The sequence below is a fragment of the Schistocerca americana genome, chromosome 5 (assembly GCF_021461395.2).
Source record: "Schistocerca americana isolate TAMUIC-IGC-003095 chromosome 5, iqSchAmer2.1, whole genome shotgun sequence".
Classification (NCBI taxonomy): Eukaryota; Metazoa; Arthropoda; class Insecta; order Orthoptera; family Acrididae; genus Schistocerca; species Schistocerca americana.
The window spans coordinates 494,001,473-494,145,651 of record NC_060123.1 but is presented as its reverse complement, the minus strand read 5'-3'; positions in this window follow the sequence as shown (position 1 = coordinate 494,145,651).

Sequence of the window (144,179 nt, the reverse complement as noted above, 5' to 3'; positions counted from 1 at the left end):
CGTTGGGGAAATAATTTCACTATCACACGGTACGTTTGCACCCCTACACACGCCAATGAATGAGGCTGCCGCTCGTTACCTTGAATTCTGTAGGCAGCGAGATGAAATCCAAACTGGCGTGACCACTCCGTCCATGTTTCCACTTCTGCTTGAAAATTACGGACTGGTGGTACAACTGCATGTTGTGGCTGCGGTAGCGGTGAAGCGGCGGCTGCCGCATCGTTTTGCAGTGAACGTTGACCCTGGACGAGCTGTCCAAGGGCATCCAATAACGCCTGCGTCTGCTGATTCTGCAAGCGATAGAATTCGGACAGTACATCTGGCGAAGCCATGACACAAGTAAATGTAAGCAATTAGAAAGAACAAGACCCTTTCCGTTGACTCGTCGCCAACTGTTGTGGCGTAGCAAGACAGCCTCGCCACGGAAGTAGCCGAAAGGCACGCGCTAAGCTAAAGCAGGATGGCGTGAGGTCTGAAACAGGATACGTAATGAATGCTATAAAGAAAAGTACGTAGCTTCTGGAATACTTAACTTTAATCCATCCTTTTGGTACATCTGGAGATTGTGGCGATACAAGTGAGACTCTTTAGATACATGCAATGTTACTAATGACTCCTTGCTAGGTCGTAGCCATTGACTTAGCTGATGGCTATTCTAACTATCTGCTCGGCCCAGGAGCGAGGCTTCGTCCGTGTAGTCGCTAGCTAAGTCGTCCGTACAACTGGGGTGAGTGCTAGTCCGTATCTCGAGACCTGCCTTGTGGTGGCGCTCGGTCTGCGATCACACAGTGGCGACACGCGGGTCCGACATGTACCAATGGACCGCGGCCGATTTAAAGCTACCACCTAGCAAGTGTGGTGTCCGGCGGTGACACCACACATATACAGCTGAAAGTGGTTATATTTGAGAAATACAGCCACTTTTGTTGAGTATGAGCGCCGGAGACGTCGACGAGATGGTGTACAGAGCCGTATTTGTACTTGAATACCTAAATGGGAATTTCTTCCAGTGGGATTCAGTTTCGCATTAACGCTTTACCATATCCACCAATTTTCGCTTCCGTACGATACTTACAGCCAACACAGGGCCTTCGTGAGAAGCTGCACTTCAATTGTAACCACTCGGTATTTCACAGTTGCCACTACAACAAAAGTGATTATCTCTAGCTACAAAGTGCTTCTTATGAAATGGTAGCAGTTCTAGAGTCAGCAGTATAAATAACTTCATTTCAAGTTCTCATTGGGTTTCTATACATATCTGAACATAAGGTCCAAAGATAACTCAATAATGTCATATAGAAAATATAAATTAGGGTACCGTAACAACCTGCAGATGCAAAAACTTATCAGTAAATTACAACAGCTAAATATACATTTTCAAGTACTCATTACCCTTTTCAGCTCTTGTGGTACTATTATCATAGCTATTCTAATGCCACTGCAGTGCACAGTTTTTGTAAGCCTCACTTAGGCAGCCATTTATGTAGTGATGATTTTCCTTAGACCTATTCTCAAATTTAATTTACGTGGTTCTGGATTCATTCAGTTAATGTCTTGGCAAACTAATTTGTCTTAACTAAATTTAATAATTATTATAGTTACACTTCATTACAGCAGTTGTATCAATATCAAATAAAAGTATAAAGAACTGAAAGTCCGCAGCTCGTGGTCGTGCGGTAGCGTTCTCGCTTTCCGCGCCCCGGTTCCCGGCGGGGTCAGGGATTTTCTCTGCCTCATGATAACTGAGTGTTGTGTGATGTCCTTATGTTAGTTAGGTTTAAGTAGTTCTAAGTTATAGGGGACTGATGACCATAGAGGTTCAGTCCCATAGTGCACAGAGCCATTTAAAGAAATGAAGTATTACAATTAAATTACACTTTAATTCCTTCTATTACCTCCAAATTTTTCTTTCTAAAGACCACAGGTAAACTGATCAGTGTTACAGAACTTAAGCTGAAATGGTTAGCACCATTTCACCATACGCTAAGATAAAGGAAAATATTAATATCCAAATTATGTTAAAGAAAGTCTCAATTTCCAGTACGTAGATGTTAGTTTATACTTTTAGAGAAGCTGACGGTTGGGTGAAGCTTTAATTAGGTGCGCTCCTTATCGTGAGACGCACAGGATTTGGGTACAGTAGGGTGCGGTCTGGTGCCTACCAGACCGTGGGCTTAATCTGAAATAATCTTTCTTGAAAACAATACATTATAACATAAAAGAGTAGATGACTTCAATCAAACTCCTTGGCGGTTAACGTCAAAGAAACAGTATTTTCCAAAGCAGAAATTCTTGAAAACTGGCAGAGCACATATTAACAATACTCATATCTTACTCAGGCAACGGCCTTGCCGCAGTGATAACACATGTTCCCGTCAGATCACCGAAGTAAGGCGCTGTCGGGCCGGGCTAGTACTCGGATGGGTGACCATCGGTCTGCCGAGCGCTGTTGGCAAGCGGGATGCACTCGGCCCTTGTGAGGCAAATTGAGGAGTTGTTTGATTGAGAAGTAGCGACGCCGGCCTTGTAAACTGACATACGGTCGGGGCAGCGGTGTGGTGACCACATGCCCCTCCATATCCGCATCCAGTGGTGCCATTGGGCTGAGGATGACACGCCGGCCGGTCGGCACCGTTGGGCCTTCCAAGGCCTGTTCGGAAGGAGTAATATCTTACTCAGAGCAGATACAATGTGCGTAACCAATGACTTTATTCAGCCCTGGTTTCAGACAAGGAAGGGGAGGGGGGGGGGGGGGGGGACAACCCAGAAAGGTATCACAGCACCAGATCGACAACCTCTTATAAGCAAGCATACACAATAACATATACATTAAAAATGGACAGTTACAACAACAAGAGATACACTTTACTAACATCAACATCCACGATGTACACAATTAGTACTGCAGACAATGCAACTATGAAGTGCTGCTTCATACACCGAAAAAAGAAAGTAACACAACACAGAAATCTTGTGGCTTTATGCAAAGATTGGATAATGCCTTCTGAGCAAATTCAAAAGATCATAGTGCAGTAATAATACGTGCTTTTCTACCACTGCCTATGCCAAGCGGTGCATACGTCATAACTTGTAACAGCCACACATCACAACACGCACCAGCTGAGTACACTACTTTGGTATCTGCCACACACTAACCTCACTCTGACAAAACCTGTCAGCTGTGCACCAATAAATGTGGGTCATTGAAGCACAAGACTTGGTGCTCTGTACACTTCTGTAATAACTAAATTCTTAATGATCCTCGTCTCTTGCTGCGGGCTACTATCTCCTTCTGGAAACCAGGAAAAGACACTGACCGCTTTCCAAGTAGGCGACGTCAATGTGGCCACACCACGTGTTGACTGTTGTGATCCTCTACACGCTGCCCAGCTCCACAGCACACCACGTTCCACTCCCTTTCTGTTCCTGTCTCCCTAGCTGCCTCGAAACATACTTGCTTTCTTCTGAAATGCCGCCCGCGATGACTAGTTGGGCCAGCAACATTGAATCTGCAACAAGTGTGGCCAGCGCTCCAACACAGCCTAGTGCCACACCACAAATTATCAGCTGCTGGTCGCCACATCCTCTGATAGTGGCCCAAGTTGTTGCACGTGTTCCTCACCTAGGGCCAACCCACCAACTGAAACCCTGGCAGGCGCACCAAAGCCCGCCCTCTCCCCCCTCCAGAGCGACCATGGCGCAGACCTTCTGATGATGTGAATGGTACTTACCGATGCAACCAACTGCCAGCTACTGAATGGTGCTGCCAGAGCAACTGCCAACGTAGCCCTCTCGCAAGACATTCAAGCTCCGCACCTGAGCACGATTGACAGCTAGGCAGGCGCGAAGAAAAATTAAATTTTGCAGGAGAACTTCGCCTCTATAAATCTGGTAGCCACCGCCACATCGCAAGAACGAGTGACCACACTAGTACAGTTCAATACAAAACACAGCTTACAAACTTGTGAAGAATCGAAACCACAGTGCCTGCCAGGAAAACTGTGGTGTCACCGCCAGACACCACACTTGCTAGGTGGTAGCTTTAAATCGGCCGCGGTCCATTAGTACATGTCGGACCCGCGTGTCGCCACTGTGGGATCGCAGACCGAGCGCCACCACAAGGCAGGTCTCGAGATACGGACTAGCACTCGCCCCAGTTGAACGGACAACGTAGCTAGCAACTACACTGACGAAGCCTCGCTCCTTTGCCGAGCAGATAGTTAGAATAGCCTTCAGCTAAGTCCATGGCTATGACCTAGCAAGGCTCCATTAGCCTTACACAGCAATTGATAATTATCGTCTAAAGCATGTCTCAACAAGAACGATGTATCCAACAAGGATGGATTAAAGTTAAGTATTCCAAAAGCAACGTACTTTTCTTTATAGCATTCATTGAGCGTCCTGTTTCAGACTTCACGAGATTCTGCGTGAGCTTATAGCGTGCATATCGGCCCCCTCAAAATAACACTGTGTCGGCACTTCTGTTGATACATCAAAAACCAAACGGAAAACAACTGCAACCAGCTCCCCAACACAGCAGGCGTCCAAAAAGACTTACCTGTCAGTTGATGTTGGCAGTACTCTTCCTGCTTCTCCGTACAGCCAACTGATCACTGGTGACTCACGCTACCACATCAAAGCTCGGAGTGGCACTGCTGCCAACCGCAGCCTCTCGCGACACTCCTCAACACCAGCCTACACACTTGTGACAGCTGAACGCGGAGAAATGAAAGAGTGCCGCACATGTCAGGGTTGCCATCGAGAGACATTTGGAAGTGTGTTTACAGCTTGTCGCAGTGTCCACACAGCGGATGGAAACAATGGGGCAAGATGGTCTAGGAATTAGTAACACTGATTGTCATTGACAGAACCAAAGTCTTGAGCTATCTTTCAACAGAAGAACGACTTCACATTTGGCCTTGAGGAAAATTTTCATACATGGAAGGTAAAATCTCTCAAGTTCTTCGGTCACATCATATTGCAATCAAAACATAAGAACTTCTTCTTAAAGAACGCTTTGAACATCATGTACGCCACACACCAGTAGAAGCAAGTGAAGTTGCTAGCGGAACATCAGAAAGAATGTGACCATGATATATATTTCACATAGAATGGGGAGCAACATAATAATAGGTGGGAATGGGGGGAGGAAAATTGACTGACTGATGACATGTTATAAGAAGAAACGACAGTCATCGTGGAAAACATAGAGGATCTAGTATTAAAGTCAGAGCTCAACTGAGCTTTGGAAGACTTGGGATCATATAGAGTGGAATACATAGATAACATCCCTTAGGAATCTCTAAAATCGTTGGGGGGGGGGGGGGGAGGAGGGGGGAGGAGGAGGGGGGAGGAGTGAAAACGAAACGACTACTGAAGTTAGTTTGAGACTTCAGGAAGGTAGTTTTCACACAATCACGAAGCTGAGAAGAGCAGATAACTGCGAGAACCGTCGCACAATAAGCTTAACACCTCTTGCATACAGGATGCTGGCAAGAGGAATTCTCAAAAGAGTGATCCAGAAGATAAGGACATACCAGGTGACATTTGACTGCAAGAATGAGTTCTGTTTCAGTAACACTAAAGGCACCAGAGAGGCCGTTCTGATGTTGTGATTGGCAGTAGAGAAATGACTTAAGAAAAGTCAAGACATGTTCATAGGGTTTGTCGACCCAGAAACAGTGTTGAACAGTACCAAATTGTTAGAGATAATGGAAGATATTAAGAACCAAAGTGTAGGCGATATGGAAAGATGGGTAACAGGCAGTATACACAAAAACAAAGAGGAAAAAGGAATGGACGGTCAAGAACGAAGATTTCATATTAGAAAGAGTATTAATCTGTCACCCCAATTGTTAAGACTCAAGGTAGGGGGAAATGTAGTACAGCAAGGTTTCTCGAATGTCTGGGAAGCTACGGGAATTTTATGAACTGGTACTAAAAGATGCTAAATCGAGAAGTCGACAGACATGGAAGGCACGGTTGGTTGCGTGTCAGCCTATGATTGAAAGGGAATGGAAAATTTTGGGATGAGAGGAGGTCTATGCAACTTTAAAGTTCAAAAATAAAAATATTAAAATATGATGAAGGAAGATTTGTTTAATTTAAATCGGTAGTTCTGATGTAGCAGTGAGTTACTGTGATGGTGATGCAGTTGGTATGATGTCGAGGGAGTTGATGTACGAACTATTGAGACTCTTCTAGAGTTTCTCTCTGTGGGGTAGAATGACCAGCTCTGGGTAATTGGTTGGATGGAATGAAATCGAGGGAAGGAATGTAGAAGAGAGATGTAAGTGGCGAGATGATTAGGATTTTTATTAGGGGATGACAGTTGTAAAAAATGTCACAGCATGACGTTTGCAGTGGAAAACAAGAGTGCCACAAATAACGAGTTGGATGAATAATTTAAGTGAATTCTGACAAGGCATGAACAAATTATTTGGAACTGGAAATATTTTCAGCTCCTAAGAGCTGGAAATTTGAGATTATGTTAAAATTCAGCTCAAAAAATTGTGGTGTGATCTCTGAATTAACTGTCTTGATGGCAGAAATGAGTGTAGATGGGCAGCAATGGCATTGGGAATGTTTGTAAATAGCGCAAAATTCTTCTGTTTCATAGAGCGCCATGCTGTGAAATGATGTACCAAACGTTGATATTGTAGCAAGTGGTCTTATTTCAGTCGGAGAAGCCTGAAAATTTACATTCATCTAAATGTGTGGGAATAGGAAGCAATGAGGATTCAGATACCAAAGATTACAGCAATGAGGAAGTGGAGGTGAGGATTTGAGAATTTCATTGAGATAGAGTCTTTATGAGAGATTAGATACTCATCTGGGCGTGGAGTGGTTTCATTGTGGTTTTATTCCAAGTCACACCGCCGCGCGGGATTAGCCGAGCGGTCTGTGGCGCTGCAGTCATGGACTGTGCGGTTGATCCCGGCGGAGGTTCGAGTCCTCCCTCGGGTATGGGTCTGTGCGTTTGTCTTTAGGATGATTTAGGTTAAATAGTGTGTAAGCTTAGGGACTGATGACCTTAGCAGGTAAGTCCCATAAGATTTCACACACATCTGAACATTTTCCAAGTCACACCATGTTAGGACAAAGGAAGGAGAGGGTTGTAAGTAAATTGTTTTTATACGACGTGTCTCAGTTTGCAGTATTTTGGCTTCTGGACAGCGTGGAGTGTATGTCCTAGCGTATGGAAAGTTATTTTGGGTTCTGGTCTTTTTCAGGATGTAGGTTGCTTTGGGGATTCGACTTGTTACATTATATACTGCCCCTGATGCTCAGTCAATTGACACGGTGAATCTGTTGTTACTAGAACGAAGGTTAGTGTGGATGGTGGTGGGGCAGCAGTGATTGTTCCATATTGTTATGATGTGGCTGTGTCTGCCGCATTTCGTGATGACAGTGGTGGAGTTGCAAAAAATGGTTCAAATGGCTCTGAGCACTATGGGACTTAACATCTATGAGCATCAGTCCCCTAGAACTTAGAACTACTGAAACTTAACTAACCTAAGGACAGCATATAACACCAAGTCATCACGAGGCAGAGAAAATCCCTGACCCCGCCGGGAATCGAACCCGGGAACCCGAACGTGGGAAGCGAGAACGCTTCCGCACGATCAAGAGCTGCGGACAGGAGTTGCAACAGACACAGGTATCTCAATAGCTACTAAACAGAAACCTACTGAAGTTTATAAAAAAGTTAGGAGAAATACTGGAGGGACTGACTTGTTCATGGGGTAGGTATGAAATGTGGGAATTACAGCTGAAGGTAATATATAAGGGTAAAACGTATTTCGTTGTGAATAAAGTAATTGTATAAAGAACTTCTGATATGTTGGTATCAGATTATGATGAGAGGTTTCGTAGGTTCAGATGTGGTAAAGTAATTTCGCACTCTGTATTCTGAAGATGTTCTACGAACGAAACCGATCATGATACAATAATTGTATAATAATACAGCCGAGGCGATTTCCATTAATCACTAGCATGATCAATATAATTGATTTATACAGCATTGAAAGAAGAGATTGTTCTATGTATAATAAATAAAGGATTGATAGTGGTACTCATATTTGGGGCACGCCTACAGACGGGTGAAAAGTACAGCAATTGGTTTTTGTAAAAATAGTTATGGTGCACTCTAGGCGCATGCAATTTATTGACAGGGAATTCAGGAGCTCGTAGATACGAGTCAGTGTGTGTTGGTTTACTAAACCTCTTTTTTACGAACCATGACGTCTGGGGTCTTCCGTGATGAAACGGATGCTTGGTCAAAAGAAGTTGAAATATTGTAAAAAGGAAGCAACCGTCGTGCCCCGGGTGGCCATACCAGAAACAAGTCGTCCACATTTTCTAACAATGTAACCCGTAGCCTTTTCGTGGACTGCCCTTTCCAATACTAGAAAACAAAGAGAAAGAGTGAGATTAAATTAATTTAGAAAATCCGAATACACATCCATAATGATGACGAGATGAAGAGTATAAGGGAAGAAAGTTCGGGTTATTAACGCCATAATTAAAAAACCAACTAATTCAATCAGTTTGAGTATAAAAACTAATTTTCTCCGCCGAGAAAGCATAACCGATGCCAAAGCTGTGTAGCACAGAAACTTTCCTCGAGACTTATGAAGCACATGTCGAACCCTCGGATAGCGTTCAAGCCCACTCCCCATTCAAAGAGATGGGAAAAAATAAAATTAAAACTGCTGGTGCAGTCACGGATTCGGGTTGCTTATACAATCACGAGTTCAGTGGTAGTATGCACGAGGCTCCACAACCATTTATTAAAAAGACGTTGAATTTAATTCGCTCTGTTATGCATTAAAAGTAATTATCTCACACCATCTGTAACCACAGATAATTTGCCTGAGTAAAAGACTATTAAATGGTAGGGACGGAGAATTTCTGAGTTCGCCAGTAACTTAATTCATATCCTCGTCAAAATGACAGAAGATCCAATGGTGATTAGAAAAAATACACGGCAAACCCACGGTTGCGCGGAAGGATTCCGGCTTCTCCGATATCTAGACGCCTCACCCCATCCCAGTAACGCCAGCCTGCGCGTGGGCGGGCGAACTGCTCCTCCATCGGAATTCCTACCTTCGTTCATATTGGCAGCGGGGATCTTTTGCTGTCAGAAGAGGCGTACAGTACGCTAGGACCCGAGATTACCACTCAGAGTCGCCCTCTCGCCCTCAATTCGTGGCAATGCTTGGTGGGATCAATTCGTGACAGAACATGGTTCGGTTTATTTCGTGACCAGTAGTCGTGCTGCAGTGTAAGACATTCTGCACTGCATTTGTTTGTTTCCATCGCTATAGGAGCAATTAGGCCCAAATACACTAAGTTTTGATCGAGTCATTCACGGTGAAATGCTCATAGCAAATCCGACGGTATTTAAAACGTAAATACTCGGTTTGAATCGCTAGAGATCAGCCTCCCGGTTTGATCAATGTTAATTCGGTAATCTTTGTCGTGCTGAGCCTGTCCGTGTGCTCCCAACATATTTCCACTCATGGATCTTGCTAGAACTTGTGACTAGAACCTGGACTTCACCTTTGTTAAGGTGCATCAGAACCGTCTCTACCGACTGGAACAGTTCTCGCTATCTTAGTTCATATTTTGTGTCTTTCCATGTAACTGTGGCTTGGCCCACAGAAAACTAGAATATTTCTCGTTATCTTTGTTCCTATTTTGTGTCTTTTCATGTAATTGTAGTTTGGCTCACAATAAGCTCGCGGATAGCCTATGTAGACTAAAATTGCACACTGACTATTTACTACCAACTTGAAATGACACTGCCTCTCATTTCTATGTGTTTACGTGAATGTATCTGCTTTTCTTTTAGCTGCCTGTTACTGGTCTTGTAGTCTCCCCCTGACCTCTTCATTAAACAATTAATTTTATATAGAAATCGATATCTCTGCAGTACACGGTCCAGTGAGCGCCAGATTATCAGGTAACGTTTTTCTAATCTGATAACGGGAAGGACGGTGACAGGTAGATCTAATTTACTTCTTTCATTTCGATGCCTCTCAAGCCAAAAGAAACGAGCAAACTACACATGCATGAGCAAATATCATCGGGAGGGGACTACACATTTTTCCTGTTCACCATTTAATTAACACTAAAATCCCCTGGATGGCATTTTTCTTAAAATCCGTGTCGTCTGTGGTGACTTGAGTTTTTATCACTAGGCCATAATTGAGTATTGTACTAATTGATGCTGTTGTCACGTCAATAGCGACCGGGACCGAAGAATATGAAAGAAAGCCTAATATCTTTTTACTATCATATGGATAGAGAGTCACTCAACTATTGACGTTTTGCCCCTCGACCGCGTAGGCATCAATCTCCGTCCCTACTTGCACCTACGATTTGATGAACTGCTTTCCTGCTAAAGTGTTCTGTGAGGTGGCGCCCGAAATAACAAAAGCAAAGAGAACCCATCTTCGGGGCTTAGCTGTATGCACTCGCCTCATCTCCCAGGTTTACCAGAACTTCTCCATCTATGTGATTGCTGCTGACCTCAGCATCCACAACCATGACCCTGCTACTGTTCGGTAGTGGCAACAGTTCCTTGCCACTCTCCAAGGTGACCTTGTTCCCCTCCAGCACACCGGTCCTGAAACTGACTCCTCCTTGGTCTAGCGGCCGCGGACGTCCTAGACTGTAGCGACCGCCTCCCTGTCCTTCTCAACACCTCCTCAGCCTATCGCCCACCTCCTGCCCCCTGCCCTGCTGCCCCTCCCAAGACCATTCATGACAACCACTGATCTGACTCGCATGCCTACCGGGAATCCATTGCCATCGAGGTCGAAAGCCACCCACTTATTTTTCAGCATCCTGCAGACATCGCCCTTGCCTCATCCTTTCTTCAGAATACCATCTCTGATGCCGTGGGGGCTATCCACCCTCACCACCCTACTCTTCCTCCACAGCCCATCCTTCTTCTCCGCAAATCCACAGACTCTACTGCTCCTTCCTCTGCACCTGTGACAATAATACACTTCTCCGCCACTGGCAATTACTACAACACATGTGTAGCCTCTTGACAGCAAAGAAACGACGGGACTGGTGCCAAACACGTGGACGATTCAATGCCACCCTCCTGTCAACTTCTCCTAGAACAGGTCTGCCTTCCACTGCCTTACTGGTAGCCATCTTGCCCCACTTAACCCACTTCTCCACGTCAATGGCCCCTTCCCTGACAACCGCAGTAAGGCTAACCATTTCGCTTCCCATCGCTCTCAGGTCTTCTCTATTCCCAACGGTCCCCACTTCGATTACTCCCTCTTCCCCACCATTCTGTCCCACCACTCGGATCCCAGTTTCCAGTACTTGAACCAGTTACCCCCTCAAATTTAAACAGTCCCATTGCAGCACACAACACCAAACTCATACTCCACTCCAAATGCAACACTGCTCCTGGTCACAACTGTGTCACCTACTGCCATCTCAAGAAATCCTCCCTCTCCTTCCTGGTCATCCTTGATATCTTGTATAATGCCCTCCTCTCCACTGGCTTTTACCCCGACCTGTGGAAGACTTGTGGCACCCTGTTGTTTCTTAAACCCAACAAACCCCCTTCCGATATCTTTTCCTATCGTCCGACCTGACTCACCTCCATGATAGGTCTTCAAGTCCATCCTTTTCCAACGTAGTCATCACTACCTCAACCAGCACTGCCTCCTTCCCCTTACCTAGTGTGGCTTGTGGCCCTCCTTCTCTGCCAATGAGATTACCAATCCTCTTGCCTATCGTTCAGCTGTCTTCGTTTACCTCGACGCTTATGACTGTATATGGCATCCCAGGCTCTTCTTTAAACGCCAGATCTACCCCCTTCCTCTCAATTTCGTCCATCTTGTTGCTTCCTTCCTTTCCTACCGTATTTCTTTTGTTTGCAATATCAACTCCCACACGTTCTAACCCACAGCTGGCGTGTCCCAAAGCTCTGTCCTTTCCCCTCTCCTCTATTTCCTGTACCCAGCAGATATGCCCAAACCTCCCCTAACTGTTTACCTCCTCCAATACGCTGATGACACCACCTTCCTGGGACTCTATCCTACCCTTCAAAGGTCCCAACATACCCTACAAACCCACCTTGACCAGTTCACCACTTGGCACAATCAATTGCTCCTTTGCATCAACCCTTCCAAGACCCAGGCAACCATTTAGGACATACCTCCACTCCTTCTGTCTCTATGATTTTTACCTTACCATTTATGGTCGTCCTATACAATTCACTCCTACCCTGAAATACCTTGTCCTGACCCTCAACTGTCAGCTTACTTAGTCTCGCCATCACCTTACAATCCATTCTGAAACTCCTGTCCAGTCAGACATGGGGACTGCATCTTTCCACCATCCTAAACACATGCAAATTCCTTGCTATGCCAGTGTCACTTCTCATCGCGCCTTTACCGTTGTGTCCCACCCTGCCTCCATATCCACACCTTCCACCTCTTTTAACAACACAACTTGCAATGCCTACCCCTCTCGGATGATGAGCTTCACCCTGATATCTACTGCTCCTACCATCTATAACCCAACCTTTAGCCCCCGCCCCTACCCTAGGGCTCTACCTTCCTTTCTTTCCCTTCTCCTTTCCTACAAACCCTTTTTGAGTCTCTGCACTCCCCCCCTGTCTTGCTTTCCCTCTCCTGCCGCACCTGTCTCTGGCCCCTTGGTGTGCCATCCGACCTCACTTTTTATCCCACTCTCTCTATCCCCCCATCCACCGCTGCCCCTTCCTCTCCCTTCTCTTCCCTTCTCTCAGGCCTCCCCTCCCTTGGCTTGTCCCAGCTGGTAGTTTTATTCTTTGTCGTGTGTGCTACGTCTAGTGCAGTGTTTTTGATGTGCCATCGTTCTGGTGTGGAATTTTAATACTGTAGCCGACTTTTACCTTGTGCATGTGACTCCGATGTATTTTACGTGCTATGCAAATAGTCTTGGACTTTAACTGAATGAACGTCTCCAAGTCAAAATATTTTTGATCCCCATAGTCTCCCCCCTTATTATGTTCTTTTATGCCGGTTTTTTCGCCTTGTTATATGTTTCATCTCATCTTTTTTAATTCCTGTATATCTCGCAGCTGAAGGGATGCGGATTGTGCCGCTGCCAATCCCTGCGGATATGGGGCAGGGGAAATTAAAACAGCCTTGTCAGTCAGCAGTTCCACTCCTGACGACGACGGTGAAAATAGCCATCGAAAACTCAAAAAATGTATTCGAATTTACGCACCTTGAATACCGAGAAAATTTTATTCACGTAATGGTAAAAGTTAAACATCAAGCAAGGCATGGTCTTATTGCTCATGGGACGCGTTTCAGAAACTATACATCATCAGATATCCACGAGCTATTACTGCAATTAGACATAGTGTTTCAAATAGTGTATGAAACGCCATATCTACGTGCAGTAATCGCTCCTGGATATATGATAATGGATAAATCTCGAAAATCGTCACATGAGCAATAAAATCATTCCTTACTTGATATTTGACTTTTACCATTGCGATACAGTCAGCCTGAGTGGAGAACTACTGATTACAATAATGGTCGCCTGCCTCCCGCATGTTGTCAAATTCTTGGAATCTCTGGGGTAGATTTCTTGCCAGTATCACTGTCGATAACAGGTAAAAATGGTCTAGATCCTCGATTCCCCGCATGGAGGAACTGTCTACATACATAACTGAGTTTGTACGGAACCCTCAGGGCACGATCCTATTCGCACCTGGCGAACTTCTTTATGAATTATATTATCGACTAGACAACAGGAACCTGCAATTAGATGACGAGAGCTTCATTGAATGCAACACACTGTTACGATCCAGCGATAGAAACACCAGTTGGTACAGGCGGCTTCAACTTTCTTGCAGGTATAACACTGCAGGGTTTGCTAACCGAAGAACATAACATTCATACTCAAATTTATGGACTTAATTAACGATATTTTTAACTATACAGTTAATAGGTCCGATCTCGGTAGCAGTAAACAAACTCATCATCTCGTCAGCATTATAAATCTGCTGCCGGAATTCCTGTACTATTTCGCTCTGTCTCTCTTTCTTCCGTGATACTAGACTGTGTCTGTTCACGAAACGTCTATTGCTTTCAAATCTCCATAAACACTAAATTTTCAATCTGATGACTGAAGTGATTGGTCCTCGAAGTCTTTCATAAAAATGTCAGCTATTATAGGTGACAGAAGGCAATCCATAGCAACACATCTAAATCTACATGCATATCCCGCAAGCACCGGATGGTTCGTGGCAGAGGGTACCATGTACCACTACTAGTCATTTCCTTTCCTGTTCCACTCGCAAATAGGGTGAGGGAAAAACGGCTATCTAATCACCTCCCTACGAATCCTAATTTATCTTATCTTTTCTTCATGGGCGCTGAGCGAAATGTACGTTGGCGGCACAAGTTATGTTCTCCAGTCAGCTTCAAATACTGGTTCTCTAAATTTTCTCAAAAGCGTTCCTCGAAAAGAACGTCCCCTTCCAACGAGGGATCCCCAATTGAGTTCCCGAAGCACCTCCGTTACACTTATGTTGTTCGAATCTTTTGGTAACAAATCTAGGGGCCCATCTCTGAATTGCTTTGATGTCTTCCTTTAATCAGATCTGGTGAGGATTCCAAACTATCGAGCAGTACTCAAAAGTGATTATCCTTTACAGATGGACCACAATTTCTTAAAATTCTCCCAACTGACCGAATTAGACCATTCGTCTTCCCAACCACAATTTTAACACACTCGTCCTGCTTCAAATCGCTTTGCAACGTTACGCATGGACATTTAATCAACGGGGGTGTGTCAAACAGCACAGTACTAATACTGTATTTGAACACTACCAAATCCGACAATCATTTAGCTTCATCAATAACTTTAACAACAATTGATATTAAAAAACAGATTCAAGTCATGTAATGATATTTATTTGGGCACGGAAAAACATTCACGGTAAAAACGATCAAAATAAACAGTGTCATGGGTACAGAGAGATAAGCAACATACTCTAAACACTTCCTCTTTCCATGTAGAAAAGTGAAAACAATACACATTTGTTCAGAAGTAAACTCGCAGGCAGAATTAATTTGACAGTTTATATTTTTATTTGTTTGTTATTAATGTCGTTCCGTTAAAGTTTAATAGTTTGAATTGAGTGTGCTCAGTGATAGCCTACAAAGTAGGGTAACGTCGCATAGTAACTTGCAGTATAGCGTTTGACATGGTGTTATGTGATCTTATTGGCTTAATTCAACGATTCAATTATGTTGAATCTCAATGACGATCCTATCTTTATGCAGTTATAGAAACTGTCTAATGTTATGTGTAACCACTGAAACGCGTATGTATTTAGTACAGCGATGGCGAGCCATGACAGAATCTCTGACCAGAGAGTTATTTTTGCTAGTCTGCGCTTGACCGCGCGAGTGTTCAGTTGGAGAGTAGTAGCGCGTGCAAGATGATTCAGTAGCGAGAAAGTTGTTGTACGTAGCGGGTCGTGAGAGCACGTAGTTCGTCAGTGCTAGTTGCGCGCGAGAGATAGTCGTGTGTGAGGAGTCGGCGGGCGTCGACATGGGACTCTGGTCAAGATTCAGACCGAGGTATATTTTTAAATAAGGTAATGAAGCAGCATTGCGCTCATCTGATAATGTAATGCATTTTAAGTGTAATTAATTTGTTCAAGAATCGCCCCAATAATAATTTTGTTTTCAAACCAAGCATTTTAACAAAACAAACATTTTCATTGAAAGAAAGTTTCCCATGCATTTCCTTAAAGAAAAATTTCACTTAAATTCAAAGAATATTTGCGATGCATTTCCTCCAAGCTATGGCGAAAAATAAGAGCAGATGCGGTTTTGCTGAGATAAGAATTACAGTTTAATTAGTGAACAGGGCCTAAGATCGACATTTCGGTCTATTTGCGTTTTCATTGACACTGAGATTTCATTTTTTATTGAATTGACTTTCATTTTTGTGGGGAGCTTACACTTGGCTCAGATTGCTATTTATCATTTAATTGTCTTTGTCCATAAATTATTTTATTTGCTGGGAGGTTACACTAGGTTATATTCTCGTTAACATTTAAATACTGTATTTCAAATTTCTCTGGGCAGGTTACACTTGGCGGCATCCAGTCCAGGATCGTATTTCTTTGGGAATCTTTTAAGAAACAGTCAGATATCTGCTCTTATTTGCTTAAATATAATTAGCATTTGGCGCAACGCTTTTACTAATATTGTGACATTCTTTCCTCAGATCATCGGCAATTCGTTGCTCTGTTGTATTTGTGTGTTGCTTTTGCATTGTGCTTATTTGTTTTGTGAATAATTGTGACTATTGTAAAAATGCCGCGAAAGACTGTGAATAGTGTATCGCGAGGTATTTTGAACGAAATAACCGACTTAAACAACTTCACCGATAGTACTTGTGACACGCAGTGTAATGATGACAATCCTGCGTTCACCGACAATCAGTGTGTTCCAACCTCTAATGATGATTATTATCTTACTGATGAACAAACGAACTCAATTGTCTCCTCTGTTAATTTGACGACAATTGATGACCCAGGGCGCTCTGTTGGAATGAGCGCTGCACAGCTTAACACACCCGGTTTGGAAAATTCACGTGACGAACACACAAATTTGTCTAATGAATATGGACAGTGTACGGAAAGTACGACGGATTTATTTAATTCCGAAATAGTGACTGACAGTGTACATTCGACTGGCAAACCTTTCTGTAAATCACAGAATAACCAAATGGTTACAGAAAGCGTGACAATTCCAGGTCCACCATTAAACAGCACTGAGAATAGAAATGCTAATTTTGGCTTGGATCAAACGACGGCATTATTGCTACAAATTCTTGAATCAAACAAACAAAATAGTGAAGAAAACAAACAATTTAAAGAAGATCTCAAACAACAATTTAGTGAAGATTTCAAACAACTTAGAGAACAGAACAAACAAGATAACGAAAATCTCAAACAACACTTAAATGAAAAATTAGACAACAATTCCAGGCAGCTTAATGAAAAATTAGACAACAATTCCAGACAGTTAAATGAAAAATTAGACAACAATTCCAGGCAGCTTAGTGAACAAATTAGAGCCGTTGCCGCGCAGTGTCATGACACTAAGGAACAGTTACGCGAGGAAATTGAGGCTTGTTCTAGAAAAAGTAGCGAAGAAATTAGATCTGTTGCGCAAGAATTAAGGGAAATGCAAACAGCTACGACAGAAACACTTAGAAACGAAATTAGCGGATTCACTAAACAATGCTCTGAAAAGGCTACACAATTACGCGACGAGTTTAAAGCAATGACAACAGAACTTTCGCGCACAATGGATGAAAAGATTGACGCGAAATTCGACCAAGAGAACACTCAAATTGACGAACGTTTTAGTCTTCACACACAAAACAGTGATACGCGTTTCCGCAAATTCATACAGGATCAAAATAAAGTAAAACGACATGTAATGAAAACAATCACAGCACAGAGACAGGAAGACAAACGTAAATTGTTTGCGAAGGCCAAAACATACGTAGACAACAATATTGCTACAGTGTCCGACAAAATTAATACCATCGAACAGTTGAACGCGGAATTACGTGATGAGATTTCTGACCTTAAATCAAAAACAGATACACACTCAGTAGATTTTCAAACAGTGACCGACAGACTCGAACAATTAGAAATAACACAGGATTCCGATGTCGTCAAAGCTGACGTTAAAAAATTGAAGGAAACCACACGTAAATTACAAAAACAGATTAATGCTACTGACACTAAAAACGATGATCACGTTAAAATACTGACTGAAAAATATGATGAATTGGCCAGTCGTATTGATGTTATCGAAAGTACTAATGACAATAAATCAGACAATACTACACCGATTTCGTTTAACCAAACACCTGAATTCCAAAATTTACAGCAGACAATTAATGAGATCGATTCGTCTAATAACACGTTGTGCAGAAAGTTGTCAAGTTTACAGCAAGAGGTAACTGAGATGAAAAATATTTCAGTTAATAACGCATCACAGCAGACGCCACTTTTCGAACATTTGTCAGACTCACGCAGCGCGTATAATTTAGGTAATCAACAGAGAGTACACGACTTAGATTCCGAAAAGCCACAGTTCAATAGATTCTCTTACAACCATGAACCTGTTCCATCACACAGAGACAATAATTTCGATTACGAACATTTTCTATCAGTGAGAAAATTTAAAGTGTTTAAAAATGACAGAACACAGATTCACCCATTGGATTGGATTCAACAATTTAGCTTTCCTTTTCCACTAACTTGGCCCGTTACGCATAAACTTGAATTTATTTGCAGTTTTTTTGGAAGGGAAACCGGCAACTCGTATGAGACCGATCGTGAGGCAATGCTATTCAGTAGAAGAGTTTCAGAATGCTTTTCTATCAGCGTATTGGTCGAAGACGACACAGCGCGGAATTAAAGATCAGTTAATTAGTTTACCGAATTATGAGAACACAAATTTTCCCAGTGTCACGCAATTCTTTGAGCACATGGTCCAAGAAAACCAGTACCTAAGTGAACCGTACAGTGAATCTCCACTCATACAACTATGCATTTCTAAATTACCACAGTAATTAAGAGTGTCACTTCTGACGGGTCAGCAAAAGGAAAACATTTAGGCATTCAGGGATCTGCTGCAGCTTTTAGAAGTGGAGCAATCAGATTATTCCTTCATAAACAGAAATATTTTCATATAACAACCAAGGCCAACAGACTTACAGTAATTACGGTCAATCACGTAATTTCAATAGCAAAGGTAACAGACGCTTTACGAACAACAACCAACAGAACTTTGGTAGCAGACAAAATTTTGATTATCAGTATTGAGAAAATTATCAGCAAGAAGAACCACGTTTTAGTAACGATAGACGTTTTTCTCCGCAACAGCATCAAAGGCAGTCGGTTAGCATACCTAACCAACAATGTAATGCACAAGGTCAACCTAACTTTAATGTTTCACCGCGTGGACGTATAGTCCCTGGTACAACAAATAGTAATGCACGGCAGCAAAGAAACAACTACGTACAGAAAACACAGTATTTCAATTCCTATCGCAATGCACCGTATAGGAATGACTATTACGACAGACGTAAAATTAATGAGGACAATTTTCAGCGTACATCTAACAACAGTCGGTCGTACCAACAGCAAAATCATCCGCAAGAACATATTCTCATGAATGAATCCGACAGTAGGTATCATCCAGAGCGTAATACGTCTGGAAGAAATAATAGGACAGTTCAAACAGTCGAAATGCCACAGCATCCTCCTGACAATAATAACACGTCAGATAGAATTTGACTAGATACTGTACAGGTCGCATCTTCCAGTAACACAAGCACTACTTTAGACACACAGAATGTTGTTCATGAAAATGTAATTACTTTTGACTACATCAGAGACACTCTCTTGCAGGAAAGACCAGTTGTTCAGAAAACTATTTCACATCCTGTCATCGAAATTAAAATTGGTTCATCGAAATTTTCAGCAGTAATCGGTTCTGGGTCACCTATGTCAGTAATAAATGAAGAAACTTTCAACGAGTGTAACAAAGAGAATACCTATCCCACATTACCATAAGGAAAAACGAAAGTGAAAGGAGCAGTATCGAGTAAAGGAGTAGATGTTAAATTACAGACGCGTTTATCATCTTGTATTGCAGGTCACACATTTCACTCAAATTTTTGGATTGTTCCTTTATTGACAACAGACGTTATATTAGGTACGAATTTTCTGGTACAACACGATGCAGTTATCGATTTTCAAAATTCCTACTTAATGCTAAAGGATGAATATGTACAATTGGCTTTAGAATTTCAGCACTCTTTATCTGCGGAAGAACAAACAATTAATCGCACAGAGGTCATTTCCGTATTACGTAACATAGACTGTAATCCCACATTGTTCACGGATACGTATGTACATAATTATAATACTCCAGACGAAGCTGACTACGACGTAATGCAAATGATTTCTGATGAAGTGCAAATATAGACGACGAACGAACGCAATTACACAAAATTCTTTTACAGCAAGCTCCAGTTTTTGACAACATTCCTGGTACTATGTCCGGTTTTATGTATGAATTTCAAGTCAAACAGCACGATACATTTAAAGCTAAACATTATCCCATTCTGTATATTCATAGAGAACAGGTTAAGAAAGAATTGCAGGATATTCTTGACCAAGGAATTATAGAACCAGCAGTTAGTCCGTACATAAACCCGCTACATATTGCTAAGAAAAAAGATGGCTCACTTCGACTTGTACTTGATTCGCGTCACATTAATGACATTATTACTAAAGAAACAGATCGACCACAGACACTAGAAGAATTACTACAGAAATTTCACGGTACTGCTATTTATTCTACATTAGATTTGAAATCAGGATTTTGGCAAATTCAACTTCATCCGAATTGCAGAAAGTATACAGCTTTTCTCTGTTTTGGCGACTGTTATCAATTTTGCAAATTACTGTTCGGTTTAACTATTTCTTCTGCAGCTTTTATTCGCGGTTTGAACACAATACTTCCGACAGAACTTAAAGACAGAATTACGACGTACGTAGATGACATTCTTATCGCAGAAGCTAACTGGTCTGAACACAATGTGATTTTAGAACGACTGTTGCAAACTTTTCATGCACAAGGACTCATAGTTAACCTCAGTAAATCGCACTTTGGCAAAACTTCTATAAAATTTCTTGGACATGTAATTTCAGCAGAAGGCATTGCGCCTGATCCGGAAAAACTTCAAGCTCTACGTGACATTACTGTTCCTACGACGAAGAAGCAACTACGTAGTTTTTTTGGGCTTAATTAACTTTTTTCGTAAATTTATTCATCATTCTGCTTTAGACACACCTAGATTATGCCAATTAACAGATAAAAACAGTATTTGGTCCTTGGATAAGCAAACACACTCTGAATTTGTGAACCTGAAAGAAGCTTTGTTGAATGCACCACTTTTATCACGCCCAGATCTTACCAGAAATTTTTCCATTGCCACCGACAGTTCCAACACCGCTTTAGGCGTACACAATTTTCAGGAAATTGAAGAAGATGGCTCTATAGTAATTAAAAAAATCGCATTTGCAAGTCGCATTCTGTCGCCCTCTGAACGAAATTACTCCGTTACGGAATTGGAAACATTATGTGTTGTATGGGCTTTTACGAGATTTCGGCACTTTCTTTATGGCAGACATACCACCGTCTACACAGACCACAGAGCGATACAATTCTTACTTTCGGCTAAATTCACTCACGACAGATTAAACAGATGGAAACTTTATTTACAGGAATTTAATTTTACAATAGTTCACATTCCCGGCACACAAAATGTTATAGCAGACGCACTATCTCGTTCTCTCAGCAACAATCACCAAGACGTCGCAACCAACTTCTGCAAAGCAAATTTCAGGGTTATGTACATTCAGCAAGTTGCATTTGAAAATTTTATTTCATCGTCATTACAGGACATAGCAAAAGAGCAAAGTTAAGACAATGCGTGGAAAGAAATTAAACACCTTTGGCAAGATAAGAATAATGTTACGATTAGAAACCATTACAATGTACGCAATGACATTCTGTTTCGCCGCTCTCATCCTGACAGCAACAATTGGTTATTATGCATTCCTGACGAACTGGTTAACAAATAAATCTGGTACACTCATTTAAGTTATGCACATTACGGAGCCAGAAAATGTTTTCTTATACTGAGACAGAACTGTTATTTTGCCAACATGGAGAAACGTATGCGACGAGTTTTAGCGTCATGTAAAATTTGCCAGAAAGCTAAGTCAGACACAACTTCACATATTCCTCCATTATATCCCATTGTATTTGTTAAATTAAGACATATGGCCGCAGTAGATATTTTTGGTCCAATTCCGAGAACTAACAGAGGTTTTTGCTACATTTTTGTCGCTGTTGAACTCACTTCAAAATTTGTTACTTTCACTCCGTTACGCAAAGCTACTGCGAAAACCGTTTCGAGAGCATTTGTAAAACATTTTCTATTTCATGTCGGGCATGTGTTGAAAGTAATTTCTGATAATCGATCACAATTTCGTTCTGCTATATGGACACGCATGTTACGAGCTAGAAACATTTCTCCGATCTATATATCCAAGTACCATGCTTCTTCGAACCCCTGTGAACGATTAATGAAAGAAATTGGTAAACTGTGTAGAATATACTGCCACAAAAGACATATTGACTGGGATACACACATATTCTCATTCCAAGATGTAATTAATTCCATACCAAATGAATCGACTATGCTATCTCCGTCTGTTATACTGAAGAATACTGAACCACCTAACAAAATTAAAGAATTAGTAACATTTCCTACATCTCGTCGATTACGGCACCACGAAATAATTGACATTGCGCTGAACAACATCAAACGTGCCGCAGAGCGGCGGAGAAGACAGCAAAAACAGGTTTGTACACGCCGAGACTTTCACATTGGACAGAAGATATTAGTACATACACACTATTTATCCAGCAGAATAAAAGGTATGTGCAGTAAATTTGAATTTCTATACGCAGGTCCATATCGGATTCGCAGCATTCCTCACCCCAATGTTGTACACGTCGAAACTTTGAGAACCAGAAAAAGTAAGGGGAACCACCATGTATACAATGTTAAACCCTTTATTGAATGAAACCACTTTATGATGTAACATGCTATGATGCCATTTCCTAATCTTTATGACCACTTATGCAATTATATTCACATGACTAATTACTGATGATTATCGTATTTTTCTTGGCAAGTGCCCGGCAAGGTAAGGTTAGCAGGTCGCTTTTCTTGTCGTTACATATCAGACTGTGCACATTTTTTCCAGAGACACTTACGTATTTTATGAATAATTACGCAATGTTATCTAATGACATGTTAATTTTGTTAAATTTTTTCTCCATTAAAGTCTTTAATTCTAGCCTCTATTAACTACATACAAGCTGAATAAAACGAACGTCACATTTTTTTGTCTTTCTTATGCATATACGATTGTTTCATGTTTTGTTGTATGCACTGTGAAATAGTTAAGATATAACACACACCAGTTGACTTTGACATTCTTTGCCCTATGACATCTCAAGATCGTGACTGTTTTACATTTTTTGCTGCTTCATTGTGATATTCTGTGTACATTTTTGCATCTGAACACTGTCAATGTCTTTGACATATACGTTTTCTGTCATGTTATGCTGTATGGTTAATTATGTTACCATAAACCAGTCATTATTTAGTGAGTATATGATGTAAATGCACGATATTAATCTTTGTTCATCATTTTCAGAAAGAAATAACGTGTAAAAGAAATAAATTAAACTGAAATGGGAATTTCACCTTCGAAGTGATCGAAAGAAGATGCAAACCTAGTGAGGAAGAGTAAATGGATCGGGATTAACAAGCATTAACAAGAATATACTATTCACATCGTAAAATAGCAGTCTTAACTAATTTTTTCTTTCAGAATACAAGGCGATTAATGCAAGCTGTCAGACAGAACTACACATCTTAATTTTAGTGATGAAATATGTTAGAGATAAGGAATAGTTGTGTAATGAGTACTGAAGTGATTTTTTGCAGATGATAATGAATGCTGATGAATAATGATGAAGAATATGGTACTATGAATAATGAAGTTTTTCTTTACAGGTGATGATAATAATGGAGTTATGATAATATAAGTAATGAAGTGATGGATAATGAAGTTTATTCTTTACAGATGAGGATGATGTTGAAGTTGATGTATTTATGCTATGTAGTTATTTAAGTATTTGTTGCAGTTTGTTTTGACAGTATGTTTTATATCGTATGGTACGATGACTGAAGGTTTTGGAAAGGACAGCTATGGAACACATTTTTATACACATTTCACTACCTGTTAATTCGAAGTTCGCTACTTTTCAGCATAGTACGCTTTTCTTCTTTCAGCTCAGTAATCCATTTTGTATTTTTTCCAGGAGAAGCCTTTCATGATACTTACTAAACTTGTTACTTATTAAACCTATACTAGTACTTGTATTTTTTTTTTTTTTTACCCAGTTGTGTCACAACCTTTCTCCAGCTGATTCATGACGAATGACGTTACACATTTTTCATTTACAGGAACAACCTAGAAGCAAATACACTCCTGGAAATTGAAATAAGAACACCGTGAATTCATTGTCCCAGGAAGGGGAAACTTTATTGACACATTCCTGGGGTCATATACATCACATGATCACACTGACAGAACCACAGGCACATAGACACAGGCAACAGAGCATGCACAATGTCGGCACTAGTACAGTGTATATCCACCTTTCGCAGCAATGCAGGCTGCTATTCTCCCATGGAGACGATCGTAGAGATGCTGGCTGTAGTCCTGTGGAACGGCTTGCCATGCCATTTCCACCTGGCGCCTCAGTTGGACCAGCGTTCGTGCTGGACGTGCAGACCGCGTGAGACGACGCTTCATCCAGTCCCAAACATGCTCAATGGGGGACAGATCCGGAGATCTTGCTGGCCAGGGTAGTTGACTTACACCTTCTAGAGCACGTTGGGTGGCACGGGATACATGCGGACGTGCATTGTCCTGTTGGAACAGCAAGTTCCCTTGCCGGTCTAGGAATGGTAGAACGATGGGTTCGATGACGGTTTGGATGTACCGTGCACTATTCAGTGTCCCCTCGACGATCACCAGTGGTGTACGGCCAGTGTAGGAGATCGCTCCCCACACCATGATGCCGGGTGTTGGCCCTGTGTGCCTCGGTCGTATGCAGTCCTGATTGTGGCGCTCACCTGCACGGCGCCAAACACGCATACGACCATCATTGGCACCAAGGCAGAAGCGAATCTCATCGCTGAAGACGACACGTCTCCATTCGTCCCTCCATTCACGCCTGTCGCGACACCACTGGAGGCGGGCTGCACGATGTTGGGGCGTGAGCGGAAGACGGCCTAACGGTGTGCGGGACCGTAGCCCAGCTTCATGGAGACGGTTGCGAATGGTCCTCGCCGATACCCCAGGAGCAACAGTGTCCCTAATTAGCTGGGAAGTGGCGGTGCGGTCCCCTACGGCACTGCGTAGGATCCTACGGTCTTGGCGTGCATCCGTGAGTCGCTGCGGTCCGGTCCCAGGTCGACGGGCACGTGCACCTTCCGCCGACCACTGGCGACAACATCGATGTACTGTGGAGACCTCACGCCCCACGTGTTGAGCAATTCGGCGGTACGTCCACCCGGCCTCCCGCATGCCCACTATACGCCCTCGCTCAAAGTCCGTCAACTGCACATACGGTTCACGTCCACGCTGTCGCGGCATGCTACCAGTGTTAAAGACTGCGATGGAGCTCCGTATGCCACGGCAAACTGGCTGACACTGACGGCGGCGGTGCACAAATGCTGCGCAGCTAGCGCCATTCGACGGCCAACACCGCGGTTCCTGGTGTGTCCGTTGTGCCGTGCGTGTGATCATTGCTTGTACAGCCCTCTCGCAGTGTCCGGAGCAAGTATGGTGGGTCTGACACACCGGTGTCAATGTGTTCTTTTTTCCATTTCCGGGAGTGTATTTTTCTTTTTCTCTTCTTGCTTTCCCTTATAATTACCCAAAGCAATGCATTGCAAACAAAAAAAAGGTGTGTATCACCAGTTCCAACTTAATGCTACCCATTTAAGAGAGTTCTGAATAATACTGAATGATGAACAATGTTTTGTACTATTCAATACTTGCTGGCCACTGAGTGCCAATAATTAGTGTAACTAAATGAATTATGTTAATACTATACCATTCATTAGCTCCTGTTTTCAATGATGACTTTTGATGTCTGTAACTGGCCAATTAGTGCCAATAATTAGTATACCTAGATGAATTATGTTAATACTATGCCATTCATTAGCTCCTGATTTCAATGATGACTTTTGATGTCTGTAACTGGCCAATTAGTGCCAATAATTAGTATAACTAAATGAATTATGTTAATACTATGCCATTCATTAGCTCCTGTTTTCAATGATGACTTTTGATGTCTGTAACTGGCCAATTAGTGCTAATAATTAGTATACCTAGTTGAATTATGTTAATACTATGCCATTCATTAGCTCCTGTTTCCAATGATGACTTTTGATGTCAGTAACTGGCCAATTAGTGCCAATAATTAGTATACCTAGATCAATTATGTTAGTACTATGCCATTCATTAGCTCCTGTTTTCAATGATGACTTTTGACGTTTGTAACTGGCCGATAAGTGGCAATATTGATTGTAATCAGATGATTTATGAACATTATTCTGTAATACTAAATACATGGTACAGAAATGTTCAATAACTGGGCCATAAATGCCGCAAACTACTAATGTTATTCTCAATGAAGACTAGTATGTGACTTAATGTCCTTCAACTACTGACCTAACTACCATGAATTACTGCAATGTCCATTTGTCCTGTCTATCCTCATGATCATGGAGCACTATATTTGGTTTTGCACTAATTCTACGTTGGTGTGCCTTGTAAGAGCGTGGTGTTGACACGACATGCTGTCCACCACCATGAGCGATGGAGACGTTACTATGGTCCCACTGTTTGGTGTACCTGATGTACTGCCAAAATGATAACATGGAAGATTACTACGACATTTCAGTGTCTTGGCTACGCTGATAAACACTTCTGGGAAAAGAACTTCAGATTGTCTCACTTGGTGTTGTACTTTTGTGGAAAGAGATGGACTTTCAGAGGAACTGTGTGCAACCTAAAGTGCTACAACCATGATGCAATCCCTCCCTTTCCTATCCCAATTCTTGTAACATAGTGAAAATCATTTTTTGCTAACATCATTTATGTTCATGGCCTATACATTTTTTTTTCGATTTGCTGAACTCCAGTGCAAGTACACTTATGTCTCTTGTCGACATGATTTTTGCCATTATGTTTATTTGTTGTGAAAATGCTAAAGACATATTTTTTTCGATTTGTTCTGAAGTATAGTATATGTGCACTCTTATCTTTTATATTGTATATACATTTTTGATTTGCTGATATGTTCTGAACTACAGTACACGTGCACTTATGAAGAATTTTCCAGTGCATGTACACTTATGTCATATGTTAATATGTTTTTTGCTGAACGTCAGTAACTGTGCACTTTTGTCATTTATCAATATGATTTGTATATACATTTTTATGATTTGCTGATACGTTCTGTACTCATTGTATAGATTTTTTGTCTTTGTCTAATGTTTTGTATTCGGTGCATGTGCACCACATTTAATTCATGTTTTACATCTGCATATTCTATGAATCGTAAAAGTTAATTAGTTAAAAAAAATTTATTGCTCATGGCAAGTCCAAATGACTCACCATCGCTGCCAAATTTTTGCCCCCCCCCAGTGGAGGGCTATGAAACGCGTATGTATTTAGTACAGCGATGGCGAGCCATGACAGAATCTCTGACCAGAGAGTTATTTTTGCTAGTCTGCGCTTGACCGCGCGAGTGTTCAGTTGGAGAGTAGTAGCGCGTGCGAGATGATTCAGTAGCGAGAAAGTTGTTGTACGTAGCGGGTCGTGAGAGCACGTAGTTCGTCAGTGCTAGTTGCGCGCGAGAGACAGTCGTGTGTGAGGAGTCGGCGGGCGTCGACATGGGACTCTGGTCAAGATTCAGACCGAGGTATATTTTTAAATAAGGTAATGAAGCAGCATTGCGCTCATCTGATAATGTAATGCATCTTAAGCGTAATTTATTTGTTCAAGAATCGCCCCAATAATAATTTTGTTTTCAAACCAAGCATTTTAACAAAACAAACATTTTCATTGAAAGAAAGTTTCCCATGCATTTCCTTAAAGAAAAATTTCACTTAAATTCAAAGAATATTTGCGATGCATTTCCTCCAAGCTATGGCGAAAAATAAGAGCAGATGCAGTTTTACTGAGGTAAGAATTTCAGTTTAATTAGTGCGTTTTCATTGTCACTGAGATTTCATTTTTTATTGAATTGACTTTCATTTTTGTGGGGAGCTTACACTTGGCTCAGATTGCTATTTATCATTTAATTGTCTTTGTCCATAAATTATTTTATTTGCTGGGAGGTTACACTAGGTTATATTCTCGTTAACATTTAGATATTGTCTTTCAAATTTCTCTGGGGAGGTTACACCATAAATTGTACAGCTTACACTTTGATTGAACGCAATTTCTCCACCGTAATAGCATAAATAGCGATAAAAGACTTTGGACGAAAAGTAAATATAAGAAAATTAGTTTTACTGACAAACACATTCTCTTCCAAAATATTTGATTTATCTGCTGTTAATGAAAGATAGAGAAATAATTTTTTATAGACCAACGAAAACGTTCAGAGAACAACGTAACGCGACGCTTACGATTTTCGATTAGCATGTTTTCGTAAAGTTATGCATTGAGCCTAAAACGTTTAGAATCCTGCATTGCGTTGCGTCACACATTCGTGACACAAGGTTTAAATTATAGCAGATAGTATGCACACTGTAGTTGAAACTTAGAATCCTCTATTGCCTTGCGTAACACATTCGTCACACCTAAGTTTAAACTGCAGCGTGCATGCTTTCTACTTAAAGCCTTATGTGATACATTTGTGAACACCTCGCCAGTACTCTCTGGTGGCATTCACATGTAGCACTCATTTGAGAAATTTACGCCAAGGCACTTCAGTTATCCGTAAAGCTGAGCTCTACCAAAAACATGGTTCCGTAGTTTCGAGTACATAATGACAGGATTCCAGTTGGTATTGGTACACAAAGAAACATGAATAAATGTGTGTGAGAGAATTTGGAAGCCGACGACTTCTCTTTGTTTGTTTTGACATAATTAGAACTGCACATCTTTCAGTGTTAGTCCATTGTGTATTTTATATGGATATAAAACATAAATTGCGTTTTATAAGTAACTTGCTTAGCGCTCTCTGCTTCACTCATGTAGGCTGTATGGCCTGTAAAGATTTTTTTTGTGCACCTTCTAAGCTTTCAACGCCAATTAAGGCCATATAAGCATGGTCTTTTCCGAATATATTTCTAGCCAAAAAGCGTTTCTGGTACCAGGAGTCTAAAGTTTTTGTTAATGGTGCTTCCCGTAGCAACTTTCATCCCCTAAGAAATATCTGTGTACATCTAACCGAATAGAGAAATACCAATTTTCATACATTTAGGTTTAAGTGTTTGTTAATGTACCAAAATATTTTCTCAAGAATTTTCACCTCCTGTTGCACTCCGTTAGGGGCTGAATTTCCAGAACATTGAAACACATATTTCTTTTTAAATCCTTTAGTACTTCTTTAGTAATCATTTATTTTCAAAAGAACTGTTACCCACTATTTTACCTAGGTAGTGGTTGCATTCCTAAAAATGCTACGGAAAGCTTCGTTACTACGATGTTTTCTTTTCAAATTCTGACAACAGAACGAACTACCATTTGGGACATTGTACATGCCATATATGTCTTGCTGCAAATGAACCATTTGCAACATTTAAACATGAACGTTACTAGAATGCGATTTCACGAAACGTTACTTCCGTGTGTCATTTCTGCTATAGCACCTCATCGGTACGCTGGGTAGAACCTGGTAGCAGTGTATTAGACAGAGGAAAGCTTTTCTTATGTGTGTATGTCTACTTCCAGAAACTCTCTTGACGACTACGTTCACATTTGATTTCTGTTTGTTTGTGCTTATCTATGGGTAAGTACCTTTCGAGTTATTCTGGGTGTCTGAACTAATTTTCCAGAAACACTGGAACATGTACTTTTTTAAAAAATCTTTTAGTAATTCCACAGTAATTATTTATTTTCAAAAAAATTTTCAATTACTATTTTACTCCCTTAGTGACTGAATTTCCAAAAATGCTGAAACACGTACTTTTTTTATTTTCTGACTGAGAAACCAAACACCAGTTTTCGTAATAAGAGCTTCAAAAATCCTTTAATAGGGAAATACTTTCAAAAAGCCTTTCATCCTCTATTTCACCACCGTAGGAGTGGAATTTCAGGCAAACCTTTAGTAAAAGATGCTTCAGTATAAGATCAACATCTACTCCAAATTTTAAGTTTGTATTCTTAGCGGTTATGGCTGACCGATGATGAGTCAGTCAGTCGGTCAGGACATTTTATTTTATATATAGAGACAAAATTTAGTTGATCGGTAAATTATGTGCTTTTACGAGTACGTAACCTAAGAAATTACTTTGGATGCAATAGCTACAGTTTAAATGCAAACATGTAAAAAAAATCTGTATAACTATTATTGTTACTTCGTTCTCAATAGATCGTTCGTCATCATAAAAGGCAGAAGTTACCAGCTATTATTGATAAGCATAGAAGTTTTTTTTATGAATAACAGAAAATACTTGCTAGAAGTTCAACAGAGTATTGTATCGATATCCGATACGTTTTTGTTTTGTGTTGAATGAAATTTTTAACATTTTTGTGGAAATTACGTTTTCCGCCGCTATATGATAAATTTCTATTGTTTTTAAATTTTTACTACAAAATCTGTCATTTTATCCTTACAAACCAACAATTTTCGAATAAAACCCGAATTAAACATTTCAGTTTTGTTGTAAGTGCTGTTTATTTTTAAGTAACAGCCAGGAGGATAACTATGTAGAACAAAAAATATCCGTAGGTTACGCCCCCTTTTTATGCAATACTCAGTTTCTAGACTGTTCACTGCTTCCAGTTTCTAAGAGAATGTAATACGACACTGATCTAATATGAAAACAAACCGATCGAAATGATGTAACGGTCAGAGATGTTTCCCATGAGTCACTTATTATTTTTATTTCGTGCAGCATTCCTAAAGAGATAGATGTACATGGAGTCTACCCTGTCATTTAGTTCGGTACATATTAATTAATTAAGCATAAATAAAAACTATGCTGGTATTATTAGATATTGCTTCTGATGCCAGAAATTTCCCATTAAAACTGAAGATTAAGAAGCAAGTTTTTGTACTACACGTGGCAATATACTAAAATGAAAATGCTAACAACCAACCCTCCCATCCAAAACTCTATATTACTTGGTGTTCTATATAAATTACATCAAAATTTGAGATACAAAATGTTGAAAGACAATTTTGCGTGAAACAGTGGTGTTTAGTTACATCAATTTTGCCAATACTAGTAACTTCTCGTGTCGTGTTTGTAACCAGCCGACATCTGTCCAGTATAGCATGATCCAAGTCGGGAACCTTGCATTTGTGTATTCTTACTTTGAGTAGCCTGTCTCACTGTTCACAGTAGGCAGGTAGTTTCGAGACACAGCTACGACTGGAAGTGTTTCTCCGTTCAGGTAGATTTTGGGGCACCGCAACGAACCTACCCATAATGTAGGTGTGCTGTAGTGCTTGTAATTCATTATACGTGATTTTGATGTTAAATATTTTTTTCTTATTACAGGTCTAGTGAAAATAGGGGAACGGCGTGAGTCCTGTCACACTACAAAAACGGAATTGATTGCACAATTGCAGGAACCAGAGACTAGCTGGTGAACAGTTGCGCACAGACGCTACGATAAGTAGTTTTGTTTTACAAAATGGGGAAAGTTTGAATGAACAGCATTATAAGTCGAAGGCAGTCTATGCTGTGCCCACCTTATCAAATTATACGCAGCTCAACTAGACTGGGCGTCACGAAATCAGATATCTCAAGGTCACACCTGATCCCTGTAGTCCGCTGGAGCTTAAGCACTGTGTCTCGCCCGCCTCGACGTTTTGTTGTCGCATGCATACTGTTAACCGTACAGTAGGTCAGCGCCGGCTGAATGACCTGTGTTTCTGGCGCTTCAGTTCTCGAAACGCAGAAACAAAGGCCAACACGTAGTACTACTCCACTCGTTGTATGTAAAGCGCGAAAAAACATTTGGAAACAGCCTAAATTGTCGTATCGAAAGGACTGAAGATTTTTTATTGATCTGGCCAAAAGAGAACCATGTGGTACTTTAGAATCGACTGTATCCAGTATTAACAGTGTAATAACATCGGCTGAACCTCTAGATGCGCGAACATGTATTGTTCCTCCAAGACAGGGACATAAATGAAAACGGAAATTATGGGATTTGACGATTTTGACAAAGAGTTTGTTTGTAGAACTGTACTTCGACACTACGATAGAGCATTCGACGACTAGAAAAATACAGTGAGATCTCCATGAAAAAAATCGATTTTAGCTCGAGACCTCCGTTTATTGTCTTCTCCGCTAACTTGGTTTTTGATTCAGAAAGTATAATGATACACTTAAATTTTTAATGAAATGCAGACAAGCCGGCCGTGGTGGCCAAGCGGTTATAGGCGCTTCAGTCTGGAATCGCGCGACAGCTACGGTCGCAGGTTCGAATCCTGCCTCGGGCATGTATGTGTGTGATGTCCTTAGGTTAGTTAGATTTAATTAGTTCTAAGTTCTAGGGGACTGATGACCTCAGATGTTAAGTCCCATAGTGCTCAGAGCCATTTGAATCGTTTTTGAATGCAGACAAAAATGGTTCAAATGGCTCTGAGCACTATGGGACTCAACTGCTGTGGTCATGAGTCCCCTAGAACTTAGAACCACTTAAACCTAACTAACCTAAGGACATCACACCCATCCATGCCCGAGGCAGGATTCGAACCTGCGACCGTAACGGTCGTGCGGTTCCAGACTGTAGCGCCTTTAACCGCTCGGCCACTCCGGCCGGCCGAATGCAGACACACTGCAGCAACAAGAACGAAGTTTTGAGTCGAATGTACATACTTTCTCTAAGTCTACAAATGCTATAAACGCAAGTTTCTCTTTCCTTAATCTGAGGACAATAGTCTTGCAATACTCTTCAACACACCGAGCGAGGTGGCGCAGTGGTTAGACACTGGACTCGCATTCGGGAGGACGACGGTTCAATCCCGCGTCCGGCCATCCTGATTTAGGTTTTCCGTGATTTCCCTAAATCACTCCAGGCAAATGCCGGGATGGTTCCTCTGAAAGGGCACGGCCGACTTCGTTCCCCATCCTTCCCTAATCCGATGAGACCGATGACCACGCTGTCTGGTCTCCTTCCCCAAAACAACCAACCAACCAACCAACTCTTCAACAACACATGGGCTTCGCAAAACCACACGCACAAATATATTTTGCTCGACTTCACCAGAAATATTGGCCTGAAGTAACTACAGTTACTTTTGTACAGCTTATTTCGTCGATTTGGATGATGGGTACGATGTCGAAGGGTCAGTAAGAGATACAAATAAATTTACTGGAAGTAGAGAATATCCTGTCCTATCAAGGCGGCACACAGGCACTTGCGCGCTAACGCGAATAGACTCCCTCGAAAATAAAACGTGTTCACACATGGCACGATACCACAATGATGTCTCAAATTAACTTCATAGTTTTCTTAACAGGTTTCGCTTTGGAAGTTAAGGTCCAACAGAACGCAAATTCATCAGCGACGACATATTTCGTTCCACTGGCAGTAAATTTTACAACAGCAATTAATATACGATCAGAAAGAATAACTATAGGTCAGACACCATCACACCCATTACGGAATTTTATTTTTTATCTCGTAATTCTTTTCTGTTTTCACATACGTATATCCTTTGAGAAGGTTTTTGTATGTTGTTGTTGTTATTATTTTTGTGGTCTTCAGTCCAGAGACTGGTTTGATGCAGCTCACCTTTCTACTCTATCCTGTGCGATCTACTACAACCTACATCCTCCTCAATCTGCTTACTGTATTTGTCTCTTGATCTCCCTCTACCATTTTTACCCTCCACGTAGCCATCCAATACTAAACTGGTGATACCTAGATGTTTCAGAATGTGTCATATCAAACGATCCCTTCTGTTGGTCAAGTTGTGCCACAAATTTCTTGTCCCCCCAATTCTATTTAGTACTTCCTCATTACTTACGTGATCGACTCATCTAACCTTCAGCATTCTTCTGTGGCACCACATCTTGAAAGCTTCTATTTCATTTTTATCTAATCTATTTATCGTCCGTGTTTCACTACCGTACGTGGCTAAACTCTAGGCAAATACCTTCAGAAACGACTTCCTAACACTTAAATGTATATTCCTTGTTAACAAATTTCTGTTCTTCAGAAATGGTTTCCTTGCATTTGCCAGTCTAAATTTCATATTCTCTCTACTTCAGCCATTATCATTTACTATGCTGCCCAAATAGCAAAACTCTTCTACTATTTTGTGTCTCGTTTCCTAATCTGTTTAACTTAGCACCGCCTGATTTAATCCGACAATATTCCATTATCCTTGTTTTGCTTTTGTTGATGTTCATCTTACATCCTCCTTTCAAAACACTGTACATTCCGTTCAACTGGTTTTCCAAGTCCTTTGCGGTCTCCGATAGAATTACAATGTCCTCGGCAAACCTCAAAGTTCTTATTTCTTCTCCATGGATTTTAATTCCTACCTCAAATTTTCCTTTTTTCCCTCTACTGCTTGCTCAATATACAGACTGAATAACATCGGGGAGAGGCTACAACCCTTTCTCACACCCTTTCCAGCCACTGCTTCCCTTTCACGCCCCTCGACTGTTAAAACTGCCGTCTGCCTATTGTACAAGGGGTACATGGGATTTCGCTCCCTGTGTTTTACCTTGCAAACGTTAGAATTTCAAAAAGAGTATTTCAGTCAACGTTGTCAAAAGCTTTCTCTAAGTCTACAAATGCTATAAAAGTAGGTTTGTTCTTCCTTAACTTATCTTCTGCGATAAATCGTAGAGTCAGTACTGCCTTGTGTGTTCCTACATTTCTCCGGAATCCAAACTGATCTTCTCTGAGGTCAGCTCCTAATAGTTTTTCCATTCTTCTGTAATGAATTCGTTTTAGTATTTTGCAACAATGAATTATTAAACTGACAGATAATTTTCACACCTACCAGTAACTGCTTTCTTTGGAACTGGAATTACTACAGTCTTCTTGAAGTCTGACGGCATTTCGTCTGTCTCATAAAATATGCATACCAGATGGATAGATTTGTCATGACTGGCTCTCCCAAGGCTATTAGTAGTTCTGATGGAATATCGTCTACCCCCGGGGACTTCATTCTACTTAGAGCTTTGTCAAATTCTTCTCGCAGTATCATATCTCCTATATCATCTTCATCTGCGTCCACTTCCATTTATATAAGATTGCTTTCAAGTTCACCTCCTTTGTGCAAACACTATATACTCCTCCACCTTTCAGCTTTCGCGTTTTTGCTTAGGACTTGTTTCTGAACTCTTGATATTTATACAGCTGGTTCTCTTTACCCCAAGTGTATCTTTAATTTTCCTGTAGACGGTATCTACTTTTCCCATAGTGAAACATGCTTCTAAATCCTTGCATTTGTCCTCGAGCCATTCCTGCCTAGCAATTTTGCGCTTCCTGTCAATCTCATTTTTTAGACTTTTGTATTTCGTTTCACCTACTTCATTTACTGCATTTTTAAATTTTCTCCTTTCATCAGTTAAATTTTATATCTCTTGTACTATCCAGGAATTTCTACTAGGCCTTGTCTTCTTACCTATTTGATCATCTGCTGCCTTCACTATTCATCTCTTAAAGCTACATATTCGACTTCTACTGTGTTCCATGTTCTAGTCAACAGTTCCCTAATTTTCCCTCTGAAACTGTCTACAACCTCTGGTTCCTTTCAACTTATTCAGGTCCCACCACTTTAATTTCCTATCTTTTTCCGATTTGTTCAGTTTTAATCTACAGTTCACGCCAATAAATTGTGGTCAGAGTCCACATCTGCGGATAGAAATTTTAAAAACGCGTCACATTAAAAGAATTTTTATTTAAGTAGTTACTTTCAAATGCTTTAGACTTGTGTGTACCAATTTTCATTCGTTCGTTTTGATGAGATTACAACGGAGACACGTGATAAATTTCAGGATCGTTTCACTGAATTCAATGAATACATTGCTTCTTCCTATGGCTATCTCATGAAGAGACCCACAAGGTAAAAATTAGAGATAATCGAGTTCATAAAGAGACTTACCAGCACCCATTCTTAACAGGTGACATTCACAATTGGAACAGGAAAAGGGTAAATAGCAGTGGTACACAAAGCACCCTCCACCACTCACCAGACACGAAAGCGAATTAATGTTACATTGCCATCGAGTTCTGGGCTATTTTTAAATTTTCATCGAGAAATGATAGTGGCAAACAAAGTACCTCCACCACGCACCAGACAGGTAAGCGACTAAATAGTTTTGAACGATGCTGAAATCTTCAAGTCTCTAGCTCATCTGGAAGTTAATTTAAAATCAACTGCAAAATTTGTAGGGAACTGACCGACTAGAAAGCGACCTACACTGAAGAGCCAAAGAAACTGGTATACCTGCCTAATATCGTGTAAGGCCCCCGTGAGCACGCAGAAGTGCCTCAACACGACGTGGCATATACACGCCTACTGTCTGAAGTAGTGCTGGAGGGAAATGACGCCATGAATCCTCAGGGCTGACCATAGATCCATAAGATTACGAGGAGGTGGCGATCTCTTCTGAACAGTACGTTCCAAGGCATTCCAGATTTCCATATATGCTCAACAATATTCACGTCTGGGGAGTTTGGTGGCCAGCAGAGGTGTTTAAACTCAGAAAGGCGTTCCTGAGCCGCTCTGTAGCAATTCTGAACGTGTGGGGTGCCGCATTGTCTTGCTAGAATTGCCACTGTCTGTCGGAATGCACAGTGGGCATGAATGGATGCAGGTGATCAGGCAGGATGCTTCCATGCGTGTCACCTGTCAGAGTCGCATATAGACGTATCAGGGGACCCATATCACTCCAACTGCATACGCCCCACACCTTTACAGGGCCTGCACCAGCTTGAACAGCCCCCTGCTGATATTCAGGATCACTGGATTCATGAGGTTGTCTCTATATCCGCACATGTCTATCCGCTCGATCCAGTTTGAAAAGAGACTCGTCCGGCCAAGCAACATGTTTCTAATCACTAAAATCCAATGTCGGTGTTGACGGGCCAGGCGAGTCGTAAAGTTTGTGTTGTGCAATCATCAATAGTAAACGAGTGGGCTTTCCGCTCCGAAAGCTTATATCGATGACCTTTCGTTGAATGTTTCGACGATGAAACTTGTTGACGGCCCAGCATTGAAATCTGCAGCAATTTGCGGAAGGACTGCAGTTCTGTCACATTGAATGATTCTCCTCAGTCGTTGTTGGCTCCCTTCTTGCAGGATCTTTTACCGGAGATCTAATGTTTTACGGATTCCTGATATTCATGGTACACTCGTGAAATGGTCTTACTGGAAGATCCCCACTTCATCGCTACCTCGGAGAGGCTGTGTGCCATCGCTCGTACCCCAACTGTAACACCACGTTCTAACCTGCCGCTGTAGCAGCGGTTTCCTGCGTGATACGTACCAGCCTATAACACTTTGCTGCTTTGCATGCTGTCTGGTACTCAGTCTACCAAACTCCAATAATGAATGCACGCAAAACACATAACATAGAAATGGCTGACGTTCCGGACTGACAGTAAAAGATTATATTTCAACCATGAAGCACTCTTACAAAGAATAGCTTACTGTATAAGATCTAGTTGGCACAAACTTAGAAAGTTTGAAGTTCGTAGCGTTTAAATACGTATATAATGAAAGGATTATGAACGGAAGAAACAGAAAATGGACGCCTTTCTACATGAGATGACATTTAATAAACAGTTTTGCTGAAGTGTTTATCTTGCTGATAAGGAAGGTTAGTTTAGACATTATGAGGATGGAGAGAAATCGTACGAGTGGACAAAAACAGCGTATATGAAACAGATAATTGGAAACTGAGTGCAGTACGTAAGAAATAATGGAAGTATTTACGCAAGACTGGAAGGGAAGAAATAACCATAAAATAAGTTGAATGCTTGATGGCCTCAAACGCAGTAATTACGGGTTGTATGGAAATTACAGTAGGATCAAGAATACTGGCTTGAGAAACACAAGCACAAACACGAAATACAAACCCCACATTAGAATTGCTAGTAACGTTTGATAGACACAACGCCGTTGCCCGCTAAAGAGTGAAATGCTATACACTGATGTGGAAGACCTACGGACGAAAGTAACTTTCGAACGACGAGTCACTACCAGCTGTATAATCGCAAAAGTATTGTGCGAAAGCTAACTGAAAGCAATATGCAATACATCGAACAGAAATAACACTTTTATTCAAAGACAATATTTACACTGGAATCACCTTAATCTATGACTGTTCCTCCTTGGCCATTAAAACATGGAGTACTCCCTATGGTCCAGGTGTTATTGTCTTATTGTGTATGGTCGCACTGACTTCCAAATGTCTGAACACGATACACTCTCCGCCTCGACACCGCACTCCTTCCCCACGTGCTTCTTTTTAGGGCTGCGTTCTGTCCTGAACTCATTTCTGTGGATGACTGTGCACGACCGCATAGAACTCTTTACTCGCACGAAGTAATGTGTGTTATCGACAGCGAATCGCAACTTGATCCTACATTTCTAGATTTCTAGAGGGCTTTTGACATTGTTCCTCGCTAGAGATGTCTAATCAAATTGCGTAGGTATGAAGTATCGTTTCAGTTGGGCGATTGGATTCGTGGTTTCCTCTCAGGAAGGTCATAATCAACGGAATGGCGATCCCCAAGGAAGTTTTGTAGGCTCTATGCTTTTACGAATCTATATAAACGAGACAGGAGACAATCTGAGCACCTGTCTTAGCTTGTCCGCAAACGGTGTTACCATTTACCATTTAGTTAAGTCATCAGAAGATCAAAACAAATTTTGTAATGACTTAGACATGATATCTGTATAGTGTGATAAGTGACGATTGACTCTGACTAAAGGAAAGTTCGAGGTAATCAACACGATAACTAACAGGAATCCGTTAGATTTCGTCTAAACGATAAATCTAAATCTAAAGGCTGCCAATTAAACTAAATACTTAGAAATTACAGTTACGAACAACTTAAACGGAATCTGCCTCAAAGATAATGCTGTGGGGAAGCCAAACCATAGACTGATTTTTGTTGTCAGAAGACTTAGACGATGGAACAGATGAACTAAATAGACTACCTACCCTACACTTGTCCGTTGTCTGGTAGAGTACTGCTGTGCAGAATGAGATTCTTACCAGACAGGGTTGAAGGAGGACATCGAAAAGTTAATAGAAGGACAGCGCGTTTTGTACTATCGCGAAATAGTGGAGAGAGTGTCACGGATAGGATACGCGAGTTCGGGTGCCAGTCACTGAAACGAAGACGTTTTTCGTTGCTGCGTGATATTTTCACGACATTTGAATCACCAACTTTCTTCTCAGAATGCGAAAATATTTCAATGCCGCCAGTCTACATAGGGAGAAATGATCATCGGAAAAAAATACGGGAACTAATAACTCGCACGGAAGGGCTTAGCAGTTCATTTTTCCCACGCGCTGTTAGAGATTGGAACGGTAAAGAAGTACTTTGGAAGTAGTACGAAGAACTCTCTGGCACGCACTCAATTGTGAACTGCAGAGCAGTCATGTAGATTATAGATGAACTGCGCAGGTGGAGGAGGTCTTGGAACCAGATGATATCAGCGAATGGACTGGCCTACCTTTTCCCCCGACTTAAATCCCGTCCAGCACGTGTAGGATGCATTGGGGAATGTATTTCAACACACCCAGAGGCACCAGAGACCTTCCAGTACCATCCACGCTGGTGGAGGAATGGAAAGCCGTACCACAAGAACTCCTTACCAACATTGTGACCAGAATGGGAGCAAGTAACAGGACATGCAGTGGCGTCCATGGTGATCGTACACCCTATTAAGAACGATGTCCCGTCATTTCATCGTGCATCGCGGGGACTTCAGTGGACTGCAGCTGTTCCCTGTGTCATCGAGCTATCTTGGTTGGTAGTTGTACATCATGCTAAAGAAGCTTTCGTACTTAGGTTTTGCACACAAGTACTGTGTGTAATAAGTTACTAAGACAATTTTAACAAAGTTATGGCGTTTTAAGGAATTTCAAATAACGTCATAGTCACAACATAATGCGATGCCGCTAAACAGCTCGTTAAACCATTTTCGATAAAGGCATTTAGCACTGTAAAACCGATAACTTTTCTCACTGACACAGGGTGCCAAGAAACACTATTCTATCATATCATTTTTTGTGCTTAAGAACGTTTAAGTGCAGTAGTTTCGTAGATCACGACAAATTTAAGATGAATTTATATCTCACATTCACCTTAAGCCTGACGCCAAGGACAAAATACGTACAATAAATACTGTCACTTTTACTGTAAGGCTTTTAAGAGAGTGGTAAGTGGAAAATACCCCACGCCCTCAGTAACACAAATTCAACAGCCCCATGTCCACAGTAACGTAAATTCAGTGCCAACAAATATCGCTTTTGAACTGAGACACAAGGGTGCTTGAATGCCGATATTTTCTACACTGTCCGATGCCGTCGACACACAGATCCATGAAAATTTTCTCTGCTGCCATTGTATTCCGTACATTTACGAAACAATTCGCCTTAAAACTGACCTTGTCTGGAAAATAATCAGCCTATATTATGCCAGATTTGTGCAGAGTGTTGTAGAATGACATCGCAAACTCTGATCTACGTGGAAGGCCTGCACTTACTGTAGATGTTATGGGCACAGTTTTCGCTCATGTAAGAATCTGGAGACGGGATTTTGGCTTATGTTAATATCTCCTGCAGATCCTTACTGCATATACTGTTGTCTACAGTAGTGTTTAACGCAGCGTTTTTAAGTCCTGTCGGTTTGAAATCCCACTGTCTTCCTCTCTCATACGGAAGACGTCTGTATACAGCTGTTGATGTATGGTACGAGACTGTGGTCACCGTGGAAATAACTTTTTGAAGTGTTGCTACGTGGATCATATTTTGCGTATTACGGCCATAGACGATAAATGAAATCCGTTCAACATACTAGCACACATAATGCAATTTATACTGCCTGAATGCATACATGCACTTAAAACTGCCGGAAATTAAACCTGAGACAGAACATTACTGGAGTGCATTTAAAGTTTAAGTGTTAAGAGGCAAAAGGACATTTATTTAATTATCTAGAGCGCGAGTCATGGTTCAGCTGGTTAAATTCCTTACCATGTACATGTGAAAGTATTCTCTGTAACACGCAGTTCCAAAGGTGATTAGTGTAACTTATTTTAAAATAGGTTAAATGCCGTACCACGTACATGAGCAAGTATTATCTGTACAATGCAGTTCCCAAGGCAATTAGTGTAACTGTTCTGTTACATATCGTTGGAGCAGCCATCCGCCAAAATAAGCTCTGTTTGAAAGTTTATTTTTACTGTCTGACTCACCTTGAAGAATTAGTCGAGACAAACAAAATACGAACTAAGTTTAAATATGTGCGAACAATACTCGGTTATTTTTGGGTAACATTTTCATGAGTAGATGTGTAAGGATGTTTTAGGTGCACAACAAAACACTGCTCGCCTTGCTGCGAATTAATTGTTTCCTAAAACATCTCCCTGGTGCTCTAAAATGTGCTGAAGTTGAAATGTCTGTATTTATAATTAAACACCTCATGTTTTACTGAGCTTCATTAATTAGCCCTCACTTTTCGTTCCACTGAGACACAAATTTCGAGGAGAACGGTTACACAAAAATTTATCGAAATATCAGTTATTTATTTTAGCTTCATATATATTTTTCTGTCACGCTTAAATGAATGTTTGACGACTGCTGACATTTGCTTGTTTACTAGTTATTTGTATTCCAGCGTCAAACAAATGACCTTCAGTGTACCGAAAGAGATCGACAGACTTTTTTAACTTTGTGATTTGACTGTGTAGCTCATTACGGAAATATCCGTAGGCAGTCAACAGAGCGAGCTTTTACCTACCCGGTCAGCACAGTGCCTAATTAAGCTCTTGAAATGAACTGTACCACGTGCTTTTCAAATTCGACATTGTTGATATTGAAGTGTGTATTCTGTGACGTACAAGTTCGAAAACAGCATCGATAGGAGAGACAGATGGAGAGCATTTTCCTAATTCATTTAAAAATCTACTGAGGTCTAATACAGCCAGAAGAAGTCATTCTCACTTACTTATTTCATCATCACATCGGTTCCATTTGGTCCGTTGTCTCTAAAGTATAATCTGCGTCCTGACCCGTGTATGAGCTCGTTCGCAGAATACATATACTGACTGACATTCAGTCTGTTTCTGAATATTTATGTTACTGTTCACCAAACTTTAGTGACTTACATACACTAAGAAATCAAAACTTTCTCATCAGTAGATTGACAAATGATTCGTCTCTGGGAAAAATATTGTGGCAGGTACTGCTAGTCCAAAGTATCAACGCTACAACACAGAAACTCTGACGTACGGTAATAAACGAAATACTAATGGAACATTTCTTACATAGGGTGATAGTAATTAAAGTTACGCACTTGAGGGGTTCCCATGAGAAACGAGTGACCATAGAAGAAAGAAACTTCGTAGAATCATTTATAAGAACATGCGGAAATAAATAAAACATTCTCGTGTTTCAAGCAGCGTCAAGTGGCTTACTACCCACGAGCTTTCGGCAGAGATCTCCTAGGCCATTGTCACGTGGATGACTGTTATGTGGTTGTCATTGCCGTGCTTATATAGCCGCGCCGTCACTCGCGACGTTACTCGTGACGTCACTGGTGCTCGATCCCGCACTAAATATGGTAATGTTTTGGCCGTGCGACTGCCGGGCCCGCTTCAACTCCCTCCACACCGGATCCCACGCTGTACTCAGCGGCAGTCCACCGTCTCTATTGAAGGTGTTGTCAGAAATTGTAATCTCTATGTCCTCGTTTATCACACTATCCCAGAAGCCATTGTTGTTGTTGTGGTCTTCAGTCCTGAGACTGGTTTGATGCAGCTCTCCATGCTACTCTATTCTGTGCAAGCTTCTTCATCTCCCAGTACCTACTGTAACCTACATCCTTCTGAATCTGCTTAGTGTATTGATCTCTTGGTCTCCCTCTACGATTTTTACCCTCCACGCTGCCCTCCAATGCTAAATTTGTGATCCCTTGATGCCTCAAAACATGTCCTACCAACCGATCCCTTCTTCTAGTCAAGCTGTGCCACAAACTTCTCTTCTCCCCAATCCTATTCAATATCTCCTCATTAGTTACGTGATCTACCCACCTTATCTTCAGCATTCTTCTGTAGCACCACATTTCGAAAGCTTCTATTCTCTTCTTGTCCAAACTGGTTATCGTCCATGTTTCACTTCCATACATGGCTACACTCCATACAAATACTTTCAGAAACGACTTCCTGACACTTAAATCTATACTCGATGTTAACAAATTTCGCTTCTTCAGAAACTATTTCCTTGCCATTGCCAGTCTACATTTTATATCCTCTCTACTTCGACCATCATCAGTTATTTTACTCCCTAAATAGCAAAACTCCTTTACTACTTTAAGTGTCTCATTTCCTAATCTAATCCCCTCAGCATCACCCGATTTAATTTGACTACATTCCATTATCCTCGTTTTGCTTTTGTTGATGTTCATCTTATATCCTCCTTTCAAGACACTGTCCATTCCGTTCTACTGCTCTTCCAAGTCCTTTGCTGTCTCTGACAGAATTACAATGTCATCGGCCATTAGTCCGTTTAATAACAACGTCTCATCGAATGCAATTCGGTGTCCGTTTTTCAGAGCATGTTCTGCTACAGACGACTTTTCTGTATAGCGCAAACGGTAACATCTTTCATGTTCTATGCGGCACTGTTCAATAGTGCGAGCAATGTGGCCGACATAGAACTGCTCGCATCCACACGGTATCTTGTAAATTCCTGACGTTCTGAGGCATACATCGTCTTTCACGGATTTCATTGGTTGCCGGATCTTTGCCGGAGGCCTGAAGATTGTGTCTATTTTATGCCTCTTGAGGAGCCTACTGATCTTCCCTATTGTCGAACCACAAAACGGTAAGAATGCAGCCTGCTTGGTGTCTTCTTCAGAGGTCTACTTCCTTTGAGACTTGGATGACACTGTTTGTGACATCTGTTTGTTGTTGTAACCGTTCTCCTTAAAAACTTTGCCTAAGTGGCTCAATTCTGTCGACAAGTTTTTAGCGTCTGAGACGGTCTCAGCTCGATGTACTAAGTTCCTGAGAACTGACTGTTTGTGTGCTGGGTGATGGAAGCTGGTGGCGTGCAGATACCGATCCGTGTGGGTGGGATTGCTGTAAACGTTATGAGCTAGAGACCCATAAGGTATATGGCGGACAAACACGTCCAAGAACGACACGGAACCCTACTTCTCTAATTCCATGGTGAAGTTGATATGATCGTGGATGTTGTTGAGGTGCTCTAAGAACTCTTCTAACTTTTCTTGTCCAAGTCGCCAAATGACGAAGGTATCGTCGACGTAGCGATAAAACATCTTGGCTTTGCAGGAGCTGTGTCCAAGGCGATGTCTTCGAAATGCTCCATACAGAGGTGGGCTACTACTGGAGCTAATGGACTTCCCATCGCCACGCCGTCAGTTAAGTTAAAATGTTCCTCATCGTGTAAGAAATATGATGACTCCATAGTGTGCTTACATAAATCAACGATGGTGTCGTCAAAGAGCTGGGACAGCAAGTCAATTGAGTCTGTGATGTGGACACACGTGAATAAAGAAACCACATCGAAGCTAACCATAATATCCCCTTCATCAAGTCGCAGACCTTTAATCCGATTGATGAAGTCCACCATATTCTTTATATGCTGTCCAGATGCATTCGTAGATCAATAACGAATAAATCATTGACAGAAACCCATTTTAATTTTCACGTGAGCAGATAACATTTGGTAATTGCGCACCATATTTACGTTACAGGTTACAAACATTTATCAACGTGACGACCATCTGCATCCGCGACAGTCTGCAGTGGCGCAAAGATCACCTTACTGTTACCCTACTTCTCGAACGGTAGACCACGAACTGTTCAACTGTTGACACGCAGCTCGTACACTGCTTGAAGATCGCACATTGGGCCCAGTATTCTTAGCCATGGCAACAGGAATCCCTTCAACAGTTTGTGGCGCAACTGGTGTCGGCGTCTTCCAGGAGCAATTCTCGCATCGCCAGTTAATTCGAACTTATGAATCATGTTCTTTATCCCCGGTGCGGAAAGAGGACATCTGAGTATTCGTTTAATGCATCGATACTCGCGAAGATCATCAGCACTGTTGCTGTTGTTTTGATAAAACAGCTTTATGAGTAAAGCCCTGCTCATATTGTCCAGACTCATGTTGATTGTTGCAACTGCAACGCTCACTGCTGCCCGTGTTTTAACCCGAGGTTGCCGTACCATTACCAGCCTCTAACGGCAAGTCGTGACACTTAACAACGCAAATCCTGCAGCACACCACCTGAATATAATTTCTATAAAGTTGGGTACCGACATGGTAAATAGTTTACTGGCTCAAGTAGCGAAAGCTTTATTGTAGCTACCCTGTGCTCAGAATGAAAGATACTGGAAGAAAATTTCAATAACTTCTTAACAGTGCATGAAGACAAGTATTTATATATTCTGATACTCTGTATTTGACACAGATCAGAAACGAAAATAGTAGAAAACAGTGAATTTCATCTTACATCTCAATATGCAGTACACTCCTGCACAAGGATATCAAAACAGTCACAGTAGTCCATTTACGCATGTCATTTCTGCTAAAAGCCTGTGCATCGAAGAAGGGAGGAGGGGAGGGTCTTATTTGCCTTCGTAAGCAGATTTTCGGAAAACAATTACTTATAGGCTCATCATTTGACGCTGCGAAACACTTTCTGTTTAATAAAATGTTTTCGGGCTTCGACCCGCATCAAGTTGTTAAATGCCACGAGCATTCCTCCAAATATTCCTCGAGCATTATCAAGAGGAATGACTACTGATAGGCTGCTGGTACGCCTTTATATTCTCTAGCTGCCGGCTGTCGCGTCATTGGTGTTTGCAGCTCGGCCATGTGTAGGCATACGTTGACTCTGAATTCAATACACCCGCTTCAGTTTAGTGATCGTTGGATCCCTCGCCGAACTGACTTGCACTGTCTCTATTAAGGATGTTATCGGTGATTTTTTTTCAATGGCTTCATTAATCAGCCGGCCGCGGTGGACGAGCGGTTCTAGGCGCTTCAGTCCGGAACCGCGCGACTGCTACGATCGCAGGTTCGAATCCTGCCTCGGGCATGGATGTTTGTGATGTTCTTAGGTTAGTTAGGTTTAGGTAGTTCTACGTTCTAGGGGACTGATGACCTCAGATGTTAAGTCCTATAGTGCTCAGAGCCATTTGAACCATTTTTTTTCATTAATCACAAAGCCCCAGACGTCGTGAGAGTGAGCCATGACAGAGATTTCGTTAAGTTTGATCCGGGGACCACTTTCTAGAGCATTCTCAGGTAAAGTGAATTTGTCGGGGTAAAATAGGCGATAAAACCTCTCATGAAACTTCCCGCATTATTCTGCAGTGCGTACTGTTGGCCGAAGTTAGATTGGCTACACTCGCAAGCCATCTAGTAGAACCCAGTTTTTCTGAGACTTGTTGCATCTTTACCTCGTCTCAGTAATTGCCACATATTGTCGAACGCCGGACGATCGATTTGATGTTATGATTTTCCAGTAAGCGGCTTAGGTTGCCAACATCGTGACACAGAACAATAAAAAGGCAAGTTCATTCCCTCATCCACGTCTTATTATGATTCTTGCTTGAAGTCTCTCCATTTACTTGATGAATGACGCAGTGTTGTTCCTGAAGATCTTGTGCATGTCGTTCTGTTCATGGGACAGGTAATCGACAACCAGCACAGAACATAACCAGGGCCGGGGGCGTAGCTAGTATGGATCGCACCGAGGCCGGACATCGCCGGTGTCACCCTGTGGTGTCACCGCCAGACACCACACTTGCTAGGTGGTAGCCTTTAAATCGGCCGCGGTCCGTTAGTATACGTCGGACCCGCGTGTCGCCACTATCAGTGATTGCAGACCGAGCGCCGCCACACGGCAGGTCTAGAGAGACTTCCTAGCACTCGCCCAGTTGTATAACCGACTTTGCTAGCGTTGGTTCACTGACAAAATACGCTCTCATTTGCCGAGACGGTAGTTTAGCATAGCCTTCAGCTACGTCATTTGCTACGACCTAGCAAGGCGCCATTACCAGTTATTATTGATATTGATTCATGTACCGTCAAGACCGACGTTCTTCATTAACGGATTAAAGTTAAGTATTCAACCAGCTACGTCCGTTTTTCTAAATTCTAATTTCCTTGTCCTGTTCCAGACCTCACGCCATCCTGCGTGAACTAAAACGCGTGCCTTTCGGCCTCCTCTAGTAACACGGTGTTGGCTCTCCTGCCAACCAAAACACACTCCACTAATAAAAACTCTTAAAATTGGCAGAACTGAATACGTGTCAACTACGAATTTAAATAAGACAAATAAAGGCCTTAGAGACAGTAATCATCAAACTGCAATATACAATAGCATTTCTTTATTATTCATTATACATTATATATTGTATACTATACATTGGCATGTAGTATTATACTCTATACATTAACAATCATTCTTGAGAAAGTTATTTGCTAAAGCGAGACACAGACACTTAAAATTTCTTTCTAGCTTTGACTGCCGCAAATTTTGATACGACATCAAAATTGGTATTTACGTGTTTGCTGTATCTACGATAGTTAACACGGCAAGATTATTTATCCTCGTGTATCACATTGTTGATCGTAATCTTTTATTAATTTTAATGTACTAAGGCTCCTTTCACATGAAGCAACTGATATGCTAATCGTCATAAATAACTTTAAAGCGAGCATAAGATTTAAAAGAGAGCCTTTAAAATATCATTCCACGAAGAAGTTCAAACAGTCAAGATACGCCTAATCAGAAACTGTAACATTTGCAACATTTAAATGTTCGTTAGACTTCCATGAAGGCTAAATCACTTCCCTTTACTCCCAGCGGTTCGGGTGGTCCCTTAAGCAACATTAACACCCGAACTCGTTGCGGAGCTGTCCTGCCCTACGACTTTCGTAAATGCCAGAGAAAGCAGTAATAAGCGGAGTACGTCAGGTGGAAGGTAATATATTTGTTGTTGTTAAACGTGTAGAATATTTCTTTGAAGAACTGTCATCATTCTACATCCATGAAGCTCATGAGGGACTTGCAGGGCTACTAAAATCTATGAAGAGGCTGTGCAGTGTTACACTCCTGATAGAGATACGGGAGGCTAACCAGGTGAAAAGGCTGTTAAATGCCGAACAACCTGCGGATAAGTCGTCATCAGTAAGTTGCACGCTGGATTAATTATTATAAAGATGTTACGATGTGCGGGACATAATGGATATCGATACCAAGGAACTCCAACACGAATGAGCAGGCGAATGACTCACTCAAGTCAGTTGAAAAGATTTCATGGTAGGCAATAGGAGTCAGCATCTTTTATCCTGACTTTCAATCTGCAGAAATTGCCTGAGTATGACGCAGCAGGCTTTCTACGACTGAAATTGGGCTCCATGTACCTAATCCAATATGCTGCCTAAAGCGTCACTACTTCGGTCGCACCACCATGAGCTGTAACAGTCAGGCTACGTGTAGAAGATGCGGCTTCGCTACCCACAACCCAGAATTTCAATCTACTGCCTCATCCCTGTACGTCTCTTGCTCTCAAGCCTGCCTGCGTTGGAGCAACACATGTTCTGTCTTCGAAGAGGAGAAGAAAATAGAGGACATTAAAGTTTCCTAACGCATCTTCTGTTCTGATGCAAGGAAAATGTTTAACACCACGCAGCCACCCATGCTAGTAAAATCACTTGCTTCAGCATTGTAGTAATCTGTACAGAAGGATAATGTTGGCACCCACACTTGGACAGTTAAGCAGAGCACAACAGCCTGCGCCTGTGCATGTAGCTGCAACCCAGTACCGACTATCCCGCAACTAAGCTTCCTAAAACTGAACCAATGGTGCTTATTTATCCTAATGTCAGAAATGATCCCATATCCAAACACAGACACAAGAAGAGATCCGATGAAATATTTCTGTTAAAACTTCCTTGCCACCGCCCCCAAAAACCGAGCTATGGACGCGATCCACCAGGCTAAAAGACCAGTTTTAAAGCTATCAGACCATGCGTCCTTAGTCCTGACTGATGAACCATACGACGACAGTACCGTCGATGATATGGAAGTCGACGTCTGAGGGAACCGTCAAGTCCGTCAGGCAACACGTTATCCAGTTCCCTTCCCCATCCTCCCCCCACCCCGCCCACACACACAGCGCTGCAGTCTCCTCTCTACGGAGGAACGACAGGAAGGAAAATAGGGGGAAGGAGGCTCACTTTTAAAATGGCTTCCATACCTCAGTGGAAGTTGAATGACTTCAGAACACCTGCGCAGGAACTACGATATTAGCTCATGGTATTGCAATGTGTATATATACCTTCAGGAGACATATTTCAAAATTTCTGACTCTCCTGAGCTGGATGGATACATTGTCCACCGTAAGGATGACCTTTGTGGGGAAGTGACTGTTTTTGCAAACAGTGTCTACGACTGAAAACCCCAGGCTACAAGCAGTCTCTTTATCGGTGCATGTGTATATTCGTTGACTGTATATAGACTCCACCTGCCTAAAAGAACACTGCGCGACGTCTCTACCCAGTTCGCCCACCCCTTCATGATCTGTCGCGATATTAGCGGGTACAGTATGCTTTGGGGCTCTACAGTTATCTGCCCCAGCGATAGAGCCTTCTCATGTCGTCACATGTGTGTTTGTAAAGCAAGGGACGGAGCACACACTTTAGCAGTGCAACAGGATAATTCACAGCTATCGATCTCTTGGTAAGCATTGGATCTTTCTCATACAGTGTGTAATGGGAACTGATCGATGACTTATCCTCAAGTGATTCCGATCTGGAGTCACTTACCAGACAGAGTGGTACCCAAAAGAACGCCGCCGTGATGGATGTCTTCTAGGGCAGACTCGACGCTTTACAGCCAACGTGGTGTGTTGAATACCGTGACAGCGTCCAAGAATTGGTGGATCACTATTACCCAAATGAACCATTAGGCCACTGAACCGTCCATTCTTCATTCCTCAGGCCAGCTGAAACGGCTGCTCTGCAATCAGGACCAGGTGGGCATCTCTGCGTAGTTTCAAGCGAGAACCACTGCAGATGGACAGCGAAAATAAATGATGGCAACAGTTCCTGTCTAGCATAAACCGTCCAACTAAGAGCTCAGCCGTATGGCAGACCAAAAGTAGGGTATCTAGGTGTGGGGGGAGGTGCTCGTGGCTGCTGTAACGGGGAATGACAGTCTCCCGATCAACGCGCGAGACATTTCTCATGCAATGGCGTCCTATTTTGCAACAGCCAGTCAGGACTCAGCTTTCGACGCTACAGAGTGGCTGCTGAAAGGGCCAGCTGAAGCGTCATTTCCACCACTGATGACAGATACAACTGATCATTCCCCAGAGGAATAGCTAAGGTTATGGACGAATGAGAAGCCTCGTTGCAGTTATGGATTGAGGACAGGTAATCGAGACATCAGTGGCCGAGAAATCGACCAGATAGATCATAAATTTTCGATAATGAGTGGCATAGTAGCTGTGTATGTAGATACTAGCGCAGTGTTTGAAAAAGATGTAGGTGGGTAACAAATCAATAAAAACAAGTTTGACCGAAACAGAAAAAAGACACCTGGGAGTTTACTCGGTCTCTATTACTGTGTATTACCTCAAAGCGCTCTAAATTTTTCCGCGGGCGCGTTAAATGTCTTCCGTACGATCCGTTTATGCTCCTCTCCGCGTGTGCGTGCATACGCACCGCAGCCATAAACCGAAGTACCAGCCGTGATGACTGCACGTAGCGGTCCGAGTGCGCACTGGAAACTCGTATTGGCGCTCGTGACCAACACGTCGACGGACGCGGCGGCGCCCGGCGCCGACGGTCGCTTGCTCGCGCAGCTCCAGCGAATGCAGCTGTGTACACTGAACTAATTGCGATAGGGCAGCGGTGCAATTCCGGTGAGAGTCATTAGTCTGAGTAGAGGAGGGCCGCCATTCGTGGAACGCCTCTTACGGTGCAGCGCCTCGTTCACCCGGTAGCAGAGTGGCGCCGGCAGCTGGAATCGGTGGGCGCGCGCCGATGATTCGCTTAACGGCGCCGACCGGGACAGGGATGCTCGGGGGCGGAGGCGACGACGTGGGTGTCGCTCCACTCTACGTTGAGTGGGCCGAATCTGTCGTACAGCAGTCAGTCCAAAATTATTTCTCATGTTATTGACACAGAACTTCGGCGAGCACACTAAATTTGAATACAGAGGTCACCAGTCAATGTTCACACAGAGGGTGATTCCATCGATGATGGAGATGGGTAAATGAGACCGAGTCGAAAGTCATAAGCGATATCTCTGAAAGCGGAATACATTTCTGTTGCTAAGACTGTGGGGTAGGCAATCCTGACGAGCACTAAGGTGTAGTGGTTGAGTTAATAACCAACCCAATGAAGATGGTGCACTTTCTACCGACATGAGAAATCCTGGTGCACAGTATCCGTACTGTAATAGACAGCAGTCTTTGTTTACAAGTTGAAGTACTAACTTCGATCAGCTCTAACCAGATGAAGTTGTACTCTGTGGTGGATCATGCAGGTACGATTTTCTTGAATGGGAAAACAAATGGAAGAGGTAAAGAAGCGGAAAGTTTGTCCGGGAGAAATATCCGCATAAAAGGCAGCCTACTCATAACTTGTTTCCAAGACACTTCCAAAGATTAAGCGAAACAGGGCAGTTGGTACCGCTATTGAAAGGAGGAGGACGACGAACTACACGGGCTCCCGACTTAGAAGATGCACTGTTTTCTCGAGTCAGTGAGACCCCGACTATCAGCACTCAAAGAGTTGCGCGTAAAATGAGTGTAAGACGTGGTACTGCGAGGCGGGTATTTAGAAAAATGTAGCTACACATGTACCATACACAGAAAGTGTACGCCTTGACTCCTGCTGTTTTCAGATCTTGTGCCGTGTTCAGCCAACTGTTTGTGCAGAACCTTATAGTCGATCCTCACTTTCCTGCTTATTCACTGGTACTTTTCACCGGTAAAGCGTGTTTCTCCAGAGACGGAATGGTAAACAGGCACATTAGTCATGTTTGGGCCGATGAGAGTCCCCATGCTAGAGTTGTGACGGGCTGTCAACACTAATTATCCATCTACGCGTGGGCAGGTGTAGTCAGTGATTACGTTTTATCAGAGACATACTACCAAGGTTTCTGGAGGATGTACAACTCGTTATTCGTCAACGAGTGTGGATCCATCTTGATGGTTGGTGAACACCTGGATCAAACATTCCCAGGAAAGTGGATTGGTAGAGAAGGTTCTCCTTCATGGCCAGCACGTTCACCTGATCTCACGCCGCTTGATCCCTACTTGTGGTGGGAATTGAAAAGGCTTGTGTACGAGACGAATCTCTCCTGTCAAGAATTCTCGCTGCCCGCGACCCTGACGACACTGGGAATATTATAAGGGTACAATCGACATTTGTGCGACTATGGTATGCCAGCACTGGAATTGGGGACGCCATTTTGAACAACTGTTTCAAATGTAGTTGTACATTTAAATGGAAACGATTTTTAATGTACCATTGAGTTTGAATCTTCGGTCTCTCTGACGTCAAGTTATGCATGCCTTAGTAGCCCATCAAAAAAGGAACTTATCTGAGGGTTTTGGGAAGCATTCGGTGTGAACTCTGTACGTCACGATCAGGATTCGGAAACACTGCGCAAAGCCGAGGCGGAACGTGAGTAGATTTTCGCCTATACCTTTCAACTCGGTCATTCACAGGCAAGAGTCCCATACTTCTGAAAGTTAGTAATGTCATCACAAAATCACCCTGTATATTTTTTATTAGATAAACCAGTTTCGACAGTAATATCAGTCTCAGTAGCCTATATAACTTATTAGTCAATGGCTGCATCAGAATGTAGTGCGAGCATGCGTGTATTCATGTACCCTACAAGTGTTCCTCAGTAGGAAACGTGAACATATGTACAGTCACATTACAGTCTGACACAACCATCGGACGATAAGTGATAGTAATGTGATATTCCGAATGAAATAACTGTCGAAACAGGTTCAGCGAAATAACAATGCAGGATGATTAAAAACATTGCACATAAAGTGAGCCGGCTGGAGTGGCAGTGCGATTCTAGGCGCTTCAGTCTGGAACCGCGTGACCGCTACGGTCGCAAGTTCGAATCCTGCCTCGGGCATGGATGTGTGTGATGTCCTTAGATTAGTTAGGGTTAAGTAGTTCTAAGATCTAGGGGACTGATGACCACAGATGTTAAGTCCCATAGTGCTCAGAGCCATTTGAACCATATTGAACATAAATTGAAGGATATGACAGATGAGTCAGAATGAAACTTGGGAACAGGAACTTGCGGAACTGCAAGTAATCCAGAAACAACGAACCATTTGGAATATCTGGTACGACAAGGACAATTAGTGCACGCGTGCCGTTACGTTCAGCAAAGATAATGTACTTTTTCTGTGTGCATACAACTGCTTGTCTTTTATCCACGTTTCGTCTATGGTCATGCCGTTCCGGTGTATTAGTTGCTGTGTCCGTACGTATCCCCAGCACTAGATTGGAAGGTGAGATCCAGTTGCATGGGCACTTCTGTCCCCTGATTTTACGCCTATTTTTTCATTCATTATCATTATTTATTTGTGGGGGGGGGGGGGGGGGGGGGAAGGGGGCACATTAAAGTCTCGTGAATGTTGAATGTGACACAAATTCCCAACGAAGAACGCTTTCCACCAGAATACTCAGAGTGTATGACGAGTTTCGCGCAATGCATGATGTCCTTGGTACAGTGCACAAGAGTTTTCTGCGAATATGTTTTGCCTGTATTCAGTGTTGTGGTGTCAACTTGAACGTGTGCTGTAATACACAACACTGTTGAGTTGACAGTAGATTATCTTTGCAGAATTTAATGCGCTTGTTCATTGCTTGTTGCTCCTGACATTCCAAAGATTTTACGGGGTACGATTACTACCGAGGTCGCACTTTCCTATCAGAAAGTGGTTGTATTTCAACTCCTTTACCAGCTCCTTCTGCTTGTCCACAGCTTCTTGAATCTCTCTGCATATGCGAGCACTGACCGCTAATCGCTGTAGCTATATTCACAATTTGTTCGGAAACCAGACTACATTTATAATAGTCGAATGTTATGAAAGGAAAGCTGTAGTTGAGAAGGGACTGTGACAGGTTGTAGCCTGTCTCCGATGTTATTCTACCTGTACATTGAGACAGCAGTAAAAGAAACTAAGGAGACAGTCACAAACGTAATTAGAATTCGGGGACAAGAAATAAAAACGTTGAAACTTTCCGATGACGTAATTCTCCCAGAGACGTCAACGGATCTTCGAGGAGCAGTTGAGCGGTATGGATAAAGACAAAAGTAAAGCAAGGATAATCGTATAAAATCAGACGGTGCTGATGAAATTAGATTAGGAACTGAGACATCCAAGGCAGCAGAGAAGTTTTACCACTGTGGTAGTAAAACGGTTGATGGTGGCCGAAGCAGAGAAGCATAAAATATAGACTCGCAGTAGCAAAAAAATAACTATTCGAACTCTTTCACAACGATATTGGTCTCGAGTGTAACTTTTTACTGAAATGAAATGTGGGCCATAAACCGTTCAGGCAAGAAAAGAGTAGAAGATTTAGATATGTGGTGCTACAGAAAGGTGTTTAAGATTGTATGTGTATGTCACGTAACTAATGAGGAGGTAGTGAAATGTTTCAGGCTAGAAAAAAAAATCGTACAGTTTGGTAACGAAGTGAAAATGAGAGGGGGACGGGGGGGAGAAGAGAGGAAAAATTTTTAGAGGAAGGTTAAATGTCGAATATTGTAAGAAATTTCAAATTGCTGCACATTCTAGTAGCCATGTAGAGGTCAAGGGTTTTGCACAGGATATACTAGGGCGAAGAGCTGCAGCCATGTAATGTTCTGACTGCAGACCTCAACATCTGCAACAATAAGTGTTCGAACCAGATTGCGTTAGAGCAGTACAACTTTCTGTATCTCTTTGGTAACGTCTTTTTTTTTTTTTTTCCTCCGACTGGCACAGCAAGAGAGGATTCCCGATCTGACATATAAATACGTACGAAACAGAGATGTGTCACTGAATTATTCATTAGTGATCAAACTGCCGCTGTTGAAACGCACAGACGCTTGCTCAAGGTGTCTAAAAGACGATACACTAGACATGAGTAATTTGATGTGGTGGGTACTGCGCTCCAGTCGAGGTGAAATGAGAAGTTACGGTATACAAAATGAAAACTAAAGGCTGAAGCCATGGTGGAGATGTTAGCGGACTCTGTGGGTAGTGTTACATTATAAAATAATGTGTGTGTTGATCAGCACTGAGGAATGATTGTAAAGCCTTGTCACATTTATTAAATAACTTCTTCAAAAACTTCAATCTTTTAAACAGATTGCCCTTCTATTCAGGAGGTTGGAGGCAGAAATCTCGTTCCGGCCCTTCTTATTTGGGGTTTCTTCGGTTTACTGACGTAATTGCCGGGGTAGTCCGTATTAAAAAGCCACCACCGAATATTTGTTCCCCCCCTCTTCAAGCCAGACGTGTAAGCGTATAAATCTTTGTGCTTAAGAGCTATGTGTACTTCTTTTTTTACTATAATACTATGACGTCCTCTATATCCTTGTGAAAGTGATCTACTAGTACACTCCTGGAAATTGAAATAAGAACACCGTGAATTCATTGTCCCAGGAAGGGGAAACTTTATTGACACATTCCTGGGGTCAGATACATCACATGATCACACTGTCAGAACCACAGGCACATAGACACAGGCAACAGAGCATGCACAATGTCGGCACTAGTACAGTGTATATCCACCTTTCGCAGCAATGCAGGCTGCTATTCTCCCATGGAGACGATCGTAGAGATGCTGGATGTAGTCCTGTGGAACAGCTTGCCATGCCATTTCCAACTGGCGCCTCAGTTGGACCAGCGTTCGTGCTGGACGTGCAGACCGCGTGAGACGACGCTTCATCCAGTCCCAAACATGCTCAATGGGTGACAGATCCGGAGATCTTGCTGGCCATGGTAGTTGACTTACACCTTCTAGAGCACGTTGGGTGGCACGGGATACATGCGGACGTGCATTGTCCTGTTGGAACAGCAAGTTCCCTTGCCGGTCTAGGAATGGTAGAACGATGGATTCGATGACGGTTTGGATGTACCGTGCACTATTCAGTGTCCCCTCGACGATCACCAGTGGTGTACGGCCAGTGTAGGAGATCGCTCCCCACACCATGATGCCGGGTATTGGCCCTGTGTGCCTCGGTCGTATGCAGTCCTGATTGTGGCGCTCACCTGCACGGCGCCAAACACGCATACGACCATCATTGGCACCAAGGCAGAAGTGACTCTCATCGCTGAAGACGACACGTCTCCATTCGTCCCTCCATTCACGCCTGTCGCGACACCACTGGAGGCGGGCTGCACGATGTTGGGGCGTGAGCGGAAGACGGCCTAACGGTGTGCGGGACCGTAGCCCAGCTTCATGGAGACGGTTGCGAATGGTCCTCGCCGATACCCCAGGAGCAACAGTGTCCCTAATTTGCTGGGAAGGGGCGGTGCGGTCCCCTACGGCACTGCGTAGGATCCTACGATCTTGGCGTGCATCCGTGCGTCGCTGCGGTCCGGTCCCAGGTCGACGGGCACGTGCACCTTCCGCCGACCACTGGCGACAACATCGATGTACTGTGGAGACCTCAAGCCCCACGTGTTGAGCAATTCGGCGGTACGTCCACCCGGCCTCCCGCATGCCCACTATACGCCCTCGCTCAAAGTCCGTCAACTGCACATACGGTTCACGTCCACGCTGTCGCGGCATGCTACCAGTGTTAAAGACTGCGATGGAGCTCCGTATGCCACGGCAAACTGGCTGACACTGACGGCGGCGGTGCACAAATGCTGCGCAGCTAGCGCCATTCGACGGCCAACACCGCGGTTCCTGGTGTGTCCGTTGTGCCGTGCGTGTGATCATTGCTTGTACAGCCCTCTCGCAGTGTCCGGAGCAAGTATGGTGGGTCTGACACACCGGTGTCAATGTGTTCTTTTTTCCATTTCCAGGAGTGTATATGTGATCAAAAGTATCCGGACACCCCAAAAACATACGTTTTTCATATTAAGTGCTTTTTGCTGCCACCTACTGCCAGGTACTCCGTATCAGCGACCTCAGTAGTCATTAGACATCTTGAGAGAGCAGAATGGGACTCTCCACGGGACTCACAGAATTCGAACGTGGTCAGGTGATTGGGCGTCACTTGTGTCACACGTCTGTACGCGAGATTTACACACTCCTAAATATCCCTAGGTCCATTATTTCCGAAGTGGCAGTGAAGTGGAATCGTGAAGCGACACGTGCAGCAAAAAAAAGGGCAGGCTGACCTCGTCTGTTGACTGACAGAGACAGCCGACAGTTGAATAGGGTCATAATGTGTAATAGGCAGACACCTATCCAGACCATAAGACAGGAATTCCAAACTCCATCAGGATCCACTGCAAGAGCTATGACAGTTAGACAGGAGATGAGAAAACTTGGATTTCATTGTCGAGCGGCTGGTCATAAGCCACACATCATGCCAGTAAATCCTAAACGACGCCTCGCTCGGTGTAGTAAACATTGGGCGATTGAACAGTGGAAAAACGTTGTGTGGAGTGACGAATCACAGAACACAATGTGGCGATCCGATGGCAGGGTGTGGGTACGGCGAAAGCCCGGTGAACGTCATCTCCGAGCGTGTGTAGTGTCAACAGTAAAATTCAGGGCGGTGGTGTTATGGTGTGGTCGTGTTTTCCTTGGAGGGGGCTTGCACCCCTTGTTGTTTTGCGTAGCACTATCACAGCACAGGCCTACATTGATGTTTTAAGTACATTCTTGCTTCCAACTGCTGAAGAGCAATTCGGGGATAGCGATTGCGTCTTCCAACACGATCGAGCACCTGTTCATAATGCACGGCCTGTGGCGGAGTGGTTACACGACAATAACATCCCCGTAATGGACTGGCCTGCACAGAGTCCTGACCTGAGTCCTGTGAAACACCTTTGGGATGTTTTGAAACGCCAACTTCGTGTCAGGCCTCAACGACCGACATCGATACCTCTACATAGTGCAGCACTCCGTGAAATATGGCTGCCATTCCCCAGCACGTGATTGAACGTATTCCCGCTAGAATGGAAGCTGTCATGAAGGCTAAGAGTGGGACAACACCATATTGAATCCCAGCATTACCGATTGTACTCATCCGACTCACGAGAAAGATTTCGTTCACGTTCTCTTTCCTAAAGCATAATGGAATTATTATTGGTGTAACAAGAGAACTAGGTACATTTACCATGGTGGCATGAAGCAAGAGCCACTAAGAAGCAAAATAGCTAAAAAACATTTCGTTTCCTCTTCAGAGCAATCTCCACGTCGGTTTCTCTTCGCTGCATATTGGTTGGTGTATTTTACCATCATGATTAAAACAGCAGTGTCAGAAAATAGCTCCAAATATTCCAATGGCGACCTCAATGAATCTTTTGGAGCACTATGTTTATAAACGTAGCCTTACTGTAAATTGCAGCTGGAGCCTTCAACTGACTTTCTGGAACATCATCAATATTTAGTGCTTCATCACCAGAATCTTCATCTGTCAGACCATCTGTAGCGTTCGTGCGGGGTAACAAAGCCACAACCAAACCATTTTCAGAATGTCATCGTCAGTACTCTCTAGTATTTCAAGAATTTCGCCTAATTTCACCCTTTCCTGCAAATAATTCTTCAGGAAATGTAATTCTTTGCTTATATTAGCGCTACTTTTAGTATTTACTCTTACTGATGCATTTTATTTTCATATAACTAAATAACAGCAATCCTATTCAGAACTGTGGCTTTAAAAAAATTGCGCAAATAGGATTTTTATATGAGAATTTATGAAAAAGAAATATAAATGCGGGTTCTCAATTCTGATAGAAAAACAAGGAATTTTTTTAAAAAAATTACGTGATGTTAAACATGTTTCAGAGCATATTTTACACAGTTTACTGATTAAAATCACAACCTTAGTCACTAAAATTTTGTATAAGCACACGTAATTACGACGAAACGAAAAGGGAATCTCTGCAAACATTGTGTCTGATTTTTGTATGCGATAAGCTGACGTTCTTCTAAAAGGATGTGCTTAAATAGACGGTCATTGAGGCAGTATTTGGCAAGGAAATATCTATATTATCCTTTAGTATGCTAATAAAACATTGTGAGGTGATATGTTAACAGTTGTATCTCTTCTGACTATAAGCACATAGACGTTATACCTACCCGTCGACGAGAAGGTAGGGCAGATAACCTATTTTCAACACACCAAGTTTTCACACGCACACAAAATAAGCGTGACTGGACAATGGAAGCTAAATCATGTTGTAAACAATGGAAAGGGTCTATTGGATGAAGTGTCTACTAATGCTATCTGTTGGTAAGCAGGATAAATAAGTGCTTTAAGCAGTTTTAAGCGCCACTGTAAAAATCCTTCCAGAAGGATCCGTATGTGGGTTAAGTTAATCTTTTTATCAGACATGTAAAAAAGTGAATTAAAACTATATTTTATACAGCGCAGTTCCAATGTGCCTTCTCCCCGAGAGATCAAAGAACCCACAGTTATGGTTGGACGATTGTAGTTTCTTCTGATCACTACACACAGAAGTAGAAGTAGCTTCTCGTGTGTCCTGGGGAAGTTTAAAAAAAGGTCATCGGTCCCTAAGCTTACACACTGCTTAACCTAAATTATCCTAAGGACAAACACACACACCCACGCCCGAGGGAGGACTCGAACCTCCGCCGGGACCAGCCGCACAGTCCATGACTGCAGCGCCTGAGACCGCTCGGCTAATCCCGCGCGGCCCTGGGGAAGTGTATTGACCGTCTTGATCAAATTGTATGTTACGGATTTGGCAGCCAATATTTACACTAACCTCAGAAATTTCAAGTGACGAATTTATTCGATTATGTAGTACTTCCTGATAAAATCTGATCAAATATCCAGTCAGATCTTGATAAGTGGCGTGAATATATGCAATACGTTTTCAATGTTTAGAAATTGAGCATTTAAAGATATGTAGAAAAGTGGTATCCTACGGGTACCACATCAGTGAGGTATAGCTTTAAACACTGGATTCGTAGAAATATCTGAATGTAACGGTTTTAGGGACATGAAATAAATGTTGGCTGAGCCATAAGTAACACAGGTGGCAGACTTTGGTTCATTGGTAAGATACTGGGAGAGTCTAGTCAGCGTTCAAAGGAGACTATTTACAAATCACTTTTCTGTCCAGTTTTAGATTGTGGCTCAGTTGTGTGCAGCCCACACCAAATAGGTCTAACATGGATACTGAACTTGTACCAAGACGGGTGCCAAGACTGGCCACAGGTTTGTTTAACCTGCAGCAGAGTGAAACAGAAATTTTGAGAAACCTAAATTAGCAAATGCTTGAAGGCAGACGCCAATTATCTGACGAAAGCTTACTTAAAAAGTTTTTAAAGACTTTGTCCCCTACGCATCGCTCCTGTCGATATCGTAGGGCAAAGAGGCACATAAGCAGTAACTCTTCCTACACTTCATCTGCTATTAGAACTAAAGGAAGCCTTAGCATGTAGTGACATGCTAAGTGTCCTCTCCAATGCACTTCACAGTGGTGTGTGTAGTATGTAGGTCGATACAGACGTACACGTAAATGAGAACATGTCCTATAAAATACGTCAAACGTCCGACATGTTACAAACTCCTTTTTTTTTTTTTTTATAGTATTGACCTGGTAACTCTAGGACAGACATGCATGCGAGACCAATGCCAAAACAGTTAATTATTATCATTTAATTCAGAACTCAGTTTCTAGAAATTTGTACAAACATTTTCCGTATCAAAGATGACGCGTACTTCCTTATTTTCGAAACCGAAAATTTGTGCTGATACCGTTGGGAAGTGTTCTATCATGTTTCTTAGAGGCTACAAGTGAGTCCGTATGGCTTCGTAACACTCTCAGTTTTGAAAGAACTTATCGCAAACGTCACCGAGCGAGGTGGCGCAGTGGTTAGCACACTGGACTCGCATTCGGGAGGACGACGGTTCAATCCCGTCTCCGGCCCTCCTGATTTAGGTTTTCCGTGATTTCCCTAAATCGCTTCAGGCAAATGCCGGGATGGTTCCTGTGAAAGGGCACGGCCGATTTCCTTCCCCATCCTTTCCTCACCCGAGCTTGCGCTCCGTCTCTAATGACCTCCTTGTCGACGGGACGTTAAACACTAATCTCCTCCTCCGCAAACGTCAGTTACTTTCTGTAGAAATTCCGTCTGCCAGCTTTACCCATCCCTTTGAATAAATGAACAGAGATGCGTCTCGGATGGAATTGTAAGGCTTCTCATAAGACAGAAATAGCTCTTAGACGTAGCGATAGTACATCTAAATCTGGTAAATAGATGTAAGAAATAAGTGAGCAGGTAAAATATTGTGTGTTTCATTAAACAACCCTCGTGTTAAGCGGATTACGTCTTTTCGATGAGTGTTATATCTCCTCTAGTAACTCTTTCTTTCTAATATCGCAGACATATGATGTTGTGAATGTTATCCCATAAGCAAAACAACAAGAACTCTAATGGACAAACAGGTGTCTTACTAGCGCTCAGTAGACAGTCTTCTTGCTTACGATGAATACTTCGATTTCAGCGGTACATGATGGTACTGATACATAACGGAAATCATTACCAGAACCATGAGTCCATGGTGGGGTGATGATATTCAGTGAATCATCTACTATCCATATTCTTCTTCAACAGCTAGAAGAAATGCAAATACATACCCGCTGTGCACGGGGTTGTGAAGCTTTTGACGGACATTTCTTTCCTTTGCCGTTTTACGGTTTATTGCAAGGAACAAGACACTACGAAGAAATTACTCGTTGTATGATGATAATGAACATTTTTGGCCAGACGCTTGCAGGTGCTAGAGAAGCAAGCCAAGTGTAATGAACCCATCTAACCTGCAGGACACAGGCGGACGCTGTTTCGTAGCAGTTGATGGAGTTATTCAGTCCGGTGTCTTCGTATTTAGGATGTTAAGACACGTACACACCTGACTACGACTCATTAGTTTCCCCACCGTGACTGCTGCTGCATATGCATGAGACGGGCACTTGCACACGCAGTCTCCTGGCCGGTTCGTTACAGTGTGGGAGTCCAACCATGCAGGGACACACTGCTTCCAAGCTACTCTGCTCTTGTTGCCATACCATTTCGCGCAGTCAGTAACGGTAAAATATGATAAGGCAGTGTACAGAAGTATTAATCTGAGATTAATAACTTGTGGACCGACGCTACAATAGGTCTGATCTCTGTCCTGTCCTCTTGTCTTCATATGGAAAAATGGGAACTCTCCTGTAATTCTAACTATACACGAACTACTCAGAAAAGTAATAAATAAGTCTGCAGTTTTCGTAAAAAGTCACGAACGATTCATATTTTCCTGAACTGGTTACACGTAGTAGGCTTCTGTCACTATCATTGCTTTCAGTACCTATTTTCCTTCGTGTATTCTCAGTCGCAGACACTCTGCAAAGTATATTCTGTGCTGTGCAATCGATCTCTGAGTGAATGAGTGTCTTTGACATGCTCAGCAGGATGCTAGTAGGAAACACTTTGACATGCCATATACTGCTGATCAATCAGGGACGAATGCAGTGCTTGGCGTATTGGGGGGCGCTCTGTGTGAATGCACAAAGGGGCGGGCAACTGGACGCAGATGGCCGGCATGGGCTTGTGTGGTCAGGCGCTGTTATAGCTGAGTGAGATTTAATTAGAATTGAAGCCCGTCTGTTGTTTATTATCAGACATACTATACATGCGAGTGCCTATTTTCTGCTTCGCATTGCAAGGCTTGGCGTAGGGGTATTTACAGCATTTTCAGAACTTTATTGAGCATTTACGTGAGTTGGTAAGTGTGATGTTTGGTGAAATGCGTGGCTTTCGAACCATGGCACAGAATCAGGATTATATAAATGAGATTTATATTAATTCTTCCTTACATTAATTGCATTTTAATTCATTACATTCCCTTTTTGGGAACTTCTTTCAGTGCTTTAAGATGAAAATATAATTCTTTTTGTTTGACTATTGCACATGTTGTGATTACACCACACGTTTCAAACACGGATGTAGTGTGCGTCATATTAGCCATAATTATCCTTTAAATGTAGTTGCGTACTTCATTACTCAAAGATTCAAAGGTTCAATTGTAATCTCTTGCCGCTACTATACAATTCCGGTATATTTACCGTCAAGCTGCACTTTGCAATCGGCATTGAACTATCTTCCGTAATGGTCTTCCTGCCTTTGCAACAACACACATATTACTAAACCGCAGTGCACCTTGTCTATTTTCTTAGCATTCTTTATAGACCCTACATTGTAACCAAAGACAATAGTTAGATCTTGGCCTACCACTCACTGAATTTCTGTCCGCGTATTTAGCTCACCCGTGACCTCCCTAAACGGGACACATCAGTTCAGGTATGGATTCCCTGATCAGTTAATATTAAAGAAAAACGATACTTACCAAAACGCTGCGACCCAAGGAAGATTAGGGCATTTAGGTTGTATCAACTACTTTTCAAGAATCCATTTGTTCTTTGTGTAATCTTAAACGATTTACGTAACAACCATAAACGTGACTCCAGTTAGAATGAAAAAATATCTCCCCCTTTTGTTCAAGAAAGTTGTGCTACCGATGGGAAATTTGTGAAAATTGATTCCAGTATTGCGAAACCGTCGAACAGGAAGAGATTTGGTCTAAGAGAAAATTACTTAAGCATTTAAATTTTACTAGAGTAAGGCAAGCTCCTTTTTGCCTCACCTATAAGAAACACGTATAGTTCTCGCTCAGATTTCTTTGCGACATTTGTTGAATATTGTACTCTGTTTGTACTTAGCCCTGACACTGAGGGCTTATTATTATCAGTCTACAAAGTTCTTCTTACTTTCGCAGTTAGTATCCATTTTTGAACCTCAACTATGGTTTCGAGCTCGGACAGTTCATCCCTAGAAAAAGTCTCTTTACTGTTCCAGTTTTTCCGTGCTGATCGTGTACGAGCACTTCGATAATGTCCAGCACCACTCCACACGTCGTCCGAATCTGCAGTGATTTCACCTCTCAAGCCTAGAAGCTTTCTTGCAAAGCGTCTCTCTTTTTGTACTGCTACTAGCTCTTATAACCAGTGACCGTAACACAGAACATCACCGTCGGGAATGATAGTAAGAAATAATCAATGATGACCATCCGTACCCAAGAATTTCCGTAACACTTCACAATCCGGTTGTCTGTCACCTCGATGCTGCCGTAACATTAATGGTGTTCGATTGTTATGTATGAATATATAATTTATTATAGCAGTTCAGACCGTAGCTAGGTTAAAATTAAGTTTTAATAATAAAATGCGTCAGCATATACTGTATAATCGCTGTAGTTTGTGTTCTAGGGCTGATTAATTGGAAAATACTGAAAAACTGGCAGATAGTGAAAATTTCGACAGAGGGTTCATGAGACGTGATACGGGATTAACGTACAGGGTATTGCACTTTAATATTCGTTGCATCCTACAGTGCAAATATTGTTGCACTTCAGAACGGAATTCTTTGTGAAATAAAATTTTTAAGATTTTCCTCTGCATGTGCAGAGTCGAGCTACACTGAAGCGCCAAAGAAACTACAATGAAATACAGTGATATGTACACAGGCAGAATTCAGCGCTGCGGTCGGTAACGCCTATATAACACAAAAGGTGTCTGGCGCATTTGGTAGATCGGTTACTGCTGCTACAATGGCAGGGTATCAAGATTTAGGTGAGTTTGAACGTGGTGTTATAGTTGGCGCACGAGCCATGGGGGCACATCATCTCCAAGTTAGTGATGACGTGGGGATTTTCCCATACGACCAATTGACGAGTGTACGGTGAATATCAGGAATCCGATAAAACATCAAATCCTCGACATCGCTGCGGACGGAAGAAGATACTGCAAGAACGGGACCTACGACGACTGAAGAGAATCGTTCAACGTGATAGAAGTGCAACCCTTCCGCAAAAGTATGTTGAATTACAACAGCTGTATGTGGGCGAGCATTGTGCTTCTAGAAAATATCCAGTGGACTGCTGTTCATGAGTGTCTGTACAACGGGTCCAATCACCAGAATAACGTACAAATTTGTAGTCAGGTTGTCATGCGAAATTGTACCCCAGACCATAACTCCAAGTTTACGTCTAGTATGTCCAGGCCACAGATACGTTGGTTGCAGGAATTGACCTTGCCTCATTCTAAATAGCACAGACCCATCACTGGCAGAAAGGCAGAACCGGCTTAAATGAGGAAAGAGAACTGACCTTCACCCTCCTAGGAGCTCTTGCTTGACACCAATGAAGTCGCCAACGGCTGTAATTTGGGGTCAGTGGAATGCACATTACAGAGGACTCTGGCTCGGAGCTCTCTATGAAGTAACCGTTTTATAATCATTCGTTGTGTCACTGTGACGCCAACTGGTGCTCAAGTTGCTGCTGCAGGCGTAGTATAAGCACCAGAGCCATACGCCGAGCCCTATGGCCTTCCCTCTAGGTAGTCACGTGGCCGTCCAGATCCCCGTCTTCTTGCGATCCTTCCTTCCCGTGACCATCGCTGTCAGCAATCCTGTACAGTTGATACAATCTTACCAAATGTTTCTGCAGTATCGCGAAAGAAAACTCAGCTTCTCGTAGCTCTATTTCAAGACCTCGTTCATACTCAGTGAGTTGTTGGTAACGGTGTCTTAAAGAATTTTTTGACTGACATCAACACACTACGTTCAGTCCCAAAGGTAGCTAACACTCACGCGTAGTTGAAGACATTATGATTTGCGCCCACTTCGTGGCGCTACTGGTGGCTCTCCAATGTGACAGGCGCAAAAAATTTTAATAGACGTTATCTTTCAGATACAGAAACTCACCTGCCAACTTTCGTTTATGTCGCATAATTCATTCTTAGGGTTGGGATTTTTTTTCCGACAATGTATTTCGCTCATAAGTTACAGCACAGAAATAGAAAAACGCGCCAAAACCAACGTAATACAGTAAGGTATATTTAATCGTATCCGTTGTAGTATTTGGGCATCTTGTAATGAACAAATAAAACGCCTCATCATCGCAAAAAAGAAGTCCATTCGATGTCATTTTCCTACTTTTAGGGTCTGATGACCTCAGATGTTAAGTCCCATAGTGCTTAGAGCCATTTTTCCTACTTTTATTTCTTTTAAACTTTACTCTATCTTGTCTGTAATTTCATTTCCTTTCTTCGGACTGAATACTTAACCGCTCTCTCTGAAAACCCTTCAGTTCCTCCTTGACGAATTTTACTTCTGTTGTATTGTTATATCCCGATTTTCCGGTAATATCTCCTATTGCTGATATCTAAAGCGATAAAAGTTACTCGCTGATGCATAGCAGCAAGAAAATTGTCAAAGAAACTTCAAATGTGTCATATATTCTATCTGATCTAAAGTATCCAGGCACCGCTATGTAATGCAGGATTGACCTTGAGGTGCCACGAGAGGAAGGCCTGCTGGTCTAAAAGAAGCCGAAGAGTACTGTATTCCCAGTAGAGAAGCAGGAACAAAAGAATGGAGAACGCAGTGAGTTCGAACGGTGGATAAGTCCTTGAATGTAACCCCGACAGGGACATTACAGCCGTTGTAAATCTGCCCAAGTCAAATGTTGGCGATGTGATTGTGAACTGGAAAATCGCAGGAACAACCACATAGAAATTAAGTCCAGAGCGGACCTCAGGTACTGCTGAATAGGGAACGTCGAGCACTGTCGAGGATGGTTGCAAAATTCTCAATGAAGTTAGCGGAAGGGAAAATTAACGAGTTCCAAAGTTGTACCAAGCAATCCAGCAAGCATAATGACTCCGCATAGGGAGTTACAAGAATGGGATCAAATGGTCGAGCACCCCTCTTAAGCGACACATTTCTGTACTCAATGTTAGGCAACGCTTGGGCTGTCCGCCCCAGTAGCTGAGTGGTCAGCGTGACGGATTGCCGTCCTCTGGGCCCGGGTTCGATTCCCGGCTGGGTCGGAGATTTTCTCCGCTCAGGGACTGGGTGTTGTGTTGTGTTCATCATCATTTCATCCCCATCCGGCGTGCAGGTCGCCCAATGTGGCGCCGAATGTAATAAGACCTGCGATATGGCGGCCGGACCTGCCCCGCGAGGGGCCTCCCGGCCAATGACGCCAAACGCTCATTTCCATTTCCAACGCTTGGGCTGATGTAAAGATCGACGCCACTCGACAGTGGATGACTGGAAACGAGTGATGTGGAGAGATGAATCGCGCTGTCACAAATTGCAGTCTGCTGGAAGGGGTTGAGTTTGGCGAATGCCCGAAGAGTGTCACCTGCCATCATGCACGGTGGCAGCTGTTAGGTATAGAGTTGATGGTGATACGGTGTGGGGGTGTTAAGGTGTGCTTCCCTCGTTGCGCTTTAGATAACTCTGAATGAAGAACTGTTCAATATCACTCTCTACCTTCTCTGGTTACGGCTGTTGAGGAAGAATGGGCAGCGCTTCTTCACCGAGTTTCAAACACTTCAATGAAAATCTCCCTATCAGATTTCAAGCCATCAGAAAGGCGAAGGGTGGACACACCACATATTTATTACTAATGGGTGTGCAGATACTTTTCATCACATAGCATCACTTGTAATTACCTTCGTAGAAGCTGACTGAAAACCAGGCAGTTGTTAAACTGAAGCAATTCGGGAAACAGCTATTTAAAAATAAGTAAATCATCTAACTCATAATGCCGTCAGTGAACACATTCTTTCCTTTTTGTTAACTTCCTGAATACAGGCCGGCCGTTACGGCCTATCTGCCCCACATTTGGGGCCAGATCACCATCTATTACTGATACAAAGAGGTCTGAAACACTTTAACATCAGCAAAGGTGTAGGACTGCTATAGGGCCGCAGGATACATGTAAATATAAGTTAATACAAAAAATAAATGGTTCAAATGGCTCTGAGCACTGTGGGACTTAACATCTGAGGTCATCAGTCCCCTAGACTTAGAACTACTTAAACCTAACTAACCTAAGGCCCTCACACACATTCATGCCCGACATAGGATTCGAACCTGTGACCGTAGCAATCGCTCGGTTCCGGAGTAAAGCGCATACAACTGCTCGGCCACCACGGCCGGCACCACCATGCATAGATTCCTAATGTGACCCATTCTTGAGTATGGTCGAGTGTTCGGGATCCGCACCAGATCAGATTAAAGGAATACGTTGAAGGGATTCAGAAGCTGGCTGCAAGATTTGTTAAAGGTCGGTTCGGCCAGCACGCCTTTATTACGGAGACTCCTTGGAGGAAACACGACAACCTTTTCACGGAACACTACTGCGAAACTTTATGGAAACGGCATTTGAAATTGACTGCAGAACGATCCTACTGCTGCAAACGTACATTTCACGTAAGGAGCAGAAGATAAGATGCGAGAAATTAGGGCTCTTACGGAGACATCGTTTTTCCATCGCTCTATTTGCAGCTCGAATAGGACAGGAAATCACTAGTTGTGGTACAAGGTATCCTCCGGTACGCACCATATGGTGGCTTAAGTAGTGTGTATGTAGATACAGATATGGGGAAATGCATTTTCGACATTAACGGAAAGATAATAAAAATGGCTTGACGTCACGCCAGTAAGACGAAAGAAAGTATTCATCAAATTATTTCCGGTTTGGGTGATCACGTCGGAATGTTGTTTTGCTGACCAATAGTCGGATTGAGCAGCTTCGGAAGGTTTGAAATGTCTCTGATCAACTTGTTACTCAGGTGATATCTGGTGAATAATAGTCACTGAACTCTCCAGACCGATCCATTATGCTGTTATTGCTTTTTCACTGACTACGCAGTGCTTCATTTACTGGCGGCTCTGCCTCTCGTGACATCTAGAGGTCAATTCCGATAGTGGGTATGACGTATTTGATGCTGCTTTTACAATTTTCTTGCTGCCATGAATTAATGAGAAGGTTTTACAATTATCAGATGACAGTAATAACGAGAAATTAACGGGAACTCGGGGTATAACAATGAAGCAGAAGACATACCGAAGACTTTACAGAGAGAACGCCTCCGTATTTAATCCGAACAAACGCAATGAAATTACGAGCTGCATGCAGAAAAGTTTAAAACACGTAACTATAAGAAAAGGACGAAGAATGGAATTGATACTTTTGTTCTACAACATAGCGCTTTTACACTGAAGCGCCAAAGAAACTGCTATAGGTATGCGTGTTCAAATACAGAGATATGTAGACAGACAGAATACGGCGCTGCGGTCAGCAACGGCTATGTGACACAATAGCAGATGCTAGATCGATTACTGCTGCTGCAATGGCAGGTTATCAAGATTTGAGAGAGTTAGAACATCGTCTTATAGGCGGTGCACGAGCGACGGGATACAGCATTTCCGAGGTAGCGATCGATGGAGTGGGCATTTTCCCATAAGACGGTTTCACGAGTGTGCCGTGAATATCAGGAATCCGGTAAAACATCAGCTCTCTGACGTCGCTGCGGCTGGGAAAAGATCCTGCAAGAACAGGACGAAAGACAACTAAAAGAATCGTTCAACGGCACAGAAGTTCAATACTTCCGCAAATTGCTGCAGATTTCAGTGCTGGTCCTTCAACAAGTGCCAGCTTGTGAACCATTCAACGAAACAGCTCCGATATAGGCTTTCGGAGCCGAAGGTCCACTCGTGTTTCCTTGATGAGTGCACAACACAAAGCCTTACGCCTTGCCTGGGTCCGTCAACATCGACATTGGACTGTTTATGACTGGAAACATGTTTCTTGGTCGTAGGAGTCTCGTTTCAAATTGTATCGCGAGGATGGACGTTTACGGGTATGGAGACAACCGCATGAATTCATGGACCATACATGTCAGCAGGGGAATGTTCAAGCTGGTGGCGGCTCTGTAATGGTGTGGAGCGTGTGCAGTTGGAGTGATATGGGACGCCTGATACGTCTACATACTATTGTGTCTCACTGTTTAGAGGCACAAAACGTGTGGGTGTTTTCAGTTCGTTACTAAATGCAAATAAGTAGGAGGCCGAGTTGATAGGAGCTGAAGGAGTCCAGGTTGCGATAATATGCGGTACGGCACACTGTTAGAGAGAAGGATTATTATTCAAGAAACACGTAGGCACACTGTTAGAGAGAAGGATTATTATTCAAGAAACACGTAGTACAATGAAAATTACTTATCTTCAGCGGTTTGTAGGACTGCAGCTGCGGCTATGAACTAACAATCTCGAAACTTGGAATACCATGAACTAATACAATATATTCTCAGGGACTAAGCCTGATGGGCCCTCCTCAGAGAATCAATGCGAACAGAACTGGCTGAGGGCCGATTATGAAGTGCGTCTGCCTAGGTTGAAATCTAGCTAAGAAGTGAACGAGGCACACTCCAGTTCCATCGAGCTGCACAGCCCGCTAGAGTGTGCTGTGTTCGGCAGACGACGGTCTGCCAACCTTGGGTTGGCGCGGCGTTGTAGTAGTATCTGTGGCAATGATACTACCCATACGAGTCAGAGGTGACACGCAACAAGCATCCTGTCTGATCACCTGCATCCATTCCTGCCCATTGTGCATTCCGACGGACATGGGCAATTCCAGCAGGACAATGCGGCACCTCACACGTCTAGAATTGCTACAGAGTGGCCGGAGGAACACTCTTCTGAGTTTAAATACTTCTGCTGGCCACCAAACTCCCCATACATGAACTTTATTGCGCATACCTGTGATTGTTTTGCAACGTGTCTTTTAGAAGAGATCTCCACCCCCTCGTATTGTTACGGATTTATGGACAGACGCGCAGGATTCATGATTTCAGTTCCCTCCAGCAGTACTTCAGACATTAGTCCGAGCCCTTGCCACGTCGTGTTGTGGCACTTTTGCGTGCTCGCGCTTGCCCTACACGATATTTGGCTCTTCAGTGTATTTGTTCACCAAGAGGTGACCGAATATTACAATGGACCTGACTAAATTTATCTTACTACGTTACTTTGGCTGTGACGTGTGCTTCTAATCCAGTGCAATAAGTAATGAATGAAATACACAGATGTAAAACAGAAACTTCAAACCTCATAAAATCATGTAATTGGCCTGTTTGATTGATTATCAGGAAATAAATTTTATAGAACATTTGAATTATAGAGAGGGTGAATTTTAAAGTGCAAATTTCAGTTTGTCATTCTTTTTCTGCCATTGTGGGGAGTGTACTTCTGCAGTGGGCTTTATTTAAACGCCTAAAGTTCTGATAATATATCTGGACACGTTTTGTTGAAGACAACAAGTAGCTACTGTTGTCAGTCCTTAATTTTTAAGCTTTAAACAGGGTGTATGCACACATACTGTCTTTGGATCTTAATGTAACTGATCCATAAGACCACTATGCAAAAATATCTACTGCCCGTTCAAGTTCGCGGAAATATTTTAAGCAAATTGTAAAAGCTCTATTCAGTTACACACCAGACTTTACCAGATAAGGCTTTGTAACAGGGCAATTCATCATACACGAAAAATTAATCTGAAATTAAGTCCATTCACGAAAAAGTTACTGTCCGCTTTAACGACTGAAGTGCACGGATATATAGACGTACAAACGGATTATTCTTTGACTATCTGACTCTTGGCTCCCAGCAGGAATCATTCATGTTATATAAATAAGCGAAAGTTAGGATGAAGCAAGACAAGCACATATGCCGTGTTGCAGATAGTAAAACAAATGACTGGTTTCGATTCTTTTGCTGGTTACTACGAAATACTGAAATACTTGAAACCATGTTTTATGGAACTGAAAGAGAAATAGGAGAAGATTGGAAGGAAGATTAGGTCCATAGAGACGGTGTCTCCTGGATTATCCCGGTATTTACATGGAGTCATTTCGGGACATTCCAGCGAAACCAAATCTGGATGATCGGACGTGGTTTTGATCCATTGTCCTCCAGAGCGCTTGTCCAGTGTGCTAACCATTGCGCTACCCCGTTCGGTAATTATACAAGCAACAGTCCGCACATTCTTGATGACATGTGTCGTAGAAAATCGACTCTAGCACCAAGAATATTTATAATTTATGAGGTCCCGACAAGGTCATACCTGCTGTTAATTGATGAAGCTGACCAAAGCTTCTATTTCCCATTCTGAAAATCTTTGCACTGGCATTTGGCTATACTCGCTGACTTTTAAGGTTATCAGCGATCATATGAACCTTATTAAGAGGAAGAGCGTGAGAACAAGGCGCACGAACGACCTTCGTATTGTGAACACATTATATACAGTTTAAAATATTTCAGAGTAATATCAACACACATTCACCTGTCTTCCAAAAGGGATGAAACCTCTTGGCTCAAACACAATGTTTTGAACCCAAATTCCAGGCTTTTCTTGAGATAACCTCCTTTTACTTTGTCCAGCTATACTTTTGTGGACTTAATTTGGTTATGGGAATGCAACTCATCGAAAGAGTAGAATAGAAGAAAATATTGTTAGTATATCAGTAGTTTAGTTCCTTTACAAACTGGTATTGTAACTGTAATTGTCGAGTAGCAAGTAAACAGTAACTACGCCTCTGTGTCTGATCCAGCAATCGAGATTAGAGTCTTATATGGTTTCCAGATCTTCCCAAATCACGTGTCTTGAGTACCGACAGGGTTCCTATTATATTAAGTTCGATTATTATTACTTTCCAGACGGACATTCTAAGGTAAGCGTTTTATTATTATTATTATTATTATTATTATTATTATTAATTAGTTGGCTACGTTATAATGTTGAAAGATTGTCTGCAACGTGAGTCTTACACAGATTTTTATAATGATCGTATGTGTTTGCATATATGTAGCCTGTATAGCTGGCAAGCGCATTTCTCGTAAAGAGTTTCATTCATTTTTGTTGAAACTCGCGTTTCGTCTTCTGATTAAAGCAGTATTTGTTGCAAGAGAGTCAAATACATTCAGTTTAAGAGGAGCAAAATCTTAGAAAGCTCATTATCAGGACCAAACTAATCCATTGCCCAATCACTTGTCACAAGACACAGGGCTGCATAACTTTTCTTTCAGCTAAGTGCTCCGGTGTAGTTGAGGCATTACATGGAAGTGGCAAATCATCCTCTAGCTCCACAGACCTGCTAAGACGTTCGAGTCGTCATTAGGCACGTAAAACTATAACAGAGTCTTTGTGCAGTCATTCAGCTTGAGCTTTTGATTAAAGAATAATAATTTAATTTCGTTACGAGTCATGATTTTGCCGTTTCTACATCTTTAGTCGACTAACTGTACAACATTTGCAGTGTAAGGTTTATTGTTGTCCGTTGCGCTGAAATAATCAGTCTTAGTAAGATGTGCTTGTGTGATGAATATGAGTCAGCTGTGCTTGTGTATTCCATATCAGTAAGAGCTGCTGTCAACAGCTTACAATACATTCAACACTGAACAATACAGCTTTCAACGTAGGCGTGAAATACAACAGTAAGCTTCCTCGTAACTTTCGATAGATTCTGTGTCCTAGTCTTCTGTCTAAATACAAGTTGAATGAAATAAGAATATTGCTCCTTCCTGGGGAAGGTACCATACAGCCATATAATAGAAATGATACTCTGTTTCACAGTTTAAAGTATTTTGAGAAGTTAAACTGTAGATGTAGACGAAGAATATAACGCACGGAATTTTAAGTGATTCAGTAATTCGTATTACATCTGGCGATGTGCGTTGAATAAAATAGTCTTGAAACGTGCCGTGGTAGTCAGTAAGTCTCTGGATGACGTACAGTAATCGTTGTAGTACTTCACACCGTTACTTATTGTTAGGATGTCATTTTAAAGGGCAAAATCGCTGATCGACGGCAGCGATTCTGGTCAAGACATCCCGGTTGCGAGAGATTCAACTGCTGTCCCTCTTTGCAGTGTTCTCTCGACAGATTCGCCAGTTCGGCAGAAAATATATTACAAGAGTAATACTCCAGCGGAGAAATGACCTCTTTCCCCCCCGTACTGGGGCTCAGGACAAATATGGGATAGAAGGGGAAGTAAGTCCATGAAGTTCTCATCCGTAAGGGCTGCAAGACGTGGGGTGGCGTGCGCTCTCAGGATATAACATACATCATACAAAATCACCGCGCCCTGCTCGCCTGCCCCCAGTCGCGCAAGATTCACTTTGACGCAAAGGACATTTTGATCGAGCGCGCCCAGGGAGAGGGACGGTCCCGCTATGACGACACATCACCCTCTTCCGCGCCCGACAACTGCTTGCCGCCATCGGCGCCGGCGGTGCGGGAATTCCTCCGCTAAAGTGGCGACAAGATACAGAACTTCCCCCGTCATTACAGATACAACCCCTCTCCATTACGGTGCGGGCCCCTCGCCGCCAGAGGGGCGCGCTCGCAGGCTGGGGTGTCCGCGGAAGAGCCACGCACTCAGCCGGAATCAGCGGCTCCACTCGGCGCAGCCCTCTGCGGTAATTAACAGCTGACGGTGCGCGTGTCCGGAGCATTATCACCTTGCGGAGGTGCCCCAGCGGTGCCGTTCGGCCACTGCTGCACTCTGAGAAGCGGAGAATTTGTGAGCAAGGACTGAGCCTTGTTGCTGACTTCCTGCGCTGGCCACCGAGCGAGAAAGACAGACTACACACGTTTTCTAGCCGGATTTTATTGATGGTGTACGTCTCGGTGTTCAGCCGTATTTTTTCCCCATTTTGAGCACAGTGTCTTGAATACCGGCTCGGTTGTCTTCTTCAGATGCTGTGAGTTTTGCTGTTATGCGTCCTCACTGCCCGCGCATCAACCAGATTGCAAACTATTTCATCGCATCGCTATTTGTAGCTGAGTTAGTTTCAGTTGCGTTTCCGACGTCAGTTTCCCAGTAGTCATTCTCTTTACGTCACTCTTCTTACGAGAAAAAGCGCTTTGAACTATCGTAACTACACCATCGCAAAAAATGCAGCACTTCCAAGGAACAGGCCATTTAATTGACGAATAATGTGACAGGCAATTCACCATTGTGTAAGAAATGAAACACAATTTTTTGAGGAATTTGACTTTATATTTCTGTTTATTCCTGTGTTCAATCTATATTTCCGCTTTCACGCCATTAACGAGTACAATTTTCTTAGACCGTTAACATCATTTTCCTGTGTATTGTGCTGGATGACATATGTATATGCACAGTACACAGTAAAATGATGTTAATGGTGTACGAACAATGCACTCGATAATGGCTTGAAATAATATGTCATCCTGCACAGTTACAGCAAAAGACGTTAATGGTCTAAGATCATTGCAATCGATAATGGCGTGAAAGCTGAAATCTAGATTGCATACAGGAAACATACAGACATATACAGTCATATGGCGCTGTATTCCTTTAAAAAAATGTACGTCTGTTGCTCAGCACCATCGGAAACATTTTACACATGTCGCAGTAAATGGTGCCCAAACAGTCGCATCAGTACAAGGTGTAACCCTTTCAGGAGCAACATAGGAGTGTATTCTCGCATGTAAACGATCGTAAAGGTGTCTAATGGCATCCCGCGATATATTGTCCCAAGCACCTTGCACCTTTTGTTACAATTTGACAGTGACTGTTACAGGCCCTGGAGAATGAGTAAGCTTCCGCTTAATCACGTCCCACACATGTTCAATCATCGAAAAAAGTGGTAATCTTGCTACCCAGAGAAATGGTTGTACTTCATGAAGAGTATGTTGCTCCGCAACAGTCGTAGGTGCACGTGCACTGTCCTACCGAAAAAACACAACACTTTCTTGTCAAAGAAATGGCAATAGCACGGTGATAATTACCCGTGCAATGGGTCACTGGTAACTCTGCCCTGCACAAACACTAAAAGTTATTGCGAGTTGTAGCTGATGAGGTTCCCGGGTTCGATTCCCGGCGGGGTCAGGGATTTTCTCTGCCTCGTGATGACTGAGTGTTGTGTGCTGTCCTTAGGTTAGTTAGGTTTAAGTAGTTCTAAGTTCTAGGGGACTGATGAGCATAGCTGTTGAGTCCCATAGTGCTCAGAGCCATTTGAACCATTTTTTGTAGCTGATGACCCCTACACCATTTGAGTCATGGGTGAAAGCACTCTGTCATGAGCAGGTCACCAGGTCTCCGCCTTACACATGTACATCCATCAATCACATACAGGCAGAACTTGCTTTCGTCACTGAAAATAACAGGGTGCCATCTGATTGCCAATGACCATGACAAACGAATCCTTCACTAGACATGTTCTACGCTGATGCCGTTGAACACAGCCCTTGAGGGTGCTCGACTTTTTCAGGATTTGAAATAGCAGAAAACTTTGACACTTGTTTCAGTGATTATTTTGGACATGAGTAGTGAGATGGTTCAAATGGCTCTGAGCACTATGGGACTTAACATTTGAGGTCATCAGTCCCATAGACTTAGGACTATGTAAACCTAACTGACCTAAGGACATCACACACATCCATGCCCAAGGCAGGAATCTAACCTGCGACCATAGCGGTCGTGCGGTTCCAGACTGTAGCGAATAGAACCGCTCGTCCACTCTGGCCGTCTGTGTAGTGAGATACAGAATGTTCTGGCCTGATGACATACAGTACGTTCTGGCCATTTTGTTTCTGCAGGTTGCATATATTCACAGGCTAGCGTACATTCATGGGCAAATTATCCACCTACCCTTAACCTACTGTTATGCTAAATGTTTATTGACCCTCTGGGGCCTTTTTATGATGCCCTGGTGATAATCAGTCCTCCCAAGAAATCTCCAACCCCTCCTTCTTCTCATCATCTCTGGGAAAAGGGACTCTCACAGATCAATTCAGAGCCACTTTTCCCCCTATTGGGAAATCCCTCATCCCTCCCCTCCCCACCCTTAACCCATTGCCCCCTCCCATCTGCTACTTTGCCTCCTCTCTCCCTCTTGGGACTTGGCAAGAAAAGGGCTGGTGAGGATGGTGTAGTACTTATTTTTGGCGGAAAATGTCTTCAGTTGATGAGATGTTTGTGTTGGATAGAGAATGAACCAGTGCTGGCTGTGGTGTATTGCACTCAACTGACAACACTTAAAATAGGTTTTTCTCCCTTTCCCTATTGCGTGCATGTGTATGTTCATACTGCATGAACTCTAGTCTGCAGTACCACTCAAAATGACAGCTGCTGCTGGAAGAATTTATTCCTACCGATCTACAAGCGTAAAGCTGTTGAGACGTTGAGATGGGATAGAACAGAAAACTACCAGTGAAGAGTAGTAAGGGTGTCCTCCTATCGATTTACAAATGAAATACCACTAAGGAAGTTGTACACACACACACACACACACACACACACACACACACACACACAAGCACACAAACATGCAGCATGGTTACAAAGGACAGAACAGCAAACTGTCACTGAAGTACACGAAGAGTTGCTTCTTACCGATCTTCAAGTGAAATAACTGCTTAAGAACGTGTACAAAGATACATTGTAAGAAGGGATAGGAGGGGGGTTGGGTTGTTTTGGGGAAGGAGACGAGACAGCGTGGTCATCAGTCTCATCGGATTAGGGAAGGATGGGGAAGGAAGTCGGCCGTGCCCTTTCAAACGAACCATCCCGGCATTTGCCTGGAGCGATTTAGGGAAATCACGGAAAACCTAAATCAGGATGGCCGGACGCGGGATTGAACCGTCGTCCTCCCGAATACGAGTCCCGTGTCTAGCCACTGCGCCACCTCGCTCGGTAAGGGATAGGACAGAAAACTATCACTGAAGTGTAGGAAGAGTTGATTCCTACAGATCTAACAGTGAAATAGGTGCTGAAGAAATTTAACAGAGATTCATCATAAAAAGGGATAGGACAACTGACTACTGCTGCAGTGTAGGAAGGCCAATATATGCTATCTCAAATGATAGGAAATGCTTAACTGCTCTAATTACACATCGAAATTGTCGTGAAGAAAAAACACCATGCATAAACAACCGATCATAAAGCAACACCTGTACTGGAAATTCAGAAAAGCCATCATAATAACACAACCACCCCAAAACCTGACTCCAAAGGTTCTCACCAAGAGAGGGTGGAGGAAGTTGTATGTCTGTTCACCTTGATGTGTGGATACAGCTTAGAACCAGTCTTACCTTCCCTCTTCCCTCCTCTCCTCTCTCCCTCTCCACCCATAAGTCGGGATAGTGATTTTCGGGCCTATTGCAGCCTGTCATAATAGTACACAAGGAGATCCACCTGGTGACAATCACAAATGGACTAAAGACTCAAGAGTAGGACGCTTCCTGCAAGCTGTTAAATGTATTTCTTGGAAAGACTGACCCTCCGGAACAATAGTGATGTACTTGACTATTCGTTATTTATGAAGAACTGAATGGACAGCAGTGAAGTAATTTCAAACGTTCTGGATACCCTGACACTGGCTGAAAGCGGTCCTAAGCTAAATAAAAAGATCAGTCTCACGTAGAAAAATCACTGAGATAATATGTCCTGCATAAATGAGATAAACAGGTATCTTCCTACTAGTCATCTCATAGTGCGCCGATCCGCCCCCTCTGTCCCCGACAGGTGGACACATTGTCCATAGTTGCTAGCTGCTACCACTGCAAATGTTTATAGACAATCGTCAGCAAATTTTTGTTGTATACTTTAGGTAAATTGTCTGTCAGCTGTCTGGCAGAGGTTACAGCACTCCACCATAATGAAAAACAGCTAAGTATGTATTATGTTTGTGTGTGTGTGTGTGTGTGTGTGTGTGTGTGTGTGTATGTATCTTGTCGTTTACTATGGAAGGATGAGATTCCCGCTGTACAGACCGTGGAGGAATAGATGGTGAGGGAATTTTACACACATCACTTGTTCATCATGGGGTAACACACTGCTTGACTGCCTAAAGTGTTGCTGTTCTTAGCACCTCAAGTGCTGTAATGTCAGGCAGGTCATTGACTTAAAGAATGTGACTGAATAAACACAAACCTCATTTGCTCCAAGAAGCATTACCGCCATGTATTCTCTAGGTGTGATTCTTATGATTGCTACAACTAATATTATACTGTCAAACCTCACCTCAAATCATGTAAAGATTGTAGCCCTACACTTCTGAAAAGAATTCTGCAGTGGCAACAAAGCAAATAGTTGATATAGTACTAATCAAGAAAATCGCCAACAAAATACATGTAAACGCACATTTGTGGCATGAACTTATGCTTCCTACAATGATTATTAAACCGGAAACATTGAGTCTTGCATTGAAAATAAGCGCTTAACACCATTCAATATTCATTAAACGTACATTCAGCTTGCAAGTTTCATACACTATGACGAGTAGACCACTTCACCAGATATGTAGTGCTGGTAGAACCAACAGCAGCACCATAATCAATATTGTGTGAATATTCCAGGATGGATAGACATGTATTCCCTGTGAGTGGTACCAGTTCGTTTTAAGAGTAAAGAAACGTAATCATCTTAAAACCGAAAACTGTAAAAAAAGAGTCTTCCACCAGAACAGTGCATGTATCGTCACCTGATGTGTGGATAGAGACTAACCAGCTTAGAACTAGCCTTAAATGGCCTCCTACCTCCCCTCCTTCATCGCTCTACCTCCACCCTCCCCCCATATGTAGGAACATTTGTTTTCCAAGCCTCTTCTATCTTGTACACAAAGACCTTCATGCACTGCAGATGTACTGCTTTGGTTGGTGTTGGGTTAAAAGTGATACAATGTTTCCAGTCTGCAGCTGGACCTTCCCACAGGTAGTGGTTCGGCTTTCCCAGGAATGTTCTATACTCATACTGATGACACACAACGAGATTTATCTGCGGGCAATGTTTTGCTTTGGTCAGTGTCAGACTGACAATGATACACTGTTTCAGGTGTGCAGGAATCAAATTTATATGTAGGAAATGGCGTCCCCATTGACTGTTCGTCACGGAATGGACACGTCTCGCGTTGGTAAGAGGTAGCACTCGCCAGAGGGGGGATGTTGTGATCGTGAACCGCGCGGGTTCAGTAACAGGAGGCCATTAAAGCCATTGTGGGCACCCTGCACCCTTTTACCGCCGTTCGCTTCCAGCAGCCTCTCGTAGCCGGAACACTCAAAATCTGTGGAAGCCATGTAAATAAATTGTCATGCACGTGGGTATTACATACATTTAGGATGCATAAATATCAATGCAGAACAGTGCTCACGCACTATCTGTCGACATACTGCGAAAAAAGCGCAGTCGCCTTTACACTCGACAGCAACCTACAATTATCATCCATCTCTCCCCGTTATTTCATAGCAACTGAGTCAAAGTACTAACTTGGTCTAAGTTACTGTTCTCAATGGCGGATGAGAAAGTTGCCGAGATTGGAGCATGACAACAGTCATTTTAGTCATATTTTTCCTCAGGCTTACGTATTTCGCCAGGTTTTTCCATAATTTCATGTAGAACGTGTAGAACGTGGTTCTCAATTGCTGTATCATTGCTGACTCCCCCCCCCCTCCCCCCCTTTTAAAGTCATATATACACGTGCACATACAACGAATCCGTTACACTGCACACATTACATGACATAAACACTGTTTTGTATTGCGTTTAGCCAGCAGCAGACAGGAGATGTAGAAACTAAGTACCTTAGTAGAAAATTTTTACAAGTGCGGTAAGATTTTATTACGATTGTCCATGTATCCCTATGTGGATGGGAGTCACAAAGTACTCTCACATTCGTAGGATAGAGTCGGAGATTGAAAGATCTCACCATCACCTTTGATGATTACCATCCCAAAAGAAAAAAAAACCCATAGAAGCACTCTGTCCTGTATTTTTAAATGAGGTGCCCCCTCGTTGAACCTGTCGGCTATTGATCCTGAGCAAAACTCTCTCTATACAGCTCTGAATTCTTCCTCTATCTCTAACCAACCCTCCCTGCAACGTTGTATCCTACTTAATTTGGAGCTGACCAGAAGTAAGAGGTTACTATAATCACTCCATTCGACGTCTCGTGCAGGAAGACAACGAGCTGAGTTCCACCTAATCGATACACTGGGTTAATTTGCATCCAGAAAGAGCATAACACGTGTTCTAAACGCTTATAACCGACCGATGCTATTGATACACGGCAGCATTCTCATTCCATTACCGTAACTGCCGTTCTGCGAAGACTGTAGAGACGAGACTGATATATTTGAGAGTGCTGTGGTGATATAACAGTCGGTCTAGAAGAAGATGAAACATATGGTTTATAAATGACGGTGCTCCAGATGGAAGGAGTTTGAAACTATTTACGTAAATCACTTGTGATATCAATTCTGGAGTATTCTTCTAGTGTTTGAAGTCCATATCAAGAAAGTACTGGAAAGAGAGAAATCATCGTAGATCATAAACACACGATTATGCTCTTAAACATGCTAAAGCGTTAACGCAGTGCGGTTTCCAAAACCTGACACATACGAGGGTTGGAACTTTAATAGTGGCAACTATTTATTTACAGCTCGTACAAAATAGATACGTATTTTGAAGTTTTACTGACCTTCAAAGTAATCACCAGCATTGGGGATAACCCGTTGTCCGAGATGTGGAAGTCGTAGGATACTCTTAGCAGTGCCGCTTGTGTTGACAGTTAGAGCGGCGCGGTCTATTGCCCGACGAATTTGTAGCAGTTATGAAGCGAATGCCATGAAGTGTTTCCTTCAGTTTGGAAATCGAGTTGAACTCACGAAGGCTTAAGTCAGGGGAGTGCAGTAGGTGGTATAGCACTTAGCAGCCCCATCAGTCAAACAAATCAGTAACAGCTTGCACTGTACGTGCTTCAGCATTGTCCTGCAAAATGATGGTCAGGTCCTGCAGAAAGTGTCATCACTTATGTTTCTAAGCTGGTCGTAGGTTGTGTTCCAAAAATGAACAGTACAGAGCATTCGCTTCAGAACTGCTACAAACTGGTCGGGCAACAGACCACGCCTCTCGAACTGTCAAAACAACTGGCACTGCTAAGGGTAGCCTACGACTTCCACATCGCTGGCGACGGGTTATACACAATGCTGGTGACCACTTCGAGGGTCATTAAAACTTTGAAAAACGTATCTATTTTGTACGAGCTGTAAATAAATAGTTGCCACTATTAAAGTTCCAACTCTCTCATATACCCGGGATGTTTTCTATCCCACCCACAAAGACGACAAACTTTAAGATGATAAACCTACTACCTTCTGCACCAAAGAAAAACAAGATGGTTTCTTACGTAGCTGGGAAATGGTATTCTTTGCAAGCATCTTGTTCCTCTAGAGGATGTTACCGAAATAGGTCTTTCATCGGTATGGTGGTCATAATTCAGCACACATGCGTTGGAAGTAGTCTGTCAGCTATGTTTGGGGAAGGTTTGCTGTTACGGTTGCAAGTAGACAACGCTCTATGTCACATCCAGAACTAAATGATTGCACTGTCGAACGCTGGTTGTATCACAAAACTGATACCGCCCGAAAAAAGAAAAAAAATGTTAAATGTACAATTAATGACCTGCCACAATATCTCCCTCACCCTAGAATCCATTATCGCTCTACCTCATTACAACCTCTCTTAACCGACTACTCCATCTGCTATCTGTTATCATTTAGCGCAGATCCAAGTCAATTTAGGGGTACATGGTTATCTTTTCTAGGAAAGCATCCAAGACTGCAGTCAACTTGCATACATTCCTATTAACTCAGAACACATACCGCAGTTGTTGTTAAAAACCATGTAGAAATTTTCTGCAAGGTATTTGTTAGCTGAAACAACATTTTTGTGATTGGTAGAGAGTACAGAGAAGCACATTGTAAATACTGCTAGCTCGAATTTAAAATACTGAAACAGTCTTGCAGGGGATCAAACACACAGTCCATGTTCTAGTGGTAAGTTGCGTCTCCAAGATGTTAATACAATGAATACTCTTTAGCTCAGGAAGACACGAAGTTTATCGTAGTCACCTGTCTGCACACTCTTTAGCAATCTGTAATGTGGTTTCCGATAACTTTGGGGTCACATTATAACACTAAGTTGCCGTGAAACAATCTAATGTTACCCTCTGGAAGGAGTTTGAAGATTGACCACGCGTGTGTCTAATGGACAAAGGTATCGGACTATAATTTTGAATTTGGTGAAATTAACAGAAGAACATCAAACAGACTTTAACCTTGGGAGTTAATGAAAGTGATAAAATCATAAGTAAGTAAAAAAATGAACAGGCGCTAGCACAATTACGCACATTAATTTGGAAATATACGTTTAAGAAAATAGACTATTGGTTATTGAAGTTACTGTCATTGAGATTTCCCTTTGAACAGCAAATAGGATACAAGAAGTAATTTGGACGTGAGGTGCTTTTAACTTAACTGACATGCCAGTAATAGTTCAATTTTTTCCTAATAAGTGGAGAATAAGATGGGGACCCATAAACTAGTATAGTTTCTGCAGCGAACTGTCTCTGATTATTACAGTAAAAAAGACTAAGGCAAAAAGGAAATCATTCCCTTCACCTGGAGTAGTTCATAATTTACTTTGTAAGACAATAGAACACAACACTGGGCTTAATTAACTTAAAAAAAAGGAACCATTCATGATAGAAATCAAACCCACACTATTTTTGAAAATGAGCTGAACTTATTTGCCTTTTTACTATCTCTGAAGCAGGTATTTTAGACAATAATATTTACACAATCTTGCACTGTATTCCTATAAAATTATACTTTGTAATAAACTAAGGATACTTTAGCAAAATGCTATCTCACTTCACTTGTGTGGTTTCAACTTTATCTTGTACTGTTCCTTTTACATTAGGCACTTGAATGCATGAATTGTTCACTAAATCAGGATACTCGCTTTTAGTAGCACTTACGTGAGGACCCTGCATAGGTTCGTGATCAGGATAGAAAATATGGTTCTGGACACTGATTTGTTTTAGTGATTATTATTCAAACCACATACAAATTAACTAGTCCATGCCCATATACATTACTGAATGTATGTAGTTAGTGAAGCAGTGGAGAAAGTTGGTGGCAACCGACATGGCGGCTAACTGCAATCACAGTTCTTAATGTTCGAATGCTCTATAAAATCTCTTCTTGGCTTTGGATTATCACCATATTAGAGCCATTCCTTTTTGCCGAGAATACCAAATAATAGCCAGATCTACATCAGAGGGAAATCCATTGCAAAGCAGCTTCCAATTGCTTCTCTTAGCACCGTCGAAGTGTAGCCACATGCTACGTTCCGTTCACGCCAAGCAGCCGCTCAGTTCGACCCCCAAAACCACCTATTACATCGCGCCGTGCCACTTCCGTTGCGGATGAACTTCGCCACAACTTTTATATATTACAAACACAAGTTCCCTAAGCATGAACGAGCTTTCAGTAACCATCTTGTTTTTATGAACATACACATACTATAATAATTTGTCATTTTAACAAATCATTTTGCTCTTTTTCATATATACATTACAAAACTCTAATTTAGTTAGAAATGAAGGACTTTAAATAACGAATATACAGTCCATAATTGCAGATACACCCGTTACATAACATAACCCCATTTCTAATCGATATATGGGCTTGTGATCCGACATATATAAATTTACTGCTCCGCGTTTGGTCGCCATCGACGTTAAACTATTTCCTACAGCGGTCTTATCGCTGTCCACGATGAGTTACTGTTTCCCTGGTTCCCTCGGCTCCCATGTCGACTTTTTCTCGTATTCCTCTAGCTATCACACATTTGTTCCCATGTACAGGAATTTTCCTGCTTCAAGCCCAGTACTCTCTCACTCGTCTTCAATTTTCCCATATTTTGTCGTATTTTTTACCTAATGTGTTACGTATTTTCCGTTAGTTTTCGTGATTTTACCGACTTTATGTGATTTTTCCTAAATTTCCTCGAACTGCATAGACTAAAAAATGGTTCAAATGGCTCTGAGCACTATGGGACTTAACATCTGAGGTCATCAGCCCCGTAGAACTTGGAACTACTTAAACCTAACTAACCTAAGGACATCACACACATCCATGCCCGAGGCAGGATTCGAACCTGCGACCGTAACAGTCGCACTGTTACAGACTGAAGCGCCTAGAGCCGCTCGGCCACACCGGCCGGCTGCATAGACTCATATTGCTAACATGAGCAGATGTGACTTGATTTTATACAGATAATACTCCTCAACCTACCAAAAATCCTGAGTAATTAGATGTTCCTGATGATCTACATACATGCTTTTTCGGATTAGACATCATGAAAGTAATTGAGTAAGATAGTTGAAAGTATAGTAAATCTCGTGTCATAAATATATATCGCAACAATTGCTGCATGCGAAGAATATAGTGGAAACTGGAAGTCTGGAAACAATACAGTGTCCTACACGGATACGTCGTATGAGCGTATCTGTAGACTCATGTTGTGATGCAGTTGACGGAAACTCAGTCTGTAAGCAGTTTTGCATGTTGACTTGATTCCCACTCGAATGTGTAGAGAGAGCTTCAACAGGAACTTGATCTGCTTACAGAGCTGATTTTCGCTGCTACTGCTGCCTCGATTTTCCGTAAGTATTTGCTCTTATTGCTTACTGGGTATGGTCTGCTAGTCTGTTTATTTCATCCAACTCTGATACATGTCCCCAACCCAGCCAGGGTATCTACAGTTCTTTAATAAAACACATGTACATGGATCGCTGTTTGAGGTTGCAGTGCTCACTTTATTGTGTTGCAAACAAACGCAAACTCACTGTTCCTTGTGGTGGGTTCCAAGGTGGGGGCTCAGTGATCTCTCTCCTATACTCCACTAGCACCAAATGCATCGTCTGTGGTGCTAGCGTCGAACCTAACATAGGAGGATCTAACTTACAAACTGTACCAAACACTACCCAGGCTTTTACATGTATGGATCCATGGCCCCAAAAAATTTTACCAATTGCTAGATCCAGCTGGAACAATATTCTGAGAAGTACAACATGCTGGTGCCAATAGCCTTGTTGCAGTGGTAGCACCGGTTCCCAACAGATCACCGAAGTTAAGTGCTGTCGGACTGGGCTAGCTCTTGTATGGGTGACTATCCAGAATGCTGAGCCCTGTTGGCAAGTGGGGTGCACTCAGTAACTGAGGACTTACATGATTAAGAAGTAGCGGGACCAGTCTCGTAAACTGACATACGGTCAGGAGGGCAGTGTGCTGACTACATGCCCCTCCATCTCCACACCCAGAGACGCCTGTGGGCTAAGGGTGTCATGGCGGCCATTCGGTACCATTGGGTCTTCCAAGGCTGTTCGGACTTATTGCAGGTGCATCCACTTTTCAGACGCTGCCTAGGATTACATACAGGAGTGGATCCATTTTGTAAAATATCTGGGAACTATTAGGTCGATGGATCTGGGTGGATGGACCCGCCCCGTACAACACATCACTCCAATAACATACCTGGATGTGGCTCAATAAGGACCCAGCACTATCGATATCCCACTCTTAGCACAGCTGGATTCATCACCCACATGCGTATCGGAAACTGCCCCAGTCTGCTGCCATCTAGGAGATGATTTCAGTGCTGGTTGAGTGTGGGTGAGAGGGTGTGCGGCCCCCATCTGGGAAAATACCACATGAATCAGCATCCATGTCTTGTGTTTACGACAGGATAACGTCAGTCTTCTAACCCTATACAGCGATCCATGTACATGTGTTTTATCGACGACTGTAGATAGCCTGGATGGGTTTGAGATATGTATCAGAATTGGATGACATAAACAGAAGTAGCAGACGACACCCAGTGAGCAATAAGAAACTATACGTATGGAAAACTGAGGGACAAGCTCCATACACAGGTCGACTCCCTGTTGCAACTTCCTACACATTGGTTCAGGAGTAAAGTCAATAAGTAAATGTGTTTCCAGACTTAGAGTCGTCATCAACTGCACCACTACATGACTCTGCAGACACACTCTCTGATGTATTGTCTCCAGACTTTCATGTTTCACTATGTCCTTCACATGAAACGAGAGTTGCTATACTTTCAACTATCTAAATCAATTACTTTCATGCTTGTCCCATCCGAAATGAATACTTGCAGATAATCGGGAACACAGATATTCGCAGGATTTTTTAATAGTATGGCGAATATTACCTGTATAAAATCTAGCCACACCTGCTTATGTTAGCGACATGAATGTGTTCATATCGAAAAAATGTGCGAAAAATCACTTAAAATTGATAAAACAACGAAAACTAACAGACATTACTTATAAATTGAGGGAAAGTACGACAAAATATGGGAAAACGGAGGGCGAGTGAGAGAGCACTGTGCTTGGAAAACATTGTACAGGAAAGCTCTTGTACATGGTAACGAGTGTGTGACAGCAAGAGGAACACAAGATAAAGTCGACATACGGCTAAGTGAAACAGGTAAATAGTAATTGATCGTGGACAGCGATAAACTTCTGCATTAAAGAGTTTTACGTGGATGATCACCGAATATAGAATTACAATCGGTCGTTTGTGAAAGCAAAGGTTATGTCAGTGGATTTTCCCATTCACGGAGCTGGATTGATTCCTTATTCGTCCCTGCTCGTCGTATTTGTTTTCCTTGCATTATGTCGGATCACAAACCCAGTTACCAGAAACCACATTTATGGATGTCTACAAATTATTCAGACATGTGACTACAATAAACAATATGTCCTCCTTAACTAAAAAGAGTTGTATTAGCAGCTTGGGGACTGCAGCATATAACTAGAGAGTGGGCCACTTGTTTGATCCTGTGCAAGTGTTTAGGTGTTTTTAACTCTAATAAACAGTATTTACAACGTATTTCTCTATACTCTCTACCAATCACAACCATGCACTGTCAGCTAACAAATGCATGCATGCTTTTTAGCAACAGTCTGCAATGTGTCTACTGAGGTAATAGAGACACAAAAAAGTTAACTGCTGTGTTAGATGCTTTCTTAGAAAAGAGAACGCTTTACCCCTAAATTTACATGGATCTGCGATAAAGGATGATACAGAGTAGAAGGAGTAATCGGATGAACGGGGTTGTTACGAGGTAGACAGATGATGCAGTACAGAGAGTTAGAGATGTTGTGGCAGGTCATCTATTACACATTTAACGTTTTTTTCCGTTCTTATCTCAGGTTGAAACATATTCGTGGTATAAGCTGCGTTCGACTCATATACAGTTCGATTGTACTGGGTGTGTGGGTGTGACTTACACCAAAACCTCCAGATATCAGACACAGATCGGTACCAAACGTTGTGTGTCGATAGATTATCAACCAAAACACAGATTTAATTTGTGGTGTGCTGTCGTTCAGTATAAGATGCGTAAACTGTAATTAAAAGTCACCAGAACTACAGAGTAAAGGTAAACCACGTATGTGATCTCTCAATGTAAAGATCTGTGACTGGTGAGTTCCTAGAGTATCAGATCGTCGTGATAAAGGCCTCGATTTTGAAACTCATTGATGGTAATTTTTTTGGTAGATTACACTGTATAGGACCGCACCTATCTATACAAATGTTCTCTATAGGTTTGCCTCTTTCAGCCAACAAAGCAAAAGTAGACTGCAAAAAAACATTGCTACAAACTCTGAAACGTCCTTTTGCTTGGCAGAAAAATTTTCTCCCTTATAACAATTTCACTCGTAATCTGTTAAAGCGATCTCGCCATCAGCGGGTTTCGATGTCATGACCCTTAGTACAAGGATCCAAAGTTCTACCAACTAACCTATCAAAGATCTCAAAGTTCGGTTCTTCCAAATACGGTTTCCCTATAAGCCGTATTTCTGGTGTTACTTTTTATTACCGTTTACACATCTTCTAATGGATGATAGCAAACAGCACGATCTAAATCGGTGTTTTGGTTGATACTCTATCGACACACAATGTTTGCTTCCGATCAGTGCCTGACAGCGTTAGGTTTTGGGTTTAGAGTGTTGTCTACTTGCAACTGTCAATAGCAGACGTCCCCATGCCACAGGCGGCAGAGAACTTGCAACGCATGAATGATGAATAATGTCTGCCAATCCGATGGAAGACCTATTTCGGTACCCTCCCCTAGGAGAAAAAAGATGCATGTGAAGTATACCATTTCCTCGCTACAGAAGAAACTATGTTATTCTTCTTTGGTGAAAAATTAGTATTCCTATCATCTTAGAGGTTATCGCAGTAGTGAGTGGAATAGAAAATTTACACGATAAATGTATGCCAGGTGTTGAAAACCACACTGCTTTAACATTGTTGCTTATTACACTACTGGCCATTAAAATTGCTACACCAAGAAGAAATGCAGATGATAAACGGTTATTCATTGGACAAATATATTATACTAGAACTGACATGTGATTACATTTTCGCTCAGTTTGGGTGCATAGATCCTGAGAAATCAGTATCCAGAACAATCACCTCTGGCCCTAATAACGGCCTTGATACGCCTGGGCATTGAATCAAACAGAGCTTGGATGGCGTGTACAGGTACAGCTGCCCATGCAGCTTCAACACCATACCACATTTCATCAAGAGTAGTGACTGGCGAATTGTCACGAGCCAGTTGCTCGGCCACCATTGACCAGACGTTTTCAATTCGTGAGAGATCTGGAGAATGTGCTGGCCAGGGCAGCAGTCGAACATTTTCTGCATCCAGAAAGGCCCGTTACAGGACTCACAACATGCGGTCGTGCATTATCCTGCTGAAATGGAGATTTTCGCAGGGATCCAATGAAGGGTAGAGCCACGGGTCGTAACACATCTTAAATGTAACGTCCACTGTTCAAAATGCCGTCAATGCGAACAAGAGGTGACTGAGACGTGTAACCAATGGCACCCCACACCATCACGCCGGGTGATACGCCAGTATGGCGATGACGAATACACGCTTCCAATATGCGTTCACCGCGATGTCGCCAAACACGGATGCGACCATCATGATGCTGTACACAGAACCAGGACTCTTCCGAAAAAATGACGTTTTGCCAATCGTGCACCCAGGTTCGTCGTTGAGTACACCATCGCAGGCGCTCCTGTATGTGATGCAGCGTCAAAGGTAACCGCAGCCATGGTCCTCGTGCTGATAGTCCATGCTGCTGCAAACGTCGTCGAACTGTTCGTGCATATGGTTGTTGTCTTGCAAACGTCCCCATCTGTTGACTCAGGGATCGAGACGTGGCTGCACGATCCGTTACAGCAATGCGGATAAGATGCCTGTCATCTCGACTGCTAGTGATACTAAGCCGTTGGGATCCAGCACGGCGTTCCGTATTACCCTCCTGAACCCACCGATTCCATATCCTGCTAACAGTCACTTGATACACGACCAACGCGAGCAGCAATGTCGCGATACGATAAACCGCAATAACGATAGGCTACAATCCGACCTTTATCAAAGTCGGAAACGCGATGATACGCATTTCTCCTCCTTACACGAGGCATCACAACAATGTTTCTCCAGGCAACGCCGGTCAACTGCTGTTTGTGTATGAAAAATCGGTTTGAAACGTTCCTCATGTCAGCGCGTTGTAGGTGTCGCCACCGGCGCCAACCTTGTGTGAATGCTCTGAAAAGCTAATCATTTGCATATCGCAGCATCTTCTTCCTGTCGGTTAAATTTCGTGTCTGTAGCACGTCATCTTCGTGGTGTAGCAGTTTTAATGTCCAGTAGTGTAAATGCAGAACCGTGTAGCCTTAGGAGTGTGTATTTATGTTCTACAATAATTTCTCTCTTTCCAGTACCTTCATGATAGGACTCCAAACACTAGAATAGATATCTAGAGTTGATAGCACAAGTAATGTACTTGAAATGTTTCAAACTCCTTCCATCTGGTTCCTTATCACACCTAAACCATACACTTCATCTACTTCTTCTTGAGCGTCTGTTATATCGCCACAACGCCAACGGCCTTGCCGCAGTGGTAACACCGATTCTCTTCAGACCACCGACGTGAAGCGCTGTCGGCCTGGGCTAGCACTTGGATGGGTCACCCTCCGGTCTGCCAAGCGCTGAAGCGAGGTGCACTCAGCCCTAGTGAGGCAAACTAATGAGCTACTTGAGTGACAAGTAGCGGCTCCAGTATCGTAAACTGACATACAGCCGGGAGAGTGGTGTGCTGACCACATGCCCCTCCATATCTGCGTCCAGTGATCCCTGTGGGCTGAGGATGACACGGCGGCTGGTCGGTGCCGTTGGGCCTTCCAAGATCTGATCGGATGGAGTTTGGTTTAGTTTACTTTATATCGCCACAACACTCTCAAATGTATCAGTCTCGTCTCTACAGTCTTCAGAGAATGGCTGTTACGGTAATGGATTCAGAATATTGTCCTATATCAAAAGTGTCGGTTGGTTGTAAAAATTTAGAACACGTGTTACGCCCTTTCTGGAAGCATAATAACGCAGTGTGTTGATTACGTAGAACTCAGCTCGTTCTTTTCCTTCACAAGATGTCTAATGGAGTAATTATAGTAACCTCTGACTTTTGGTCAGCTCAAAATTAAGCAGTAGAATGTTCTAGAGAGGCTTGGTTTAACATTCAGGAAGATTTAAGAGCTGTATAGAGAGTGACCATGTAAGGTTTGCTCAGGATCCTTAGCCGACAGGTTGAAAGAAGGGGCATATCGTTTCAAAATACAGTACTGCTATTGATAGTATTCGTTAGTTGGGGCGGTAATCATCAAAGATGTGGTGAGGTCTTTTTATCTCCGACTTTATCCTACGAATGTGAGAATGTTTTGTGACTCCCATCCACATAGGGAGAGATGGCCAGTCGTAACCAAATCTTGCCGAACCTATTAAATTTTTCGGCTAAGGAACGTAGTATTCGCACCTCCTCTCTGCTGCTCGCTATTTGACACACCGCAGAACAGTTTTTGTGTCATGTGACGTAGGCAGTGTAACACGGTTCATGATGCACCCACATTTATTAGTGGATGAGGTGGGTTAGCATGATACAGAAATTGAGAACCAGGCTGAAATATCATTAGCTAATAGCATCATGAGATTTACGCGACGAGACGTTTTGTTGTAGTGGGAAGTCGTCGAGAGCAGTGATTTTGAACTAGAGTAATTAAGTAAATGCGTTTAAATTACGCAAAAAAGTGCTAAAATTGTGAAATTGATAAAAAATATGAAATACTGGGGAAAAATACGACAGAAATGATTGTTATAGGCTCCGACCTCCGTATCTTTCTCATCTGTCATCGACAACAGTATTGTAGACCGAGTTCATAGTTTGGCACCGTTGGATATTACGAAGTAACGAGAAGTGACAGATGTTAATTGTAGCTTGCTGTCGGGAGTAAAAACGACTGTACTTTTTTTTCCAAATATGAGATTAGGTAGCGAGAAAACTGCTGTTCTGTGTTGATATTTACGTGTCTGAAGTGTGTGTAATACCAAAGTGAATGACTATTTAATGCTCAGGCTACGAAGGACTGCTGGAAGTGGGCATTGATAGCGGGATGGTCGGTGTAAATTTACTGAACAGACGTTACCCGTAGAGACGTGAACAAGCGACGGTCACTGCTCCCGCCCGGTCACAGCGTCCCCTCCCGTGGCGAGTGGTACCTCTTCCCACCGCAAGATATAGCCATGCGCCATAGCATGCTGTTCGCCTTTCCATTATGAATAGCCAAATATTTTGGTATTGTTCAAGGAGTCGGCGTTTTCTAGAAATATGTATATTTTCCTCAGTCCTGAAACAATATATCATTGTCAACCCAAAACCGACCAAAGCAGAACATCGCCTGAGAAACCTGAACCTTTACCTACCAAAGTGACCAGTTGCAGACTAGAAACGTATATTACTGTCACCCCAACACTGACCGAAGCAAAGCACCTGCAGTGGATGGAGCTCTTCGTTTACCGTCAATGATAGGATAAAATAGGCCTGGAAAACCAGTATCCCTACCCAAGACTGGAGCAGAGGGCCAGAGGGTGGGAGGTAGGAAGAGAGGAAGAATGGTTCCAAGTTGCTTAGTCTGTATCCACACTTCAACGTGAGGACATATGGACTCTTTGGGTGGAAGGTATTTTTCTTTCAGTAGTTGTGTGCTGTAATTACAATGTTTCGTCATCTTGCAGAAGCAAGACCATGATGCACTCCTAGCATAATATGGTCATTGCTACTGTGTTGTTTTCTTGTTTTATTTAACAGTTGCTTGCTTAAAAGAGGGTTAAATCCCTGTCCTCCTTAGACAAACTGGTACCACTCATAAGAGAAACACGTCTATCCATCACGGAATGTTCACTCATTATTGATTGTTATGGTGTCGTTTCGTCCTACAAGCATCACATTATTGGCGCAATCTTCCACTCACCGTGTGGAATGCTGGTTGAATGTATGTTTAAGGGATGTTGGATGGTGTGAAGTGCTTCGTTTGTAACATATTCAACACAATAATCACTGTTCTCGGTTTAATTGTAATTATAGGAAGGATAAGTTCATGCCACGAGTTTGAGTTTACACTTATTTATTTGGAAATTTTACTGATTTCAGTACTATATCCACTATTTGCACTGTTGCCGTCGCGGTATTCGTTTTAAAAGTGTAAGACTACACCCTTTACACGATGTGAGGTCATGTCGTTGCAGCACCCATAATAATCACAACTGAAGAGTATGTTTGTGCTTATTTATCAGGAGACATAATCGATTTAGTACTACATCCACTCTTTTTCACTATCACAATATTCGGTTTTAGAAGTATAAGACTATAATCTTTACACAATGTTAGCTTATGATTGTCGGTACAGTAGCACGCACATACAAACACACACACACACACACACACACACACACAAACACACACACACACACACACACACACACACACACACAAACACACACAGACACACACAGGCACACACACACACAAAGATCTGTTATTCGGTGGTACAGTGTAGCGTCTGGAAACTCCTCCAGACAGCCTTCAGACAGTTTACCCGAAGAATTAGAATAAAAGCGGTCACTGACGTGTTACAACCGCCTGCAGTGGTGGAGGCCACATGAGACTAAATTTTTACTTAGCCTAGGACCACTTTCAGACAGTGTCAGCACATTCAGAATGTTTTAAAGCACTCCGCTGCTGACCATTCAGTTCTTCATTCATGCTGAATAGTCAAGAATTTCGCTATTGTTCCAGGGGATCAGTCTTACCAAGAAATCCGTTTAACGGTATCCAGGAAGCGTCCTTGTGTCTTTTGCCTGAATTCTGCAGGCTTGAAACAGTATATCGCAGCTAGCAGGTAGATCTCCTTGACTACCATCAGCGACCGGCTACATATCTAAGGGAGGAGTGGGAAGGATAAGGGGAAATACATAAAGAGGTAGGAGTGGTTCTGTGCTGGTTAGTCTGCGTCTGCACACCGAGGTGAACTGGCATGCAACTGCTGCCACTTTCTCCTCGTGAGATCCTTTGGGGTCAGTTTTTAGGGTAGTTTTGTTATTATATGATGTTTCTCAATTCCCAGTGCATGTGTTGCATTATGACTCATTGTTTATGAGTGGTGGGTTTTTGTTTGTTAATAATAATTTCGATGTCTAATTAGAGCAATAAAGCTTTCATATCAGTTGTTGCAGCATTTATTAACCTTTTTAGATTCCAGCCCAGGCCCTTGCTACCACGCATCAGTGTAAAAGTTCCTCAGCAGATATATACTGGCAGATCGGTAGGAGGCGACCCTTCCTGCCATTCAGTGATAGTCTGCTGTCCTGTCCCTTCTTACCAAGTATTTGTGTACAATTTCCCAAGCAACTGTTTCACTTTGGTAGGTGGTATTCCTTTCAGTAGCCGCTGTAGGTCAGTTATTCACCAATTTCGAGTGGTATTGTGGGCTACAAGACACAGCAAGATTAACATATGTACATATGCTATCGAAAAGGGCAGCCAAACCCATTTCAAGTGTCCTCAGTTGAGCCCAGTACACCAAGGCGAGCACCTCTGGTTTATTATGTCTGGGGTAAGTGGAATAGAATGGAGCTGTCTCCTGCACTATGTACTCCCTATGAGTTCCCAAATGCATCATCAGTTCTTCCTGTTACATCATCATTATTTGGTAAAAAATATTCCCCCTATGCTCATCCGTTATCACTTCCTTCCATTTCTCTTGTAGGACGCTATGGGAGCATTCCCAGTTGTTTGCTTACACCTAATCCACATTTTAAACTCCCCTCTGTCCAACACGATCATCTCCCCAACTGAACACATGTCCTCCCAAAAATAAAGACCTCATCATCTTCTCCAGCCTTTTCACTACCAATTCACAAGTTGGGGAGGGATGGGGAGGAGCCCTCTCTCCTGTAAGGTGCTTAAATAAGGATATGCAGCAATATATTTTTGACATTGATTTGTAATTAGTTTCTTGTCAGATCACGACAGAATGAGTCTTTTTACCCCACATAAATAAGTAGTGGACATGTGGGGAAGTGTCAGAGATTAGGGGGAAGAGGGAGGACTGAGGGAGTTCCCTGGAGGGGGAAAAGTGGCTCAGAACTGAAATGGGAAGGTTGACAAAAGAGTGTCCCTTTTCTCAGGGGTGCAGGGGAGAAGGAGATAGTCGGCCGCTGTGACCGAGCGGTTCTAGGCGCTTCAGTCCGGAACCGCACTGCTGCTACAGTCACAGGTTCGAATCCTGCCTGAGGCATGGATGTGTGTGATGTCCTTAGGTTAGTTAGGTTTAAGTAGCTCTAAGTGTAGGGGACTGATGACCTCAGATGTTAAGTCTCATATCGCTTAGAGCCATTTGAACCATTTTGAAAAGGAGAAGAAGGGGGGATGAGGAGGAGATGGAGGGGTGGGACGTTTCTCACAAGGACAGGTTATCACTAGGGGGCCATAAATCAACCCCAAGGAAGCTGTTAAACAATTAGCATATAAATAGTTTAAGGAGAGGATGATGATTTGGCCCTGAATGTATGCAACTCGCCCAATCAGTGGCCCAGAACCCACTTTATCCCACTACTGACACATACTGACATGTTCAATGGAAAATATTGGGAAAAAGCAGTAGAATGGTGATGAATAGTGTATTATTGGCTGTCACAGTAAACCTGTAGAGACACAGTTGCTAGTATGGGCTACTTAAGCTAAAACTGCCACAAAACATGTTGTTGTTTAACGGCATAAGACTTTTACTTTGACATTAGTTTTGGTGTGAATGGTGAAAAAGAGCTTTCCAACCTAAGCGACACATAGCAAAAAAAGATTTTCAAAGACTTACACATCCAGATGTTAAGCAGATTGTTGGGTAGTGTGCGAGATACCTCGACACAACACATCAAACTTGTAAAATGAAGTTTCCTATAGTACTTCTACATAAAATTTTGACAGAAATCTTTACCTCCCAATTTCTTTTCTCTGTGAACTACGTGAGGCAGCAATTTTCAGCCGAATCTAGTGGGATAAAGACAGCATTCTTTCTAATTTTCCTAAAATACTGATTTTAAAACCTCATATAAATTGCCATAGGTGTTTCGTGAGTTCCCTACAATTATTTTAATCTCCTTTGCAGTATAGCTCTGGTGCACTTTCAGATACTTTCATCTTTAAATGACGTCCTTTTCTGCAGAGGTCGAGCTCTGAAAGCGGCCTAAAGTAACTTTCATAATTATTTATAAAATGGTAATGTAGCGTTGTTGATAGCTGAAATAGTTACTATGATCTTAGTGTATTTTGAAATTTTAATTATTATAGCAACAAGACGCAGGTTTTTCTACAGAAATAAATTAGAAGCACATTTTTCAAACAGTTGCCATTGGTGGCATTACCATTAACTAATGCCTCGGTTCCTTATAAGATTTACAGCACAATACGGATTGTTGGGCCTCGTTAATGCATTGGGATTTGGTCGCAATCTGCCTAAAAATTCAAACTGAGGTTTACTTCCTTTTATACTCTCTTCTAGACAGAACATACAAGATTTTTTCCAAGATCCTGTATAGAAGAATCAAGGAACAACTAGAAAAGGAGTCAGGAGAATACCAGGGATGTTTCAGACCATGGAGAAGCTGTGCAGAGCAAATCATTTGTCTAAAACTGATTATGGTATACTATAGGAAATGGAACATACCTCTAGCAATAACATATGTAAAGTTAAAGAAGGCATATGACTCTCTCCATAGACCTGCAATACCAAGAATTTTAAGGAATCTGGTACTCTATCAAAACTAATTAAATTAATAGGACTTACTTTAAGCAACACCAAGTCGAAAGTGCAGTTAATAGAAGAAATATCTGAACAAGCTTAAAACGAAGTGACTGTCTAGTACCATGACTGTTCAACTGTACACTGTAATACATAATTTGAGAATAGTAGAAGGATAACCGAAAGAACATAATTACAAGTGCTATAAATAGCAGCAGTTTAAATTCCTTGGGACTTGCTGATGGTCTTGTTCTCCTAGCCAACAATGTTCAAGAAACCAGGCAACAAGGTAAACCACCACAAGAAATAGCACAGAAGTATGGCTACAGAATATAATTTGAAAAAAAAAGAAACAGAGATTAGTCTAACTCACCCATCACTTGTAAATGAAATTGAAAAGAAGAACAAGAAATAAAAATTGTTAGTAAATTTAAATACACTCCTGGAAATGGAAAAAAGAACACATTGACACCGGTGTGTCAGACCCACCATACTTGCTCCGGACACTGCGAGAGGGCTGTACAAGCAATGATCACACGCACGGCACAGCGGACACACCAGGAACCGCGGTGTTGGCCGTCGAATGGCGCTAGCTGCGCAGCATTTGTGCACCGCCGCCGTCAGTGTCAGCCAGTTTGCCGTGGCATACGGAGCTCCATCGCAGTCTTTAACACTGGTAGCATGCCGCGACAGCGTGGACGTGAACCGTATGTGCAGTTGACGGACTTTGAGCGAGGGCGTATAGTGGGCATGCGGGAGGCCGGGTGGACGTACCGCCGAATTGCTCAACACGTGGGGCGTGAGGTCTCCACAGTACATCGATGTTGTCGCCAGTGGTCGGCGGAAGGTGCACGTGCCCGTCGACCTGGGACCGGACCGCAGCGACGCACGGATGCACGCCAAGACCGTAGGATCCTACGCAGTGCCGTAGGGGACCGCACCGCCACTTCCCAGCAAATTAGGGACACTGTTGCTCCTGGGGTATCGGCGAGGACCATTCGCAACCGTCTCCATGAAGCTGGGCTACGGTCCCGCACACCGTTAGGCCGTCTTCCGCTCGCGCCCCAACATCGTGCAGCCCGCCTCCAGTGGTGTCGCGACAGGCGTGAATGGAGGGACGAATGGAGACGTGTCGACTTCAGCGATGAGAGTCGCTTCTGCCTTGGTGCCAATGATGGTCGTATGCGTGTTTGGCGCCGTGCAGGTGAGCGCCACAATCAGGACTGCATACGACCGAGGCACACAGGGCCAACACCCGGCATCATGGTGTGGGGAGCGATCTCCTACATTGGCCGTACACCACTGGTGATCGTCGAGGGGACACTGAATAGTGCACGGTACATCCAAACCGTCATCGAACCCATCGTTCTACCATTCCTAGACCGGCAAGGGAACTTGCTGTTCCAACAGGACAATGCACGTCCGCATGTATCCCGTGCCACCCAACGTACTCTAGAAGGTGTAAGTCAACTACCCTGGCCAGCAAGATCTCCGGATCTGTCCCCCATTGAGCATGTTTGGGACTGGATGAAGCGTCGTCTCACGCGGTCTGCACGTCCAGCACGAACGCTGGTCCAACTCAGGCGCCAGGTGGAAATGGCATGGCAAGCCGTTCCACAGGACTACATCCAGCATCTCTACGATCGTCTCCATGGGAGAATAGCAGCCTGCATTGCTGCGAAAGGTGGATATACACTGTACTAGTGCCGACATTGTGCATGCTCTGTTGCCTGTGTCTATGTGCCTGTGGTTCTGTCAGTGTGATCATGTGATGTATCTGACCCCAGGAATGTGTCAATAAAGTTTCCCCTTCCTGGGACAATGAATTCACGGTGTTCTTATTTCAATTTCCAGGAGTGTATTTAGGTGAAATCGTAAGTTACAATCCAAATGAGAAACTATCATGGAAAAACAGAATAAAAAAACTGAAGAAAACAAATTACACTGCCAAAGATCAATACAATCAAAATTAAAATATTACTAAACATTACTCAGCCTGGAATAACATAAGCAGCTGCACAATCTTCAAACAACTAATAAAGCAGAAATTTACAAAATAGTAAATATAGAAAGAAGAATAATTAGCACATACATAAATAAACAATATCGAGTAAATGGGCTTGGGAGAATAGCTTCAAATGAAACAGTATACATCAAAATAGGACCAAAAATGAGCACAAGCAGGGAGAAACATATCTCATTTTTTTGGAGTTCTCGTGAGAAAACCAGAAAACATTCAATAAGGGAAAATTAGAAAGATTGGGGAATAGTAGCAGCAACACTAAGAGGATCACAGAAACTAAGGAAGATATAAGAGGACAGAAATTACTGTAGACGACCCAAAAAACAAAACAGAGGAAACCAGAATACTGCAAAAAAACACAAACCAGACTACAAACGAAAATCAATAAAAGGGCTACAGGAAGAGTGATCCCATGCGAAGGAAGAAAAAAAATATGTGAAAGGGTGAAGAAGTGCTGGGCAGACAGAAGAACCAGACACCATTCAGATAATAATAAATGATCAAAATCCTTCTATAAAAAATGTGATAGTGAATTATTATTAAATAAAAACTTGTATATACCTTTGTATAACTGACTAGAGTAGTCCAACAAAAGCCATAAAGTAAAAAATAAAATAAATAGATGTCCAAAGGTATTCTGATGATTTGGTGCATATTTTAAAGACATTTTACTGCACCCATAACGGTTAGAGTCCATGCACAATAAGGTGGGTGGTAGATGCACAGTCGGCAGGGCACACATGGGGAGAATGTTATTGGTTGGGGTGGCAAGCAGGCGCTGTATGGGAAATGCTGTGCACTGGAGAGGAAGTGCCGTTCAAAACTGAAGCCTACACTCACATTCTTTATAAATATTAAGTGGAGCCCCTCCTTGCTCACACTTTCTGGGTGACCATTCCGAAAGACTGACTGTCTCCTCTGCTTCCATTTGTACCTCAAAAGAGATCCGCTGAAAATGCTACAAAAGCAGCGATTTATTTTCGCCTAGCCTGTTAACTATCTGCAACTGTCAGAGAAGCTTCGTAAGCGTCGAACTTTGAGTGAAACCTACATATTTCTCTTGTTGCCATGTCAAATTTGCTCCTTTTGCCAAAACTCAGAGAGGTTTATGCAATGGCACTTCACTAACATATTGTGGAGATGTAATTGCGAGAGAATTCTGAAACAGTGCTTCATTAAGTTTACTAAGTGAGGAACTGTGGGAAAGAGCACATCCTCGTTAAAAAGCAAACGTGTAGTGTCCTCACTAACGTTGTTCGAAAATCCACAGCATTTCTCGCTTCATCGGTTATGAATGGCCCCTTCATGGTATATCCTTCCTATGGGGAAGAACATGGTAGATAATGAGGTTTTGCAAAATAGCCATATAGCAAAATATGTTAGCTAAATTTCATACGCAGCAACATAGTACGCACCGAATGCATAATCATACTGGCCCATATTTTTCGTTGCAACCTTTCTCGAATTTTGCGCCGTGCTTACATTCATGTTAATATCACAATAATTATGAGCATTAACGAAATGGTAGGTTCATGATAGTGTGCCTGACACATAATGCTATAAGTGAAGCAAAAATGATATTTTTTTGTCGAATAGTCTCCACAAAATCGCCTGAGAAAAACTCAGGTCATGAGCCCCGATTCTGTCTTCGCCGACCAGCTGAAAGATGACTAACTCCATCATCCTCCCCTTCCTACCAAACTAATGAACTCGCCCAGCGCCTTGGGCGGAAACTGGTCACTGCACATCAGCCATCATGCTTTGCTGGGACTCTACCTGCGTTTCAGTGGCTGTACACCAGTGGCGGGTCATCAAGGGAGACAATGGCGGCCGGGCTCCTCCCTTTTTCAACGTAGAAGTAGTAGCAGTAGCAGTAGTACAGTAGTAGAAGCAGCAGTAATTAGTTTTAAAATATATGCGATTTCGTCAGCGATTGCAAAAGACGTTAGCTTGTGTCGTTTGTTCTAAACCACCAGCACTGGAGAGCAAGTCAAAGTGTGAAAGCTAACCGTAACATACATCATATGGAGGTGCGAAGCATATGATGAGGAGGCTACACACATGCCAGGAGGCCTATAAACACTCGGCTGCCATGGCAGTATGACGTCAGTACTGCAAAAAGGGGGTGCAGGCTGTCGTAATCGTCTTGCCGTGCGCTTCTATGCCATAGGAGGCAGTAGCTGTGGCGACACCAATGTAGGTTTGCGGCGTGCAGAAAATGTGGATGACACGGAACCCTATACAAATACTGATGTAACGCTTACGAATGGGGGTATCATTACTTCCTTGCAGCAACTTTCCTTCTCAAGTTGTGGAATCAAATGACACGAAGTTTTGAAGAAATATTGGCGCTACACGTTCTTCAGAAAAATCGAAACACGAGATTTTCAAAGTTCTTGGCATGAGAAGCATAACTGATTATGTGCTAGCTGTTAAGAAAGAAAATTATTCTTCTGGCCACGTTTGTTCTTGAGCTCAAGAAAAATCTGTATGGTCTGCTGACAATCTCAAAAATCTGATTAGAGGTTTAGCACAGCATGCTTCTGCTAAAGACCAAATAAGTAGTTTTACTTCCTATGACGAACTATCCGAACACGTGTTTAGTATTTCAGTGCTGATGAAAATGAGACAAAACAATGAAGTGAAAGCTAACACACGTTCCGAAAATTCTAATTGATGTCACACGTCTCTGAATCCCAGAAATTTCAGGGCCATTTTTTAACTTCTCCTAAACAGAAACGAAGATTGGAAAGCACTCTTGAGCAACTGTCTACTGCTGGGGAGCTTAAGAAACTATACAGAAAAGAAGGTTGTGGTCTTCAGTCCAAAGACTCATTTGATGCAGCTCACCATCCTACTCTATCCTGTGCCAGCCTATTCACCTCGAAGTAACTACTGTAACCTACATCCTTCTGAATCCGCTTCCTGTATTAATCTCTACGATTTTTACCCCCCGCCACACTTTCCTCCAGTACTAAATTGGTGATTCCTTGATGCCTCAGAATGTGTCCTACCAACCGATGCCTTCTTCTAGTCAGGATGAACCACAAATTTCTCTTCTCCCCAATTCCATTCAGTTCCTGCTCATTAGTTACGTGATCTACCCATCTAATCTTCAACATTCTTCTGTAGCACCACATTTCACATTCTTCTATTCTCTTCTTGTCTAAACTATTTATCGTTGAACTTTCACTTCCATTCGTGGCTACAATCCATACAAATACTTTCAGGAAGGACTTCCTGACACTTAAATCTATACTCGGTGTTAACAAATTTCTATTCTTCAGAAACGCTTTTCTTGCCATTGCCAGTCTACATTTAATATTCTCTCTACTTCAACCACCATCAGTTATTTTGTTGCCGAAATAACAAAACTCATCTACTGTTTTAAGTGTGTTCCCAGTTCGATATCAGGAGTTAGAATAGAGCCGTGATATTCCTGCCTGTCGTAAGAGGCGGCTAAAATGAGTGTCCTGCTTTTCGGCCTGGTATGTTATGGTTCCCTTTCCGGGTTAGACATTCCCCTTTCAAAATTCTACAGAAGTGCGGGCCATTTGGGGACAGTCGCCTTACGTGGTGCATCATGCATCTATCGTGTGCTGAGACCTTCTGCACCTATTTTTGTAATGAAAATGTAGTTGCATATTTAGTCCACCATTTTGGGCAAGGACGTCTTACAGGGTGCATGCTTTACATCATTGTGCGAGCCTGTCGTGGGAGGTCATGTTGTGCCGAGGGTATCTTGTACCCTCTTAGTTGTAGCCCCCTGACAATACAGGGAATGTACTGCTGATACCTCAGCTGCAAACTTCCCATGTAATCCAAGGAGTAGATAGATGCCTGTCTCCTTGGGCCTTCAGGACTCCGGCAACCACCACTGCACCAAGCGGCTTTTGCTGTGGCTGGGTGGCGCCCATGGGGCGAGCCCCTGATTGGAGTGGATGCCATTCTGGCGGATGACCCATAAAGGAGTGGATGAAATTGTCTGACGCTTGTGGCCGAACAGCGCCACCAACGACTATGCGTGGAAAAGGCCAGTACAATGCAGACAGATAGTTCCCTTCACTGGCTACACTGTCGGAAGAATGCAGGACAGACATATTCTGCCCGATACTTAGTTTGCACCAGGCCCAGTTATCAAGCCTCTGTTTTTTGGTAGACAACTTCAGTTCAGTGAAGTGGCGGGAATCGCCGAAATGCGGAACGGGTCAGTACTGATACGAACAGCATCCTCTGCTCAGTTGCGTCCATTGCTCGACTGTGACAAGCTGAATGATGTAGTGGCTTTCTTCACTGTTCGTAAGAGCTTAAATGTGACCCAGGGGATTATGTTCCATAGGTATCTCCTCATGCAGTCCGATGATGACTTGTGCGTCAATTTATTTTTTTTCATTTCACGTCAAGTTTCGTAGGACCAAATTGAGGAGCCAATCTCCAAGGTCATGGAATGTGTCAGTACATGAAATTACAACACAAAAGTAATAACAGATAAAAATAAAATATTTATGAGCCCGAAAAATGTCAAGCCATAAGTTTACGTAAGTGCAATCAACAATACAACAAGAATGAGCATAATTTTTCAAGGGACTCCTCCGTAGAATAGAAGCAGTGACCCATGAGGAGACTCTTCAGTTTCGATTTGAAATCGCGTGGATTACTGCTAAGATTTTTGAATTCGAGTGGTAGCTTATTGAAAATTACTGCAGCAGTATACTGCACACTTTTCTGCACACTGATCCCAATGCAGGTTTGATTTCTGCCAAGTATTAATTGAGCGAAAGCTGTTTACTCTTGGGAATAAGGTAATATTGTTAACAACAAATGATAATAATGAATATATATATTGAGAGGCCAATGTCAAAATACACAGACCCGTGAACAACGGTCGACAAGAGGTTCTTGAACTTACACCACTTATTGTTCGAATCACCCCATTCCTTAGCCAAAAATATCCTTTTAGAGTGGGAAGAGTTACCCCAAAATATAATTCCATACGACATAAGCGAATGAAAATAAGCAAAATAGAGTAGTTTTGTTGTTGAACGATCACTCACTTCAGACACCGTTCGAATAGTAAAAAAGGGCAGCGTTAATTCTTTGAACAAGATCCTGACTGTGGGCTTTCCACAAGAGTTTACCATCTGTCTGATCACCTAGAAATTTTAGCTGTTCAGTTTCATTAATCACATGCGCATTCTGTGAAATTAAAACATCAATTTCTTTGAATCGTGTGTTAGAAACTGCAAAAACTGAGTCTTACTGTGATTTAGCGGTAGTTCAATTTCCACAAGCTATGAATTTATGCCATGAACTGCACTATTCGACACGGAGCCAATTTTGCACACAACATCTTTTACTAATAAGCTAGTGTCTCCAGCAAACAGAAATATTTTTGAATTACCGTGTTACTAGAGGGCATGTCATTTATATAAATAAGCAATAGGAGTGGCCTCACCATTGATCCCTGGAGCACCCCTCACTTGGCTGTACCCCACAAAAAAGAGAATATAGTGTTTTCAGTTTTTAAACCACTTCTAAGGCCGAACTGTACATTTGATAGCAATCGTGTGATATAAAATGACCAATTATCTTTACATACACTGCCTTTTCAATAACTTTAGCAAACACTGATGGCGTATAAACAGGTCTAAAATTGTCTTCATGATCCCCTTCTCCCTTTTTAGAAGCGTTTTCCATACTGAGTACTTTAATTGTTCAGTAAACTGCCCTTTCCTAAAGGAAAAATTACAAATATGGCTAAAAACAGGGCTAACACGAGCAGCACAGTACTACAATATTCTGCTAGGCACTTCATCATATCGATGAGAGTCCATAGTCATCAGTGATTTAATTACTGACTCAATCTCCCCCTTTTCTGTGTCACAGAGGAGTATTTCAGACATCAGCCTCAGAAAGGTATTTGCCAAGAGAGTTATATGATACCTTGCAGAAACAAAATTTTTATTAAATTCACCAGCAATCCTCAGGAAATGATTGTTAAATACTGAACATACATCACTGACTTTATATCGTCGACTTTGTGCTGCTGACCAGTAACTTCCTTCACAACCGACAATATGGTTTTCATTTTTTTTTTTTTTGTGAATTAGCTATCCTTTTTGCACACCACATACACTTTGCCTTCCTAATAACATTTTTAAGAGCCTTACATTAATGTTTCTAATTGGCTACTGTAGCTTCATTGTGACTACTTCTAATATTTTGAAATAATTCCCACTTTGTCCTACATGATATCTTTATCCCACCAGTCAGCCACCCACACTGCATTTACTGTAGTACCCCGTTTAGAACGTTCTTATGGGAAGCAACTCTCAAACGGCATGAGAAATGTGTTAAGGATAGCATTATATTTGTCACATATGTTATCAAAACTATAAACATCCTGCCACTCTTGTTCCTTGACGAGCTTTGAAAAACTTTCTGTTGCTATTGGATTAACTTTCCTACATACTTAACAATTATGTAAGACCTGTGTTGAGTACAAAAGCCCTTTAGAGTTAAAATTTGTGCATCACGGTCTGAATGGCCATTCACCCTCTTACTAACAGAAAGCCATTTTAGCAATGAAGAATGAATAAAAATATTGTCTATGCCTCAGCTACTGTTGCCCTGCACCCTAGTTGAAAAAACACAGCTGCATCAGATCACATGACTTTAAGAGATCTACCAACATCTTTTTCCTTGCACCATCATATACAAAATTTATACTGAAGTCACCACATATAACTAATTTCTGGTACTTCCCATGTAGTGAATCAAGAGCCCTCTCAACCTTGAATAGAAATGTTCTGATGTCAGAGTTATGGGACCTATAAACAACAACAATTAGAAATTTAGTTTTACTAAATTCCACTGCTCCTGCACAACATTCAAATATCTGTTCACTGCAGTGCCATGATACATCTATGGACTCAAATGGAATACTGTTCTAAAGTACATGGTCACCCCCCCCCCCCCCAAAAAAAAAAAAAAAAAAAAAGAACTACAAGAATTCCTTGAAAAACAGCCGACTAATCTGTATCCTGGTAAAGGAAGCCTCTGAGTTGTCAAATTATTTAAGTGGTGCTCCAATATACCAATAATTTCAGAGTCAACATATATAAGCAGTTCACTAACTTAATCTCTAATACGTCTTACATTTTTATGAAATATGATAATTCCTTCTCTACTAGGAAGCTTGACGTCCTCTGAAGGTGAGCCCTTAGTCAGAGGAACTTCCTTTAAGCAGGTGTACCTATTAGCTGACTTGAATCTAAAAAAGGTGCAGCTCTAACAGCAACTACCACAGGAGTTTTTCCATGGTTCCATGAGTGATCCCTCCACCACCCACTACACTGCCACCTATCAGATTTGCCAGCCACCCTTTCCCATACATAGTGAGGTGCAGGCCATGCCTAGTGAAACCCGATGTGCTGATAGACTCAACGGGCACCACTGAAATGTGACCCACGCCATCTGCCATCAGTGCCCTCTCCAGCCCCATGCAAGCACGCCTAACAGCCGCATTAAGATGAGGCCGATGATGACGCTGAAACAGTTGAATGAAATGCACATTAGTGCCACCAGTCTGGGTAGCTATCTATACCAGGTCAGCCGGCCAGTGTGGCCAAGCGATTCTAGGCGCTTCAGTTCGGAACCGCGCGACCGCTACGGTCGCAGGTTCGAATCCTGCCTCGGGCATGGATGTATGTGATGTCTTTAGGTTACATAGGTTTAAATAGTTCTAAGTCTAGGGGACTGGTGACCTCAGATGTTAAGTCTCATCGTGCTCAGAGCCATTTGAACGGTACACCAGGTCACCACCTACATCTTATTCCCCATCCCAATCAAGACTGTTCCCTGCTCCACCCACTATCACTACCTGATCCTCCTTCATAAAATTCCTGCATAACTCCTCCATGCTGTCAGTCGCCTGAGCCAACCCTGCACTAGGCTTCACAATGCTGGTGATCTGGTACTCACTCCCCAACACTTCCGGCAACTGCTGGCCAACACCTCTACCATGTGAACTACCTATAAGGAGAACCTTCTCCTTTCTGTTAGACTTTGCAACTGACCTAGGCCTTCTAACTGATGAGGATTGCTGCATGTTCCCTACATCTACAGCTACAAGAGGCTCCTCTCCACTCAACTCTGACAGTTTGTCAAATCTATTGCATATACGCAAAGTATAACTGTCTGAATACCTCCTCCTCCTAGCTGCCCTCTTGCCGACTGCCAGTTCCCATTCCCCAGCACCCTTCACCCTCCTCAACCTATCTAGTTCCTCCTTTGCGTGTTGCAACTGCACCTGAAGGGCACAGATCTTATGGTCCTTATCATCTATCAACTTACTTCTACTACAGATTCTGCATTCCCAGGAGAAGATCTCGCTAGATTGCCCACTAGCTTCCCCACTGCATTCCCCCCAATGAAAATACTTTGAACAAATTCCACACTGTAACCCTTGGTGGTCTCTCGAAATCGCTGCTTCCATTAGGGATCGTAGGCGGTCCCTATAACACCATAAGTGTCAATGGAGCACCTCATTGCCTTCAAACACCTCTTCCGCCTCGGTCTGTCAACTCATTAAAAGATCGAAACAGGAGTGCTGGGAACAGTACATCTAAGGATATCAGACCCGTGCAGGTATACGTGGGATTTCCACACATGAAGCTGTATATACTGACCAAGACACAATCACCGAGCGCTTTGCTGAGCACTATGTTCTAACCTTTGTGTCTCATAACTACCACCTCACCTTTCATTCCCTAAAACAGTGGGTGGCTGCCCTCAGCCACATAATTCTCCATTCAGTGATTGGGAATTTCTCAGTGCCCTTGCTGATTGTCCAAACACAGCCCCTGGGCCACATCGCATCCATCACCAAACTGTTAACCATCTGTCAACGGATTACCAGCGCCATCTCCTTGCCATCTTCAACCGAATCTGAAGCGATGGCGGATTCCTATCGCGATGTCGAGAAAGCATCATAGTTCCGGTGCTAAAAACTTGTAAGAACCTGCCAGATACGGATAGCTGTCCTTCTATTAGCCTCACCAACGTTATGTGCAAGCTGCTTGAATGTGTGGTGAGAAATCAGTGGGTTAACTCCTTGAGTCTCGGCGCCTTTTCGCTAAGGACGCTCCAGCACTGATAAGTTTGTGTATCTGCAGTCTGCCATCTGAACGGCCTTTTCTCGCTGTCAACACCTTAGCGCCATCTTTTTTGACATGACGAAAGCCTATGACACCACTTGGCGACACCACATTCTCACTATATGGCACGAGCTGTGTCTCTCAGTTTTTGGCTCTCCATACTTCAGAGTTTGGCTCAGTGCTTCACACAGTCCCTCCACAGTTGAGAAAGTAGGGTCCCATAGGGCTCTGTACTAAGTGTACCACTCTTTAGTAGTCATTAATGGTTTCACAGCAACTGAGGGGTCCTTAGTGTAACCCTTCTTATATGGTGACGACTTTTGTATTTCGTTTTGCGCATCTACTGTTGGTGTGGCTGAGCGTCGACTGCATGGAGCCATACAAAAGATGCAGTCATGGGCCCTCACCCCCGGATTTCAGTTTTCAGCTTCCAACACTTGAGTCATTCACTTCGCCACCATTCTGCAGATCACCCACACCGACAATTTTATCTTGATGACAATCTCTATTAATGCCATTCACTGTAACCGTTTTTTAGGACTGGTTTTCAACGCCCACTTAACTTGGCTTCTCCATCATCGTCAGCTTCAGCAGAAGTGCTGGTGGCACCTTTCCGAGCCTGAGTCACCCTGATTGGAGTGCAAATCATCCTACTCTGTTGCACCCATACAAAGCTCTTGCACAGAATCATCTTGACTATGGGGGCCAGGCGTATGGTTCAGCAACTCCTTTAGGATTTCGGATGCTGGAACTATTAAGTTAGAGTTGCGATGGAATCTTTCCGAACGAGCCCAGTGATCAGCCTAGTCGTGGAAGCTGAGGTTCCTTCACTGCAGATTAGGCGACAACAGCTGTTTGCAAAAAAAACATCGAGCATATTCCCAGGTCACCTAAGTATCCAAATTACAGTCTCCTTTTCTCTAACACAGTGGCCCAACTCCCACAATGGCGGCCCGATCGAGGATTGGAAATGCAGTCCTGAGGGTTCCTTCTCACTGAACTCGATTCTTTCCCTCTACCACCTCTCTTCCGAGTCCACCCACGTACACCTCCATGGCGCATAGCCATGTGGGGTAGCCATGTGGTCTGAGGCGCATTGCCATGGCTCGTGCGGCTCCCCCTGTTGGAGGTTCGAGTCCTCCTTCGGGCATGTGTGTGTGTGTGTGTTGTCCTTATCATAAGTTAGTTTAAGTTCGATTAAGTACTGCTTAATCCTAGGGATGATGATCTCAGCAGTTTGGTCCCACAGAAATTACCACAAATTTCCAATTTCCATGGCGCATACCTCGACCACAGCCTCGTCTCGACATCTCATAGGTCCCAAAGGACTCAGTTCACCCTGCAGCCCTCCACTGCCTGTTTATGTCTATTACTGATGCGTCCCAGGATTCAAAAGTAGTTTACACTTATGGCTCGATGGTTGACTGTCACATTGGGTTCGCTTCTGCTTATGCAGCACATATTGCACAGCACTCCTTGCCAGATGTCTGCAGGGTTTTCACAGCAGAACTGGTAGCCATCTCTGGTCTCTTGAGCATATCCGTTCCCATGCTGGAGAGTCCTTCCTTATTTGTAGCTGCTCCTTTACATTCTTCCATAAAGAATTTGTGTTAGTATTCTGCAACCGTGGCTTATTCAACTCATTGTTCGGTATTTTTCACATCTGCCAGCAACTGGTTTCTTCGGAATTGGAATTAGTATATTCTTCTTGACATCTGAGGGTATTTCGCCTGTCTCACACATCTTGCACACCAGATGGAAGAGTTGTGTTATGACTGGCTCTCCCAAGGCTATCAGTAGTTTTAACAGAAGGTCGACTACTCCCAGGGCCTTGTTTTCAAACGTTTTTGTACAGCCAGAAATTAGGGGGAGGAACGATATGCATGAAACTAAGTATGTGACCACACTGAAGAAGAGAAGAAATAAAGCAAGTCAAAAGTGAAAACATTAATTGAAAGGAAAAAAGTACTTTGTCAAATTCTTCGCTCAATGCCAAAGCTCATATTTCGTCTTATTCTACGTCCTCTTTCATTTTCATAATACTGCCCTCAAGTATATCTCCGTTGCACAGGCCCTCTATACAGTCCTCCTTTCTGTTCATTGCTTAAGAGGGTTTTCCATCTGAGGTCGTGATGCTCATACAGGCAGTTCTCCCTTCTCCAAAGATCTCTTTAATATTTTGTACGCGGCAGCTACATTTCCTCTATGTCCACTACCGGTTCCTCCTTGGCTATTTTGCAGTTCCTGTGAGTCTAACTTTTTAGACGTTTGTATTTCTATTCGCCTGCTTCATTTAGTTGATTTTTAAATTTTCTCCTTTCACCAAGTAAATTCAACATCTCTTGGGTTATCCAAGCTCTTCTACTAGCCCTTAAGTTTTTACCTACTTGATCCTCTGCTGCCTTCACTATTTCATCTCTCAAAGCTATCCATTCTTCTTCTACTGTATTTCGTTCGTTATTGTCAATCGTTCGCCAATGCTCCCTCTGAAAATTATTACAATCTCTGGTTCTTTCAGTTTATCCAGGTCCCATCTTCTTAAATTCCTACCTTTTTACAGTTTCTTCAGTCTTAATTAACAGCTCATAAACAATAAATTGTGGTCAGACTCCGTATCTAACCACTGAAAATGTCTCACAATTTGAAATCTGGTTCCGAAATCTGTGTCTTACTATCATGTAATCAGTGTGAAACCCTACATTGTCTCCAGGTCTCTTCCACGTATACGACCTTCTTTCATGATTCTTAAGCCTAGTGTTAGTTATTAATAAATTGTGCTCTATGCAAAATTCAACTGGGCAACTTCCTCGTTCATTCCTTTCCCCCAGGCCATATTCACCTCCTGTTTTTCCTTCTCTTCCTTTTCTTACTATAGAATTCCAGTCTCACTATGACTATTAAATTTTCGTCTCCCTCAACTATCTGCTTTTTTTATCTGATCATACGTTTCTAGATCTCTGCATCATCTGTGGAGCTAGTTGGCGCATAAATTTGTACTACTGAGGTAGGTGTGGGCTTTGTGTCTGTCATGAATAACATAATGCGTTCACATTGCTGTTTATAGTAGATTTCTGGTATTCCTATTTTCGTATTCATTATTAAATCTACTCCTGGATTACCCCTTTTTGATCTTGTCCTTAAAATCTTGTATTCATCTGTCCAGAAGTCCTTTTTCTGCTGTCACTGAACTTCACTGGTTCCCGCTATATCTAACTTCAACCTATCGATTTCCCTTTAAATATCCTAGCCTACCTGCCTGATTAAGGATTTAACATTTCATGCTCCGACCCGTAGAATGACAATTTTGTTTCTCCTGGCAACAAGCAGTCCCTGCCCAGAGATCTGAATGGGGTACTGTCTTACCTCCGAAATATTTTACCCAATAGGATGCCAACATAATTGAAGCATACAGTAGGTATGCGTGCCTCAGAAAAAATTTACGGCTTTAGTTAACCCTTACTTTCAGCCGCAAGTCAGTTTTAGTTTATGTTGCAAGGGCAGATCAGTCAATCCTCCAGACTGTTATCCCTGCAACTACTGAAAAGGCTACTGGTCCTCTTCAGGAACACCACGTTTGTCTGGTCTCTCAATAGATAGCCGTCCGTTGTGGATGCACCTAAGGTATGGCTACCTCTGTCAGTGAGGCAAGAAAGCCTCCTCACCATCGCCAAGGTCCATGGTTCTCAGTAGACAACTGAACGTGTAAATGAACACACTATTTTGCTCACCGTTTAAATTTAGCTTTGCAGCAGAGTTGTTTTTCTATAAAATCGGAAAGGATATTTTTCTACGCTTCACGGTATTCCTGCTTTCTTCCGAGGGTTTCCCAAACGCACAGAAGTTGTCGACAGTGTTGTTGGCAAACGCATTCCTTCGAACAGTGAAACGAGATGGAGCTGTAACGCCAGAAAAATAGCTTCCATTTACGAGAAACGTCCGGGGCTGTTTGATGGAATAATTGAACAGTCCTGACTATATAGAGCAACGACTACAAGAGAAGCATGTGGTTTCAAAAATAGCTTCTCAGACTCTGACTTTGCTTTTCTTCTCTGCGTTTTGAAAATACATTTTTGAAAACTAAACTGTTTCTCAATATTTTCGTAAAAAAACAATGATACATAATTTTGCAACAGTGCCGTCTCAGAATGCAAAGCTTACATGAAAAACTTAAGAAATAAAGATAAATTGACCAGCTTTTTATGTTCCACGAAACGCTCGACTAATTCTGTGGTTGTAACATCGATGAATAGAGCTGAAATGATGAATGAATACATTGGCAATCCATTGATGTCAAAATACAGACAGGCATACTTAAACGTGTTGGATAATATTATAACACAAACTGAAATCTCCAGTTATGGTCATCATTTCCCCGTAGGCGGTGTGGATTCATTATTACAAACGAATGATGGGTCCTTCATTCTCTCAGAGTTGCGTATAGAACTGGAGACTGCATTTTCTTCTCAGCACGGATGAATATTTCAGTTTGAGAGAGATTATCAAAAGAACGGCTGAGAATGAAACGGATCAAATTCTTCCAGAAGCTTTCAAACTATTTTGTCTAATTGCTATCACTCCTACAACAAGTGCTTCAGTTTTTCTTGCTTAAACGTGTAAAAACGTATTTGAGAAACAGGATGGCCCAGGATCACTTATCAGCTATTTCTTCTACCTCAAATGAAATACCAGTACTGCCCAAATACTTGAAAGCTGGGGCACATGGTATGATGATGTCATCGAAAGATTTGGGAAGAGGAAGGATCGTCGAGTTAATATATTTTACAAGTAACGACCCTAAAACGTCCACTCCACCATGTAGTTTCCAAATAAAAGTAATTGCCACTACTACTGTTATTAGCTTTTGTGGCGGTGGTGGTCATGGTGGTGGTGATGGTGGTAGACGTTGCCATCTTACTAGCAGTAATGATAGTAGTAGTAATAGTAGTGGTCGTCAGGAACATTAACAGCGTAAGAAGGGAGATTCTCCAATATATTTCCTGGACTTCCCAAAATTTCGACCCATGATCCCCAACTACTGTACACTAATTGTCTCGTCAATGGAGAAGACAACGTTTGCTGATGACCTGGTAACCAACAGTCTCACCCCAACTAAAACAGGAACAGATTTTCATATATTAAAATCCAGCCATAGGCCGCATCGTAAAATTACAATAAAAGAAATCCTCATCATACAAATGGCATTAATAGAAGGAATTTAGTATGAAACTCACTTGACTACAAGTGAACGCCAGCTGGGACTGGACACACATAAGAAACACTATGTTTTGGAAAAGTTGAAAAGTTTTATTTACCAATGAAGTTCCTCGAAATACGAGTCGTGCCTGTACGCGCTTCTCATCAATTTACGGGGTTGAAGATGTAAAAGGGTTTCCAAGGCAAAATGTAAGTAATTCCAAATACAGCTGCGAAATATTTTCGCACAATAAAGTTACGTTTAGAATATAAACTGATGTGTTACCAACGAAACTCACGCTAATCTTTAATTGCTGACGACATGTTACCAGTGTATGGTAACGCACAGAGCGTCCTGTATTACCAAGTAATTTTTTTAAAAAAATGAAGCTTATGGAAGCAACAGAGAAAACTATTTCCAGGCCTAAATTTTCGTACAGTGATTATCACTTAAGACATGATCACATTTCACAGATTTTAATATAAATAACACACTCGTGATGGCACAAACGTGATGAAACGTTTTTGGTTTAACATGAATAAACAGTGTTTTCGTTACAGTTGGACCGTATATGCAGTAAGGCAACATAATTGTTGTAGCCATCAGACTAAGGTGAGTATCAATTTGAGTAACACATGTGGAGCCCGCGATTCCCTTCTTTCAGCTGTGCGATTCAGCGAGTTCTAATTTAAGAATTTAGAACGTTGTGCATAATTCTCTTTCTCACACTTACCTGCTTAAATAAATATATGAAACAAATAGCATGAAACTGACACCCAATTACAATTCCAAATATTCTCTACAGTACGCTGGATATTACTCTCTACCCACTCTATTCTTCTGTATTTTGGGTCCTTCAACTAAACTACCGTCACACGGCAGTCAAAACAGCCAAATACTCGGTTCCCCTCAGAATATGACGAGAATTGTCTTCCTGTTTGGTAGTTCGTTTACTTATCTTTATCTACCTGTCTATGTTTCATAAAATCATGTAGAACATTTAAATGCTTATATTATTATTTTTATTATGGTTTATCTTTATTAAATTATCTCTGACACAGATACAGTGTATGTAATTAATCCCTATATGTTCTCAATGCTCTACTAGTATTGTAATAATTTCATGTACTGGACACGTAAAGGAAAATTAAAAAATGCCAGTTCATTATGAGCAACTGGTCGGTGAATGTAAGGTGCAATTTTCATTTCGCTGATGTGTACTTGTGCTACTTTTCGCTAAAATTAAATAGTACACAGCGCAGCTCGCAGCCACACTGGGCACATTTTGTACCACTGTAGGCGTCTGCAGTCTTGGTGGACCACACTTACCACCACAGTTTTATTTCCTACTCCCCGAAAGTCGTTAAGCAGGTACAACAGTGAGCGAGTCGTTACTCTGTGTCCTGCGAAGACACCCACCTTATTTTGTGACACAATGACTGATGGAACATCGTACGACACGGGAAAGGTCACGAGCCAAAGAGCAGACATCAGCAACTCATATTGTGGTGCATTTCAGGAAGCAGGAGTCAGAAAAAAGGCTGGCTTTGTTATTTCTCGACAACGTATTACAAAGCACGAAACTTTCTAACATCTCCCTGATATAAATGGCCCAACAAGACCTGTCTCCAAGTACTGCTTTTCAGAGCACATTGTACAAGTCCGTGGTAGCTAGCGGCCTGAGAACCTGTGGCGAAATCACATCACAGAAACGCATTGGCCGCGTACGGATACCGTTAACATTTACTTACAACCATACAAGAATAAATATAATTGCTGCATATTACACGATAAAGTAGCATTCTATACTGGAAATACCGCATTACCACACTCATCAACCTTCATTTAGACATGGAAAACAGTCGACGAAAACGTACCACCCGTACACGTTCCATTCCCAAACTAAATTTAGGTGCGACAGTGACCTGCGCTATGCACTACTTAGTTTTAGAGAATTGTGAAGCAGATACGCACCAAAAAAATGAAAATTATACCTGACATTCACCGATCAGTTGGTCATAATTAACAGGTATTTTTTAAATTTTAGTTTACGTCTTTAGGACATGAAATTATTACAATACTGGTAGAGCATTGAGAACATACAAAAATTAATCACACACAAAGTATCTGTTCCAGGGATAATGTAATAAAACAGAGATAGAAGGTAACAACAATAGAAACACAAGGATTTAAATGTTCAACATGATTTTATGAAATATAGACAGGTAAATAAAGAAAAGCAAACTAACTACAAACAGGAAGACAATTCTGTTCATATTCTGTGGGGAGCTGTATTCGGCGGTTTTGACTGCTGTTCTGTTGGCTGCAGCGAGATCAGTAGTGGTACAGGTATTTGGTAGGTCCCTGCAGACTAGACGTCGTTGGTCCCGCAAGTCACCTCACTGACGAATTTCATCACGACTGCTGAAACCCAATTTCCTGAGGTTGACTTTGCACCATGACATCTCCATCCTCTGGCGGTTCAGCGTCTTCCATGCCCGTAAGGCACGTACGAACATCAGGCTGGCTGCTCTTTGAAATTTGCTCGGTGTGCCTCAGGCGAAGTATATCGTAAAGTTCCGCACGGCGAGTTCCGGGAGATAAGGGAATTGCTGTAGATGATGCTCCTTCCTTATGTATGTTTTGCCCGTTAAGATTGGTGTCCAAACAGGACTTGTCTGGGATCAGTACTTGTTTCTTCTTCTCCAATTCTGCATTTGCTCTCCTGTGAATACTTAGTGGCAGGAATTCTCCGTAGACAGCCTGTCACAGTGCGTCCAGTCTCGTTCAAAGCTGTACCATGCTAAATGGCATGTTCAGACTTTTGCCACACTGGTGTAGATTGGAGGACATTCCACTACAAAGAAACGTAGTGCCAGGGCAAATGTAAGAAGCACTTTTCATTGAGTGGGCCGGATGATTCCTGCAAGTTAACGAATGATGATGTTCCGTGCAGAAACATTGAGCGTGACCTCTTCGCAGTAGGCTTTGAATGTAAGGGAGTCGTCCATCTCTACTCCGAAGTATTTGGGAGTGTTTCAACAGAAAAAACACTAATATGGTGCTTCGTTTGGAATATCGGTTATCAGTTCCATATAATTCATATTTTTTTATTTGACTCTCTCAGAAAACAGAACCGAAATATAGATGAAAAACCGTTCGTTATAAATTGTTTCGTAGCTAACAATACTAAATAGACTGATATTATCACATGCAACAATAACTCTCTCTCCTTTTTTCTTTGCTTTACGGAAAACACTTGTGGAAATCAAAGAAATGATGCCTCCTAAGTTACTGCTGTAATGGCACTTCTTTATTCAAAGGTCAACGATGTATATCACTGAGAGATCTCTAACACAGGTACTTTCTTGAAAGGCGCTAACGACTCATTTTCAGGTAGCACTCACTCAGTCTTCAGGAGACGAGTGGCCTACCAGGACCATCCGACCGCCGTGCCATCCTCAGTGGGGGATGCGGATAGGAGGGGCGTGGGGTCAACACACCGCTCTCCCGGTCGTTATGATGGTATTCTTGACCGAAGCCGCTACTATTCGGTCGAGTAGCTCCTCAATTGGCATCACGAGGCTGAGTGCGCCCCGAAAAATGGCAACAGCGCATGGCGGCCTGGATGGTCACCCATCCAAGTGACGACCACGCCCGACAGCGCTTAACTTCAGTGATCGCCGTTGCCCCCACTGTCAAGTGGCACCGTGATAAATTGGCTTGCTTTTGTTAACTCCTCCTGGGCGTTAACGACAGCACAGTTGCGGAAAACCCACAGTCAGAGGACTGTAGCCGCCTATCACTAGGTGAGAAGCCCGCCCCTGCTAGCTGAGTGGCCAACGCGACAGAACGTCAATCCTAAGGGCCCGGGTTAGATTCCCGGCTGGGTCGGAGATTTTCTCCGCTTAGGGATGAGATAGCTCAACGTTCAGGAACTAACATTCAAGCCTGATATATTCAGGGGACTATAAATACGGTCCAAGGCGCTGCAGTCATGGACTGTGCGGCTGGTCCCAGCGGAGGTTCGAGTCCTCCCTCGGGCATGGGTGTGTGTGTTTGTCCTTGGGATAATTTAGGTGAAGTAGTGTGTAAGCTTAGGGACTGATGACCCCAGCAGTAAAGTCCCATAATATTTTACACACATTTGAACATTTTTTTGACTATAAATAGTTTTTAAGTTAACCAGAAACCGACCTGGATACACGCAAACAGGACCGTTTCAGGATCCTTTTCTTTCATTTTCTAGTGGACTCTCAAATCTAGACGGCGTTAGGAGCCTTTTTTTTTACGTTTGGATGTGTAGAATGGCACCTTTAGTTTATGTATATTGTGTTTAGCACCTGTGAAAGACAATAAAAATCAACAGACACAAAAAACACCTCAAATAAAACGCTTTCATACCTTGGTATACATTCCCAGGAAAGGGAAGGTGGAGATGTGGTGGCCAGGCCTCGGGTTGCGACCCCTGATCGCCCTGCCTCCGTCAGACCGAGACCTCATCCCTCCGGGAAAATAAAATAAAAAAATCTAAAAAAAAAACTGTGGATAAAGCGTCGGACTTGCAGTTCGAGTCCTGTCACGGTCAATTTAAAAAAAAATAAAAATGATAAGAAAAGAAAAAAGAGAAAAAGGGACTGGGTGTTGTGTTGTCCTAATCATCATTTCATCCTCATCGCCGCGCAGATCACCGAAGTGGCGTCAAATCGAAAGACTTGCACCAGGCGAACGGTCTACCCGGTGCGAGGTCCTAGTCACACGACATTTACATATTTTTTTTTTTTACTAGGTCAGAAGCTGAAACTACGACAAATGATCCTCTACTAGGAAAGTGGAATGCGCTCCATGAATGTGGTATAACTTTCTAAATGGTAAACAGTAGTGATTAGGGTTCGTTTCCATTCTAGCTGTACTACAGCAGATTCAGATAGTAAGTAACCTAAATCTGGATCTGCTATAATAAAGTTAGAACGGAAACGACGACTGATCGCTGCTCTTTACCATTTTGAAACTATTTGTCACAACTGACTCATTTCTCTATCTATGACTTTCGCAAACATAGCCCCTCCTATTGCATTATCCGAGCACACGCCACAGACCAAATCAGAGCTTTAACTAGTCACTAGGGCTGTATGCCATGCCCACATTGGGACCTTTCATAGAAAGCTGCTGATGTATTGAGACCATACGATTCAAAACTTCCTTCCTCCATCAGGAAAAAATTGTCTGATAGACTGCCACACAACATAAAATCTAATAAAACACAAATCTACGCCTCTGGCGTTAATGAAATAATGTCACATTTTCTGCTTTCTATTTCTGAGTGCCCTAAATCATAAAATAATTCCGTAATTATCAAACTGAAATATAACAACTATATGTGTTGAAATTAGTTTTCATGTGGTTTAATTTCTCATAATCTGTTATTGCAATAATGATATTCTTAAGAAAGAAGGTTCTAAAGAACTAACAATTATGTATTTACCATCTGCATCTATGATGCGCAATGTAAACTAGTAATGAGTGCTCTTTGACGTACAAGGCACTGTATTTCCAAAAATATGGTTCAAATGGCTCTGAGCACTATGGGACTTAACATCTGAGGTCATCAGTCCCCTAGAACTTAGAACTACTTAAACCTAACTAACCTATTGACATCACACCCATCCATGCCCACGGCAGGATTCGAACCTGCGACCGCAGCGGTCGCGCGGTTCCAGACTGTAGCACCTAGAACCGCTCGGCCACCCCGGCCGGATAAGTTTTGTCATTCTTCTTATTTGTAATACAAACTATTAATGTTATTTGCTTGAACTGTTGTATAGCATTCCGAGAACGCAGCATCCTTTAGGCACCTTATAAGCGACGTGTGGGCAGGACCCCACATGTTTAAGATATGTAATCCTAGCACCACATTACGTTAACGTATACTGATTACAGCTTACATGCAGTGAGACGAAACTCAAAACACGCAACTGCCCACGTCCAGCCCACTGATCCACCTGGTGAGCAGGATGTAATGCCTCTAAACGGGTTACTATTCTTGTTACTAACATTTTTAACTCCAGAGAGGTTTACCCGCAACGCTGTGGGGCTGGCGCCCCTAGACCTGCTTAAGAGAGTGTTCGTTCTCCTTCGGAACAATATAGCTGCGGTTCTGCATGACCTGGATTCTACGAGTTCTTGGTAGTTCTTCGGAGATATTTGTTAGAAGATGTCTACTCACAGTTCACACCATTCCTATTAATTATAGTCGAGTGTTTTTTGGATTCGGAGCTGGCGCGCAACACCGTCCCAAATGTGTTCCATCGGATTAAAATCAGCAGATTTGTTGGCCAAGATTTCAACCTGAATTCAACATCATTCTCCTCGAAATCACTACAGCGCGATTGTATCTTTGAGACAAGGACAGTTACATCGCTGGAAGATGCCCTCTCCCTCGTATTATACATGTTCATGTAATCCACTGCTGTTATAGCGCCTCTGATTACACAGGACCCATAAAAGGCCAGGTGCCTGTCTCCCACAGCGCAGTACTATCGTCAGCGGCCTATATCCGCCATGCGGCGCGTGATTAGAGTAACTATTTACCTTCTATGACAGCGTACCCGGGCCTGCCCTTTCACCAAGTGTAACAAGAAACGTGATGCATCCGACCAGTCGACACGTTTCCATCGATTCACGGTCGAATCGCGATGTTCTCGAGCACACTGCATTCGTAATGGACGATATAGTTGTGTCAACATGGGAACATATAGGGGTCGTCTGCTGCGAAATCCCATTTTCAGCAATGTGAGCTGAATGTTGAGCACCGAAACTCTTGTGATTGTGGTAGCAATGTGCTCTGTCGTCAGTCCGGCCACAGAACACCGCCTATCCTGCTTCGCAGAGCGATCTGCACTTAATCTGATGAGGCTCGGAAGTCAGACACAATGTCACCTTCTCGTGGTTTCACCGACATTCAGTCGCTTTAGGCAGATGATCAAGACAGTATGACGCGAGCAGTCTACCAGATTCACAGTTTCCGAGATGCCCGTTCGCAGGGAACTGGCAAAACAAGTTCCTATTTGAATAAAATAATCATGGCTATTAGGGTGCGTCATTATGAGACATTAAGATAGTTAAAATGGCGAATTTCGACCTACTTGGCAACGGTCCACTTCAGTCGCTCTGAAGAGGTCTGTGCCGCAAAGTTGGTCGAAATGTCGGCATTTTAGCTGCTTTCGAGGTAAGACCGCACTGTGCAGAGCTGCACTCCAGCTGGGGCACTACGCGACGAAGTATAGTTTATAAGCAATCGTATGAAACAGACTCACAACGCGGAACCGGAACTGCGTGCAGCTGTACTGAGAGGCAAAGTTGGCCAACGGCGTCGCTAAGTTGCGTTGTCGCTCGCTAGTGCGGTACAGCAAATGTCGCTATACTGCACTTCATTCACATAGTAGCTCTTTTGACGTGCGAGACGGAAGTTTGCTCACTACAATGGCGATAGACAAGTAAACGTTAATTGTATGTATGAGTGCATGCCCTGAGTTATATGTCCTTCATAATGAACATTATACGAATAGTAACAGAAAAAGCAACATCCAGAAACAAACTTCCAAGGAAATAGGAGTTAACATAACGTATGAATATCTACAAATTACATTTTCTTTTATTTTTTGAAACGGATGGTTAGGTCTTTATTTTTTATGACTACGTGCTTATTATTACACTTCTTTACTACGTATTTCCTCTTCTGCGACATGCCACGTCGTTTTGCCAGACAAACCTGCCTTGTGGGGAGTTCAAACAATCTTTGAATCGATTCCGTATCTGAATAGCATTGTTTAAGAAATGAAGGAGATCCCGTAATTGTGTCTCTTCAGTCCCTTCATTGCCAAACAACATTGCATCGTGACTCACGAGACTGTCCAAGACACAAGTGGCATGAATCACGTTCTTTTCATTTCTCAGACAGAGACAAATCTTGCAATAGTAAAACCTAAATATTGGCAAAAGCGTTTTCTGAAGCTCTTCGGACTCTTGTGTCTGTAATCGCATACTTTTTTTTTTGATTGGTCATCTAAATCTGTGACAGGATAAGGTCTCGTGAAATAGGTTTTTAATGGAAAGGTTCCTCTGCAACAATCACGTTAGGCAGTTCAACCCCCGTGCCTGGTACATTCAAGACATTTGTTTCCAGTTTTGTTGCTAAGTTCGTCTGTGGAAAGATTATCACACTGCTATTCTTTCCAAGGCCAGCAACATTCCCATATATAAGTTTATAGTCTTCTTCCTCATAAAACAAATTATCACAACCATGTCGCTTTCGTCTATTTTTCTCGGAGGTTGCCGAAAGACTTACATACAAATTTTCCTGCTTATTGTCGTTCTACTGCAACTGACATGCGGTACACTGAATCGAGCCGCGTCGTGCCGCGGCCATTTTCTGCAGTGCGGTCTCATAATAATGCAGCCTAAATCCCAAAATTATTTTGATCAAATTCACACGGACCATGGAAGCTTTCGAGCTTACAAAACTGGTCCACTTGCATACTTTCCTTACCATACCACGTGCCCGCAACTTCACCAGATTGCATTCAGCCTAGCGGCGGCAGTAGTTATTGTGTATCGGCTCATCAGTGCTCATCAAAGAGCTAATAAACATACTATGTGAATATTCATTTATTTAATATTATTAAATAGATCTACCCTGAAAGAAGAGTTCAGTGTCCTTTGGCTCTTTATGTTTGATACCCAAGCAGACGGCATCATACTGAGTTATGGGCTTCCAAGTACTCGCACAAAGGTTACCGAAACGAGGGCTTAAGCCACAGTAGGTATCATGCAGACTTACGTATTACTTAATTTCCTCAGAAAATATGCACTGAGATGATAAGTCATGGAATACCGCCATGCACGTTGAATGATGGCGGTACTATCGCGTACACAAGGTATAAAAGGTCAGTGCCCTGGCGGGGTTGTCATTTGTACTCCGGTGATTCATGTGAAAAGATTTTGAACGTGATTATAGCCCCATGACGAGAATTACCAGACTCTGAATGCGGAACGGTAGTTGCAGCTAGATGCATGGGACATTCCGTTTCGGAAATCTTTAAGGAATTCAATATTCCGAGATCCACAGTATGAATGAGGTGCCGAGATTACCAAATTTCAGGCATTGCCTCTCACTACGGACAACGCGGTGGCCAACGGCCTACACTAAACAACCGAGAACAGCGGAGTTCGTGTGGAATTGTCAGTGCTAACAGACACGCAACAGTGCGTGAAATAACCTCAGAAATCAATGTGAGACGAATGACGAACGTATCCGTTAGAACAGTGCGGCGAAATCTGGCGTTAATGGGTGATGGTAGCAGACGACAGGCGCGAGTGCTATTGTTAACAGATCGACATCTCATGCAGCACCTCTCCTGGGCTCGTGACCTTATCGATTGGACCATGGACGACTGGAAAACCGTGATCTGGTCAAGTGAGTCCCTATTTCCTTTGGTAAGCGCTGTTGGCAGGGTTCGAGTGTGGCACAGACCCCACGAAGCCATGGACCCCAGTTTTCAGCAAGCCACTGTGCATACTGGTAGCGGCTTCGTAATAGTGTGTTCTGTGTTCACATGGACTGCACTGGGTCCTCAGATCTAGCTGAACGTCTGGTTCACTGGAAATGGTTACGGTCGCCTGCTTGGAAAGCATTTGCAACCATTCCTGATTTCATGTACCCAAACATGTCATCAGACTGCAATTGTTCTTGACTAGTTTGAAGAACATTCTGGACAGTTAGAGCGAATGATTTGGCCACCCAGATCACCCGACGTAAATAAACATTAACGGGACATAATCGATAGGTCATTTTGTGTACAAAATCTTGCACTGGCAACATTTTCGCAATAATGGACGGCTATAGAGGCAGCAATGCTCTCTATTTCTGCAAGGGACCTCCAGCGACTTGTTGAGTCAATGCCACGTGGAGTTCCTGCACTACGTCGGACAAAGGAGATCCTATATGATATTTCGAGGTATCCCATGACTTTTGTCACATCATATTTAAAACAGAAAATGCAGAATTGGCTAGTGAGCAGAAACATACTTAGGAAATTGGGAATATTCTAAGTTAGCCATAAATTGTGGAAAACATATAATTACGACAAAATAGTGCAAAAGCAATTTCTCACTCATCGGTTTACTGTGCCCGCCTCCTGTACAAGTGGAAGGTCTGGAACGACGGATAGCGGACACGTTGCACAGTGGACTCCTTTCGACGACCTTTAGGTTTCTCGTATACTTCCCGTTCCGAATTTTTAACTATTAACACCATGTTCAAAAACTCCTATCAATGAGGTCGATCTTTTTTGCTGCCAAAGCAGTATGTGGAATTCCATGACAATCGTAATACTGAGAAGTATAGGGCTGTACTTCGAGCCACAGTGTGACCTCGTCCTTTACAGGGGGTGTTGCGGCAGATAAACGACTCTAGTTTAATCTCTTCACTTGGGAAATTCAGGAAAAGGTTTAACTCACACTGTTGACCGTTCGTTTTCTTGGCAAGCCATTCCATATTGGCTAATGATAACTGATTAATAAATAATCACCTTGCAGTCTCCAATTTTCTCATTAAAGTGGTTATCTTCACGAGGATACCAATTGTTTTAAAACGTGGCAGACCTCATTTAATTAACCTACTAGGAAACAAAACTTATTAAAAGTTTAATTAATAATAATAATAATAACAATAATAATAATAGGTGCTTTACGTAGGTCATCAAATCGACATAAACGCCTCAGATTTGTGACTAAAATGTCTTTTCTTCTTTAGCAAACTATACGCTGTGATGAACATTAGTGGCTTACTACAGCTACGTACCGGTGCAGCAACCGAACGGAGAACGCTGCCTTTCGCGGGTTCTGTTTTACCAGTGGCCGTAGCTAAGGATATGACCCAGAGCCAGAACTTTAAGTCATACACTTATTGCTAGCGGACTGAATGTGGGGAGTACGTACTCTATGAGTTATTTGTAGGTGTAGAAAGGTATCTGCCTGACATATCTCTGGCAGTACTTACAGTTTTCACCACCAGAGCCACACCATCATTCATGATTGACAATAAACCTCAACTTATCATTGTCTGACTCCGCTCCTTACCGTAACTAGTAATCAGGGAAAACGCTGTTCAAACTTCAAAGAATACCATCTCAGTCGTAACTCATAATATTATGATTACGAAGCAGCCAAACTGTTCATTCTCTCGGAGATGCACATTGTCGTATGAAATCCGTCGTTGAATTCGAAGGAACTGAATGTAGCTAGAGGCAAAACTGTTTAAGACATGTACCAGAAACGTTAAAACGGCGAATACAGTCCACGAAAGGCACCATCTGGGTTTGTGTCACACACTTTTATGGTGACCTGCTTGGGACCAAATAGTTCAGAGCGTTGTTCAGTTCTTCCTATCTTGCTTGATCACCGATCTATAATGTTGTCCAGAGCTAAAGCGGGAGTAGGTTAGAATTATAGCCGTTTAAATACTGTGAGCTCTAGTGGTACACGTTAAGCTTGTGGAAGGTCCAGGTTCAGTGTACCATCAATGACGTGATAATTACGAGCACGTGCTGAAAAGTAATGGCTTCTGTTAATGTGAAAACAAAACGTCATTAACATTCTACATCAATATTTTCATTTCTACATATTTATTTTTTAACATAATTACCCTGGCGATGAACGTATGACTCCCAATAAGAGACCAGTTTGTTGATACTGTCACTGTAGAATGTCTGACTTTGTTGACGGAGACACATTCTCACCCTGCTTACACCGTTTCATCACTATCAAAGTCCTCGAAGGCGTTATTTAAATTTTAGCAAGAGATGGAAATTGCATGTGGCTATGTCGGCGCTATAAGAAGGATGGCCAATGCCTGTGAATCCAAAGGGCCGGATTGTTGCAGATGTCAAAGCACTCGTGTGTGGTCTGATACTGTCTTGATGAAGGAGAGGGTGATTCCTGTGTACATGATCTCTTCGAATTCGAAACGCGATTACAGCACACTGCTTCTCGAGCACCAACATAGTTGTGTTACACACGGCCATGTTACACGCTACAGTTTCAAGCCCTCTAGCGGGGGAGGACTATAAATATAAATATGTAGACACGAAGAATTCTTGTTGTTGTTGTGGTCTTCAGTCCAGAGACTGGTTTGGTGCACCTCTCCATGCAACTCTATCCTGTGCAAGCTTCTTCATCTCCCAGTACCTACTGCAACTTACATCCTTCTGAATATGTTTACTGTATTCATCTCTTGGTCTCCCTCTACGATTTTTACCCTCCACGCTGCCCTGCAATACTAAATTAGTGATCCCTTGATGCCTAAGAACATGTCCTACCAACCGATCCCTTCTTCTAGTCAAGCTGTGCCACAAATTTCTCTTCTCTCCAATTCTATACAATACCTCCTCATTAGTTATGTGATCTACCCATCTAATCTTCATTTCGAAAGCTTCTATTCTCTTCTTGTCTAAACTATTTATCGTCCACGTTTCACTTCCATACATGGCTACACTCCATACAAATACTTTCTGAAACGACTTCCCGACACTTAAATCTATTCTAGATGTTAACAAATTTCTCTTCTTCAGAAACGCTTTCCTTGCCATTGACAGTCTACATTTTATATCCTCTCTACTTCGACCATCATCAGTACAAGAAGAATAAAGAGAAAAAAATCTTAGTGATGTTTGTTTTATTTATAAAAACTTCAAGAGTTTCCGCATAAAATTCGGACCCATTAGTTTTATGAACGTGCTTGTTGAATTTGCAGTGCTAAGTTGAAGATCTACAGCTAGAAGGTGTTCCAGACAACCTATTTTTATGTGTCAGTTATAAAGTAATAAATCAAAGGAATATTTATTTAGATAGGTAAACGTAAGAATCGTCACTCCTGTTGTGGGGTTATGAATATATTTTGCTTTTTTTGTTTGTCCACCCCCTGTAGCTGAATGGTCAGCGTGACGGATTGTCAGTTCTCTGGGCCCAGGTTCGATTCCCAGTTGGGTCGGGGAATTTTCTCCGCCCAGGGACTGGGTGTTGTGCTGTCATCATCATCATCCTTCCATCCTCCATCGATTGCAGGTCGCCGAAGTGGCGTCACATTGAAAGACCGGCACCCGGTGAGCGACCTGCCCGTAGGGGGGCCCCAGCCATGCGATTAAATAAATAAATTTATTTCTTTTCCAGAGAACTATAGCAACTAGTATTAAATTTATTTAAATAGAACATCACTTTTTTCTATCATGTTGTTGAAGTAATTGAATCAACGGTGTACAAACCAATTTAAATTAAATTTCAATTAGTATCAGTTAGATTGCTGGAAAAGTTCAAACTTTTCGGGATGAATGTAAAAGGCTGTATGTAATTGGCTCTGTTTAGGTGGATGTACTGGTGGCTTAATGTTATTTAAGTGAGATGGTCAAAACAACGATGTTCGGTCTGCCACGAATATTGACGTGCAATAAACATAGCACAGACATCCAAAAGTACATTGACATGTCGCGGGGTGAAATCCGACGTAATGCCAACAAAGCATTCTTGACGTATGCTTCAGATATCCTGGTCGAAGAGCTCCATAGGTCACTCCGTTATCACGTGCTGGGCAACGACTTCCAAAAATAAGTGGTCTGAGAACACGCGACGGTAATAGACGGATAACGTCAAGAAGTGAGGGTATGGAGACGTTTGTTTTAACTGCGTTACGCCACGATCCTCATGGCAGCTTAGGAGAGGTTGCTGTACTCACTAGTACCTGCCATACATTTATTTGGCGAATAGTGCAGTCACAATTTTCACCCGTACAACCGCTCAGTGGCACAGCAACTACATAGAAACAGTTTCAATGGGAGAGTGGCTTTATGCAAGTGGGCCATCAATAATTTCACTCCGGAACCGGACAAGTTGTTGTTTTCTCTTACTTGTATGAATTTAAGTTCACGTATTATGATGCAGTGAACCGTGACAACATGCATTAGTGGCCTACATCATATCGAACGTCAAAAGAGTTGTTCCATTAATATTTGGCGGGGAATCCCACGCATGCTTTGATTTATCACCCACTGTGCTACACACATCAAACTATGATGAAGATAAACTAGTGGAACACTCCTTCACACAGATCAAAACCCTTAACGTAAAGTGCCTGATATACGTCACCTACAAACCTCCTAAAGTATGTGCGTTTGCCTGCTTTGAAACTGCTCATTTAAGCTTCGACATAATAGCGGATAGTTATATTTGGTGACGCTAACAAGCTTTCTATTCAATAGATCTGCCAGCGTGAAATTCAAGCGGATGCTTTCTTCTTCATACACGTCGCTGCTTCAGCTTGCTCCTGCCTGTCGTATGAACAGGAGTCGCACTCTGATGGATATATTTGCAATTAAATCCCCAGAGTAATTCGTACCTCTCATATATCTGAACTTGGCATCTCCACTTGCGAGATAACTTTCATGACGTAATCACAAAAATATTCCCAAAACTGAATAAAAATAGAGGCTTCATAAGCAGTGAATTATCTGAACTTGCAACTGAGGCGCAGGGAAGAGACGGTGCGACATGTTCTATTCCCTTCTCTAACATAAACGAAAAACTTCATGAAATTGTTGACATACGTACTCAACTATATGACAAATATGCTTCCCTAAAGACTTGAAAAGTAAGAAGGAAACCTACATTTTGGCTAACTGAAGAACTACAACAGCTCATGAAGCTCAGAGTCGATAATCTCAGCTTCTCCTGAAACCACCTCCTATTTTATGCTCTTTACCTGGATTGTTAAAGATCATAAACGCCCTATTGTTACCAATATTCCAATCAGCTGTGTTTTTTGTTCATTAGTAGTCGATTTTGAAGCCGTCTGCGGCTTCATTATCATGCATTTATGCCCAGTTATTGTGCTGGTATACACCGGCCAGTACATCCTCCTGCTATACCTAACGAATCTCTAATGTGGTAACTGTTAGACAGTCTTATATTCGTGGATGTTGTGGTATACTAAGAGACTATATTTGCTGGTCTGAACCATTCTGATAACTGCTCATAGGTAGCTAAAGATAAAACCGTAAAAGGCTTCATAATAGACTGCAGAGAAAAGAAACAACAAGAACGTAACTATGTTGATGATTAGTTTGAAGACAGCTTTGTGCTCCACAAAAAGGTGATAAGCAAAAATGAAGTCTCCAGGATCTGGCACCATGCAAGCAATAAGATTCTTTACATGTCGCTCTTATCCAATTTCTTTTCGCATACGTGATATCTTGAATTCGTATTTGAGAGGACTGTACTGCTGGCTCTCATTCCATTCTTTTCAGTCCATTATCAAGCATGAAAAGAAAGCAAATTGTCTTGAAACCCAAGGAAACGGTACTGGCACCGGAGCAGTGGCCGACGCCGTTCGGTGCACCACTTGGTTGCACTCTCGTCGGCACGCAGGCGCACTCATTAGAGAGCAGTATGAACTGTACATAGAGGAGGCAGTCCCGGGCGCGCTTCGTAATTAAGGACCTGCCTCGACGCCGGAGCAGTGCGGCGTGGCAAGTGGCCAGTGCATTATGAACTGCGTCTGTCAGGCCGACGCACTCCCACGCGGCCACATCAGCCGCAGCTGTCGCCGCTGTGTTTCTGTGGCCGTTGTCACTGCTTCCAGCTGCGTGACTTGCCCGACACTGGCCACTCCGAGCAGATAAAATGTGCAGTTGACTGTAATGGTGATGTTAGGAAGGAAGCCGAAGCACTGTAGCGGTAAGAGCGTACAGTGACTGGAAAGAGCCAAACTCAGCCCGTTCAGGGGAGATAAAATATGTAGTTGTCTATAATCGTCACGTTAAGAAGGATCCCGTATCACTGAGGAGGGCAGAGTTGAGTGAGTGGGGAGAGGCAGGTTCAGCCAGTTCAGAAAACCACTACAACTCTGGTGGTGGACAAATAAATATGAAGGCACGGTAACACGTTGTTCTGTCACCTTCAGCATAGAAAAAAGCCAGAAGCAATCAAAATCTGCTCACAGCCTTAAAAGAGCGCACTTGCCTTTCTGGAACGGTAGAGACGGTATAGAACTGGCAGCACGCTGTCGTGATACTCCACCAGTGATGTAAAGAAAGGTAGTGGTGTGGTTTATACCAGTCTGTTGTAACGAAACAGGGCACTAAAGTACTTTGGCGAGAGACGTGACAGAATTTCAGAATAGAGCTATTGTGTTTAGCCGTGTCCATCACCACACTGCAAATAAAGTGGTCCCAACGCTGAATGTCTCCAAGATACGGTGTACCATCCACAGTCATGTATCACGCCGTAACGACAATAGCTGTCAAAAGATCCAAAACCACAGGGACTGGAGAAGATTACCACCCCATCACAATGACAATCGGATTCAAACCCGATAGTAGTTGCTGCTGTCAGTCAATGCAGGTCCATATCAACCATTTTCCGAGTGGACATTATAGATAGAATAGCATGTAGAGGCCTCGCAAAAGGCCACTGCTTACAGCAGAAAATCAGTCTGCAAGTCTTCAGTGGGGTAAATAACACAGAAACGAGACAAAAGCTGACGGGAGGCGCGCGATATGTGTCACAAGTCGTAGTTTTGTCTCTTTGTAAAAGATGTAACGCATGGAGTGTGGCATCGGCCCAGTGATGGGTTTGACCCTTAAATTTGTGGATGACAGGAAGAAATGAATTTCTGAAAAAAAAAATTGTTAGCATCGAATAGAAATTTAAACGTTAGGAAGTCTTTCTGGTGGTATCTGTCTGGAGTTACCTTTGTACTAAAATATGATGTGGACGATAAACACTTCAGATGTCAAAAAATTGAAGCTGTTGAAATGCGGTGCTACCGAAGAATTCTGAAGATTAGATGGGCAGGTGAAGTAACTAACGAGTAGGTACTGAACCGAGTTGGGAGAAAGTTTACTGCATAACTTGACTAAAAGAAGCAATTGATTGATAGAACACATCGTAGGGCATCAGGAACTCGTCAGTTACGTAACGGAGGTAAGTGTAGGAGACAAAAATTATAGAGTGAGAGAAACATTCGAATACAGTAAGTAACTTGAAAGAGACATAGGTTGCAGCAGTTATGAAAAGATGAAGCAACTCCACAGGATAGCCTAGCATGGAGGGCTGCATAAAAATTGGTCCTCGTATGGAAGACCACCGACGCAACTGTAGATTTAATGTACTAGGCTTTGCCTATGAACCCTTACCTCTGTCCTCACCGAATTTATTTATTTTCTTCTTCAAAACAATACGTACAAGAAGAAAACAAAAAGGTAAAGTGCTTATTGCTCCCAAACAGCATCTCAGCATGTATTCGAACAGTTAATTTTCGAACACCGACATGATACCCTAATTGACCACCACACAGCGTTTACACACTGGGACTGGACAGATATCTGGAAACACCGTGACAAATGTGACAAATGCATGCTGGAACATAAATGTAGATGCTAGCCTACCTGCAGATTGTGCTGCTGTGTTTGACCACGAGAGGCACCTCTGCAGTGTTAGCAATAGGCTGCAGTAGTCATTCGTGAACAGAGCACTGTTCTCTGTACTTGTGAATACATAATGGCGGGCTTAAGTGAGTTGGAATGTTAGAAAATTGTACGTGCCCCTGTGATAGGTGCCTTCGATACGACAGTAACCGAATTGTTTAGTGTTTCAAGAGGCTCCATACCGATGATTTACAAGGGTTGCCCAGAAAGTAATGCACTGGATTTTTTTCTCAGCCAAATATAACGCTAAGATGCGAAATGTAACGTATGTATTATTAGAAGTCTTCTGAATAAGTGCGCCAAGTTTCCGTCACTTCCGGTAGATAGCATAGCTGCAGGACAGTTTCAAAATGACGTCTGTAGGTGACGTACGCTACAAGCAACGTGCCGTCATTGAATTTATCACTGGCGAGAAACAAACTGGGGAATATCCACAAACGCTTGTGCAAAGTTTATGAAGCATCTGCTGTCGACAGAAATGCAATTAGTCGTTGGATAGGGAAAGTTAGGTCAGCAGAAGGCGGTACGGCGAAGCTCCACGATTTGCAGCGGTCGGGGAGACCACCCACGACTGTCACACCTGACAGCCCTCACCTAGCCCCCTCGGACTTCCACTTGTTTTTCGTGGAAGACTTTTGAGGATGATGAGGAGGTGATTCACACACTGAAGCACTGCCTCCGCCACCAGGACATTGATTGGTAACGACAGGGCATACACGCCCTTGTTTTGCGCTGGAGGAAGGCCATAGAACAGGATGGAGATTACGTGGAAAAATAGGGTATGTATGTAAAACACCATTATTTGGTGCGTATAATTCGCATTTTGACACTTTTAAACACAGGGAAGAGAGCGGATAGGTGGGAAGAGCACACGAAGGCGTCTGTCGGGTGTAGGACTAGTCTCATCAAGTGATACAAGAAACTGGAGACGATATGGAAGACGTAAGAGACCCTGTATTACCTCATAATTTAAAAGAGCTCTGAAAGACTTGAGATAATTAAAGGCATAAGTGATAACATTCCATTGTACTCTCAAAAATCACTGGGGAAGTGGATACCATAGTACTAGTCAAGTTAGTGTGTATAATCAATGAGACTGACTGGTATAAACAGATTTCTGAAAAAAAAAAAAAAATTCGTCCACACACTTCCGAGGACAGTTATCGCAGTAGCAGGTTAACAGATTATCCATCCAAGCTGCTGCGAAGAATAATATATAGAAGAATGGAAATGAAAACTGAAGATCTGTTAAATGACGACCAGTTTCACTTTAAGAAAGGTTAAAGCATCAGAGTGGCAATGTTCAAAAATGTTCAAATTTGTGTGAAATCGTATGGGACATAACTGCTAAGGTCATCAGTCCCTAAGCTTACACACTACGTAATCTAAATTATCCTAAGGACAAATACACACACCCATGCCCGAGGGAGGACTCGAACCTCCTCCGGGACCAGCCGCAAAGTCCACGACTGCAGCGCCTTAGAGAGAGAGAGGCAATTCCGACGTTGCACGTGATAATGGAAGCATGAATGAAGAAAAATCAAGACAAGCTCATAGCATTCATCGGCCTACAGTGTAAAATGATGAACGATGATGGAAATTGTGAGAAATATAGGCGTACGCTACAGAGAAATACGGGTAATATACAATATGCACAAGACCTAACGGGAAACAATAAGGATGGAAGACCAAGAACGAAGTGTGTGGATTAAAAAGCGTGTAAGACAGGGATGCTATCTTCCACCACTATTGTCCAGTCTATACATCCGTGAATCTTTCACAGAAATAAAAGAAACATTCAAATCTGGGAGTAAAATTAAAGGTGAAATGATATCAGTGGAACGACTGACTGATGGCATTGCTATCCTCCGCGTCAGTGAAAAATAATTACAGAATCTACTGAATGGAATGAACATCTAATGACTGCAGGATATGGATTGAGAGTACAACGGAAGAAGACCAAAGTAATGAGACGTAGCAGGAACCAGAACAGCGAGAAACTTAACACCAATATTGGTGATCATGAAGTAGACTAAGTTGAGGAATTCTGCAACATGACAATACAATGACAATACCCTATGACGGATGAAGCAAGGTGGGCATAAAAAGCTGACTAGCACAGTCAAAGAGGACATTCCTCCCCAAAAGAAATCTATTACTACCAAAGATATGGTCTTAAATTGAGGAAAATATTTCTGTGAAAGTGCGTTTGGAGTACAGCGTTGTATGTTAGTGAATCAGGCACAATGGGAAAAATGGAAGAGGAGAGAATCGAAAGGTTTGAAAATTGATGCCACGGGAGATTGTTAAAAATTATATGGACTGACAAGATAGGGCATGAAGAGGTTCTCTGTAGATTCTAAGAATGAAACTCATGGAAAGCACCGTCAAGAAGAATGGACAGGATGATATCACTTACTCAGCGAACTAGGTTGGAGTGGCAAGGTGCTGCTCGCAGCCAATCGGAGCTTAACACTTTGCATACAACTGGTTTCACAGTGAGACCATCTTCAATTTAATGTGTCAAAAGCGGCTCAGTGGCAGCTCCGTGGAACCACCACGTCACTGGAGTGTCCTAATGCGCGGGGCGGCAACAAAGCCATTCAGCTGCGCAATGTGTGCTAGAGTTGGCTGTTGCTGAGGTTCGTGAGGTGACGTATATTGTGTTTTCCGATGTATTATCATCTGAGCCGGCGTAGTTCTGGTAAGTTACGAAAGGTTGTGAATTGTAGAGGAGACTAATATTTTAGTTTGATCCATTTCTTGCATAGTTTTTATGTAAACGTAAAAAATATGTGTGGTTTCACTACGAAACCACTGTGATACATCGGTCAGTGAGGGCTGTTCTTTGTTGTTGGTGTAGTGTGTTTGATCATGGCTTCTAGAGGAAGATTCAAAGCAAGTGAATTGAATACCGAAATGCTGATCCAAATACTTGATGACATACCAAGTGATACTGAGTCTTGCATATCAGATAGTGGAAGTGACGACAACGAAATACAAATTTCTGAAGCACCAAACCGATTTCGTTTTGATGATGAAGCTGTACCATTTTCTGTAACCGAATGTGACCCTCCAAATGGTGAGCAAGATGTGCTGGAAACTGCTGATGCTGCTGTTGTATGGGAAAAGTTTCCAATTTCCAAAGGTCCAAAACGCTTTTGTGGTGATACAGACACAAAGAAACATCCACAGACACTTTTCAAACACTATTCCCTCCAGAGCAGTTACAGATCATACCATATGAAACAAATCTATAGGCAATGCGAAAGATGGGTGGTTCAACAAACTTTGCGCATATAAACAAAGACGAAATACGTAGATTTACTGCAATAAATCTACTAATGGGCGTAAAGAAATCACCCAGTTACAAGGATTACTGGTCTTCTGATACTACAATGTGAGATATATACATTACTGCAACATTTTCACGCAACAGATTTTTTTTGTTGGTAGGTAACATTCACCTAAATGTCAATGACAAGGAACCAAAGAAATGAGAAGAAATCTATGACAAATTGTACAAGGTACACCCTCTTCTAAGTTTCGCTTCCTCCACATTTTGCAACTCTTATAAACCAACAAGAACCAGAGTTTAGATGAATCGATGTTTAGATTCAATGGACGTTCCAGTTTGAAGCAATATTTACCCCATAAGTCAATAAAAATTGTATATATGAAGTATGTGTGTGAGCAAATGAAAATGGCTACATCTCACAATTTGAGATGTATACTGGGAAGGTGGGAAATATTGTAGTTGTCAAAACAATGTCTGAAAGTCCACATGGATTGGGTCACAAGATACTTGCCGATGCTTATTTTACTTCTTTATCTCTCATGAAACACCTCCTGCAACATCAAGTGTATGCATGTGGAACTGTTCAACATGGGCAAGCTGGGATACCTAAGGATTTCACCAGTGAAAAGACAATGGGTAGGGGAGACATCCAGTTCAGGTGTTCTGAGACAGGAATTGTTGCTATGTTGTGGAAGAATAAAAAAGGAATCTGTTTCTCTCCCATTATCACACATAGAGGATGTGTCAACAGCCACACGAAAAAATAAGGATGACACAGTTACTGTAATTTCATGTCCACAATTAGTCAAGGATTACAACAACCATATGGTTTATGTGGATAAAGCAGATATGTTCAAACCTGTGTATCAAATTGACAGAATAAGTAAAAGTGGTGGCATTGTATACTGTGGCACTTCGTAGATGTAACTGCCGTCAACTCATACCTGATCTTCAACGACAGATGTCAAGAGAGCAGATCCATGTCACCCAAAGAGTTTCGCCTTGAGGTCATTGCAGATCTGATAGGACCTATAAAGTTGTGCCCCAGTCGAGGAAAGAGACTTTCACAAAAGCAAAACTCTTTCAAGCCCTATGTAGCACCAGAGACACGTTTCGATAATGCAAAACACTTACCTGTGAGAGACACATCCTGAAGATGTGCACTTTGTAGCACAGCAGCTAAGCCTCATCGCAGAAAATGGAGTTGTGAAATATGTGGCGTAGGTCTCTGCGTCAGTAATGTGAAAAAATGTTTTGCTTTGTACCATAAAATATACTGAGTACTGTACGTCAGAACTTTTTCTACTGGACCAGTGCTTTCACTATGTAAGCATGTCTTATACAAAAATGTGTAAACACCTGAGTACTTTTCTCACCTTCTATATTAGTTCTACATATAATTTGTAATGTAATTATAGAAAATAAATTTTTTTCAAAACACAATTTGGTTCCTTGGGCCAAAAAGGATTAATAAAATTTAACTGTATTCCACCGAGGTCATCAAGCAAAAATTACTTAAACTTCAAAGATCAACAGTAGCAGTTGCTTTAAACTTCACAGCAACACAGGGTTCAGATATACTCCCTTTATGCCTGCTCCGAAATTTACTCATGCTTGTAGTCAAAGAAATTCGTAACATAGTAACCGTCAGTAAAAGATTTACTAATGACTAAAGAACAAAATCAAAATATCTTAATGAACAATATGGAGACTTTTATACAAATAAATTTTTCCAGCGTAGCTGCTTCATGTCTGACAGCTCACAACAAGAATTTATATTCATTAGGTTTTTCAGATAACTTACTCAAGACAATTATTCAGAGAATCTGAAATCGCTTAAAGTTAACACTGCTGTCCATGAGACGATTTCAAATTACATTTCAGTAATGTAGCTGGATTAAATCAGGTGACGCTGAGGTAATCAGATTAGAAAAACAAGCACTTAAAGTAGTAGATGAAGTTTGCTATTTGGGAAGCAAAATAACTAGTGATGGTCGAAGTAAAGAAGATATAAAATGTAGACTGGTTATGGCAGGGAAGCGTTTCTGAAAAAGAGAAATTTGTTGACATCGAATATCGATTTAAGTGTCAGGAAGTCCTTTCTGAAAGTATTTTATGGAGTGTAGCTATGTATGGAAGTCAAAAGTGGACGACAAATATTTCAGACAAAGCGGGATAGAAGCTTTTGAAATGTGGTGCTACAGAAGAATGCTGAAGATTAGATGGGTAGATCACGTAACTAATGAGGAGCCACTGAACAGAATTGGGGAGAAGAGGAATTTGTAGCACTACTTGACTAAAAGAAGGGTTTGGTTAGTAGGACAACTTCTGAGGCATCGCCAATTTAGTCCTGGAGGGAAGTGTTGAGGCTAAAAGTCCTAGAGGGTGACAAAGAGATGAATACACTAAGCAGTTTCAGAAGGATGTAGGTTGCAGCAGTTACTGGAAGATGAAGAGGCTTGCACAGGATAGCGTAGCATGGATAGCTGCAGTCTCTGGACCGAAGACCAAACAACAATAATCCAGTACCTAAACGTATGACAAGAGACTCAGTTCTAACGGACGAGTTAATGGCTGAATCTATTATTTAACACAGACACGTGCTTAACCAGTAAAAGGCTCCGCCAAAACATATCAAATTGGCACACCAAAAGGCATAATGTCTCAACAGTAATTATACTTGTGATCAGAACACAACGAAGTCATGCAGTGATTAAAATAGTGGAGCAACAAATATACTTTCTGTCACACAGGCTAGCACACTGTGGAACTGATTTTTACGATCTCTCGGCTCCTTACCACTAAGTTAATCAAGCATAAACCACAAGGCAATGGTTCACCTTAGTGCTTTCAAAACAAATTTGCCGTATATGTAAAATATGACACAGCAACTAACGAACTATCCTAAATGTAATGGTTGCAGTTTTGTAAAATGTAAAGAAATAGTTTAACAGAAAATTTCTAACAGGTAAGGCTTTGTTTCAAGTACACTAACTTAACAATCTTTAACCGGCTACCTTCTGTGATCATGATCTGTATCAGAACATTTGACTAGCAATTTAATACAGGTGATCAGATTCAATGACGCGACCTACGCGCCGAAACCCAGTATGCCATAGAAATTACAACTAGCACACATTCTGTCTACAACAGAACTAGACAGAACATTAGATTTCAGTTGTACAATATACAAATCCGAATGCACACAGTGAAAAGAACTATATGTGAATTGCCACTGGCATACATCAGTCCACACCGTTTCTAAGTAACATCGCCACACGACAACAAGACAATTTTAAGAATTAACTAATCCCTCCAGTAAAGAGAAAATTTATGTATCACAATTATTACCAAACACAAATGTGAATGCTCACTGGATAAGAGCACAGCAAGCGCGAGCTGCCAACGTAATTAATTCGATCACACTGTACAGTAGTTAAGGAGTTTTTTTTTTTTAATTTCACAGTTACAGCCAACGGCCACAATGGACTCGATATAACAGAAGTGCATCGGCGACAGAAATATAAGAATCTGCGTAATGACTAGACGCTGGGACGCTCACTGTAAAGTCCATTCTGAGAAATGATTGGTAAATTAACGTATAGCGGCCATCTGTGCAATTTCAAACGACTGTCCAACATGACTGCATTGGATGACAACTGCCTATTCCAGTACCTACCGCCTCCTTACGACTTTGCTCGGCCAATATCAGCAGCACCGTTCCCTGCCCAACACACTAGAACGGGCATCTGCATTGTCTCCACACATAAACACAACTTATTTCGTTTTTAAATTTATCCATGTTATATGGATGTTGTTTGAGGTCTGCGACTGTATTATAAGATTATGTGGAATAATTTATACTGCTGCAGTAGCTTTCTACTAATATTTTATTAGCACAATGCATTTCGGCAGCATGCTGTCATCATCAGCTGAATTATACAGTTACTTATACATCAGCTGATAGATTATGTACATTACCTGCGTGTGTCAGTGGGGTTAAGAATCGAAAAATAAACCTATGTGGAAGGATAAATCTGTTACAGTGTGTTCATTATGTGAATAGCAAGACAAGGTAATATATTTATACGTTTACTTACATTTCTGTTGGCAATTTAATTTTCTGGCACACAGAGCACAGTAACAGGTAAATCACAACTTAGCATTTTCACAAACATCTGTTTACTTCTTTGAAAGGGTTATAAAATCTAAGATAAACTACTTACAATTTCAAAGACTGTTAACATCTTTCCAGAGAGTTTTAAAATCTAAGCTAAACTACTTACAATTTCAGACACAGTAATGTATACCTGTAGTGAAGATGAGGACTTTTATCTAGATGTATTGGCAATACGGAGATTGTTACATGGATACTTAATGAAAACTATTCTGTCAATGAAATAAAAATTTAATGTTGAAGAATTTTTTGAAGAAGTTAACATTATTACTTTCAATTTTATCATCTAATAATACATCTCCATGTGCTGTGCCATGAATGAAGATTTCCAGTTCTTCATGTAGGTCCATTTGGTGTCCCTTACTTTTTTTATGTAGTATATGATCATTCACAGTATCCTGGAATGGGTGGCCTGTGTATTTTATGTGAGTGGCTGTTGCTGATCTATTGTAATTGTTACTTCTGTAAGCATTTATGTATTCATTATATTTTGTTTGGAAGTCTCTTCTATTTTGGCCTGTATAGAGGGATCTGCAGGTATTACATACTGTTCTGTAGATGATTGATTGTGAGTGTATATCTGTCTGAGTGTACATATTGTGTCTCAGTGTGTGTTGCAGTTTGTCAGGTATTGTAAAGGCAATGTTAATGGCATGTGGTCTGAGAATGTTTGCTATTTTGTAGGAGCCTCTGCCCGTGAAAGTTATGCAAGGGATGGGTTTCTTTTCCATTTCATTTGTGGAAGGTGATTTATTATTGATTTTCCTTTTTGTGTAAGGTTATCAATTAATATTTCATCAGAGCCATTTGCTGAAGCTATTTGTTTTATTATGCCGAACTCATCAAGATGTGCATATTTATGCATTAGTATATTGTTGGCTCTGTTAGCTAGTGCTCTGTATGCAGCAAGTTTGTGTGTTGTGGGGTGACAGGATGAGCTGTGTATGGTGGTATCTATTGCTGTTGCATTAATGTTAACTTTCAAGATGTGTGAGTCGCTTTCTTTACTGATGTTCAGATGAAAGAAATTGATGCTGACATTGGTCTCATATTCCACAGTGAATTTTATATTTCTATCTTGTTTATTGAGTGTGTCGAGTATCTTGTTAATATCATTTGTGTCATCATCTAACAGGAGTAATGTATCCTTAACATAACGTTTATAGTAAATGATTTTATCCATATAGCTTGATTTTTAGCAAGAGTTTTTAGCTCATGGTGGTTAATACACTCCTGGAAATGGAAAAAAGAACACATTGACACCGGTGTGTCAGACCCACCATACTTGCTCCGGATACTGCGAGAGGGCTGTACAAGCAATGATCACACGCACGGCACAGCGGACACACCAGGAACCGCGGTGTTGGCCGTCGAATGGCGCTAGCTGCGCAGCATTTGTGCACCGCCGCCGTCAGTGTCAGCCAGTTTGCCGTGGCATACGGAGCTCCATCGCAGTCTTTAACACTGGTAGCACGCCGCGACAGCGTGGACGTGAACCGTATGTGCAGTTGACGGACTTTGAGCGAGGGCGTATAGTGGGCATGCGGGAGGCCGGGTGGACGTACCGCCGAATTGCTCAACACGTGGGGCGTGAGGTCTCCACAGTACATCGATGTTGTCGCCAGTGGTCGGCGGAAGGTGCACGTGCCCGTCGACCTGGGACCGGACCGCAGCGACGCACGGATGCACGCCAAGACCGTAGGATCCTACGCAGTGCCGTAGGGGACCGCACCGCCACTTCCCAGCAAATTAGGGACGTTGTTGCTCTTGGGGTATCGGCGAGGACCATTCGCAACCGTCTCCATGAAGCTGGGCTACGGTCCCGCACACCGTTAGGCCGTCTTCCGCTCACGCCCCAACATCGTGCAGCCCGCCTCCAGTGGTGTCGCGACAGGCGTGAATGGAGGGACGAATGGAGACGTGTCGTCTTCAGCGATGAGAGTCGCTTCTGCCTTGGTGCCAATGATGGTCGTATGCGTGTTTGGCACCGTGCAGGTGAGCGCCACAATCAGGACTGCATACGACCGAGGCACACAGGGCCAACACCCGGCATCATGGTGTGGGGAGCGATCTCCTACACTGGCCGTACACCACTGGCGATCGTCGAGGGGACACTGAATAGTGCACGGTACATCCAAACCGTCATCGAACCCATCGTTCTACCATTCCTAGACCGGCACGGGAACTTGCTGTTCCAACAGGACAATGCACGTCCGCATGTATCCCGTGCCACCCAACGTGCTCTAGAAGGTGTAAGTCAACTACCCTGGCCAGCAAGATCTCCGGATCTGTCCCCCATTGAGCATGTTTGGGACTGGATGAAGCGTCGTCTCACGCGGTCTGCACGTCCAGCACGAACGCTGGTCCAGCTGAGGCGCCAGGTGGAAATGGCATGGCAAGCCGTTCCACAGGACTACATCCAGCATCTCTACGATCGTCTCCATGGGAGAATAGCAGCCTGCATTGCTGCGAAAGGTGGATATACACTGTACTAGTGCAGACATTGTGCATGCTCTGTTGCCTGTGTCTATGTGCCTGTGGTTCTGTCAGTGTGATCATGTGATGTATCTGACCCCAGGAATGTGTCAATAAAGTTTCCCCTTCCTGGGACAATGAATTCACGGTGTTCTTATTTCAATTTCCAGGAGTGTATATATGTTGGCAATTGTACCAGTTATGCTTGAGCCCATTGTAAGACCTCTACATCGCATATAGATTTTATTATAAAATGTAAAATAGTTCAAGGAGGTGCATGACTTCAATAAATTCGGGCAATGATAGTTTTTGATGTATTATGAGGTTTGACCTGACGACTTTGAGTGTTTTGAGGATTGGAAATTTAGTGTATAGGATTGTAATGTTAAATGATACAAGTTGGGCTCAATGGGGAATGCTGATGTTTTTAATTTCGTGTATTAACTGCTCATTGTTTTTTACTGAGTAGTGTTTAGTGTATGTGTATGTCTTAGTTATAATCTGGTTAAGTACGTATGTAATTTTGTAATCTGGGCTGTTTCTTGACTTCACAATTGGGCGAATTGGACACCCTTCCTTATGTATCTTGCTTGCGATCGTAGCTTTGGTGCCCGAGGATTCCTGATGGTGCTATATTTCTTTTCACTGTCATTTGGCAGGAAATTTGTATTTTTTAGATGTGATTTGAGTTTTGTGTGGAATGATTTTGTTGGGTCTTTTTGTATTTCAGTGGTGCCGTTTTCAGTAAAGAAATCTATTGTTTTACTTATGTAGTCTGCTTCTTTCAATATATAATGTATTGCCTTTGTCTGCTTTAGTTATTATAGAGTTATGGTTATTTAGCTTTCTGTCCCCCCCCCCCCCCCCCCGCCCCCCATGAGCCATGAACCTTGCCATTGGTGGGGAGGCTTGCGTGTCTCAGCGATACAGACAGACGTACTGTACGTGCAACCACAATGGAGGGGTATTTGTTGAGAGGCCAGACAAACGTGTGGTTCCTGAAGAGGGGCAGCAGCAAAACGGCCTTGCTGTGCTGGTACTGCAAATGGCTGAAAGCAATGGGAAGCTACAGCCGAGGGCATGCAGCTTTACTGTATGGTTAAATGATGATGGCATCCTCTTGAGTAAAATATTTCGGAGGTACAATAGTCCCCCATTTCGACCTCCACGTTTGGACTACTGAGTAGTCCACATGAGGGTGTTGTCATCAGGAGAAAGAAAACTGGCGTTCTACGGGTCGGAGCATGGAATATCAGATCCCTTTATCGGGCAGGTAGGTTAGAAAATTTAAAAAGAGAAATGGACAGGTTAAAATTAGATATAGTGGGAATTAGTGAAGGAACAAGACTTCTGGTCAGGTGAACACACGGTTATAAATACAAAATCGAACAGTAGTAATGCAGGTGTACGTTTAATAATGAATAAAAAAAAGTAGGAATGCGGGTAAGCTACTGCAAACACGCGTGCCACAGTAGTACAAGTGTATATGTCAACTAGGTCTGCAGATGATGAGGGGTTCGATGAAATGAATGATGAGATAAAAGAAATTATTCAGATAGTGGAGGGAGACGAAAATTGAATAGTAATGGGTGCCTCGACTTTGATAGTAGGAAAAGGTAGAGAAGGAAACGTAGTAGGTCAATATGGAATAGGGGCAAGGAATGAAACAGGAAGGCGCCTCGTAGAATTTTGCACAGAGCATAACTTAATCGTAGTAAATACTTGGTTCAAGAATCATGAAAGAAGGTTGTATAAATGGAAGAAACCTGGAAGGTTTCAGATAGATTATATAATGGTAAGACAGAGATTTAGGAACCAGGTTTTAAATTGTAAGACATTTCCAGGGGCAGATGGGGACTCTGACTACAATCTATTGGTTATGAACTGTAGATTAAAACTGAAGAAACTGCAAAAAGTTGGGAATTTAAGGAGATGGGATCTGGGTAAACTGACAGAACCAGAGGAATGGGGAAAAAATACAGAAGAGGAAGAATGTTTAGCTTTGAGAGATGAAATAGTGAAGGCAGCAGAGAATTAAGTAGGTAAAAGGACGAGGGCTAATAGAGATCCTTGGGTAACAGAAGAGATACTGAATTTATCTGATTAAAGGAGAAAATACAAAAATGCAGTAAATGAATCAGGCAAAACGGAATACAAACGTCTCAAAAATGAACCCGACAGAAAGTACAAAATGGCTAAGCAGGGATGGCTAGAGGACAAATGCAAGGATGTAGAGGCTTATCTCATGAGGGGTAAGATAGATACAGCCTACAGGAAAATTAAAGAGACCTTTGGAGAAAAGAGAACCACTTGCATGAATATCAAGAGCTCAGATGGAAACCCAGTTCTAAGCAAAGAAAGGAAAGCAGAAAGGTGGAAGGAGTATATAGGGGGTGTATACAAGGGCGATGTTCTTGAGGACAATATTATGGAAATGGAAGAGGATATAGATGAAGATGAAATGGGAGATATGATGCTGCATGAAGAGTTTGACAGAGCACTGAAAAACCTAAGCCGAAACAAGGCCCCAGGAGTAGACAACTTTCCATTATAACTACTGATAGCCTTGGGAGAGCCAGCCCTGACAAAACTCTATCACGTAGTGAGCAAGGTGTATGAGACAGGCGAAATACCCTCAGACTTCAAGAAGAATATAGTAATGCCAATCCCATAGAAAGCAGTGTTGACAGATGTGAAAATTACCGAACTATCAGTTTAATAAGCCACGGCTGCAAAATACTAAAACGAATTCTTTACAGACAAATGGAAAAACTGGTAGAAGCCAACCTCAGGGAAGATCAGTTTGGATTCTGTAGAAATGTTGGAACACGTGAGGCAATACTGACCCTACGACATATCTTAAAAAATACATTAAGGAAAGTCAAACCTACGTTTCTTGCATTTGTAGACTTAGAGAAAGCTTTCTACAATGTTGACTG